This window comes from Ranitomeya imitator, chromosome 2 (assembly GCF_032444005.1).
Source record: "Ranitomeya imitator isolate aRanImi1 chromosome 2, aRanImi1.pri, whole genome shotgun sequence".
In the NCBI taxonomy this organism is placed as follows: domain Eukaryota; kingdom Metazoa; phylum Chordata; class Amphibia; order Anura; family Dendrobatidae; genus Ranitomeya; species Ranitomeya imitator.
In genome coordinates, this window is record NC_091283.1 from 540,474,138 (window position 1) to 540,609,387 (window position 135,250).

A 135,250-nucleotide genomic window follows, 5' to 3' on the forward strand; every position below is an offset into this window, starting at 1 on the left:
ATTTGGTTTGGTTGTCATCTCGTCATGTTCCTATGAAGGTTTCCTCTCCTAAATTTAAGCCTCGTTTCATTGGTCTGTATAAGATTTCTGAGGTTATCAATCCTGTGTCATTTCGTTTGGCCCTTCCAGCTTCTTTTGCCATCCATAATGTGTTCCATAGGTCGTTATTGCGGAGATACGTGGCGCCTATGGTTCCCTCCGTTGATCCTCCTGCCCCGGTGTTGGTCGAGGGGGAGTTGGAGTATGTGGTGGAGAAGATTTTGGATTCTCGTATTTCGAGACGGAAACTCCAGTACCTGGTCAAGTGGAAGGGTTATGGTCAGGAAGATAATTCCTGGGTTCTTGCCTCTGATGTTCATGCTGCCGCTCTAGTTCGTGCCTTTCATTTGGTTCATCCTGATCGGCCTGGGGGCTTTGGTGAGGGTTCGGTAACCCCTCCTCAAGGGGGGGGTACTGTTGTGAATTCTGTTTTCGAACTCCCTCCTGTGGTCATAAATGGTACTTCGGCGAGTTCTGTCCATGGACTCCCTCTGGTGGCTGTGAGTGGAGCTGCTGCTTCTGAGGTTCCTTCCACAGGTGACATAGTTTATTCTTTGGCTGGCTGTTCTATTTAACTCCACTCAGATCGTTACTCCATGCCAGCTGTCAATGTTCTTGCACTGGTTCAGTTCGCTCTTGGATCTTTCTGGTGACCTGTCTACTCCAGCAGAAGCTAAGTCCCTGCTAGTTAATTATTTGTTCATTGTTTCCTTGTCCAGTTGGCTATCATGATTTTGCCTTGCTAGCTGGAAGCTCTGGGATGCAGAGTGGCACCTCCGCACCGTGAGTCGGTGCGGAGGTCTTTTTGCACACTCTGCGTGGTCTTTTGTAGTTTTTTGTGCTGACCGCAAAGATACCTTTCCTATCCTCAGTCTGTTTAGTAAGTCTGGCCTCCCTTTGCTGAAACCTGTTTCATTTCTGTGTTTGTGAATTTCATCTTAACTCACAGTCAATATATGTGGGGGGCTGCCTTTTCCTTTGGGGAATTTCTCTAAGGCAAGGTAGGCTTTATTTTCTATCTTTAGGGCTAGTTAGCTCTTAGGCTGTGAAGAGGCGTCTAGGTCGTGTTAGGTATGCTCCACGGCTATTTCTAGTTGTGTGATAGGATTAGGGGTTGCGGTCAGCAGAGCTCCCATTTCCCAGAGCTTGTCCTGTGTGAGTTTAACCATCAGGTCGTTCCGGGTGCTCCTAACCATCAGGTCCATAACACTCGACACAGCCTAAGAAATAACTTCCCCTAAAGACAGAAACAGGAAACCTATCTTGCCTCAGAGAAAATCCCCAAAGGAAAGACAGCCCCCCACAAATATTGACTGTGAGAGGAGAGGGAAATAACATACGCAGAAATGAAATCAGGATTTAGCATAGGAGGCCATACTAGCTAAAAAGAAAGAATAGAACAGAGTACTATGCAGTCAGTATAAAACACTAGAAAATTTCCACCACAGAAAAATACAAAACACCACATCTGACTAAAGACATGGAGGGTATATCTGCATCTCCAGAGAAATAGCTAGGCTGCAAAAAATCCTTCACAGACTAAGCTGGACAAGACAAAAACATGAAAATGCACAGAACTATAAGGTCCACAGCAGGTGGACAGCAAAAACAAAGCCAGGACTTATCTTTGAAGAAAAGCACAGCAAACAGGAGAGACCAGAAGGGATGTGAATCCTCCAAATACAATGGACAACTGGCACTGACTAAAGGATCAAGCAAGGCTATATAGCCCAGCCCAAATTGCAAAAAATAGATACACCTGATAAATGTTGCGATCCAACTACCGCAGCACTACCACTCATAACCACCGGAGGGAGCCCAAGAGCAGAATTCACAACAGTACCCCCACTTGAGGAGGGGTCACCGAACCCTCACCAGAGCCCCCAGGCCAATCAGGACGAGCCAAATGAAAGGCACGAACCAAATTGTCAGCATGAACATCGGAGGCAACAACCCAAGAATTATCCTCCTGGCCATAACCCTTCCATTTGACCAGATACTGAAGCCTCCGCCTCGAAAAACGAGAATCCAAAATCTTCTCAACCACATACTCCAACTCCCCATCAATCAACACCGGGGCCGGAGGATCAACAGAGGGAACAACGGGCACTACATACTTCCGCAACAAAGATCTATGGAACACATTATGGATGGAAAAAGAGGCTGGAAGGGCCAAATGAAAAGACACTGGATTGATAATCTCAGAAATCCTATAAGGACCAATAAACCGAGGCTTGAACTTAGGGGAAGAAACCTTCATAGGAACACGACGGGAAGACAACCAGACCAAATCCCCAACCCGAAGCCGGGAACCAACACACCGACGACGGTTAGCAAAACGTTGAGCCTCCTCCTGAGACAACACCAAATTGTCCACCACATGAGACCAAATCTGCTGCAGCCTGTCAACCACAGAATCCACACCAGGACAATCAGAAGGCTCAACCTGCCCTGAAGAAAAACGAGGATGAAAACCAAAATTACAAAAAAAAGGCGAAACCAAGGTAGCAGAACTAGCCCGATTATTAAGGGCAAACTCGGCCAATGGCAAGAAAGCCACCCAATCATCCTGATCAGCAGACACAAAGCATCTCAAATAAGTTTCCAAAGTCTGATTAGTTCGCTCGGTCTGGCCATTAGTCTGAGGATGAAATGCGGAAGAAAAAGACAAATCAATGCCCAGCCTAGCACAAAAGGCCCGCCAAAACCTAGAAACAAACTGGGAACCTCTATCGGACACTATATTCTCCGGAATGCCATGCACACGAACCACATGCTGAAAAAACAACGGAACCAAATCAGAAGAGGAAGGCAATTTAGGCAAAGGTACCAAATGAAAAGCCCTACAGGCAGACTCTGTAATCATGCAGTCCCCATAAAAATACTCACCTCTCTTCTTCCTAGTTCCTCCGTTGCTCTGAGCGCCCACGCATCTCCAGACTCCGGGTGCCGGGTGGTGACGTTATCGCATCTGCTGTCAGCGTTAGCATCGGTGATGTCAGACACTAACAGGTGGATGATGGGAAAAGTAGCACTCCTTCTCTCATCAATGCGGTCAGCTGTATCAGCATGTAGCCGATACAGCTGAACCTGCAATAATAAGCGGGGGGCCCACTGCTGGCACCAGGCCCCCCCGCCTGCTCAGGGGTCCCATAGTGGCGTGCATGCCCCCTGAGGAAGCGGGATTTATTGTACGCGAAACGCGCATTGGGGTAGCTTACCTGGACCTGGACTGGACTCACCACCCTCATGGGTAATTAACCTTTAATGTCTATATATGTGCCTTCTTTGGCACGGCCATTGGGGTAAATGCACAGCGGCAGTACCGGTACCTATTGAGTTATATCTGCTAGTTAATGGAGCTGTTGCATTTTACCTATAGCCTCATGTTTAGTATGGGAGTATACTGGTTATACATTTCATTATAGGTATTTACAACCGCATATATCCAGTAGTAGCTTAGTCCTCGATCCTAGGTTTGTTTTGATGCACTATGGATTTTGCTCACGTATTTTTAATGATATGTTTATGTTTATTTGTGATTTTAAAGAATTTTTCAATAAAATATTAATGTGAATATTATCTTGGCTACCTTTTGGACTCTTAGTTCTCCTTGGATTTATGATATGAAACCTGTCTGTACATACTATACATCTGTCTACGCTGATAGTTGTCAGGGAAAGCATCACCAAACCAGGGATTCAAGCTTGAGGAGGCTAATTTGCATATTCCAGGTGCCTTCTGGGAAAAGCTAAGAGTCTCCCTAAGCTAGAAGATCGTTGGGTACAGCCGGGACCAGCTGCTTGGAAAGCATCACCAAACCAGGGATTCAAGCTTGAGGAGGCTAATTTGCATATTCCAGGTGCCTTCTGGGAAAAGCGAAGAGTCTCCCTAAGCTAGAAGATCGTTGGGTACAGCTGGGACCAGCTGCTTGGAAAGCATCACCAAACCAGGGATTCAAGCTTGAGGAGGCTAATTTGCATATTCCAGGTGCCTTCTGGGAAAAGCGAAGAGTCTCCCTAAGCTAGAAGATCGTTGGGTACAGCCGGGACCAGCTGCTTGGAAAGCATCACCAAACCAGGGATTCAAGCTTGAGGAGGCTAATTTGCATATTCCAGGTGCCTTCTGGGAAAAGCGAAGAGTCTCCCTAAGCTAGAAGATCGTTGGGTACAGCCGGGACCAGCTGCTTGGAAAGCATCACCAAACCAGGGATTCAAGCTTGAGGAGGCTAATTTGCATATTCCAGGTGCCTTCTGGGAAAGGCGAAGAGTCTCCCTAAGCTAGAAGATCGTTGGGTACAGCTGGGACCAGCTGCTTGGAAAGCATCACCAAACCAGGGATTCAAGCTTGAGGAGGCTAATTTGCATATTCCAGGTGCCTTCTGGGAAAAGCGAAGAGTCTCCCTAAGCTAGAAGATCGTTGGGTACAGCCGGGACCAGCTGCTTGGAAAGCATCACCAAACCAGGGATTCAAGCTTGAGGAGGCTAATTTGCATATTCCAGGTGCCTTCTGGGAAAGGCAAAGAGTCTCCCTAAACTAGAAGATCGTTGGGTACAGCTGGGACCAGCTGCTTGGAAAGCATCACCAAACCAGGGATTCAAGCTTGAGGAGGCTAATTTGCATATTCCAGGTGCCTTCTGGGAAAGGCGAAGAGTCTCCCTAAGCTAGAAGATCGTTGGGTACAGCTGGGACCAGCTGCTTGGAAAGCATCACCAAACCAGGGATTCAAGCTTGAGGAGGCTAATTTGCATATTCCAGGTGCCTTCTGGGAAAAGCGAAGAGTCTCCCTAAGCTAGAAGATCGTTGGGTACAGCCGGGACCAGCTGCTTGGAAAAGATCACCAAACCAAGGATTCAAGCTTGAGGAGGCTAATTTGCATATTCCAGGTGCCTTCTGGGAAAAGCGAAGAGTCTCCCTAAGCTAGAAGATCGTTGGGTACAGCCGGGACCAGCTGCTTGGAAAGCACCACCAAACCAGGGATTCCAGCTTGAGGAGGCTAATTTGCATATTCCAGGTGCCTTCTGGGAATTTTTGCCTGAAGGACATTATTGCAAGAGAGCTTCGCTGAGTAGATTACACAAGAAGGAAAACACACAGCAAGTCAGCAGGATCTAGGAGCAACATGGCAGATGTGACAACCTACATGGTGAGCTGCAGCATGTGCTACATGTTCACAGATCGACCAGAAGAAGAATCAAATTTCACCTGTCAGAAGTGTAGACTAGTGGCCCTTTTAGAAAAAAAGGTGCGGGGTCTGGAAGAAAGAATAGCAACTTTGAAACTCATCAAAGAGAATGAAGACTTCCTAGACTGAACAGAATCATCTCTACTGGTCACAGAAGGTGAAAAAAGTGTCAGAGAACCTCCAAAAGCAGATGAGTGGAAGCATGTGACCAAAAGAAGCAAGAAGACCATGGAGAAATCACCAACCACACAACTGAAGAACCGATATCAAATCTTTGTAGAGGATGAAGATGGCACACCTAAGGATGAAGCAATACCAGCAAGCAAAAAAGAAAAGGGCACACAGCAACAAGTGACAGCAAAAAGTACAGCCAAGAAGCAACGAAGAGTGGTGGTGGTGGGAGACTCACTACTGAGAGGCACAGAAGCAGCCATCTGCAGACCGGACATAACCGCAAGAGAAGTATGCTGCCTTCCAGGTGCGATGATCAAGGATGTGACCGATAGGATACCAAAGCTCTTCAGCTCCAAGGACGTCCACCCATTTCTTCTGATACATGTTGGCACCAATGACACGGCAAGGAAGGACCTACCGACAATCTGCAAAGACTTTGAAGAGTTGGGGAAGAAAGTAAAGGAACTGGATGCACAGGTAGTTTTTTCTTCTATCCTTCCAGTAGACGGGCATGGCACCAGGAGATGGAACAGGATCCTTGATGCAAACAACTGGCTAAGACGATGGTGCAGACAACAAGGATTCGGATTCCTGGACCACGGTGTGAATTACTTGTACGATGGACTCCTCGCCAGAGACGGACTACACCTCAACAAACCTGGGAAACACACATTCGCCAGAAGACTTGCTACACTCATCAGGAGGGCGTTAAACTAGAAGAAGAGGGGACGGGAAGAAAAACATTAGACTGGAACAAAGAAGACCCAGGAAAACATACTCAGAAGGGAGGTAAGAACATTTCTAAAACAATCCACAGCGAGGAGATTGGAACAAAACAAAATCCTCTAAACTGCATGCTCGCAAACGCCAGAAGCCTGACAAACAAGATGGAAGAACTAGAAGCAGAAATATCTACAGGTAACTTTGACATAGTGGGAATAACCGAGACATGGTTAGATGAAAGCTATGACTGGGCAGTTAACTTACAGGGTTACAGTCTGTTTAGAAAGGATCGTAAAAATCGGAGAGGAGGAGGGGTTTGTCTCTATGTAAAGTCTTGTCTAAAGTCCACTTTAAGGGAGGATATTAGCGAAGGAAATGAGGATGTCGAGTCCATATGGGTCGAAATTCATGGAGGGAAAAATGGTAACAAAATTCTCATTGGGGTCTGTTACAAACCCCCAAATATAACAGAAACCATGGAAAATCTACTTCTAAAGCAGATAGATGAAGCTGCAACCCTTAATGAGGTCCTGGTTATGGGGGACTTTAACTACCCGGATATTAACTGGGAAACAGAAACCTGTGAAACACATAAAGGCAACAGGTTTCTGCTAATAACCAAGAAAAATTATCTTTCACAATTGGTGCAGAATCCAACCAGAGGAGCAGCACTTTTAGACCTAATACTATCTAATAGACCTGACAGAATAACAAATCTGCAGGTGGTCGGGCATCTAAGAAATAGCGACCACAATATTGTACAGTTTCACCTGTCTTTCACTAGGGGGACTTGTCAGGGAGTCACAAAAACACTGAACTTTAGGAAGGCAAAGTTTGACCAGCTTAGAGATGCCCTTAATCTGGTAGACTGGGACAATATCCTCAGAAATAAGAATACAGATAATAAATGGGAAATGTTTAAGAACATCCTAAATAGGCACTGTAAGCGGTTTATACCTTGTGGGAATAAAAGGACTAGAAATAGGAAAAACCCAATGTGGCTAAACAAAGAAGTAAGACAGGCAATTAACAGTAAAAAGAATGCATCTGCACTACTAAAGCAGGATGGCACCATTGAAGCTCTAAAAAACTATAGGGAGAAAAATACTTTATCTAAAAAACTAATTAAAGCTGCTAAAAAGGAAACAGAGAAGCACATTGCTAAGGAGAGTAAAACTAACCCCAAACTGTTCTTCAACTATATCAATAGTAAAAGAATGAAAACTGAAAATGTAGGCCCCTTAAAAAATAGTGAGGAAAGAATGGTTGTAGATGACGAGGAAAAAGCTAACATATTAAACACCTTCTTCTCCACGGTATTCACGGTGGAAAATGAAATGCTAGGTGAAATCCCAAGAAACAATGAAAACCCTATATTAAGGGTCACCAATCTAACCCAAGAAGAGGTGCGAAACCGGCTAAATAAGATTAAAATAGATAAATCTCCGGGTCCGGATGGCATACACCCACGAGTACTAAGAGAACTAAGCAATGTAATAGATAAACCATTATTTCTTATTTTTAGGGACTCTATAGCGACAGGGTCTGTTCCGCAGGACTGGCGCATAGCAAATGTGGTGCCAATATTCAAAAAGGGCTCTAAAAGTGAACCTGGAAATTATAGGCCAGTAAGTCTAACCTCTATTGTTGGTAAAATATTTGAAGGGTTTCTGAGGGATGTTATTCTGGATTATCTCAATGAGAATAACTGTTTAACTCCATATCAGCATGGGTTTATGAGAAATCGCTCCTGTCAAACCAATCTAATCAGTTTTTATGAAGAGGTAAGCTATAGGCTGGACAACGGTGAGTCATTGGACATAGTATATCTCGATTTTTCCAAAGCGTTTGATACCGTGCCGCACAAGAGGTTAGTACACAAAATGAGAATGCTTGGTCTGGGGGAAAATGTGTGTAAATGGGTTAGTAACTGGCTTAGTGATAGAAAGCAGAGGGTGGTTATAAATGGTATAGTCTCTAACTGGGTCGCTGTGACCAGTGGGGTACCGCAGGGGTCGGTATTGGGACCTGTTCTCTTCAACATATTCATTAATGATCTGGTAGAAGGTTTACACAGTAAAATATCGATATTTGCAGATGATACAAAACTATGTAAAGCAGTTAATACAAGAGAAGATAGTATTCTGCTACAGATGGATCTGGATAAGTTGGAAACTTGGGCTGAAAGGTGGCAGATGAGGTTTAACAATGATAAATGTAAGGTTATACACATGGGAAGAAGGAATCAATATCACCATTACACACTGAATGGGAAACCACTGGGTAAATCTGACAGGGAGAAGGACTTGGGGATCCTAGTTAATGATAAACTTACCTGGAGCAGCCAGTGCCAGGCAGCAGCTGCCAAGGCAAACAGGATCATGGGGTGCATTAAAAGAGGTCTGGATACACATGATGAGAGCATTATACTGCCTCTGTACAAATCCCTAGTTAGACCGCACATGGAGTACTGTGTCCAGTTTTGGGCACCGGTGCTCAGGAAGGCTATAATGGAACTAGAGAGAGTACAAAGGAGGGCAACAAAATTAATAAAGGGGATGGGAGAACTACAATACCCAGATAGATTAGTGAAATTAGGATTATTTAGTCTAGAAAAAAGACGACTGAGGGGCGATCTAATAACCATGTATAAGTATATAAGGGGACAATACAAATATCTCGCTGAGGATCTGTTTATACCAAGGAAGGTGACGGGCACAAGGGGGCATCCTTTGCGTCTGGAGGAGAGAAGGTTTTTCCACCAACATAGAAGAGGATTCTTTACTGTTAGGGCGGTGAGAATCTGGAATTGCTTGCCTGAGGAGGTGGTGATGGCAAACTCAGTCGAGGGGTTCAAGAGAGGCCTGGATGTCTTCCTGGAGCAGAACAATATTGTATCATACAATTATTAGGTTCTGTAGAAGGACGTAGATCTGGGGATTTATTATGATGGAATATAGGCTGAACTGGATGGACAAATGTCTTTTTTCGGCCTTACTAACTTTCTTACTAACTATGTTACTAGGGTGCTAAAGTCATTTCTCAGTTTAGGACATTTATAAGACACATAATTTAGATGAATTCTATTTATTTGACTGTTTGGAATGGGCACCGGGAAGAATAGACCATGAGCCAGCATTTTATATGGCTCCTTTAGAAAGACACGAGGTATAATTAGACGCAGGTATACTGTCCATAGCATACCTCCTGTCTAGGATTTAGGAGCTGTCTCAGGAAGTCAGCACATGTCCAATCTGCATCCTCACAGATATGGCTGAATACAACAGTGGAGCCGGGAGCCATCAGCTTCCTGCACCACCACACGGCCTGTGCTCTCTGCGCTGCATAATCCTATGGCTGCATATACATTAAAGGGAATCTGTCACCCCCAAAATCAAGGGTGAGGTAAGCCCAACTGCATCAGGGGCTTATCTACAGCATTCTGCAATTCTGTAGATAAGCCCCCGATGTATCCTAAAAGATGAGAAAAAAAGGTTAAATTATACTCACCCAGGGGCGTTCCCGCTGCGGTCCGGGTCTGGCGCCTCCCATCTTCATCAGATGACATCCTCTTCTGGTCTTCATGCTGTGGCTCGTGCGCAGGCATACTTTGTCTGCCTGTTGAGGGCAGAGCAAAGTACTGCAGTGCGCAGGCGCTGGGCCTCTCTGACCTCAACAGGGCACACAAAGTACGCCTGTACACGAGCCGCAGCATGAAGACAAGAGGACGTGATCTGATGAAGATAGGAGGCGCTGGACCGGACCGCAGCGGGACCGCCCCTGGGTGAGTATAATCTAACCTCTTCTTGTCATCTTTTAGTATACATCGGTGGCTTATCTACAGCATTGCAGAATGCTGTAGATAAGCCCCTGATGCCGGTGGGCTTACCTCACCCTTGATTTTGGGGGTGACAGATTCCTTTTAATGTATATGCAGCCATAGGATTACGCAGTGCAGAGCGCACAGGCCGTGTGGGGGGTGACAGATTCCCTTTAAATGGAAGTGTACTCAGGACTACAGGTGAAGGACTTGGGGATTCTGGTTACAAGTAAGCTGAGCAGCAGTACTCAATGTCAGGCAGCAGCTGGAAAAGCAAACAAGATTTTAGGTTGTTAAAAAAAAGATAAAATCCTGTGATCCCAACGTATTGTTACCCCTTTGTAAATCATTGGTGAGGCCACATCTAGAATATGGGATCCAGTTTTGGGCTCCACATTCTCATATGATAAAAGGTTGGAAAAGTTGGGCTTCTTTAGCTTAGAAAAAAGATGTATCAGAGGGAAACTCATTTATAAATACATGTATGGTTAGTACAAAGGACTGACACGTGACTTGTTCCTTCCAAGGACCATACTAAGGATGAGGGGGCACTCATTACAAGTTTAAGAAAGGCGATTCCGGCAGCTAAATAGTAAAGGGTTCTTTACAGTTAGAGCAATCAGACTGTGGAATGCCTGACCACAAGAGGTAGTAATGGCAGACACTTAATAAAGGGCTGGATGATTTCTTCAGTACACATAACATTGCGGGTTTTTAGTTAGTTTAGTGACAAAATGCACAATAGTTGGAGAAAGGTTGAACCTGATGGACTGAGGTCTTTTTTCCAACCTATGTAATACATGGACCTCACATGTAAACACGAGTGTAGATGAAATAGAAAATAATTCCCTAAAATCATTTTCATCCCTTCTGTAATTTGTAATATTAAAGCTGAAAAGAAAACCCAAAATGTCACTTTTTTATTGTAGATTTTGAACTTATGCCCGAAGTCGCCACAGGGTGCGCATTACTCAGCTGCCTTGAGTGCATTTAACCCCTTAATGACGTGACTAATTTTAACTGTAAAAAACATTTCTATATATATAATTGTCTAAGGCAGGGGTCCCCAACCTGTAGCTCGGGAGCCACATGTGGCTCGCGGACCTATGAATTGTGGCTCGTGGCTCTCTGTCAGCTTGGTGCATTAGCTCCAGTTCTAGCAAATAGGTATCAAGAGCACATCTGAATTTTGTGAGCAGCCCTGCACAGAAGAGCAGATCTGCGTGCACATCTACTGGTCTTAGGATTTTGAGATGATTTAAGTATGGTACGCTGGAGACAAGATGACACCACCTGTCAGAGGAGGTGTTTGAAGCTGGATATGACACTGTCTTGGGAGTGCTTTATAGGAGAATACTGAATGGGGGTATTGTAGGAACCCTTGGATCTTTGTATACTGCTTTGCCACTATTTTGAGGGGGGCGTGAGCTCAATGTGGCTCACGACCCTCTCTCAAGGCTGGATGTGGCTCGCGACCCTTTCTCAGAGCTGACTGTGGCTCTCAAGGCCAGAAACGTTGGGGACCTCTGGTCTAAGAGGTACTTCCGTCTGTTTGTCTGTCTGTCTGTAACTTCCGTAATGGAACTCCTGGGTCGCTGATTGCAGCGGGATTTGAACACCGCTTCACTTTTTACTATTGATGCTGCCTATGCAGCATCAATAGTAAAACATAGAATGTTAAAAATAATTTAAAAAAACAAACATTATATTCTCACCTTCCGAAGTCTGCCGCAGCCTTTCCCGCTCCTTGCGCTCCAGTCCCAAGAATGCACTGCGGCAATGACCCGAGATCACGTAGCGGTCTCGCGAGATGATAACGTGGCGGTCGCGCGAGACCGCTACATGATCTTGACTCATTGCCGCAATGCATTCTTCGGACTGGAGTGCGAGGAGCATCGGTAAAGGCCTCGGCTGAATCCGGGGGCTGACGGAAGGTGAGTATATAACTATTTTTTATTTTTTCAGAAAAACATTGTTGGGACTTCTCATCAGCGGCAGAGGGCCTGGAAGAGGTCAGTCATGCCCGAGTTTATTCACTTATTTAAACTTGGTCTTCCAGGATAGGATGAAGGTGATTGAAGATAGACTGGACAGTGGGTTCATTCAGGTGAACAAACTTTTCTAGGCTGTCCACAGACGCCTTGACCGCCTGGAAGCTGACCTTCAGAGACAGGTGAGACATTTTTTTTTCAACAATAGAGCAGGGCGTGTCAGAAAACCTTACGCCTGAACTCCAGTTGAACGTCATGCAGGCCTGCCAGGCTGCTTACAGCCAGGCATTACAGCAGCAGTCCCGAAGCTATCAGCTGCAGGCCAGATTTTACCAGCATCACTGGCCTGTACCCCAGTTTACAGCTACACCACGCTCCAGAGTGCAGCAGTCGTGCAGCAAGCAGCATTCACCACGCTCCAGAGTGCAGCACCCCTGCAGCAAGCAGCATCGACCACACTGCACAGTCCAGCACCACACACTGCTACAGAGACCAAAACTCCTCATCCCCAACCACATCAAACGGCAATGGCGGTCCTTCAGTGTTCGGAAGAGGTATTGGCTGTGGAAAAGTACAATTATTACCATACAAATGTTGGCCCATGTCAGAGTTTTTGAAAGTCTGTGAGTCATTTCCTCGTCCATATGAGCCAATGTCAACAAATCGACACTCAGCATCTGCAATCACCATGAGAACAATCGAAAAGTATTTTTTGTAATTGAAATACTGGGATCCACTTCCAGCAGGTTTCAGAATCCTAATGTGTTTACCATCCACAGCCCCCACACAGTTAGGAAAATTTCAAATTTCATTGAATTTTGTTGCATTTTTCAGCCAGAGTTCAGTTGTGGGTTGGGGGAGGAATTCTGCACGCAGATGTCTCCAACAATCCCAGAAAGGGTGGACACTCCAATCCAGAATTGGAAATGTAGAGATCTTAAGGTCTTTCCGGTAGCCAGGAATCTGAAGAACAGAAAATGGGGGGAAAAAAATCAGTACATTGCTTCTCCAACAATAATACAAACGATGAGTTTATTTTTCAAAATTACGTACCTCTGGGTCACTAACAGACGTTCCTCAGCAGGATTTGCTCTACGTAGTTGCGTGTCCTATAGTAACCATAGAAAGAAAAAGGAGCCAAAACTTCCCAAGTATAATTACCTATATCAAATACCGTATATACTCGAGTATAAGCCGAGATTTTCAGCCCAAATTTTTGGGCTGAAAGTGCCCCTCTCAGCTTATACTCGAGTCACGGTAGCGGTGGGGTCGGCGGGTGAGGGGGAGAGGGCGCTGAGGTATACTTACCTAGTCCCAGCGATCCTGGCGCTCCCCCTGCCCTCCCACGGTCTTCTGTGCTGCAGCTTCTTCCCCTCTTCAGCGGTCACGTGGGACCGCTCATTAGAGAAATGAATAAGCGGCTCCACCTCCCATAGGGGTGGAGCCGCCTATTCATTTCTCTAATCAGCGGTGATGGTGACCGCTGATAGAGGAAGAGGCTGCGGCACAGAAGACCGTGGGACGGCAGGGGGAGCCGGACGTCGGGACCAGGTAAGTATGTAATATTCACCTGTCCGCGTTCCAGCCGCCGGGCGCCGCTCCATCTTCCCGGCGTCGCTCCATCTTCCCGGCGTCTATCTGCGCTCTGACTGTTCAGGTCAGAGGGTGCGATGACGCATATAGTGTGCGCGGCGCCCTCTGCCTGATCAGTCAGAGCGGGGAGACGCCGGGACCGGACGCTGGGAGCTGCAATCAAGAAAGGTGAGTATGGCTTTTTTTATTTTTTATTGCAGCAGCAGCGGCGGCACAGATTTATACCGAGCATCTATGGGGCAGTATGAACGGTGCAGAGCACTATATGGGGCAGATATGGAGCATTATGAACGGTGCAGAGCACTATATGGGGCAGATATGGGGCAATATGAACAGTGCAGAGCACTATATGGGGCAGATATGGGGCAATATGAACAGTGCAGAGCACTATATGGGGCAGATATGGGGCAATATGAACGGTGCAGAGCACTATATGGGTCACAGCTATGGGGCAATAAGAACGGTGCAGAGCACTATATGGGGCAGATATGGGGCAAAATGAACAGTGCAGAGCACTATATGGCAGAGCTATGGGGAAATATGAATGGTGCAGAGCACTATATGGCAGAGCTATGGGGAAATATGAACGGTGCAGAGCACTATATGGGGCAGATATGGGGCAATATGAACAGTGCAGAGCACTATATGGGGCAGATATGGGGCAATATGAACAGTGCAGAGCACTAAATGGGGCAGATATGGGGCAATATGAACAGTGCAGAGCACTATATGGGGCAGATATGGGGCAATATGAACGGTGCAGAGCACTATATGGGGCAGATATGGGGCAATATGAACAGTGCAGAGCACTATATGGCAGAGCTATGGGGAAATATGAACGGTGCAGAGCACTAAATGGCAGAGCTATGGGGAAATATGAACAGTGCAGAGCACTATATGGCAGAGCTATGGGGCAATAATGATCTATTTTTATTTTTGAAATTCACCGGTAAATGCTGCATTTCCACCCTAGGCTTATACTCGAGTCAATAAGTTTTCCCAGTTTTTTGTGGCAAAATTAGGGGGGTCGGCTTATACTCAGGTCGGCTTATACTCGAGTATATACGGTACGTAACATATACCATGAGAAACCTTCATATAAAAAATTACAAAATTTTATTAGAACAATAATGCAAAAACATATACAAGAAATTCATACAATAAGATAGATCAAGGACAGGTTAGTTATATGACGATGCATACAGGCAGTGATAGACTATCCACAATTCAGGGGTTCTCAATAAATAACCACATATTTACATGTATTTAGAAAAAGGTGGCATAAAATGAGTAACCTAAATGAAAACTATATATATATATATATAGGTGAGCTACATATAAGTATCACAAATGGTGTAGATCCAAATAGAGTGTGCACATATAATCACAGGAAAGGAGGTACTGGATAAAGTAAAGTCTCACCCATTAGGATAGTACTAGGCACTGCTCTGATACCCCAACGCGCATTTCGCTACTTCCTCAGGGGGCAGTGTGTAAAAGTGCCAAGCCACAAGTTTATATATCCTACTCCAGGCCGGATGGCCAATCACCGGCGGTAAGTATGATCATATCCGGCCGCATTCAGCGAGCGCATGGAGGCGGAGCCACACAACCCCATACCATCTCATCCGGCGTCACAAGGCATAGTGGTAAGTTCCCATGGAGATAACCAGTGTACCGCCCCGTAGAGACGCCAGACAGGATGCAAGGAGGAGGAGTCAACCGCGGACATGCGCTACTCACGGCAGGAAAGAGTCAATACGCCATTTTAAGTGAGGGCAGCAGACCAGCAAGGACGCCGTAAGTATATGCCCACATACACCATATAAAATACACTCGGTGCATGATCAGTATGGAATATCATCATTAACGCCGAATGCATTTACAGTTTCAACAAACAATAATCACAGGACATAAGACCGCCCATATATTAATGCGAGGTTGTTCGTGATGCGTGTGATGGCATGGCGATGATCAGGCTGTAAGCCAGGAGGGGCATCAATTATCTGCGATAACACCGGTCAGGAGCAGGAAGTGGCATAATATCAAAAACAGATGCACTCAATCCCATATAACGAACTCTAATAAACTGAAAAGGAAAGGACACAAAAACACACATGTTAAAAATGGATAAAATAAATGACTACAACAGGGTACAAATAGAATCACCGCTAATAAAGGCATCGGGTACCACCGAACAGACGCACAGGTTTATAAAAAGGAGGAGAAACTGATATTTTCATTTAACCCTAAGGGGGTCATTGTATCCAAAGTAACGATCCACCGGCACTCAAGCTGCGCCAGTTTACGTTTGAGATCACCACCTCTGATCCCACCGTGTATACCTTCAAACTGGCACAGCTTGAGTGCCGGTGGATCGTTACTTTGGATACTTTTTGCTCTATCAGGAGTATTCCCCATTAATATGGTCGTGTTATGGTATCAGTTCTGGTATATACTCGTAGTTGCGTGTCCTGCCTGGTGATGGATCCTCGCACACGTTGCAGCAATTCATCGAAGCTCTGTTCAGACATCCTTGTGTATTCGATAAACTTCTCCGGGTTTTCACATAGCTCGGTGTACAACGAATAGTAGGCTCCACGGCTCTCTCAGACTTCAACGATGGGGTGTTACCAGTAGCGATGACGATGTCTTCTCCATCTTGCTCTTCTTCTTTCTCCTTCACAAGCCACAGCAAAGGCAAAAGCCAATTTCAATTCCAAATCCAGATTACGATAGAATCTCTCCATGCCAAGATCCGTCTTGCAGCTGGATACTGCAGCAAAAGATGAGGATTTCATCTGTGTAGGGTCTATATATACAGACTCCCCATGAGACACGCCCGCCCATTGGGTGTGACTTTTGTGAAGGAAATTCTCCTGGAACAGCATTTGCCGCATAACAAAATTCTTTGAAAATTCGAACTCATGCATGGAAAAAACACAAACGCATGCAAAAACGCATACAAATGTATGCACATACAATGTTTTTGGCGTCATGCGTAAGCTGATGTGGATAAAAAACAGCGTAACCATGCGTTTGAATAGGTTTTGGCATGAGTTTGAGCATACAGATGATACGCAGTGCACAGAGACACTAATGTGAACTTTGCGTTAGTGTCCCTACCTGGCCGCCGATCTACCCTTAAGTAATGTGCCTGTAGGGGATCTGCTGGCCGGCGTCTCCTTCAACTTCCTAACCTGCTACCACACGTGTTCCAGGCTAAAGGTCCCGGCCTCGTCATCAGAGCGTGACTTCTGGTTTCCAGTGGGGCTCTGACTGCACCGAGAGGCAAGGCTGCCGGCTAACCATGTGGTGATGACGCTTCAGGAAAATGGCCGCGGTATGCCGCGCGTGCGCAGATGGACATCGCGGCGGCCATTTTCCTGAAGCCGAGTTCGAACTCGGCTTCAGGAAAATGGCCGCCGCGATGTCCATCTGCGCATGCGCGGCATCCCGCGGCCATTTTCCTGAAGCCCCGGGAAGCAGGAGACTCCATCTGCGCACGCACGGCCTCAGGAAGATGGCCGCGCCCACCGAGAAACCGCTGAATAGCGGCGAGCGCGCTCTTTTTCTACAGCTGCGCAGTGCATTCGGCACTTGCGCATGCGAGAAGCACTACGCCACCAACGGGAACTTAAGCAAGATGTGGGGGAGAAACAGCGCTGTGACCACGCCCATCTGACCTGACCAGCCTGATTGACAGGCGAAAAAGGACACTTTTGTAAGGTATTTCGGCAGCATAGGTAGGGAATCAGGGGACAAAAAATACCCTATTGTAAAGCACAGCTCAGGCCCTACTTAACGGTATTTTTATCTCCTACTGAAAAAACGGGGTGACAGGTTCCCTTTAACATTGTTTATATTATTTTTCATTATAAGAACATCAAACAAATGCAAAAAATGTGCAAAACAGCAGTATAACTTAACAGTGAAACATTTTTAGAAGGTCATTAGGACAAATTGGCATTAAGAAACACTAAGTGCCTCAGTTTGGACGGGCTGATCCGGTTTCTTCTCTCTGTGATTATCTGCCCTGTTTTGGAGAAAATTCTCTCTGAAGGGACTGATGTTGCTATGATGCACAGTCTTCCTTCCATCACCTTGATAAGTCGTGGGTAGAATAAAGCCCTGCTCTTCCACCAGCTCAATGGATCTAAAGTTCTTTGGATCAGCGGCTCCTCAAGATAACTTCGTACTTCCAGTATTGCATCTGCTGAGGGATTTCTTCTTGCAGTGCTTTCTGTTGTCTTTTTATCAAAGAGCCTCCAAACAGCAGATGACTGTGGCTGTGGCTCAGGCGCCTCTGCTGCCGCTTGTGCTTCATCATCTTGGCCTCCCAATGATGGCATCGGCTGGCTATCTGGAGTCTCTTGACTGCATCTTGCTGCTGCTGTTATTCTCTTAATTGCCTCTTCAGCAGCTCTGGTATCGCTAAAGGCTAGCTTTTTGAATCTTGGATCTAGTAATGTTGTTTCTGAGAATACAATATTATATTCCATGTTATAGAACTTTTTATCCATAGTTGCAATGAGGGCCGACACCAACTGTCTCCCTTGTTCTGTAGTTAGTGCTCCTTCTCTTTCTCGGTCAGCTGTCACTTTCTGCAGACCCTTGCACAAGAGCAGCATTTTGGATGCTGTTACATAGCTGAAAAAAAAGAGAAAATCTACTTAGAAAATTATGTTTTAATATGGTATATGGCATATCAGAATCAGCCCATTAGCTCCTTTGAGCACATAAACATAGCTTATAGGACTCAAACAAGCTGACAAATTCTCTTTAAAAGCTTATACTTTATGGACCTGTCTTTTTTCAACTATACAAATAATGTAGTAATGGTCTACTGTACCTCTCAGCACTGATCTCCACAGTGACCTGTTCAAAGGGCTCCAGGATAGCGCATATCTCTCTCACAACCTCCCATTCGTCTTGGCTCAGAGTGTCAACAGATGCATTGATAAGGGCCAGTGTAGAGATGATTGCGTCCTTGGTCTCTATAATCCGTTTCAGCATATAGAATGTAGAATTCCACCTTGTTGGGCATTCCTGTATGGGCCTCAGCTGAGGCATACACATCTGCTGTTGAATAGATTTTAGCTTCTCTGTAGCTGTTGTACTCTTATGAAAAAATTCGACCAACATTTTCACTTTGTCCACAGTGGGTTTCACCATCTTCAGGGCATCTTTTACTATCAAGTTAATGGTGTGTGCAAGACATGGATAGTGTGTCCACTTTAAGCTTTTAATAGCTTTGGTGATATTGGCAGCATTATCGCTCACACAGCAAACCACTTTACATTCTATATGCCATTCTTTTACAACTCTGAACAATTCAGCTGCCAAGTTATCTGAAGTGTGCCTCTCTGTAAATTCAAAACAATCCAGAAGGCATGAGACCATTTTATAATTTTCAATGAAGTGACATGTGACAGACATAAAGGAAGTGGTCGCTCTCGATGTCCAACAGTCTGTTGTCAGGCAAACTGATGAAGCCATGCTAACCTTTTCTTGCAATGAGGCACGTTCTATGTCATACAATCTTGGTATAATTGTTTGGGAGAGTGTCCTTCTGCATGGAATAACATACATAGGATTGAGAGCTTGGGTATAGCTTCTAAACCCCTTATCCTCCACAATTGAGAATGGTTGGAAATCCTTCGCAATCATTTTGGCCAATTCTTCGTCAATTGAAATTTTCTTTGCTGGGGTAAGGGCTTTATTTGGCATAAATTGGTGCATAGAGGTTTGGGTACTAGTTTTTGGTCTAACTGATGCCTGAGGGGTGGCTGTAGACGCTGCAGCAGCAGTACCAGTAGATGATGTAGTGGGTGTCACCGTCACATGGTCTGGAGCAGATACCTGCGTGCTATCTTCAATAGGCACTGTAGGGTGTGCAGTTCTGATATGCCTATGAAGGTTTGTGGTAGACCCTGCTCGAAAAGATAGTGTGTGCTTACAAAGTCTGCATTGAGCCTTACTGTTTCCAATGTCATCAAAGTGAGCCCAAATGCTGCTTCTCTTCTGCCGCTTGTCACTCATCTTTGATCATGTGTTTTGCACAGTAGTGTTATGATCAGTCACTTTTTACTGATGGAATTTGTCAGAAACCACACACCTTACAACACAAAGCTGTGCACTGCAGAGACTTCAGGATTCTCCATCTGCTTTCACTGTAATATGGCTGGGATTCTTGTAACAGCACACACCTCTGCCTGCCTGTCTCTAACTCTCTCCTCCAGACAGTCAGGTACCGTCCATCACTACAACACACTGAACACAGGGCAGGATGCCAATAAAGATGGAAGAAGACAGTGCATGAGGACAAGTGAAACTTGAGCTGTGACTGGCTGCTCTGTGGTCACATGTTCTGCCTTCATTTACATCCTGCTTCTGTATTGGCCGGGTGAATGAGATAACACTGTGCCCTGCTGCCAACTCCTCTCCTACAGCAGCTTTCCTCTCTCCCCCTCCAGCACACAGTCTCTCCTGGCTCCTCTCCTCCCCCTCCACCACCAGGCTGACGTCAGCAGCACAGGGAAGGGAGGAGAGCAGAGAGCCACTAGATAACAAGCGGCTCACTGATAGGTGCCGGCTCATATCCTTCACAGTGAAGAGCTCGTTCATGAACGTCACATCACTAGTCTCAACTTTCTGATTGGCCACGCTGGTCTAACCACCCTCTATGCGGCCGCTAGTGCATGTTCCCCCAGTAAGATGTCTCCTGCTGTCACTGAGCTCCAGTGCTTGACAAGCGCGCAGCTAGGAATAAGGCAACATGGCGGCCGTGCCTGGGGGAGCCTGACAGCGTGCAGGAGCAGAGCATGAACGTCGTAGGGAAGGTGAGCCGTGCCGAGGAGAAGAGGTACCGAGCGGCTGCATGTAGTAACGGGAGACTGCACCGAGTGCGCAATGTGCAGACGCCTGACAGGGGAGGACCCTCCTCATGTGCATGAAAGCTTGGACCACCCCTGTGTATAGTGATGAGTGAGGACCACCAATGTGTGTATATATACAGTGATGAGGGAGGACCACCCCTGTGTATAGTGATGAGGGAGGACCTCCAATGTGTGTATATATACAGTGATGAGGGAGGACCACCCCTGTGTATAGTGTATGAGGGAGGACCTCCAATGTGTGTATATATACAGTGATGAGTGAGGACCACCTCTGTGTACAGTGATGAGGGAGGACCCCCTCTGTGTACAGTGATGAGGGAGGACCACCTGTTTGTGTGTGTATATACAGTGATGAGGGAGGACCACCTCTGTGTACAGTGATGAGTGAGGACCACCAATGTGTGTATATATACAGTGATGAGGGAGGACCACCCCTGTGTATAGTGTATGAGGGAGGACCTCCAATGTGTGTATATATACAGTGATGAGTGAGGACCACCAATGTGTGTGTGTATATATACAGAGATGAGGGAGTACCCCCTCTGTGTACAGTGATGAGGGAGGACCACCAATGTGTGTGTGTGTATGTATATATATATATATACGTATATATACATATATATATATATATATATATATATATATATATATATATATATATATATATATATATACATATATATATATATACATATGTATATATATATGTATATACATATATATATATATATATATATATATATATATATATACACAGTGATGAGGGAGGACCACCTGTGTGTGTATATATACAGAGATGAGGGAGGACCCCCTCTGTGTACAGTGATGAGGGAGGACCACCTGTTTGTGTGTATATATACAGAGATGAGGGAGGACCCCCTCTGTGTACAGTGATGAAGGAGGACCACCTGTTTGTGTGTATATATACAGAGATGAGGGAGGACCACCTGTGTGTGTATATATACAGAGATGAGGGAGGACCCCCTCTGTGTACAGTGATGAGGGAGGACCCCCTCTGTGTACAGTGATGAGGGAGGACCCCCTCTGTGTACAGTGATGAGGGAGGACCCCCTCTGTGTGTATATTTATACAGTGATGAGGGAGGACCACCTCTGTGTACAGTGATGAGTGAGGACTACCAATGTGTACAGTGATGAGGGAGGACCCCCTCTGTGTGTATACAGTGATGAGGGAGGACCCCCTCTGTGTGTATACAGTGATGAGGGAGGACCCCCTCTGTGTGTATAGTGATGAGTGAGGACCACCAATGTGTGTATATATACAGTGATGAGGGAGGACCACCTGTGTGTACAGTGATGCGGGAGGACCACCTGTGTGTGTGTATATATACAGAGATGAGTGAGGACCCCCTCTGTGTACAGTGATGAGTGAGGACCCCCTCTGTGTACAGTGATGAGGGAGGACCACCAATGTATGTATATATATACAGTGATGAGGGAGGACCACCTCCGTGTACAGTGATGAGTGAGGACTACCAATGTGTACAGTGATGAGGGAGGACCACCTGTGTGTGTATAGTGATGAGTGAGGACCACCAATGTGTGTATATATACAGTGATGAGGGAGGACCACCTCTGTGTATAGTGATGACCACCAATGTGTATATATACAGTGATGAGGGAGGACCACCTCTGTGTGTATACAGTGATGAGGGAGGACCTCCTCTGTGTGTATACGGTGATGAGGGAGGACCACCTCTGTGTGTATACAGTGATGAGGGAGGACCTCCTCTGTGTGTATACATTGATGAGGGAGGACCCCCTCTGTGTGTATACAGTGATGAGGGAGGACCACTTCTGTGTATAGTGATGAGTGATGACCACCAATATGTGTATATATACAGTGATGAGGGAGGACCACCTCTGTGTACAGTGATGAGTGAGGACCCCCTCTGTGTGTTTAGAGTGATGAGGGAGGACCCCCTCTGTGTGTGTGTAGAGTGATGAGGGAGGACCACCTCTGTGTGTATACAGTGATGAGGGAGGACCACCTCTGTGAGTATACAGTGATGAGGGAGGACCCCCTCTGTGTGTATACAGTGATGAGGGAGGACCCCCTCTGTGTGTATACAGGGATGAGGGAGGACCCCCTCTGTGTGTATACAGTGATGAGGGAGGACCACTTCTGTGTGTATACAGTGATGAGGGAGGACCACTTCTGTGTGTAAACAGTGATGAGGGAGGACCCCCTCTGTGTGTATACAGTGATGAGGGAGGACCCCCTCTGTGTGTATACAGTGATGAGGGAGGACCCCCTCTGTGTGTATACAGTGATGAGGTAGGACCCCCTCTGTGTGTATACAGTGATGAGGGAGGACCCCCTCTGTGTGTATACAGTGATGAGGGAGGACCCCCTCTGTGTGTATACAGTGATGAGGGAGGACCACTTCTGTGTGTATACAGTGATGAGGGAGGACCCCCTCTGTGTGTATAGTGATGAGTGATGACCACCAATGTGTGTATATATTCAGTGATGAGTGAGGACCCCCTCTGTGTGTATAGTGATGAGGGAGGACCCCCTCTGTGTGTATATAGTGATGAGGGAGGACCCCCTCTGTGTGTATACAGTGATGAGGGAGGACCCCCTCTGTGTGTATACAGTGATGAGGGAGGACCCCCTCTGTGTGTATACAGTGATGAGGGAGGACCCCCTCTGTGTGTATAGAGTGATGAGGGAGGACCCCCTCTGTGTGTATAGAGTGATGAGGGAGGACCCCCTCTGTGTGTATAGAGTGATGAGGGAGGACCCCCTCTGTGTGTATAGAGTGATGAGGGAGGACACCCTCTGTGTGTATAGAGTGATGAGGGAGGACACCCTCTGTGTGTAGAGTGATGAGGGAGGACCCCCTCTGTGTGTATAGAGTGATGAGGGAGGACCCCCTCTGTGTGTATAGAGTGATGAGGGAGGACCCCCTCTGTGTGTATACAGTGATGAGGGAGGACCCCCTCTGTCTGTATAGTGATGAGTGAGGACCACTTCTGTGTGTATACAGTGATGAGGGAGGACCCCCTCTGTGTGTATACAGTGATGAGGGAGGACCTCCTCTGTGTGTATACAGTGATGAGGGAGGACCACTTCTGTGCATAGTGATGAGTGATGACCACTTCTGTGTATAGTGATGAGTGATGACCACCAATGTGTGTATATATACAGTGATGAGTGAGGACCCCCTCTGTGTGTATAGTGATGAGGGAGGACCCCCTCTGTGTGTATACAGTGATGAGGGAGGACCCCCTTTGTGTGTATACAGTGATGAGGGAGGACCACTTCTGTGTATAGTGATGAGTGATGACCACTTCTGTGTATAGTGATGACCACCAATGTGTGTATATATACAGTGATGAGGGAGGACCACCTCTGTGTACAGTGATGAGTGAGGACCCCCTCTGTGTGTATAGTGATGAGGGAGGACCCCCTCTGTGTGTATATAGTGATGAGGGAGGACCCCCTCTGTGTGTATACAGTGATGAGGGAGGACCCCCTCTGTGTGTATACAGTGATGAGGGAGGACCCCCTCTGTGTGTATACAGTGATGAGGGAGAACCCCCTCTGTGTGTATACAGTGATGAGGGAGGACCACTTCTGTGTGTATACAGTGATGAGGGAGGACCACTTCTGTGTGTATACAGTGATGAGTGAGGACAACTTCTGTGTGTATACAGTGATGAGGGAGGACCCCCTCTGTGTGTATACAGTGATGAGGGAGGACCTCCTCTGTGTGTATACAGTGATGAGGGAGGACCACTTCTGTGCATAGTGATGAGTGATGACCACTTCTGGTATAGTGATGAGTGATGACCACCAATGTGTGTATATATACAGTGATGAGTGAGGACCCCCTCTGTGTGTATAGTGATGAGGGAGGACCCCCTCTGTGTGTATACAGTGATGAGGGAGGACCCCCTTTGTGTGTATACAGTGATGAGGGAGGACCACTTCTGTGTATAGTGATGAGTGATGACCACTTCTGTGTATAGTGATGAGTGATGACCACCAATGTGTGTATATATACAGTGATGAGGGAGGACCACCTCTGTGTACAGTGATGAGTGAGGACCCCCTCTGTGTGTATAGTGATGAGGGAGGACCCCCTCTGTGTGTATATAGTGATGAGGGAGGACCCCCTCTGTGTGTATACAGTGATGAGGGAGGACCCCCTCTGTGTGTATACAGTGATGAGGGAGGACCCCCTCTGTGTGTATACAGTGATGAGGGAGAAACCCCTCTGTGTGTATACAGTGATGAGGGAGGACCACTTCTGTGTGTATACAGTGATGAGGGAGGACCACTTCTGTGTGTATACAGTGATGAGGGAGGACCACTTCTGTGTGTATACAGTGATGAGGGAGGACCCCCTCTGTGTGTATACAGTGATGAGGGAGGACCACTTCTGTGTGTATACAGTGATGAGGGAGGACCCCCTCTGTGTGTATACAGTGATGAGGGAGGACCCCCTCTGTGTGTATACAGTGATGAGGGAGGACCACTTCTGTGTGTATACAGTGATGAGGGAGGACCACCTCTGAATAAATATGGAATATATAGATACTATATAGAGGGTGGTCTAAAAGTAGGTGGACAGTATGTGTAATAGGGTTATGAAGGAGGAGATTTATCCAACATGGTGTAAAGTGAAACTGACTCAGTTGCTCTTAGCAACCAATCAGATTCCACCTTTCATTTTCCAAAGAGTCTGTGAAGAATGAAAAGAGGAATCTGATTGGTTGCTAAGGGCAACTGAGTTAGTTTCACTTTACCCCATGTTTGATAAATCTCCCCCTTCATAACCCTCTTACACATACTGTCCACCTACTTTTGGACCACCCTGTATTGTCTAAAATGCCAAAGAAACCTATTATACCTCTCCACATGTTTGGAGCAATAAGTTATGGTTATTCATTTTATTTCTTCCTTTTCTTCATTCTGTTCAGTATGTCTCCCAGTATATCATGAAGTCTCCAACATACTACAGTAATTAATATGGAGACCACGGCCACACACTGACTTCTCTTCTACCATAGCTGATTACTTTTTTACTTCAGGTTCCGTCTTCAAAATATTACAACCTTACAGTGCACAAACAGCTCTTAACCCTTTAGTGGCCGATTAATTATGACCTTAATGACCAAGCCAGTTTTTACAATCCTGACCAGTGTCACTTTATGAGATTATAGCTCTGGAACGCTTCAATGGATCCCGCTGATTCTGAGACTGTTTTTTGTGACATATTGTACTTCATGTTAGTGGTAACAATTCTTCGATGAGATATGCATGCGTTTATGAAAAAAACAGAAGTTTGGCCAAAATGTTAAATTTTTACAATTTTCGGTGTCACAAAATGGTGAATAACTAACATTTCCCACATTGTCGACATCAGCACAATTTTGGAAACATAACTTTTTTTTATTATGAAGTTAAAGGGTTAAAAGTTGACCAGTTATTTCTCATTTTTCAAAATCAAAACCATTTTTTTAGGGACCACCTCACATTTGAAGTGACCTTGAGGGGTCTAGATGACAGGAAATACCCAAAAGTGACACCATTCTAAAAACGGCACCCCTCAAAGGTGCGCAAAAACACATTCAAGAAGTTTATTAACCCTTCATGTAGTACATGAGAACTAAAGCAATGTGGAAGGAAAAGATTAACATTTTTCACAAATAATGTACTTCAGACCTAAACATTTTATTTTCACAAGGGTATCAGGAGAAAATGGACCACAAAATTTGTTATGCAAATTCTTTTGAGTACATGGATACCTCACATGTGGGGGAAATCCACTGTTTGGGCAGAAGGGAGGGAGCACCGTTTGACTTTTTGAAAATTTGCTTGAATTGATGGCTGGCACCATGTCACACTTGGAGACCCCCTGATGTGCCAAAACAGTGGAAACCCCCCTAATTCTAACTCCAACCCTCACCACAACCCTAACCCCAACTGCAAAGAACGGAAAAAATAAAACAAATATTTTGTTATTTTTTTCGTAGCTAAGGGGGTGACAACGGGGAGGTTGATTTACTATTTCTTTTTATTTTGATCACTGTGATAGACCCTATCACAGTGATCAAAATTAACCAATAGGAAAAACCTCCTATTGTTGTCGAGTACCGGCCGATCTCTATGGGCGCACTGCGCATTCACCCACCATTTTCTTCCGGCAAGAGGGCATAGAGGGCCAGAGGACAGAGTATCCAGGGATGGCGGAGGGCTTGGGGGACCCCATTTATCTCTCTTCTGGCATGCTAGATCATATCAGAGGAGAGAGAAATGAATGGAAAACTGGACTTTTTTTTATCATCACAGTCATTCAGTGAATAACGCCGATCACGTGACAGGGAACAGTAAACACACGAATCAAGTTCTCCAAGCTGTCAGCTATCCCTTGTAACCGAGACCCCAGAGACTTTCCAACGCTGGGGGACTCTATAGACTTATTTCTCAGCGCTGTTAAAAAGCGGCACTGCGGAATAACTGCCACCGTTAAAAGGCGTATCGGTGGTCGTTAAGGGGTTAAAAATAAACATGGACTGTAAAATCCTATTGCTGCCATGTCAGTGTCCGTAGAAAGCTCATTTTGCCATGCCGACCAAATGTCTGCCATTTTGCCCCTTAGAGACCTTATTGACATCTCACAATTGAGATATTGGCATTCCAAATGTGAAAACCTTAGTCCAGGGGTTCCCCAATCCAGCCACCATGCTACTAGCATAGACAACATTATGGGCATGATGTATCAATGCTTTCACTCCAGAATTCTGGCATAAAAGCTTTGAAATGTTGCAAAATGTAAGCGCAACTTGGAGTTCTGCCAAAATGTTGCGACCTCTTTTCCTGCCGGTTTGTCCCAACCCCAATAAGATTGGCAGAGCTGGGGTGAATTTATGACAAGCAGTGGTGTTTGATCTGCCACAAATTTTACTACAGCTGAAAATGGATAGAGGTTTACACAGCTCGTCCGACACTCCCGACTCATGAACAGTTGGGTATATCTTTGCGCCACCCACAAACCTTAGTCAAGTCCCTTCTGGAGTAAAGGCCCCTTCACATTTAGCGACGCTGCAGCGATACCGACAACGATCCGAATCGCTGCAGCGTCGCTGTTTGGTCGCTGGAGAGCTGTCACACAGACCGCTCTCCAGCGACCAACGATGCCGGTAACCAGGGTAAACATCGGGTAACTAAGCGCAGGGCCGCGCTTAGTAACCCGATGTTTACCCTGGTTACCATGCTAAAAGTAAAAAACAAACAAACAGTACATACTTACCTACAGCTGTCTGTCCTCCAGCGCTGCGCTCTGCTTCTCTGCTCTCCTCCTGTACTGTCTGTGAGCCGGAAAGCAGAGCGGTGACGTCACCGCTCTGCTTTCCGGCTCACAGCCAGTACAGGAGGAGTGCAGAGCGCAGCGCTGGAGGACAGACAGCTGTAGGTAAGTATGTACTGTTTGTTTTTTTTTACTTTTAGCATGGTAACCAGGGTAAACATCGGGTTACTAAGCGCGGCCCTGCGCTTAGTTACCCGATGTTTACCCTGGTTACCAGTGAAGACATCGCTGGATCGGTGTCACACACGCCGATCCAGCGATGTCTCCAGGGAGTCCAGCGACGAAATAAAGTTCTGGACTTTATTCAGCGACCAACGATCTCCCAGCAGGGGCCTGATCGTTGGTCGCTGTCACACATAACGATTTCATTAACGATATCGTTGATACGTCACAAATAGCAACGATATCGTTAACAATATCGTTATGTGTGAAGGTACCTTAAGACTTGTGGCGTAGTGAATTCTGACGCAACATCATGAATTTAGTGAAGACTGTGGCAACGCCTCCGTCCCACCTCAGCTGCTCCCATTTTGGTGGAACTGTGAAAAACTGGAGTGAAGACTCCGAACTGTCGAAATAATAAGCACAATTCCAAGTTGTGCTTACGTTTTGTGACTTTTTAAATCTTTTATGCCAGACTTTGTTGTGAAAGCTTTGATGCAACGGGTCCATTGAACCAAAAATTTAGCTTGACCCAATTTTTTTTTTTTAGTGGACGGACATATGCTCACCCCTTTTTATATACACCTTACACCCCAAAAAAATGGTCCTCAGTCTAATGAATTTGAAACCCAAAATGAAATGTGCTTTATTTAGACGTGGTCTACACTGAATCAGTGAACTCTTTGGAGATTTATCACTCACGTCCTTTTTACCCATTGGGAAAGAGTTTATCTGGTAACAATAAATGGTTTCCAACGTAATTAAGGAAACTACCGTAATATAATTAAATGTGGAAAACTTTTTTGGATCTCTGTATTTCACTTCTTGTCTTGTAGTTCCTGATGGTCAGAGTGTCTACTCTAAGGCGTGGAGTTCCGGCACAGATTTTGGTGGCAGGGAGCTTCCTCCTGCTCACTTTGTCAGTGACATATATGCAGGGCTAGACATCTGGCTTTGTTCACTAACCAAGCTAGTGTTTATCTTTGTTGTGGCTTATTCAGAATAAGGGGGCTGACTTTGCTAATGAACAAAGCTAGACAGCCAGCCCCTTCTTATATGCCATCAATAGTGAAGAGCGAACGTGCTCAGATAAGGTGTTATCCAAGCATGCTCGGGTGCTCATTTGAAAAATCTGTTCGAGTCCCTGCACCTGCATGTCTCGTGGCTGTTTGACAGCCGCAATGCATGCAGGGATTGCCTTTTTGTTAGGAGACTCGCAGGCTCGGGAACTCGAACATATTTTTCGAGCACGCCGAAGTCACTCGGTTAGCACACAATCGTGCTCGGATAACGTGTTATCTGAGCACATTCGCTCATCACTACTCCTAAACATATGGAGGATGAGAGCCTACGCTGGAACTGTCATCTGCAAGCAGATGTGTTTTTTTTTTTTTGCATTGGACATTCTGCACTAATTGGTTCTTTTAGTGTAGTTGTATAGAGAAGAAGATAAGGCAACAATATTCTACTATATATTATTACTTTTATCATTATTTGTTTGATTATGCGTCATCTTGTTTCATAACTTTTTTTCCAGGATTCTCCTAGAAAAACTTCACCTTCTATTGCATTTAGGAAGAATTTGCTGTTTAAAATGAGATCCGTCACCCTCAAGGACTCCACCAGCTCCTTACCAAGGTACACATGGATACCATGTATACGTGACCACACTGCAGCATTTCCTAGCTTACATTTAAAGGGGTCATCCACTTTAGTTTAGGACATGATTTTGTAGCCCTTAGTAATGTATTAGCGTTACAGTGTCTCCACCTACGCTTAATACCGTCTTCCTCATCGAATGCACAGAACTACTGTCCTCAAAATGGTTGCTGATCAAGGGGCATGTGACCAGATTTGTCAGACTCTACCAAATGAAAAATTGCTTTTTCCATATGCAGTGTTTTTCAATTGAAGGAGGCATATAGACAGGTCTGCTCACTTAGTTTTCCAACACTCACCTTTTTGAGAACAGGAGAGCTGTGCAGTCCATAAAGGCTGCATTATAATGGAGGAAATTAGATCTAAACTTGTAATACTTAGAGGACTGGTCAAGAGTTTGGACATACCTGTTCTTTCAGTGGTTTTCCTTATCCTTTTACTCTGATGCCACCTTTGAACACACTTTGCACTCGCTCAAGCAGCTTCATCGAGGCAGCCACCTGCAATGGCTTTCCAACCGCCCCAAAGTGTAATGCTGAGTCACTTCTCACAGACAAGCCAAAAGTCAAGGTAGTCAAGTAGTCAAAATCCATGGGGGTACATCATAAACAGAGGGAAGAGACAACGGGGTGGCTGGGTAACAAACCGAGGTCAGAATACCAGGAGGAAAGCAGTTCACCGCAAAGGGTCTAGGCAAAGCAGATGGTCAGAACGAGGTCCAAGTTCAGGAAGCAAAAAGATCCACAAGCAGATGCCAAACCACACAGAGCTGAATGTACGTCTGGCAGAGATCTGGGGCTGACAGCCCAGCTATGCAGCTGGGCAATCACATGGGACAGGGAACACCAGAAATCTGCTCAGAACCTCGCAGTCTCAGACTGGATGGCTGAGCTGTCAATCAAAATACAGACAGGTCAGTAATTAAAAAAAAAAAAGTGACAATGACAAAGCCACTGCAAAAGACGTCTGAAGAGAATCTTCAGGTCAAACACCACTGATGGGTGTCCTGAAGTGTCTTCTGCTTCAAAAAATGTGTGGGTACACTGGTATCTTTAAAAACGCATCATGCTCATACCTTTAAGGAGTTTCCAGAGGTGCTGAACACTTGTTGGCTGCATCAAATTTCAGTTGAGGTCGGGTGCTTCTGTAGGCCATGTCATCTGACAAGTAATACTGTATAAACTGGACGCTGTGGTGACCGCACAACTTGGCTATCAAGGCATCAATGTGACATACAGCATAAAAACAATCCAATTCTGCCTCTCTATAATAACTGGATCAACCGCACCAAAGTACTGTATAAAGACTAAGAGATATGAGTAGATACGACTATTAATATCACAGATTTTTTAGAAAACACAATGGCCATTGTCCTACATACAATTTTTTTTCAAGCCTTTGGCCCAATATTGTGGGCAATAGTAAAATATAGTAGATATCTGTAGATAAACACAATGAGGGTGAGAAAATCCCAAACCTTATAACATTGGAAGAAGGAAAATAAATGGAGTGATCTCACCCATTAGACGATATGTCAAGTCCAGGGAGTATTTAAATCCTGATGGATCCACTCAGGACAGCCGGGATAGAGGTTTAGCCCTATTGAACCCTACTTGGGCTACAATAAACAAAGTCCCCAAGCTTGTATGTGGAATATATCATCATCAGTGTCACCAGAAAAGCACCATCACATTTCTCCCTCCACGTTTGATGGTGTTCATGTCATCTGTAGAAACCACCAGATCGCCTTTTCTGCATCTCACAAACACATGGTGGATGGTACAAAAAATCTAAAATTTTGTCTAATCTGAACACAGAACAGATTTCCAGTGATCTAATGTTCAGTCCTTATGTTGCTTGGCCCAAACAAGTCTCGCTTTTTTGTTCTACTCCAGTAGTGACTTTTTTGCAGCAATTCAATCATAAAGGACTGCTTCTCATAGTGTCCCCTGGAAAGTTTGTGTTTGGGTGTGTCTACTACTTGATATCTGTGCAGCAATTATGAGGGCTGTTTTCTGAGGTGATGTCCATTTGTGTTTTATGAGGCCGATAACTGATAAACACATTAGCAGTCCAGAAGATCCATAAAATCAAAACTTTTTATTATAGGTTTGTCCACTGTGCAAAATAACTCATGTAATTTAAAATGAGTCGCATAGTGGCATTTTTGCCTAACCAATCTATGGCTCTGTATCAATTTTTAATGGCATGATCTACAACAAAGCTTTGAATTTATGGATGGACTTTTACCCATGTGTTCTTGAATTTGCCTCATAGCCAGTAAGGAGCTTAAAGATTATAAAGCAAGCTGATGCAAGCTTGCTGTGCACTTTTGTGAAGTTTGATAACCCTGATGAACTTATCCTCTGCTGTAAAGGTAATTCTTGGTGTTTTTTTTCATGGGGTGATCCTCATGAGAGCCAGTTTCGTCATAACAATTGATAGTTTTCATGACAGCACGATACTTTAATGGTTGTAGTAATTTTCAAGATTGATTGACCTTCATGTCTTAAAGTGAATATGAACTGTGGTTCTTTTTATTTATTGAGTGATTCTTGCCATATTCTGGCTTAGAACAGTTGTGGAAAAGGGCTAAGCACTGGATGGAGCTGTGTACCAACACTGACTTTGCAAAACACACTTGATGGTCAAAAACACTCTCTGAAGGTTTGCAATGACTCCACAAATTAACTCTTCATGAGGCATACTTTTTCATTGAAAGCCATTTCAGTTGACTATCTGATAAATCTGAAGGGGGGGGGGGGGGGGGGGTTAAACATGTTATCAGATTAAAATGGGGTTAATTAAAGGAATCTGATTTAACACATGTTTCTTTAATCCTTGCTTCCACATATGTTTTTTTTTTTAGGTTTTGCTTCCTTAAGTCTGAATCTACAATGTGCACATTTTACATGATAGTAGAGGATATATGTGAAGAATTTATATTACAGACAAATTGGTACAATGTTGTGCTGTTAAGCTATTAGCAGCAACAAAAGAATAAATTGGATCCTTAAAGAGAGTCCTTAGGTCTGATGCAGTGACCTTCATACATTTAGCCAGTACTTGCCTAATATGGTGAATTACAATCTTTTCCCTCCTATATGATGCTCTTGTACTCTGTCCATGGTACTGAATCATTACTAAGTTTGTGTTACATGTTGGTTTTGAAACTGTCAAAATGTCTTACACCTCAGACAGAACCTGTATTGTTATGGCATATGCACATGAGATGTCTTTAAAAAGTTACTAAGGGTAACATATAGCTTACTTAAATCTCTTCTAGTATTATCTTTATGCCACTTCAACCTTGTAAATTCTTACTGTATTGTGTGACGGTCTGTCTCCCCTATTTTATAGGGGTTCTTTCCCTACACTCGTATCCCTCCCTTCCCCCCCCCCCCTTTTCCCCCCCTTGATTTACCCCCTCAACCCCCCCCCCCCCCCCCCCAGTTAAAATTTAATTAAAATTTCAATAAAAATTATTTGGGAAAAAAAGTTACTAAGGGTGCATTTATGGCTGGGTTCACAGAGGCATAGTTCAGTCCATACGCGGACCCCCAATAACTGGACTGACCGTGGTTCTCTCGACCAGAGTTATGAGGCTTCGCGATCAGTCCATGAATTATGGTTTGTATACGGACTTTGAAATATGCTTATGTGAACTTTAGTTTAAATTATCTCAGAGGGCTTGAAATGTTGTTTCATTGCCCTCTGGTTTATTAGCAGTGACAGAGAGATCCTGGAAACTGTCAGATAAAGCTCTTTTGAAGGTTTTTCTGGAAGTACATTGGGGCGTGACGATGCACTTCTAGCTTCTCGGCCTCACACCGTACTTGCTACCCAGCTGCACTCTAACCTGACAGATCAACAGGTCAGCGGCTGACCTTTACCATATGGCTTTTTACGTCAAGGCAAAGGGTATTGATGATCTATCCTTATCAAAGGTCAGCCTGTCAATGCCAACCTGACGATGCCCGATATAAAGATTGTATAGAGCTGCACTGCACAGCTCCATTCATTGTGTAGCAGCTGCTGCCAAGTACCGCAGATCAGATATTTGAGATGGTTATGACTATCGTATGCTTGGAGAACCCTTTTATCATGGACAAAAGCATTACAGTATTGAATAGAAAACCTACCCGACTGTGTCCTACAATTCTGTTGTGTATCATCCTTCTGTAGTATCGGGAGTAAAACTTTTAATTTTTCCATCCAGCCCAATGGAGCCCCCTAACTCACAGTGTAATAAATCTCTCCTGTATTGGAAGAAGAAGGTGCGCCTTGAGTATATGCGTCTGCAGCAGCTGAAGAGGTTACAGGTCAACCAGGCAGCCGGGGTGAGTGCAAGAGATGGCGAATTATAGTCTGTCCTTAAATAAGCTATGCTATTAAATAAAATTTGATATGGACATAGAAATGTAAATTTCCCTACCATCCTTTTCTTTTTTTTTTTTTTTTTTTTAATGAAAGTGGGAACGACTTTCATCTTTTTCGCCCTAAATTATGATCATTATGTAGCATTATGTCAATTGTCCAGTCTGCAACAGAATTTGCAATCAAGTCCCAGATTGCAGTATTTTGTTCCTTACATTTGATATTCATCATGTAAGAAGGTGACAAAAGTCCTTCTTAACCTATTTCTTTAGCTTCTCTCTAATGCATGGCTTCATAGGCTGTAGAGGACATACAGACTTCCGACGTGTGTGTTTTGTTTTTTTTATCAAAATGCACTATGTGGACAAAAGTACTAAGACACTGAAGGAGCTTTTGACATCCCATTCTAAATCCATGGGCATTAATATAGAGTCCCCAACCACCCTCACCCAATACCTTTGCAACCATAGCAGCTTCCACTCTTAAGGGAAGGCAGAATTTTGTAGTTCGTCTTTGGGAATTTTTTCCCATTCATCCTGAAGAGCCTTTATGAGGTCAGACACTGAAGTTCGAAGGGAGGGCCTAACTCGCAATCTCGTTTCAAGTTCATCTCAAAGATGTTGGATGGGATTGAGGACTATTTGTATCCAGTCTTGTTCTTTCTCGCCAAACACACCCAACCATTTCTTTATTGATTTTATGCACTGGACACAGTCATGGGGAAAAGAAAAAGGCCTTCCCCAAACTGTTCCCACAAAACTGCAACTGTATTTGTCCTAGATATCTAGTATGCTGAAACATTAAGATTTCCCTTCATTGGAACAAAGGGGTTCAGTCCTGCCCCTGAAAATAACCCCATATTATTATCTTTCCTCCATCAAATTTTACAGTTGACACAATGCAGTCAAACAGGTAACATTCTCCTGGAATTCACCAAGCCCTGACTTATCCATCAGACTGCCATATACAGTAGATAAGCATGAATCTCCACTCCACAGAACGCATTTCCTCTATTCCAGAGTCCGGTGGTGGCGTTCTTTACCCCACGCCATATGACTCCTTGGCATTGTGCTTGGTGAAGTAAGGTTTGCATGCAGCTGCTCCACAAAGGAGCCACATATCATGAAACTCTCAGTAGACACTTTTTGTGCTGATGTTTCATGGAATCTGTCAGAAGGATCACCCATTCTAAGTCATCTGTATGGGCATGCATGTCATAGTATCACTTTATTCAGCTATCTATCTGTGATCTGATGTCTTATTCCCAAAAAGTTCCTGGGGGGGGGGCGGGAATTAATAATAATAATAATAATAATAATAATTGACAGGTTCCCTTTAAAAACCAGGACCCAGAAATAGATCTCCATGAGTATCTGTTTCCTGAGCTTATTTTATATGTTACCGGTGTGATAGCTACTAGCTGATCTCCTCATCTAACTGCAGACACAGTACAGCTGAGCTAACACCGTACAGTAGAACTGCACTTTGTCTCATTACAAACACATCTACAGTTGCAATTGTTCTCCCATAGTGCTGTTAGCTCCATTGTACTGTCCTTCTCTCTCCACTGGCTGCCTGTGAGATGGAAGCTGAAGCACTGTGAGAGAACTGCAGCTGCAAATGGTTTTTGTAATGAGACAACTCTCACTTCTGCTGTATTGTTAGTTGTAATCACACACAGCTCTGCATTAAAATCAGCAGGCTGTAAGTCATTATATGTGTCGCACTGGGAACGCCCCCTTTTATTTAAAATAAGTTCTGAAGGCAGATCCTTAGGTAAATCTATGTCCAGCCCTTATATCTTAACAGCTAATTTACATATTAAGAAAACCGTGGATTTCTCTAGAATAAGATATCGGAACACAGATCTCAAAGTATCATTTTATTCAACATCCAATGACCTATATACCCATATATACAGCTTAGGAGGGTTGATTCTACTGACAGATTCCCTTTTAAAGGGAATCTGTCAGCAGGTTTTTGCTACCTCATCTGAGCAGCATGATGCAGTCGGAGAAGCTGAATCCAACGATGTATCACTTAGTTTACTGAGTTCAGCCCTTCAGACGCAGTCAGAGATTTAGATAGCATGAAGCAGAGCTGAGGAAGCTAGAAATGTTTGAAAATATTTGTTACTGATTCACTGGGACTATAAGTGTTTAGTACATCCATTCGGCCAGGAGAACAAACAGGTTCCCTGTATATTGAGAATGCAGGGTATTCAGTAATTCTGTAGAACTCATTCTCCTGACTTTTGGCTATTGCTATGCTTTGCATATCTTTCTGTTTTCACATGAGCAGGCTCAGTATGTGGAAAACATAATGAAAATCCATCAGAAAACCAGTCTTTTAAATGAAGAATGGAAAAGTCTTAGACTCCAGCCAGTTCAGATAATGAAACCTTCAAATACACATCCTTTCCTGAAAAAGGTAACTTTCTCCTAGAATTAGTATTACAAGTGGTTATATCTGTGGGCAGCCTGCTATAGAGAAGGACAAGATATTGTTTAGTGGGAAATGATTCAGTATAAGTTGTAATTTTATTATTTGAAATCCCTGTTTGCGCTATGCTTAGGAGTCCAGTGGGCGGTTCTATTTATTGACTGACAGCTATCTCATGCATAAGTGTATAGGGAAGGCTATAACTAAATAGGACCACATTCTGGTCTCCTCAGTATAGAAAGAGCAGGGATTTAAATAAATGAAATAAAAGTTATGCTGAATCTTTCCCATCAGATCTGTATATCCGTCTGCTTATAACTTGGTGACTGCAGATCAGACGTTCTAGTCCTCATGACCGTATCTCAATGTACCTTATGGAATGGTAATCACCAATATTCTCTTTCTAGAGTACTGTTGAAAGTACCTTTCCCGATTTTGCCGTACAGACTATATATACAAGGTCTCTGAACACAGTGGCACTTGTTCCCATCATGTACTCTTGGTCTCCCCTCCAGCAAAACTTTATGGTATGTTGTTACACTTCTCATAACTGAATGTTTCACAGACCCGTAGAGACAATTTAAGCTAAAGTGTGATCCGTCTGAGTAATCGGCGAAGTGTCAGGAGCTGATTCTTCCACTTATCTGTAAGGTGTTTTAGCACCAGCAGCATATATATATATATATATATATATATATATATATATATATATATATATATATATATATATATATATATATATATATATATATATATATATATAAAAAAAAAAGTTAAGGGTCTTTAAATCAGGATGCAACTTAAAGGGTATGTACATGTGCTAATCATAAGAGGGTAGTGCTCATAGAAGTCTACATAATGTAAGCTTAAAGGAGAAGGTTCCTCCAGAGGTTTGTAGAGGCTTTCCTATGGCATTCATTTATCCTGAAAGGGCGTCTCAGTAGAGCTGTTACCTCCATCTGGTGGGCTAGGTTCTCTCCTCAGACACCAGGTGTCTTGGTTTTAACCTTGTGTGCATGAAAGATTATTATTATTATTATTTATTTATATAGCACCATTCATTCCATGGTGCTGTACATGAGAAAGGGGCTTGCGTACAGGGTTATAGATATTGTTTACAGTAAACAAATTTACAATGACAAACTAGTGCAGAGGGGAGAGGACCCTGTCCTTGCGGACTTACTTTCTATGGAAACCTAACCTGTGTCAGGTCTTCTGCAAATCTTTGTTTTGTTTTTTTTGTTTTGCTGTTTTAAATAAACCTTATTTTTCCTGTTTGGTGGCCACTTGTCTGCAAAGCTGCTTTTGCAGAGGAGTGGCAGTGTCCCGACGTCCAGTTCGAGACCACAGAGGGGTTGACATTGCAGGCACCCGAAGATCAAGGACAAGTAAATATCAGCTTGCATCCCTCCCTGAAATGCTAACCCCCCATATACCCCAATTTCAGATTTGGGTATCTCTTGCTCCCAAGGGATATTTTTAGTTTGGTCTCCTCCTTTTAATTCCTTTCTGAGTCTCTTTTCCCTTTATCTGCGACAGAGAGCTGAGTTATTCTTTCTTTTCCATGCATCATGCTTCTTTTAAGGTCACTTTTGCCGTGTTTGTGGCTTTCTTGGGCTTCTATGGATTCTGCTGACCATCACCTATCTATTTAGTGATTAAATACCTCTAGATACTTGTTGGCTCCTCTCTTAACTACCATCTGCTTTCAAACTTGTTCCCATCTTTACTTTTCTCAGACCTCATGTCTTCTCCCCAAGAACCCCACCACCTCCAACATGACCCATTTACCCCTGCTATGTTCTTCACCTATTTTGTGTGCTCACACTGTGACAAAACTTGCTGGCCAGCCTCCCCCAGTTTGGTCATGTCTTTACAAAGCAACCTGAGACGTAAAGCACTCCAATCGTAAGATAGTTAGGATTTCCTACTACAGATCCTTCTCGGCACCCTCGGACCATTCCTAGGAGAGTCCCTGTGGGCTAGGCTGCTTCCCATCCTGGTCAGTTCAATTCCTCTGGGGACTGCTCTGCCTAATACTCTGAGTTTTAGCAGTACGTTAAGCTAAGTTCACCACCACCATGTAAGACCTTATTAAGGCAGTGAGAGACACCCTCCATTTTAAGGAGAAACTTTATTTACATAATCACAGTCATAGTTTTTCCAAACTATGTGGATTTTGATGACCTCCCCGCTAAGGAATGAAAGTATCCTGATGAATGCATGCTTTCCAAAGTCCTTTTCCCAATTTTTGAAGAAGATGTTTGTCTAATCGTATATACCTCCCTTCATGGATTCTCAGCTCGCTCGTTCAGAGCCACATCCTTGCATATTTTTGAAGCTGTATCTCTGCTGGCAAAGAAGATTGTTCATCCTTCTCTAAAGCGTATTTTAGAATTTGCCTTACTTCTCACTTTAACTGCATCCTGGGTCAGGAAGGCCTTTGTGACCTGGTCTAAGCAGTTTCATCTGGGCTTTTCTTCTTGAATGCTATAGAAAGATCCCCTGTATCTCGCCTTTCAATTACTACATGCCTTTAAAGGGAACCTGTCACCCCCCTCAGGCGTTTGTAACTAAAAGAGCCATCTTGTGCAGCACAAATGCTGCATTCTGACAAGGTGGCTCTTTTTAGTTATGTCCCTGCACACGCTGAAATAAAGGCTTATAAAATGTGCCCCCTCATACTGTGAAATCGTCCCGGGGGCGGGTCTTTCCCCCCTAATCAGACGCAGCACAGCCGACACTCCGGGCACCGCCTCCTCTTGCTTCATTAGCGTTCTCGGCGCTAATACCAACAATACCCCCATTCAAAATTCTCCCAACCCACTGTCTCATCCAGCTTCAAGTGTCTCTTCTGATAGGTAGTATCATCCTGTCTCCAGTTTACCATAGTTAAATTATCTCTAAACATATGTGCATCCAAGTCTGCTCTTCTGTGCAGAGCTGCTCACAATATTCACCATTTTGAGATGTGCTCTTCAGACCTGTTTGGTAGACCTGGAGCTAATACATCAAGGTGGCAGACAGCCGCGAGCCACAATTCATGGGGCCGCAAGCCACATGTGGCTCCAGAGCTACAGGTTGGGGACCCCTGCCTTAGGCCATGAGAAAAACCACCAGAATTCTTGAATGCGTGGAGACTTGTATTTCAGCAATCTCTGTAATGCTCATTTCCAGATTGAACTATTGGGCTGCTGCCCAAAATTCTGGATTTCAGAGAGTGGGCTTTTCTTCCAGAGGCTTCAGCCAGCTCCGTCTTTGCTTGGGTGGCCATTCTCGATGTGGACATTTTCATGTCCTGTGTCATCTTTTTCCGCCAGGTTTTTTTTTTTTTTTTTTTTAAATCCAATGCACAATTCCAAAGATAAGAACCTTTTAATTTAGTGCTAATTATTATGGTCTTTGCCAGGGGGTTCGACTCCCAGGATAGTTATGCAGTGCAGTTTATAAACATGTCCCCAGAGACTCCAGTGAGGCACGCCCAAGAGACTCCGGTGAGGCATGCCCCGGAGACTCCAGTGAGGCACGCCCAAGAGACTCCGGTGAGGCACGCCCCCGGAGACTCCAGTGAGGCATGCCCAAGAGACTCCAGTGAAGCACGCCCCCGGAGACTCCAGTGAGGCATGCTCTGGAGACGCCATTGAGGCACGTCCCAGGGACTCCAGTGAGGCACGTCCTCGGAGACTCCAGTGAGGCACGCCCAAGAGACTCTGGTGAGGCATGCTCCAGAGACGCCATTGAGGCACGCCCCAGGGACTCCAGTAAGGCACGCCCCAGGGACTCCAGTGAGGCACGCCCCAGGGACTCCAGTGAGGCACACCCCCAGGGACTCCAGTGAGGCATGCCCCAGGGACTCCAGTGAGGCACGCCCCAGGGACTCCAGTGAGGCACACCCCCAGGGACTCCAGTGAGGCATGCCCCCGGAGACTCCAGTGAGGCATGCCCAAGAGACTCCAGTGAAGCACGCTCCCGGAGACTCCAGTGAGGCATGCTCCGGAGACGCCATTCAGGCACGTCCCGGAGACTCCAGTGAGGCACGCCCAAGAGACTCTGGTGAGGCACGCCCCTGGAGACTCCAGTGAGGCATGCCCAAGAGACTCCAGTGAGGCACGCCCCCGGAGACTCCAGTGAGGCATGCTCCAGAGACGCCATTGAGGCACGCCCCGGAGACTCCAGTGAGGCACGCCCCCGGAGACTCCAGTGAGGCATGCTCCGGAGACGCCATTGAGGCACGCCCCAGGGACTCCAGTGAGGCACGCCCCAGGGACTCCAGTGAGGCACGCCCCAGGGACTCCAGTGAGGCACACCCCCAGGGACTCCGGTGAGGCACACCCCCGGAGACTCCAGTGAGGCATGCCCAAGAGACTCCAGTGAAGCACGCTCCCGGAGACTCCAGTGAGGCATGCTCCGGAGACGCCATTCAGGCACGTCCCAGGGACTCCAGTGAGGCACGTCCCCGGAGACTCCAGTGAGGCACGCCCAAGAGACTCTGATGAGGCACAACCCTGAATACTCCAGTGAGGCAAGCCCAAGAGACTCCAGTGAGGCACGCCCCCGGAGACTCCAGTGAGGCATGCTCCGGAGACGCCATTGAGGCAAGCCCCAGGGACTCCAGTGAGGCATGCCCCAGGGACTCCAGTGAGGCACGCCCCAGGGACTCCAGTGAGGCACACCCCAAGGACTCCAGTGAGGCACGCCCCAGGGACTCCAGTGAGGCACGCCCCAAGGACTCCAGTGAGGCATGCCCCAGGGACTCCAGTGAGGCACGCCCCAGGGACTCCAGTGAGGCACGCCCCAAGGACTCCAGTGAGGCACACCCCCAGGGACTCCAGTGAGGCACACTCCCAGGGACTCCAGTGAGGCACGCCCCCAGGGACTCCAGTGAGGCACGTCCCCAGGGACTCCAGTGAGGCATGCCCTTGGTTAAAAAAAACAAACAAACAAAAAAAAAAACTAGCAGTAAATAAAGGGGCCCATATCTCTGGAACCATATGGTGAATATTGGTAACAAAAAAACCTGACCACTTAGGGTAGCAGCGGGAATAAAAAAAAATGTCAAACTGGCCACTTTTGACACGCTGACAAGTTTTTAAGTCTCAGTTTTGCCAATGTTTATCACTTCACTAGGAATCTTTCCTTTCACAGATTTAAGCACCAGGATTGCTTCCAGTCAGTCTGAACGTGGGCTTTAGCCTCGCCTTTATGAATGTTCTTTCCGTTCTTTTTCAGTGTAAGCTGCCCTTCCTCAAAAAAGTGAAAACCTTCCTGTAGTGGGTGGCCTATTGTGCCCCTCCACTGCAAGCTCCTGGCGGGACCTTGGTACCACAGCCTTGTCCTGTGTCTGCTTCAAGAGTCTACCTTTGAACCTCTTGAGTGTTTCTCTCCAAGTTCCTTTGTTACAGATTTTAGGGGGAGCTTTCCTGTTTTTTGGCACACACCTGAGCCAAGTGTTTGAGGAGAGGGTATAACCTACCAGGTGGTTTCAGCATTTATTTTCAGCCTCCTAGTCGCAGGATGTATTCCGATGGTACTTGTTCCCCAATGTATTCAACAAAAAAGTATTCCTTGGGCTATATAGTTTTATAAGAATGTATAGAAATTGTAACTTTTCTCCAAAAGTGCAAGCAAACCTTCTCTATTAAAATGTAGACTTGTTAGCTATCCTTCAGAGCAATTTTCAAATTAGTGGTGTATTATGAGTATCCCTTCTTTACTTCAACTTTAGGTTGAAGATGAGACCGTCCTATGTAACATCCCTTACATGGGAGACGCAGTTAAAGAGGAAGATGAAATGTTTATTGAGGAACTGATTAATAACTATGACGGAAAGGTCCATGGAGAGGAAGGTGGGGTTTTGTCATAACGTGCTCTGATATTGACGTTGTTCACATAGCTGGTATATTGTGATAATTCTCCTTGATTGTTCATAGTGCATTCAATTTGTTTTCCAATCACAGAGGTGGATTTTCCATCTGCAATGACCTCTAGTCCGCGCTTACATGAACGTGAGCGTCTCTTTATGTATGGTCACTCTTTCTCGGCTGGACGCAACAGCACTTCAAAAACGGGTATGCATCCCTTTGTCACAAAGAAGCCAAAAGGATCATGCTGAGAGTATAGTTGATTTTTTTTGCACATATTTATAAGTGTTTCTGAAAATGTGATGTATGTTTAACAAAGTGACAAAATAGTTTTGTTCTCTGTATGCAGCTATCTTGTATTGTCATCTCTTGACTGGACGCTTACAATTTGTTTTTTTTTTCATTCTGCTTGTAGTCCATCATGTTCTTCAAACGCTTCCCAGAGCCTTGCATGCCTTGTTTTGCAGTTTACAGACACTTTCCCAATTCTAGTACTGCTCTTTTGGAAATTAGCTGATCGCTAGGGGCCCAGCAAATGTAACTCCGTCAAAAAGCGGTTACCCTCCCTTGCAGCCACATTTTATCTCCACGGCACCTCTTCATAGTAACTCACTGAAACTAATACCAAATCCTGTGTAGTGGGAGCCCATCTTGTCAGCTTCTATGAACATAAGCTAAGAGAGGGTTTTCCTATTGTGCCCCTTATCTATGATGTCCTCCCGGTGATGTATAGGTATACTGAAAAGTGTTGTTCTGAGCAGACATCCCTTTAATTGAGATACCCATAATCTTTTTTTTTTTACATACTCTTAGTGCCACAATACTCCGTTGCACATCAGTCCTTGAAGGGAATCTGTCAGTTGAGTTTTCCCTCCCAAACTCTTTAGATGCACATGTGGCTCTTTCAAAGACAAGTCCAGCACTACCTTTACATGACAAGTCCGTTCTTCTGTCACTGAGAAATCAGCATTTGAAGCTGAAGAACCATTTGTACCTCTGAAATCTGTCACTCCAGCTCTATTCACTGCCCTGCGTTGCCTCCTCTTGCTTGATTGAAAGCTTTTGTGCTGTGGGACTTAGGTCATAAAAGCCGTCATTCAGGTAGGAGGCGGCAGCCCTGGCCGGGGAATAGAGCTGGAGTGACCATTTAAACTCTGATTCGTCAGTATCGGACAAACAGACTGGCCACGTAGAGGACTTTGTCATTTGAAAGGGCTATATATTTGGGGGGCGTAAAGTCCCACTGATAGATTCCCTTTAGTGGGGTTGTCCTGTTCAAATCGATAAGTCTGCAGTCCCTTTATGAATCCCCCCAGCGCACCCACTGTGCTACAAGGATTCGCTGGTTTCTGGGCTGGGACGGAAGGGTGTGTATGTATTATACATATTCCTGACCAGAGCCCGTCCAGTGGGTGTGGCCTCGCTTCGTACACTTGTATAGGGTGAAGCCACGCCCTCTAGCTACCCATGCCCTCTGGTCGGAAACGTGTCTAGTTGGGGCGTGGCTTCACTCAATGACAGTGTATGGAGCAAGGCCTTAGTCACTGGCCAGGTTCTGGCCAGGGGGAGTATGTATAGCTCGTACAGACCCTCCAGTGCATGCACTGGGGGGAATTCCGAAGTCTGCAGTCACACAGAGTGACGGCAGACTTATCGAGTTGGACCAGACAGCTTCTTTTAAGCCTAATGGTTCTCGACTTTTTCAGATACTTGTGCACACAATTTGCAATATTGTAAGGAGCTAGTTAAATCTGCAATGTGGCTCCATTCACTGCTGCAATGGGTGGGAGCTGGGCTGGTAGTCATGTCTACCGATGCCTACTAGCTTGCATTTTCAAGCAGCAGGTATCACGCACCTGTAGTCATTAGAAGAGGACAAATGTGTGATAGCTGCCAACTCGCGAACAGCAGGTATCTGTAGGCGTAATGTCTCGCGCCCAGCTGTACACCTGATGCAGAAGTCATAGGACCACAGTATTCCTTTAATTACATTGTATTTTTAGTGGGTGAGAGAAGGCAAGGATATCATTTATAGTTCCTCGTTATCTTCCTTTAGCAGTGGGCTTTTGGTTGCTTGCTTCACTTGGCAAGGGCTCCAAAAATTGTCAATGTCAACTACCCATTTCCCTCTGTACCGCTCTTATGATGGCTCTTACTCATTCAAACCTTGCATGTTGGCTTCATTAAAGTGGAACTCCAGGCCCTGCCTTACGCTTGAGTCATCATCTACAAGGCAATGCTGGTCCAAAAAACAAAAACAAACAAAAACCCTACTCTTCTCTCCATCTTTGGCTTTCCAAAGTGAAGTGACGGTATCACTTTAGACATCTGCCTCCTGGGAAAGCAATGCTTCTAGGTACTAGGTATAACCTGTCAGTGCAGGATTAACCCCATGACTTTCTCTGGAAATGATCCTTGTAACTATAGTCCCTTTTTGCTTAGCTGTAACACTGGGAAAGTCGTGACTAATAAGTAAATTAACAATAATTGGGGCAGATTAATGTAAATTATGTAATTCTGGTGCTATTTGTGACAAAATATTTCTATACATTCTTTGCATCACATATTGCTACTGCCACTTTGTTCCTTGTCTGTCAAGGGGGCTTTCTCCAGAAAATGGTACGGCTTAGCCAGAAAAGGTGCTAATCTGCCATGTCATATGTCAGTTTGGTGTAAGCAAAATAAAAGATGGTAAAAACTTAGCTGAGACAACGCGCACAAGTTATACTCCCAAATGAGCTCGCCATACCTTTGGCTCATTTTAAGACTATCTGTGCCCTATACACATTAAATGTAATTAATCCAATAAACAAATGTCCTTCAACGGCCAATATTGAATTTTTTTTTTTTTTCAGTCGACGAGCGATATCTGCATCATTAACTGAATAAATCCACTATGCCCAGTCGACATTATTTTGTATAACATAAGAAAAAAGAACATTGTTTCTATTACATAAAATAAAGAACCCAAAGTGGCTCCAAAAGGGAACGTATCCCTCTTGGCTAGCCTGACATTTCTGGTTTAGTATTTGTATTTCCCATACCTTTCTGGGGCATCTGTCTTAAATCTCACAATTTCACTGTTCCTCTGTTGTTCCTCATAGTAATTTCTCCACAAATTGACAGATGGGTGTTCCCAGTTGAGGGTGTGTCTCTACACAGTCTGGCCCTCTCAACACTGATTGGACTGTGTCAGACCTGTAAATACTTGCAGCTTTACTCCTGGAATGGAAATTCCCAGTTGTCAATGTATACATAAATTTCAAGGAGGAATAACAGCGGAACAGCACACAGTAGAGTTGTTTTTGAAGGCGTTGATCCAGATTTGTTATTGCATGGGAAATAAAAGTATTTGCTAGAACAAACTTGTCCAGAGAGCTGACGGGACCTTTGTAAGGTGTTGAAAAATATTAAGAACAATGGATGAATCGGGCTGACCATATAATTGGCATGAAAGTGTCTTGGCTTTCCACAAACTAGAATCCAACATGCTCACTCCTCTGTTCTCATGCAAGCTTGGCTGAGTGTCTCGTTTGTAGGGTGGTTAGGAGGAATAGCTGTCGCTTGTCTGACAGCATGCTAACTTGTATGGACATCTTTAGTTGACAGATCATGCGTTTAGCATGGCTATATAATACCATGCTTGCTTCATGCTGTATAATAAGAATTTATAAAGCATCTGTTTCATAGAATACTTTTATCTAATGTGCTTATTACATTGCATTTGTTCCTCGCACATATTGCTTTGCTGGTTTATGCCTTGTGTGCTTTGAATCTATACATTTCTGGCTGGACTGCAGTCTCTCCTATAGGTATTTTTCTTGGGATGACTCTTAACATATGACTTGGTTCTGTGCAGGTGCTGGCATTCTCGATGATGCCAGCTTTCTGGAGCTGGTTAGCGCTCTTCTTCAGGTTACAGATGAAGGGGACAGCGGGAGCAGCGACCCATCGAGATGCAAAGCTGAAGAAGTGAAAGGCGAAGGGCCCATGACTAGGAAAAGAAAAAAAATTGCTGAAGAAGGTAGACGTTCTCTTTTTTTGTGGCCTGTGTAGGTGTTAATAAAAAGTGAAGACTGATTTATGTTCACAGCGTCCATATGAAAGTTAGTAGCTGGAACAAAGGAAGTGTTGTCATGAGATCATTGAAATTACAGGGTCAGAATCCGGCATGTCCACAGCTCTAGTCAGCTGAAACTTTAAAGGATGTGTATATAAAATAGCAACTTACAAATATAATTATATCATTAAAAAGTGAGGAAAGAAATTCCAGACAGAGGATAAATAAAATATGATAAATCTTTATTGAAAACCATTAAAGGACATGGAATAAAGAGATCCAAACAAGGAAACAATAAAAGTGGGTATGAAGTATAATGGATGGCTGCAATAATGAATGTTTATGAAAGAATGGATATGGTACTAGACCAGGGGGATAATCAAATTGGTTTTGAATAAAGTGCAAGTGCAACGTGAATTTACAGCTCAACAACCTGGGATAAATAACTTGTAAAAACATATATAGTGACTATCAGCTGAAAAATCTAAAAAAAGTGCTTGTGTGTGTATATACACTTCTCAAAAAGTAAGGGGAACACTTAAACAACAGAATATAACTCCAAGTAAATCAAGCTTCTGTGAAATCAAACTGTCCACTTAGGAAGCAACACCGTTTGACAATCAATTTCACATGCTGTTGCGCAAATGGAATAGACAACAGATGGAAATTATTGGCAATTATCAAGACGCTCAATAAAGGAGTAGTTCTGCAGGTGGGGACCACAGACCACATCTCAGTACCAATGCTTTCTGGCTGATGTTTTGGTCACTTTTGAATGTTGGTTGTGCTTTCACACTCGTGGTAGCATGAGACGGACTCTACAACCCACACAAGTGGCTCAGGTTAGTGCAGCTCATCCAGGATGGCACATCAATACAAGCTGTGCAAGAAGGTTTTTTTTTTTTTTTTTTTTAATTCGTTTATTAACAACAAAATAAACTGTTACATGCACATTTGTATCCATCATTATTGAACATAATAGTACATACAATTTATGCATTATTAAACATACAATAAAATGCATATTTTATTTATAACAAGTATTATCTTGTAACTATAAATTGTGTATGTTAGGTCATCTGCACCATATGTGTTGTGTAAAGAGAAACTTAAAATCATAAATATTGAATTATAACTGTAACTGCTCTAACTACTAATTCGCCACATAAAAAAAAATGGAAAAAAACCCCCAAAACTCTAGCTCGTATCTGTCCCCCTTGCGGTGTCCCCAATCAGCACCAAAGCCAATCATGACATATCTATAGAGTAAGATGGGAAGAATTCCATCTACCCCAGATTTTTTTCAAATTTTCCCAGACACCCTCTGTTCTGATACAGCGTACGTTCATATGGAATAATCGAATTTACCAGGTCGATCCAAGTTCTCAGAGATGGACATGAGCCCCCCATCCACCGCAGTGCCAATACCTTCCGTGCCATAAAGAGCGTCTCTCGTAAGAAAATATCAATATAATGCTCCCAAGTCTCCTCCTCCCATACTCCAAATATACAAATTAATGGATCAAGGGGAACAGGAATTAATAGCAAGGACGTTAATAGTGACGTCACCTCTTTCCAGTAATGAAGAATGATAGGGCACCTCCATATCATGTGAATAAAGTCCGCATCCGTTGAGTGACATCGCAGACACTCTGGTGTTTTGGAATCGACCCATTTTAAAAAGTCGTATCGGAGTTAAGTACTATTAATGTATTATGTATAGCTGGTAGCTGGGTCATCCTATTATTAACTGATGGGGATACTTTAATTGGCTGATAGAAGTGAGCGGTAGCAAAATAACTGAAGTTATATTATGAAATAGTGCCAAGTTCCAGTCACAGAGATCGCAGGGCTGGTGAAAAGTATTTATATTATAGTATGAGGCAGCACTAAATGGGTGAGGTGCTCATAGTAGTAAATGCAGCAGTTCTCAGTCTGTACTAGAGCTCCATGCACCGGGGGGGGGCACAGCACCCGCCGAGGCAACCGCCGAGGGGGGCCAAACCCTCCAAAGTAATAGCACCGGTAAGGTAAGTATCTTCCTGATAGAGGATCACGGGCCCAATTTTCCAGATCACTCACCGCCCGTCCCCTCAATATAGTTCAGAATGCATGCTCACCTCCTAGACAGTGCTGCTAGTATGGTGATCAGCGTCGCATCTCCTCCTTTCAGAGCGCGCGCTTGTATAGTGACCGCCGCCTCACACTGGCACTATTGTCTGAGTCCCTCCAACTCCCAGCGCACCGGAGCCCCGCTGCACTCACCCGCAGGTACTGGGGATTTCCCAAGTCTCAGGGGGGGAGTCCCGGCACCGACAGAAGTTGGCGCCGCTCTGTAACTTGTTGGAGCGCGCGCTTGTAAAATGGCAGTTGCCTCACATGGATCCCACCGACCGTGCAGTCTCCCTCAGCTCCCAGCGTCTCTCCGGTCCTCACAGCGCTCCCTGTAGCAGCCGCACACCTTCCAGGGTCCAAAGGGCCCCAGACCCAGCAGGTAGCCCACACTTAGAAGGGGTCTTAATGGCAGGATGTAGTCAGGATATTAGGAGCTCTCCCAGTGTGCGTCCTCTCTCTTCAGCTACATAGCCACGCCCCCTGTGCAAGAAGGTTTGCTGTGTCTGTTAATGTAGTGTCCAAAGGCTGGAGGCACTACCAGGAGACAGGCCAGTACACCAGGAGACGTGGAGGGGGCCGTAGGAGGGCAACAACCCAGCAGCAGGACCCTACCTCAGCCATTGTGCAAGGAGGAACAGGAGGAGCACTGCGAGAGCCCTGCGAAATAACCTCCAGCAGGCCACAAATGTGCATGTGTCTGCACAAACGGTTAGAAACCGACTCCATGAGGATGGTCTGAGTGCCCGATGTCCACAGATGGGGGTTGTGCTCACAGTCCAACACCGTGCAGGACGCTTGGCATTTGCCACAGAACACCAGGATTGGCAAATTGACCACTGGCACCCTGTGCTCTTCACAGATGAAAGCAGGTTCACACTGAGCACATGTGACAGAGTCTGGAGACGCCATTGAGAGCGATCTGCTGCCTGCAACATCCTTCAGCATGACCTGTTTGGCAGTGGGTCAGTAATGGGGTGGGGTGGCATTTCTTTGGAGGGCCGCACAGCCCTCAATGTGCTCACCAGAGGTAGTCTGACTGCCATTAGGTACCGAGATGGGATCCTCAGACCCCTTGTGAGACCATATGCTGATGCGGTTGACCCTGGGTTCCTCCTAATGCAGGACAATGCCAGACCTCATGTGGCTGGAATGTGTCAGCAGTTCCTGCAAGATGAAGGCATCGAAGCTATGGACTGGCCCCAGACCTGAATCCGATTGAACACATCTGGGTCATCATGTCTCGCACCATCCACCAACGTCACGTTGTACCACAGACTGTCCAGGAGTTGGTGGATGCTTTAGTCCAGGTCTGGGAGGAGATCCCTCAGGAGACCATCCGCCGCCTCATCAGGAGCATGCCCAGGGGTTGTAGGGAGGTCATACAGGCAAGTGGACGCCACACACTACTGAGCATCATTTCCTTGTCTTGAGGCATTTCCACTGAAGTTGGATCAGCCTGTAACTTCATTTTCCACTTTGATTTTGCCATAGGTGTGGAGAGCAGTGAATACTCATTGATCTTTAGCAGTGGGCACAGGGGTTAGCTGCAGCAGCCGCTTCCTGTAACCTGCTGCTTTTCTCTGCCACTCACCCACCTCCCCATCCACAGCCAAAGCAGGTATACTGTATCTGGACTATAAGATTCACCCCCCATTTTCCTCCAAATTTTCAGAGGAATAAAGTGCATCTTATAGTCTGAAAAATATGGTAGTTTCTGTTTTCATTAAAGGGCCACTGTCACCCCCCTCCAGCCGTTATAAACTAAAAGAGCCACCTTGTGCAGCAGTAATGCTGCATTCTAACAAGGTGGCTCTTTTTGTTTCTGTTATTCCCACAATAAATGTATTTATAATTCTGCTGAAATACCTCTCTTTGTCCATGGAGGCGGGACTGAAGCCTCCTCTTAGAAGCGCCCAACTGCCGTCAGTCATCTCTTATGTAGATTTTCGCCGCCCCCTCAGCGCTGTTATTGTGTGAATTCCGGCGCCTGCGCTCTGCTCTTCTGCCTTGCGCAGGCGCATAGAGCATTATCCGTCCGAGCGCTGGTGCCGGGTTCCTTTCTGCGCCTGTGCGGTCAGTGCGGCCAGCCTGTTACTGAATCCCCGCCCCGCACTGTGTAATGTAGTATGCACAGTGCGGGGCTGGGATTCCCGGGCATGCGCACTGCGCTTGTCAGACGCTCCACAGGTCCCCCGCCTTCCAGCGTTGTTCTGTGCAGCAGTTCCAAACGCCGGCAAGGATACCTGTATATTCCGGCAACCCTGAAAGGCGGGGGACCTGGGGAGCGTCTGAGAAGCGCAGTGTGCATGCCCAGGAATCCCAGCCCCGCACTGTGCATAATGCATAACACTAGGGTTGAGCGAAACGGGTCGTTCATTTTCAAAAGTCGCCGACTTTTGGCAAAGTCGGGATTCATGAAACCCGATCCGACCCCTGTGCGGGGTCGGCCATGCAGTACGCGACTTTCGCGCCAAAGTCGCGTTTCAATGACGCGAAAAGCGCCATTTCTCAGCCAATGAAGGTAAACGCAGAGTGTGGGCAGCGTGATGACATAGGTCCTGGTCCCCACCATCTTAGAGAAGGGCATTGCAGTGATTGGCTTGCTGTCTGTGGCGTCACAGGGGCTATAAAGGGGCGTTCCCGCCGACCGCCATGTTACTGCTGCTGATCTGAGCTTAGGGAGAGGTTGCTGCCGCTTCGTCAGAAGCAGGGATAGCGTTAGGCAGGGTCCATTAACCACCAAACCGCTTGTGCTGTAGCGATTTCCACTGCCCAACACCACCTTCGGTGTGCAGGGACAGTGGAAGCTACATTTTTATTTTTTTTCCCCTCAGCGCTGTAGCTCATTGGGCTGCCCTAGAAGGCTCCCTGATAGCTGCATTGCTGTGTGTACGCCGCTGTGCAAACCAACTGCTTTTTTCAAAGCACAAATCCTCTTGTTCCTTCCTTTCTGCACAGCTATCTTTTTTGTTTGTCCACACTTTTTATTTAATTTGTGCATCAGTCCACTCCTTATTGCTGCCTGCCATACCTGGCTGAGATTACTGCAGGGAGATAGTAATTGTTGGACACTCCCTGTTTTTTTTTTTTTTTTGTGGGAGATTAAGATTGACATTTCTGCTAGAGTGCCATCCCTGTGTGTGCCATCTCTCACTCAGTGGGCCATAGAAAGCCTATTTATTTTTTTGCTTGATTTGGGTTATAAAATCTACCTGAAAAAATCACTACATCAATCAGTGGGAGAAAAATATTGGCCTCAGGGCTTGTGTGCCACTCTTGACTCCTGTGTGTGCCATCTCTGTCAGTGGGCCATAGAAAGCCTATTTATTTTTTTGCTTTATTTGGGTTCTAAATTCTACCTGAAAAAATCAATAAATCAATCAGTGGGAGATTAATATTGGCCTTTGGGCTTGTGTGCCAGTCCTAAGCGTGCCATCTCTCTCTCTCAGATAGTGAGCCATAGAAAGCCTATTTATTATTTTTTTTATTGGGTTTATAAATTTTCCCTGGAACAAAAAAAAAAATTGGGAGTTTAATAATGGCCTCTGGGCTTGTGTGCCAGTCCTGAGCGTGCCATCTCTCTCACAAATAGTGGGCCATAGAAATCCTATTTATTTTTTTTTTTTTGGTTTTATAAATTCTCCCTGAAAAAAAAAAGGGAGATTAATATTGGCCTTTGGGCTTGTGTGCCAGTCCTAAGCGTGCCATCTCTCTCTCTCAGATAGTGGGCCATAGAAAGCCTATTTATTATTTTTTTTATTGGGTTTATAAATTTTCCCTGAAAAAAAATAAAAAGTGGGAGATTAATATTGGCCTCTGGGCTTGTGTGCCAGTCCTGAGCGTGCCATCTCTCTCACAAATAGTGGGCCATAGAAATCCTATTTATTTTTTTTTTTTTGGTTTTATAAATTCTCCCTGAAAAAAAAAAGGGAGATTAATATTGGCCTTTGGGCTTGTGTGCCAGTCCTAAGCGTGCCATCTCTCTCTCTCAGATAGTGGGCCATAGAAAGCCTATTTATTATTTTTTTTATTGGGTTTATAAATTTTCCCTGAAAAAAAATAAAAAGTGGGAGATTAATATTGGCCTCTGGGCTTGTGTGCCAGTCCTGAGCGTGCCATCTCTCTCACAAATAGTGGGCCATAGAAATCCTATTTATTTTTTTTTTTTTGGTTTTATAAATTCTCCCTGAAAAAAAAAAGGGAGATTAATATTGGCCTTTGGGCTTGTGTGCCAGTCCTAAGCGTGCCATCTCTCTCTCTCAGATAGTGGGCCATAGAAAGCCTATTTATTATTTTTTTTATTGGGTTTATAAATTTTCCCTGAAAAAAAATAAAAAGTGGGAGATTAATATTGGCCTCTGGGCTTGTGTGCCAGTCCTGAGCGTGCCATCTCTCTCACAAATAGTGGGCCATAGAAAGCCTATTTATGTTTTTGGTTGATTTGGGTTCTAAATTCTACCTGAAAAAATCAATAAATCAATCAGTGGGAGATAAATATTGGCCTCTGGGCTTGTGTGCCACTCCTGACTCCTGTGTGCGTCATCTCTCACTCATTGGGCCATAGAAAGCCTTTTTGTGTTTTATTTGTTTTCTAAATTCTCCCTGAAAAAATCATTTTATTTTATTTGGTTTCTAAATTCTTCCTGAAAAAATCATTTTATTCTATTATTTTTTTTTCCTAAAGTCTCCCTGAAAAAAAACAAAAAAAACAAATCAGTGGGAGATTAATATTGCCCTTTCTGCTTGTGTGCCAGTCTTGACTCCTGGGTGTGCCATCTCTCTCTCTCTCTCCAATTGTGGGCCATAGAAAGCCTATTATTTTTTTAGCTTGATTTGGGTTCCAAAATCTACCTGAAAAAATCACTACATCAATCAGTGGGAGATAAATATTGGCCTCTGGGCTTGTGTGCCACTCCTGACTCCTGTGTGCGTCATCTCTCACTCAGTGGGCCATAGAAAGCCTTTTTTTGTTTTATTTGGTTTCTAAATTCTTCCTGAAAAAATCATTTTATTCTATTATTTTTTTTTCCTAAAGTCTCCCTGAAAAAAAAAAAAAAAAAATCAAATCAGTGGGAGATTAATATTTACATTTGTGCTTCAGTGACAGTTCTGCGTGTGTGGCATCTCTCTCATTTGTTGCCACCAACAACAGAGTGTGAAACATTGTGCCTGATTTTCGTTGTGGTCTCACTCACCTGTAAAGGGGTAGCTAAATCATACTGAAGTTATAGCTCACCGTGTAAGTTGTGTGACAGCAACAAATACCGTTCGTTTGGTAACGTTTTTAAAACAATGAGGAAGTCTGGTGGAAGAGGTCGTGGCCGGGGGCGTTCATTGTCAACTGGTAATGAGGGTAGTGGTAGTGGTGGAGCATCAGCTGGTCGTGGGAAAAAAAATATTGCACCTAAGTCTGGAGCTGTGGAGCCAGGTTCGTCGTCTGGCTACACAAGGCCTCGAACGCTCCCTTTTCTGGGAGTAGGAAAACCGCTTTTAAAGCCGGAGCAGCAAGAGCAAGTTTTGGCTTATCTTGCTGACTCAGCCTCTAGCTCTTTTGCCTCCTCTCGTGAAACTGGTAAATGTCAAAGCAGCGCGTCGTTAGTGGATGTTCACGGTCAGGGACAAGTCGCTTCCTTGTCCTCTTCAGCAAAAACAACAACAGAGAAGAATGCAGCAGGCGACACAACGGGTTACTCCATGGAGCTCTTTACACATACCGTCCCTGGCTTACAAAGTGAAGCAGTTAACAGTCCATGCCCATTACAAGTTGAATCTGACATGGAGTGCACTGATGCACAGCCACAGCCAGACTACTATGCTGGTCCTTTGACTCAGACCACAACATTGCCCTCGCAGGGTAATGATCAAGAATCAGACCCTGATGAGACTATGTTGCCCCATCACGAACGCTATACCACCGACCGACACGGTGACACAGACGAAGTTGCACACGAGCTACAAGAAGAGGTAATAGATGACCCAGTTCTTGACCCCGATTGGCAGCCATTGGGGGAACAGGGTGCAGGCGGCAGCAGTTCTGAAGCGGAGGAGGAGGGGCCGCAGCAGGCATCAACATCGCAACAGGTTCCATCTGCCGGGCCCGTATCTTGCCCAAAACGCGTGGCAAAGCCAAAACCTGTTAGAGGACAGCGTGGCCATCCGGTTAAAGCTCAGTCTGCAATGCCTGGAAAGGTATCCGATGCTAGAAAAAGTGCAGTCTGGCATTTTTTTAAACAACATCCAATTGATCAGCGCAAAGTCATCTGTCAAAAATGTTCAACTACCTTAAGCAGAGGACAGAATCTGAAAAGTCTCAATACAAGTTGCATGCATAGACATTTAACCACCATGCATTTGCAAGCCTGGACTAACTACCAAACGTCCCTTAAGGTTGTAGCACCCTCGGCCAATTAAGCTAGTCAGCAACGCAACATCCCTTCCGGCAGTGTAGGGCCACCATTTTCCGCACCACCTGCAGTATCTGTGCAGGTTTCTTTGCCAGGCCAAAGCAGTCAGGGTCAGGGAATCACCAGTTTCGTAGTAGGAAACACTGCATCTAGGGCACCGGCGGCAACAATACCATCTCCCACCGTATCTCAGTCTGCCATGTCCACCGGCACCCCCGCTAGTTCCACGATCTCCAGCTCTCCAGTCCAGCTCACCCTACATGAGACTATGGTTAGAAAAAGGAAGTACTTAGCCTCGCATCCGCGTACACAGGGTTTGAACGCCCACATAGCTAGACTAATCTCGTTAGAGATGATGCCCTACCGGTTAGTTGAAAGCGAAGCTTTCAAAGCCCTGATGGACTACGCTGTACCACGCTACGAGCTACCCAGTCGACACTTTTTTTTCCAGAAAAGCCATCCCAGCCCTCCACCAGCATGTTAAAGAGCGCATCGTCCATGCACTCAGGCAATCTGTGAGCACAAAGGTGCACCTGACAACAGATGCATGGACCAGTAGGCATGGCCAGGGACGTTACGTGTCCATCACGGCACACTGGGTGAATGTTGTGGATGCAGTGTCCACAGGGGACAGCAAGTTTGGGACAGTTCTGCCTAGCCCACGGTCTAGGAAACAGTTGGCTGTAGCCGTTCGCACCCCCTCCTCCTCCTCTTCGTCCTCCTGCAGAAGCGAGAGCTCGTCCACAGACCGCAGTCGCACAACCACTCCATCCGCAGCTGCCACTGTTGCACACCAGGTCTCCCATTATGGGGCAGCTACTGGCAAACGCCAGCAGGCTGTATTGGCTATGAAGTGTTTGGGCGACAACAGACACACCGCGGAAGTTCTGTCCGAGTTCTTGCAGAAAGAAACGCAGTCGTGGCTGGGCACTGTAGATCTTGAGGCAGGCAAGGTAGTGAGTGATAACGGAAGGAATTTCATGGCTGCCATATCCCTTTCCCAACTGAAACACATTCCTTGCCTGGCTCACACCTTAAACCTGGTGGTGCAGTGCTTCCTGAAAAGTTATCCGGGGTTATCCGACCTGCTCCTCAAAGTGCGTGGACTTTGCGCACATATCCGCCGTTCGCCCGTACACTCCAGCCGTATGCAGACCTATCAGCGTTCTTTGAACCTTCCCCAGCATCGCCTAATCATAGACGTTGCAACAAGGTGGAACTCAACACTGCACATGCTTCAGAGACTGTGCGAGCAGAGGCGGGCTGTTATGTTTTTGTGGGAGGATACACATACACGGGCAGGCAGTAGGATGGCAGACATGGAGTTGTCAGGTGTGCAGTGGTCGAAGATTCAAGACATGTGTCAAGTCCTTCAGTGTTTTGAGGAATGCACACGGCTGGTTAGTGCAGACAACGCCATAATAAGCATGAGCATCCCCCTAATGCGTCTGCTGATGCAAAGTTTGACGCACATAAAGGATCAGGCGTCTGCAGCTGAGGAAGAGGAAAGACTTGATGACAGTCAGCCATTGTCTGGCCAGGGCAGTGTACAGGACGAGTTAGCGGGCGAAGAGGAGGAGGAGGATGAGGAGGATGATGGGGATGATTATATTTTTAATGAGGAAGCTTTTCCGGGGCCACTGGAAATTGGTGGCGCGGCAAGGCCGGGTTCTGGTTTTTGGAGGGACACAAGTGACGTGGATTTGCCTGAAACTGCCCCTCAACCAAGCACAACCGCAGATTTGAGAACTGGAACTTTGGCCCACATGGCGGATTATGCCTTACGTATCCTCAAAAGGGACACACGCATAACTAAAATGATGAACGATGACGATTACTGGTTGGCCTGCCTCCTTGATCCTCGCTATAAAGGCAAATTGCAAAATATAATGCCACATGAGAACTTGGAACTAATATTAGCAACCAAACAATCAACTCTTGTTGACCGTTTGCTTCTGGCATTCCCTGCACACAGCGCCCGTGATCGTTCTCACACGAGCTGCAGGGGCCAGCAGACCAGAGGAGTTAGAGGGGCAGAAATCAGAAGTGGCGTTGGCCAGAGGGGTTTTCTGACCAGGTTGTGGAGTGATTTTGCTATGACCGCAGACAGGACAGGTACTGCAGCATCAATTCAAAGTGACAGGAGACAACATTTGTCCAGTATGGTTACAAACTATTTTTCATCCCTTATCGATGTTCTCCCTCAACCGTCATTCCCATTTGATTACTGGGCATCCAAATTAGACACCTGGCCAGAATTGGCAGAATATGCATTGCAGGAGCTTGCTTGCCCGGCAGCTAGTGTCCTATCAGAAAGAGTATTCAGTGCTGCAGGTTCAATACTAACAGAAAAAAGGACTCGTCTGGCTACCCAAAATGTAGATGATCTAACCTTCATTAAAATGAACCACAACTGGATTTCGAAATCTTTTGCCCCACCTTGCCCGGCTGACACCTAGCTTTCCTATGAAAAGGTCTTGCCTGTGGACTATTCTGAATGCCTTTTCCAATCTCGTAATTTTCTGCACCTGATTGTCCAGCATACGACATGTTTACACCTCACTAAATGGCCAAACTCCCCACACGGGGCCGTGGTATCGATACTTGGCGACAGCACCCGTGAGAGTGCTGTTTGTCTGAAGAGGTGGGTGTGCCCGCTTTTGGTCGACGGCATTGCCACTGGGTCCCTCCTAGTACAATAAAGTGTCTCTGGCGGTGGTGGTGCGCACCCAACGTCAGACACACCGTTGTAATATGAGGGGCCCTGGGCCTGTACCGCCGGCCACAAGACAGTTCCCCCCCCCCCCAGCTCAAACAGTGCTCTACCACTTGCAAAATTATCTCACAGCTCCACCAATGTTTAGTGTATGCGCTGACATCCTTCAATGCCTGCCACTGACAATACCATTGTATTGACATTTTTGTTATGTTAGGCCTTCGAACCCTGTCTGCGGTCACTCCTTCCACTATGCCTCCACTGACCACACCACTGCTGCCCGTGTACCCCTGGAACCAATTTAAAATTGCCTACAGCCATGTGTTATTATTTTAGGCCTTCGATGCCTGTCTGCGGTCACTCCTTCCACTAGGCCTCCACTGACCACACCACTGCTGCCCGTGTACCCCTGGAACCAATTTAAAATTGCCTACAGCCAGCCCAATTTTTTTATTTTAGGCCTTCGATGCCTGTCTGCGGTCACTCCTTCCACTAGGCCTCCACTGACCACACCACTGCTGCCCGTGTACCCCTGGAACCAATTTAAAATTGCCTACAGCCAGCCCAATTTTTTTATTTTAGGCCTTCGATGCCTGTCTGCGGTCCGTTCTTTCTACTACTACTACACTGACCAGGCCACTGCTGCCCGTGTACCCCTGGAACCAATTTAAAATTGCCTACAGCCATGTGTTATTATTTTAGGCCTTCGATGCCTGTCTGCGGTCACTCCTTACAATATGCCTCCACTGACCACACCACTGCTGCCCGTGTACCCCTGGAACCAATTTAAAATTGCCTACAGCCATGTGTTATTATTTTAGGCCTTCGATGCCTGTCTGCGGTCACTCCTTACAATATGCCTCCACTGACCACACCACTGCTGCCCGTGTACCCCTGGAACCAATTTAAAATTGCCTACAGCCAGCCCAATTTTTTTATTTTAGGCCTTCGATGCCTGTCTGCGGTCACTCCTTCCACTAGGCCTCCACTGACCACACCACTGCTGCCCGTGTACCCCTGGAACCAATTTAAAATTGCCTACAGCCATGTGTTATTATTTTAGGCCTTCGATGCCTGTCTGCGGTCACTCCTTCCACTAGGCCTCCACTGACCACACCACTGCTGCCCGTGTACCCCTGGAACCAATTTAAAATTGCCTACAGCCATGTGTTATTATTTTAGGCCTTCGATGCCTGTCTGCGGTCACTCCTTCCACTAGGCCTCCACTGACCACACCACTGCTGCCCGTGTACCCCTGGAACCAATTTAAAATTGCCTACAGCCAGCCCAATTTTTTTATTTTAGGCCTTCGATGCCTGCCTGCGGTCCGTTCTTTCTACTACTACTACACTGACCAGGCCACTGCTGCCCGTGTACCCCTGGAACCAATTTAAAATTGCCTACAGCCATGTGTTATTATTTTAGGCCTTCGATGCCTGTCTGCGGTCACTCCTTCCACTAGGCCTCCACTGACCACACCACTGCTGCCCGTGTACCCCTGGAACCAATTTAAAATTGCCTACAGCCATGTGTTATTATTATGTTAGGCCTTCGATGCCTGTCTGCGGTCACTCCTTACAATATGCCTCCACTGACCACACCACTGCTGCCCGTGTACCCCTGGAACCAATTTAAAATTGCCTACAGCCAGCCCAATTTTTTTATTTTAGGCCTTCGATGCCTGTCTGCGGTCACTCCTTCCACTAGACCTCCACTGACCACACCACTGCTGCCCGTGTACCCCTGGAACCAATTTAAAATTGCCTACAGCCATGTGTTATTATTTTAGGCCTTCGATGCCTGTCTGCAGTCACTCCTTACAATATGCCTCCACTGACCACACCACTGCTGCCCGTGTACCCCTGGAACCAATTTAAAATTGCCTACACCCAGCCCAATTTTTTTATTTTAGGCCTTTGATGCCTGTCTGCGGTCACTCCTTCCACTAGGCCTCCACTGACCACAACACTGCTGCCCGTGTACCCCTGGAACCAATTTAAAATTGCCTACAGCAAGCCCAATTTTTTTATTTTAGGCCTTCGATGCCTGTCTGCGGTCACTCCTTCCACTAGGCCTCCACTGACCACACCACTGCTGCCCGTGTACCCCTGGAACCAATTTAAAATTGCCTACAGCCAGCCCAATTTTTTTATTTTAGGCCTTCGATGCCTGTCTGCGGTCACTCCTTCCACTAGGCCTCCACTGACCACACCACTGCTGCCCGTGTACCCCTGGAACCAATTTAAAATTGCCTATAGCCATGTGTTATTATTTTAGGCCTTCGATGCCTGTCTGCGGTCACTCCTTCCACTAGGCCTCCACTGACCACACCACTGCTGCCCGTGTACCCCTGGAACCAATTTAAAATTGCCTACAGCCATGTGTTATTATTTTAGGCCTTCGATGCCTGTCTGCGGTCACTCCTTCCACTAGGCCTCCACTGACCACACCACTGCTGCCCGTGTACCCCTGGAACCTATTTATAATTGCATAGAGCATCCTTTTTTTAATAGTAGGCGTACAAAGTCTGTCTGCGGTTCACTATTGAAATTGTCCTCCACTGCCCAGAGCACTGCAGCTTGTGTACCCCTGTAACTTTTTTCTGCTGCAGTGAGCCACATTTTTGGTTTGAGTCCTACTACCTGTGTCTGTCTGCGCCACTCAATTCAGCTGTGTTCCTTTGAAAAAAGCTGAGCGTCAATAGTCTTGTTTTCAGCCTCTAGGAATTTTAAAACTGCATTGGGTGTATAACTTTGGTAGGGCCTACTAACGGTGTCTGCCTCCCCAAGGTGTTCCCCAGGTTTCCTCTCCATTGCTTCAATCTTCATGCTCTCGTTTAGTAGTTGTTGGAAACTACGCTGCATTAGGCCTACAAATTGGGTATGGGGTGTAGAGAGATGGTGTGTTCCACTCCAAGGTGTTCCCCAGGTTTCATCGCCATTGCTTCGATCTTCATGCTCTCGTTTAGTAGTTGTTGGAAACTACGCTGCATTAGGCCTACAAATTGGGTATGGGGTGTAGAGAGATGGTGTGTTCCACTCCAAGGTGTTCCCCAGGTTTCATCGCCATTGCTTCGATCTTCATGCTCTCGTTTAGTAGTTGTTGGAAACTACGCTGCATTAGGCCTACAAATTGGGTATGGGGTGTAGAGAGATGGTGTGTTCCACTCCAAGGTGTTCCCCAGGTTTCCTCTCCATTGCTTCGATCTTCATGCTCTCGTTTAGTAGTTGTTGGAAACTACGCTGCATTAGGCCTACAAATTGGGTATGGGGTGTAGAGAGATGGTGTGTTCCACTCCAAGGTGTTCTCCAGGTTGCCTTTCCTGAGCTTCAATCTTCATGCTCTCGTTTAGTAGTTGTTGGAAACTACGCTGCATTAGGCCTACAAATTGGGTATGGGGTGTAGAGAGATGGTGTGTTCCACTCCAAGGTGTTCCCCAGGTTTCCTCTCCATTGCTTCGATCTTCATGCTCTCGTTTAGTAGTTGTTGGAAACTACGCTGCATTAGGCCTACAAATTGGGTATGGGGTGTAGAGAGATGGTGTGTTCCACTCCAAGGTGTTCTCCAGGTTGCCTTTCCTGAACTTCTATCTTCAGGCTCTCATTAAATTGTAGTTAAATGGAACAACTGCATTTGGCGTACTAGTTGGTTTGGGGCCTACTATCGGTGTCTGCCACTCCTTGCTGTTCTCCTGGTTTCCTGTCCTGAAATTCCATTTTCAGGCTCTTGTTAAGTAGTTGTTAATGTTAGACTGCATTTGGCCTACTAGTTGGGTTGGGGCCTACTATCGGTGTCTGCCACTCCTTGCTGTTCTCCTCAACTGAGCAAAGCTGGGCCGCCTGTTTACTACGGTTGCCAATTTTGAACTGCATGTCGACTACTTACTGATTTGGGCCTACTCTCTGTGTCAGCCTCTCATTCCAGTTGTCCTCCACTGCAATGCCCCCTGGTTAGTCCTGTGTTACCAATTTTGAACTGCATTTAGCCAACTTTATTCTTTGGGCCTATATCTGTGTTTCCTCCTCATCCTGCCCATTGCCCAGCCAGTGATAGATGAGTCTGCTGGTACATTGACCCATAACGCAAAATTCCCCATGCACGCTACACAGCAAGATTGTGACCCTGCTGAAAGTCAGGTTCCTCTTCCCGCATACCATACCACCTTACACGGGACAAAGAGGAAGGTGCAGATGAAAGTGCAGGTTCCTTCATCAGGTGGGGGGAGGAATACTAGTTGGCGACGTCACTGGCACAGGGCCTCTCATAGTACGCAAAAGTGTTGCTGCCGGTGGGAGGCGCCCCCGCCGTGCAAACACACCGCTGTACTTTGAGGGGCCCTGTGCCAGTGCCAATGCCAACGAGTGGGCCCCCCCTGCTTGCTCAGGATCACAGCACTTGCAAAGTTTAAATACTTACCTCTCCCTGCTCCACTGCCGTGACGTGGTCCAGATTTACTGGGCCCACTAATTACTTGAACCAGCCCTACCCCCCACAACTTTAGCCAAATGACCCCCAATTTCAAATGCCTTCCAATTATTATAAGGTAAATTACGATTGACAAGCTTCTTTAACAAGAATGGATGTTTTTGCCATTAAAATGGGCAGTGTAGGTGTTTTCCTGGCCTCCACTCACTGCCGACTATGCTCCCCCATTGACTTGCATTGGGTTTCGTGTTTCGGGCGATACCCGACTTTTCGCGATAATCGGCCGATTCCACTCGACTCGACTTCTAAGATAGTCGGGTTTCGCGAAACACGGCTCGACTCTAAAAAGGTCAAGGTCGCTCAACCCTACTTAACACCATGCGGGGCGGGGATTCAGTAACAGGCTGGCCGCACTGCCCGCACAGGCGCAGAACAGAACCCGGCACCAGCGCTAGGACGGCAAATGCTCTATGCACCTGCACAAGGCAGAAGAGCAGAGCGCAGGCGCCGGAATTAACACAATAACAGTGCTGAGGGGGTGGCGAAAATCTACACAAGAGATGACTGACGGCAGTTGGGCGCTTCTAAGAGGAGGCTTCAGTCCCGCCTCCATGCACTTACTGCTGCACAAGGTGGCTCTTTTAGTTTATAACGGCTGGAGGGGGTGACAGTGGCCCTTTAATAAGTGATATATTTATGAACCTCATTGTTTGCATCCATATTGTCAGTATTCATTCAGCTAGCTGAATTCTTTTACACATTTTTTATTTATACACTGGCAATTTTGCCCCTGTTCATTGATATACTTATTCAACTTTCATATCTACTCATACATACGTGTGTGTGTGTGTGTGTGTGTGTGTTTGCATAATATATATACACTTTTTATATTTTTCAGCTGGCTGGTTACTGTATATATGTTTACAAATTGTTTGTCCTTGTCCCAGGTTGTTGGGTGTATATTTATGCTGCACTTTTTCAATGAAGATTTGTTATATTTTATTCTCTGTCTTGCATTTTTTTTCTTTCCTCATTTCTCTATATATCAGTGTCTTAGGACAGTATATACTTTTTGCTGTTTGTTTGCTTTATTAGTTTTGTTTAATTTTATTAATGTTAAGCTATCCACTATAGTCCCGCATGACTAATTCCACCTTGTGCTGGACACTGGAGCATTTCCTGGGTTGTTACACCATAAGTGCTGTGCATGGAGGGGACTAGCGGACCGCTCATTTCAGGAGCCGTGCAAGCCCCCATTTCTATCTACACTATCAGCTATACTGTTAGAGAAGGGGGCTGTCTCTCATTTAACAGCACTGATGACGTACCAACAGCGGAAATGATCTTGTATGTTAGCCACAAATGGAAGTGTACCAGTTGAACCTAAAGCAGGTAATCTTTTAACAGGGCACCTTTGATTATTGAAATGTATTAGTAAATTGTTAATTAAGGATATTAGTTTAAACTGGCAACTCGTTTTAAGTTTTGGTTACACATGGGTAAATTGATGCCGTTTTTAATATACTCTCATTAAAGTTATTTCTGGGAAATCATAAACCTCTACATTTTGCAGAACATAGAGCGCAAATTAGTCAGGTGTTTGTTTTTTTTTTTTTTTGTTTTTTTAAAGCACATGATATTTTTACTTGTTTCTTTCTCATGTGCAGGTGAGGTCCAGATGAGCCCAGGAAGTATTTCTGCTCCAGCTAAAGGCCAGGCAGAAAACAAAGCAGACGAAGACGGGAAAGCCTCTACTCAGGGCAAAACAAGAGGTGAGAGACAATAATTATATTTTATTCTTTATGGGCCTGATTTGTACATACATAAAACTCACTGTACACCAAGGTAAAAGTGTCCATTATGCCTTTTATAATGAGAGTCACTGATGTGCGGTGTTATCATTGAGAAAGCGAAGAGTGTGACAACATAAAACGTGGGGTTTTGTTGTAATGTGGTTTTTTTTTTCTTTTTCTTTGTGCTAACGACAACGTAATAAAAATGATCTGATTGAAATAGAAAAGACGTAATAATAGACAATCCTCATTTACTTGTGTTAATTATTAACAATAGAGGATCTGCTGGTCAAGAAATGCAAGAGACTGGCACTTGTCTGGCCGCAGACTTGTGAATCTTCACATTGCGCGTCGGGAGCAGGCAGTCATGTAACAGCAAGTATGCGGTTTGCACGCTTCCAGCCACATTCCAACTAGACAAGTTCGGCTTCATTCAGTTCACTTTTATTAAACGAGGCTGCTCCCATCTAGTCGCCGTGTGACTGCATTTATGTAATAACATACTTGCTGTCACGCGCCCCCCACCCCCAGCGCTTGTCCTGGACAATCCTCAAAGTTTCTGCAGTCACGTAGAATGCAGAAATTCCATTAAGGCTATGTTCACATGTTGCGTTTTTGCAGCGTTTTTTTAATGCAAATTTTTTCAGCTGCATTTTCTACAACCAGCAAAGTCTTAGTGTTCAGAAATCTCATGCACACATTGGTTTTTTTTCTGACTGTTTTGTCAAAGAGATACATTTTTGCAAAATTCAGCATTTTTTTTCAGTGTTTTTTCAGCCATTGAAAGCAATGGGTAGTGCAAAAATGCTGCAAAAAATGCAGATATCATATTTTGCTGTGTTTTGGGGCAAAACCTAAGGAAGTTGAATCAGATTTTTTTTATGCATTAAACTTGATCAGCATGCGCAAGAGACAAATGTACTCTAACAAAAACGCAGCAAAAACACAGTAAAAACTAAGCTAAACCTGCTTTTTGTAAGCAGATTAAATGTGACGTAAAATAAACACAGCAAAAATGCAATGTGTGAACATGGTCTAAGTCTACAAGAATCTGTGTGTTTGTTATATTTGTCTTTTTTCTTTGTATTATCTCTTTTTACAAGTTTAAAAAAATTTCTTAAATCCAACAGTTGTGACTCTGAGAAATATCATTAAGGCTGTTTTTCACGCATTCGTGTTTCACGCTCCCTACCTGAACTCGACAGCTTCATAAAGGGCTATGATTTCTAGTTAGCAGATTCGTGGCCAGTTTGGAGGTCACCGTCTTTGCTTGGTCCATAAAGTCCAGATGTGTGTTAATCATTTTTAAATGTTTAGAACATAGTCTAAACGCTGCAATGATATCTGTGGGTAACCTTTCATCACATTCTCTTGAGGCCGGACATATACATTGACATTTGGAAGCATTATTATTATTTCCCCAGCTTCTCCCCTCTGTCAATCCCTTCATTGGCTCCCCATTGCCCAGAGACTCCAGTACAAAACCCTAACCATGACATACAAAGTCATCTACAACCTGTCTCCTCCATACATCTGTGACCTCGTCTCCCAGTACTTACCTACACGCAACCTCCGATCATCACAAGATCTCCTTCTCTACTCCCCTCTTATCTCCTCTTCCTACAATCGCATACAAGATTTCTCTCGCGTATCACCCCTACTCTGGAACCCTCTACCACAACATATCAGACTCTCGCCTACCATTGAAACCTTCAAAAAGAACCTGAAGACCTACCTCTTCCGACAAGCCTACAACCTGCAGTAACCACCGATCGACCAAACCGCTGCACGACCAGCTCTATCCTCACCTACTGCATCCTCACCCATCCCCTGTAGACTGAGCCCTCGTGGGCAGGGTCCTCTCTCCTCCTGTACCAGTTATGACTTGTATTGTTTAAGATTATTGTACTTGTTTTTATTATGTATACCCCTCCTCACATGTGAAGTGCCATGGAATAAATGGCGCTATAATAATAATAATGGATCCAGTATTAAAAGTTGAATCTGTTACATATGGCGGAAGATTAGATGCACTTTGGGTTCCATTTCGCATGTTTTTACTATGGATTCATGGATTGAGATAAAAGAGCAGCCCAAGGTTAAATTATAGATTTAATTGCCTTAAAGGAACACTAGACAAGACACATATACAATGGTCAGATATGCAAATACAGATAGTGGTAGGACAAAAGATATAAGCAGAATATATGTCAATTACCGGGTGATGTTAGATCATTGGTGCACTGGGCCATGTAATGGGTGTGTTGGGGGTTAAGTCATGCCCTTCATCCTTTCGCATCCCTTCTTGATAAAGCAAGTAGGTTTTACTTGTAAAATGGTGTATTTTATTTTATTTTCCGACAAGCCTACAACCTGCAATAACCACCGATTGACCAAACCGCTGCACGACCAGCTCTACCCTCGCCTACTGTATTCTCACCCATCCATTGTAGATTGTGAGCCTTCGGGGGCAGGGTCCTCTCTCCTCCTGTACCAGTTATGACTTGTATTGTTTAAGATTATTGTATTTGTTTTTATTATGTATACCCCTCCTCACATGTAAAGCGCCATGGAATAAATGGCGCTATAACAATAAATAATAATAATACCAGTAATTATTATTTATTGGGATGTCTTTGTTGTAGGCAGCAAGAGAAATGTTACAAGGCCGCTGCCAAGTGATCTGATCTTCAGCGCCATCTCTGCTGTCTTTCCAGAGAGAGGTTTTCCAGAAGAAGTCAGGAATAGGTAAATGATGCAAGAATTTAATGTTTGTGCAATTTGGAATATACTGGAATCCGAAAATGCGTAATTGGTTAAAGAGCCTTATGTCCTACTAGAACACGGACAGTATATCGGTGTACTCACAGGTTGACCTGGACTCAATTTTAGCCAATAAAGTCAATTAAATTGTTTTTGTGTGTAAATATTTGTTCAGATACAAAGAGTTGACAGCGGAAACAGACCCCAACACACTTCCACCACAATGCACTCCAAATATTGATGGACCTTTGGCAAAATCTGTGCCACGAGAGCAGTCCTTGCACTCCTTTCATACTCTGTTCTGCCGCCGCTGCTTCAAATATGACTGTTTCTTGCACCGTAAGTAGCCTTACTTCTGTATCTCCTCTTTTATACTTGCAATATCAAACCTTAGTGAAGTTATGAGATTTAAAGGAAATACCGTATTCCAAACACTGTACATCCAGCCACTCCAGGAGTGGGTAACAGCTTCTCGCTGACCATCTTATATTGATGACCTATCCTAAGGATAGGTAATCATGATTATTGTATTGGATGGCCCCCTTTAATATCTTACAATGTGATTTCCATGTTTTTCTTATGTTATAGATTTCTTTGTTATTGGTACAGAGCGGGGTCTAGGCAAATGTTTCATCGGTCCTAGGTGTTGGGCAGGCCAACCCAAAGCCGTAAAGTCTGCCTAAGCCACCAATAATGACTCTATTAGGTCAGGTGGCATTACGTTCTCCCCCTTTACCACCTGATATAAACATGCATGCTTGGCTATGTATGTGTGGCCAGCTTTATTATGCCATCCCACTACATGTGATGAAGAAATTGGTTATTATTCATGATAAATCAGCATTTTCTACCCTGTAGCTTGGTGACATAAACCGCAGTGATTGACGCTGGGTTCATTTGTTCTCTTTTGCTCTATATGTAAATGCAATGAACCACATAGCAGGACATTGATGTAATGCACAAACTATTGATATATGAAGAATATAACCCTCGTTATTCTTTTTCTCTTCAGCATTTCATGCAAGTCCAAGTGTGTGTAGAAGAAGGAACCGAGAAATTAAGATTGAGACTGAACCATGCGGGAGTCAGTGCTTCTTGTGGCTGGTGGGTTTTTATTTCTTTTACACTTCCACATTTTCTTCTATAAATGCCGCATAATATTGGAGTAAGATGGTGGTTTCTAGTCTGCCTGTAATGTGTTCTTATGGAATCACAAAAGATATTGCTCATAGTCGGGTTTCTTCTGTAAATGGGTAAGAAGATGCCTTTACATCCTAGGTTTTGCCAATGTATCACAAAGTCTATCTCGCAACTTGTTCTTCCTGAAATTATTAACTTTGCAGTGATCCTAGGAGATAATTTTGTGTCAGCTTTTTTCTGCGGTGTATAAATATAGTCAGTATTGCTGGTGGTTGATTTTAAGGCAGACAGTTATCAGGTCTCATTAAGTTCTACTGTTCAAATGGCTAGAACATTGCAATGTACAAAACGATGACCAGAAAAATTTCCACAGGAAAAAGACCACAGCTATGAATGCCCATACGGGCAGTTGCCCACTTGGAAAATTGCCCACATGGACAAAATAAGAACATCTATCACTTTCCCCCTAAGACCAGTAATATGTTATATAGCTCCAGAGCCTGTGTACAGTGTGACCACAGCTGTGCCAGCATGTGCCCAATTTCTCTATTTCTACTTTGTGGGACACCGGAAACCATGGGGTGGTATACTGCCAAACACCAAACTGGCACGCAGCTAATCAGTTTTAGCTTAGTGTCAGTAGGAGGCAGCCCTGTTTCTACCTTTTTAGGTTTTGTTGTGTTTTAGTAATGATGTTTATTTGTACCTGTAACTTGTGATTTTGGGCAACAGAGTGGAATTGTGTAACTCTGCCCCTCCCCCCCGCCATTGTCCTTCTTTCCATTGGTTCTTCCTTAAAGGAGCCCTCTGACAGACACTCTGAATATCTCGCCAAGTCAGCCCTCTGTCCGTCATTTGTTGCTACATGAGTGGCCAAGGCAGTTTTGGCCTGGATGAGACATCTCTGCCAGGGTGTTCTTGCGGACGCTACTCCTGCCAACCTAGCGGACCAAGTTGCGCACGCAGTGAAGTACCTCCTGTCCGCTTCTCTTGATGCAGCTGCCTGTTCAGCCCCGGCAGTCGGCAACATCATTACTATCCACAGGTTATTATAGCTGAAGGCATGGAGCACAGACTCCGTATCAAAAAAGTCCCTGACTGGCCTACCTTTCCAAGGGTTCTCGACATTTCAGAGAGGAACTAGATAGAATATTATCCATCACAATGGCGGGTAAGTGCACTTCACCTCCCCAACAGAGGGCCAAATAACCTCTCTATCCCACAGTCCCATTTCATTCCTTTTGGAGGTTTCGTCCCAGAACAATGTCCGACAAAAACAAGTCTCTAGTACGCCAGCAGAAGACACCTTCCTTCAAGCCAACCCCCTCCTGGTATCCAAGAACTCGCTAATGCCGGCCATCCAGAACCAGCTCCAACAGATTCTCCTCGGCATGACGGGTGGCTCCCACCTCAGAAGACTCTCTCAGGGTGGGTGGCCGTCTCCTTCAGTTTGTAGACGATTGGCTCTTCTTAGTTGACGACGCCAGGGTCTGGGACGACGTCTCCTGCGGTTACAAGATAGAATATTTTTTTTCAGCAGGGGCATTGTCGTCACACCCTATTTGGACGACATTCTCATTAAGGCCGCATTCCCCTCAGCATGTAACGACAGTCTACAGAATTGACACCCTCTCTCTTCTGGGCTGGATTTTCAACACCACGAAATTGTCTCTGATCCCTGTCCAATAAATTGTTTTTATGGGAATGCTGTGCAACACCGCTTGAGCAAAAGTTTTCCTGCCTGAGGAAAAGTACTCGATGCTAACGCGAGGGATTCATTCTCTGAGGTCCATCACCTTGTCCCCTCTGCTTCTGCTTGAGCATACTAAGCAAGATGTTTGCTTCAATGGAAGCAGTTCAGTTAGCTCAATTTCACACATGCCCTCTTCAACTCTTTCTTCTAGCAAGATGTAACAGGTCGATCGGCTCCCCGAATTGTCAAACTTCCCCTGTGGATAAATAAGTCCCTGGAAATGGTGAGTCGTCTCCTTTAGTTCATCTCCGAGGATCATTTCTACCTCTTTTAACAACAGGTGCTCGGTTCGGGAGCAGTCTTTCAAGACTTAACAGTCCTGGGCCGATGGACCGCTCAGGAATCATCTCTTCCAATTAACATTCTGGAACTTGGGGCAATCATTCTTGCTCTGCTCCACTGGAAGAAACTCCTCTATGATAATCCGATTTGAGTCCAGTCCGGCGATGACGTACATCTATTACCAAGGGGGAACTCGAAGCCAAACAGTGATGTCGGAGGTCGCTGGGATCCTGGGCCAAGCAGAATGTTCCGGCAATTTCAGCAGTACACACACCCCAGGAGTGAACAATTGGGTCGCAGACTTTTTTCAACCGGGAAAGTCTCACAGCCGGTGAATGGTCACTGAATCCATCAGTCTTTTCACAGGATCTGTTTCAGATAGGGACTTCAGACGTCGACCTAATAACGCCCAGTCTGAACCACAAGTTTCCTTGGTTCATATCCAGATCCCATAACCAGCTAGCAATCAGAGCCGATGCACTAGCGATTCCCTGAGCACATTTCTCCCTCCTATACCTGTTTTTCACTTCTACTGCTAATCCCCAGGGTAGCCAAAAATATCAAGGCGGAGGGAATATCCAACATACTTGTTACTCCGGACTGGCCCAGAAGACCCTGGTATGCAAAGGTAATCAATCTGCTCGCGGACACTCTGTGGAAACTCCTGGATCTTCCAGACCTTTTATCGCAGGGGCCCCTCTTCCACCAAAATTCTCAGTCGCTCAATTTAATGGCATGGCTGTTGAAGCTACAGTTTTGAGGTCTGCTGGTTTCTCTGATCAGGTCGTTCAAACCATGATCAAAGCAACATTTACCACCTTATCTGGAAAACCTTCTGTTGGTGTGAAACTAATCGGATTGCTCTGATGATTTTTCATCTGCCCTACAATTTTTCCTTTTTACAGTTGGGTTTGGAATCCAGACTGTCCCTTTCTATCCTTTTTTAAAGGAATCTTCCATCTCGGCTAAGGACTTTCATTCATTCAAGGGGACGTCTATTCCATCTACCCCCAGTAGAACCCTGGGAACTTAACCTAGTGCTCGACGTTCTCCATGAGTCTCCATTTCAACAACTGCGTGAATTCTCTCCAACATTTCTTTCTTGGAAAGTTGCCTTCCTGGTTGTCATTACCTCTGATAGGCGGGTTTTCGGTCACTAAACAAACTGGATCTGGTAAGAGCCCTCTGTGCTTAACATTCCAGGATACCACCTTTCAGACATACGGATTCTCTGTCAATCATCCCCAAAGTCCACGGAAGGGTCTCCCTGCTTCTGTATCTCCCTGCTTCCAGGTCTACCATTACCCATTGGGTCAGGTCTGCCATTTTGGAAGTTTACCGACTAAGGGAGTGCCCATTTCAGGTCACGGCACAGTCTACCCGCACAGTGGGGGCTTCCTGGGCAGTTCACCACCAGACATCGGCCTTGCAGCTTTATGAAAGCTGCTACATGCTCCTGCATTCATACTTTTGCCAAGATCCACAAGGTTCACACCTACGCCTCATCGGATGTGAACCTCAGTAGAAAGGTCCTGCAATCTGCAGTGGCCCAAGCTCTGACTTGAGGGTATTACATTTTTTATTTTTATATATCTTTTGGATATTCAGTGTTATACTGTGTCCCCCAATGAACCGATAGAGAAATGGAGATTTTGGGTACTTAACTTAAAAGCTTTCTCAGAGTCTTCATTGGTGGACACTGCCCTCCCTTTACTGTTGTATTGGGTTCTGTTATGGTTTGTTATATCTGTTATGTTCACGTTGCTTCTCCTACTACTTTCTCACTAACTGACTAGCTTTGTGCCAGTTGGTGGGTATATACTGCTGGGGAAGAGCTAAATTTTTTGCATAGTGTCAACCTCCCAGTGACAGCATTACACCCATGGTTTCCTATGTCCCCCAATGAAGGCTCCGAAAAACACCAAGGTTACTTACTGGTAGCCGGTTTTTCCGGAGCCCATGACAGCACACATGAGAGAGGGGATCTGCCCAGTCAGGACAGGAAACCTACTGAAATAAAAGGGCGGTACCTCTCCCTCGCTTCAGTTGGTTTTCAGAGCATGAGAGGCCTCCTTGGTTAGTACACATGGTAATCCACCACCACATTATAATAATAACAAAAACACCCAACTAAAAGTGCACACCGAAGGGTGAAAAAAGGGAGGGAATATACAGGTGCTGTCATGGGCTCCGGAAAAACCGGCTACCAGTAAGTAACCTTGGTGTTTTCCCGTCTCCCATGACAGCACACATGAGAGATTTTTGGAGAAAGGAACACCTTAGGGAGGGACCACCGCTTGCAGCACCCTTCTACCAAAGGTAAGGTCAGTAGAGGAGGATAGATCTAGTCGGTAGTGTTTAAAGAAGGTAGATGGTGAGGACCAGGTAGCAGCCTTACATATCTGATCAAGCGATACCTCTGCTTTTTGTGCCCAGGAAGTAGCCACGGCCCTGGTGGAGTGAGCCTTGATGCCATCAGGGATCGGAACGCCACATGCAGTATAGGATAAGCTAATGGCCTCCCTAATCCATCTGGCAATAGTACCTTTGGACACCCCATGACCTTTCCTGCTACCCTGGAAGGCTACAAACAGAGACTGATCCTTCCTCCACTGACTAGTCAAGGATATGTACTGCAACATAGACCTTCTTACATCAAGAGTGTGAAACCTCTCCTCACCTGGATTTTTTGGATTAGCACAAAAAGAGGGTAATACAATTTCCTGACTCCTATGAAATTTAAGGACTACCTTAGGTAGGTAAGCCGGGTCTGGTCTTAGAACCACCCTGTCGTCATATATCTGAGTGTATGGAGGACAAACAGACAGGGCTTGTAAGTCACTCACTCTACGTGCAGACGTCAAGGCTACCAATAGCACTGTTTTTAAAGTAAGAAATTTTATTGATAATTCTTGCAAGGGCTCAAAAGGTTTCTTAGTTAGAGCATCTAAAAAGAGATTTAAATCCCAGGGAGGAATTTTTTGAATTACTACAGGTCTAGACCTACTACATGATCTAATGAACCGAGCAACCCATTTATTGGAGGCTAAATTGCAATGATATAAAGCTCCTAATGCTGACACTTGAACCTTAAGTGTATTGGTAGCCAGTCCTAGCTGTAAGCCTGCTTGCAGAAACTCTAAAATAGCACCCACAGGAGCCTCGTCTGTCAAAGGTTGTCCTAAAAACTCTAGAAATCTCTTCCATGTCCTACCATAAATTCTTGATGTAACCGGCTTCCTGCTTTTCAACAGGGTGGAGACTAACCCTGGCGAGAATCCCTGTCGGCTCAGTTAGAGGGCTCAATGCCCTCTCAAATTCCAGGCTGCCAGATGGAAGCCCTTCACTTGAGAGTGGCATACTGGACCCTGGGTAAGCAGGTCCGGGACCTCTGGTAGGATCCATGGATCGGTTACTGACATTTGTCTTAAGAGAGAAAACCATGGCCTTTTCGGCCAGAATGGAGCAATCAGAATCACTCTTGCCTGCTCCGACCTGATCTTCCTCACTACAACCGGTATTAACGCTATTGGGGGAAACACGTAAGCGAGGCTGAACTTCCATGGAATGCGGAGGGCATCTACTGCAACCGGGTTCCCCCTCGGGTCTAGCGAACAGAACCTCTTCACCTTCCTGTTTTGAAGCGTGGCAAACAAGTCTATTACTGGTTCTCCCCAGGCCTGTACTATTTGTCGGAATACCCTGGGATTCAGTGACCATTCTCCCTGTCTTAGCTTTTTTCGACTTAAGTAGTCCGCCTTCGTGTTTTTGACCCCCTTTATGTGTAGAGCTGTGATGGACAGTAGGTGAGATTCTGCTAACTGAAGGAGCGCCGATGTTGCTTTCATGAGTGAAAAGGATCTCGTTCCCCCCTGATGGTTGATATATGCTACTACCGCGTAATTGTCGGACATTACTCTGGTATGACGACCCTGAAGAATTGGGAGGAAATGTTTTACTGCCCTTTCTACAGCCCATAACTCTCTTATATTGGATGTTTGAAGTTTTTCTGTATGGGACCAGGACCCCTGAACGGAAAGGGACCTCAGATGTGCACCCCATCCTGTACCACTCGCGTCTGTTGTGATCACATCCTCTATTGGAGTCAGCCACTGAACCCCTGAGCTCAAGTGATCCCTTACTGACCACCAGACTAGGGAATCTCTGACGCGTATTGAGAGGTGAATTTTTCCCTCTAAATGCCCTTCTAACAACCTCTGTGTTGACAGGACCTCCCACTGTAATTGCCTCAGGTGAAGTTGTGCCTATTTTACAGCAGGAATACAGGATGTTAGTGACCCTAGCAGGGACATTGCCTTTCTCAGTGTCATTACAGGGTGATGTATCGCCAATTCCACAAGACTTTGTATTTTTGATATTTTGTTCTCCGGCAGGAGACAGAGTTGACGCGTGGAGTCCAGAACCAACCCCAGGAAGGATTGAACCTTCACCGGTGTTAATCTTGACTTGGCGACATTTACTTCCCAACCTAATACTGCTAGGGTCGTAGTCACTTCTTCTATCTGCGCAAGACAGTGATCCACTGTTCTGCCTATTATTGGGAAGTCGTCTAGGTACGGAACGATGACTATGTCCCGGGAACGGAGGAAGGACATGACCTCTGACATTAACTTTGTAAATATCCTTGGCGCTATTGATAGACCAAATGGAAGGGCAGCATACTGGTAGTGTTTGAGCTGACCTTGGACGAACAGCGCTACTCTCAGAAATTTTTGATAGTCTTGATGAATTGGGACATGGTAGTACGCGTCCTTTTAGTCTATAGCTGCCATGAAGCAGTCTGGAAACAGCATTTTTATTGCTGAGCTTACCGACTCCATCTTGAAGGAGTAATTTTGTATTGACCGATTCAGTTTTTTTAGGTTGACAATAGTCCTTAGTGAGCCATCTGGTTTTCGTATCAAGAAGAGAGGGGAATAAAACCCTTCTCCTTCCTCTACTTTTGGAACTTCTACTAGGACCTTTTTTAGAACTAGCCCCAATACCTCTGTTTCCAGAGCTAGTTGTTCTTCTGGAAGCTTCCTGCAAGGTGTTAACACAAAAGTCTGTCGAGGTGGATGGATAAACTTTATTTTTAGTCCGTTGCTGACAACATTCAACGCCCAATGACTGGGGGAAATATTCAACCAGGCGTGACGATAGAAAGAAAGCCTTCCCCCTACTTCTAGCATGGCGTCATTGGGGGGGGGGGCTTTTTTGTGGATGTGGAGGGACCCTTAAACATATACCCCGATCCTTTTCTATCTCTATAATCCCAGTTTCTTCTATCCCCTGGAGGGCGACCTCTATTAAATTTTCCTCTCTGAAAATAAGGCCGTCTAATATCCACTGGAAAACGGGGGAAACCTTTTTTCTTGTCGCCAGCTTTCTCTAAAATGTCCTCCAGTTTCTGACCGAAGAGGAATTTGCCGTCACACGGAATGGAACAGAGTCTATTTTTTGAGGGTAAGTCCCCTGGGCACCCCTTCAACCACAAGGCACGTCTTGCCGCGTTAGACAATCCCGCTGCCCTAGCTGCAAGTCTAACAGAGTCGGCTGAGGAATCCGCTATAAAGGCCGCTGCTCCTTGTGCCATTGCCATATTGGCTAGAATTTCATCTCTCGGCACTCTAGATTTTAATTGATCTTCTAATTGTTGCAGCCAGACTATAAGGGAGCGGGCAACACATGTACCAGCTATTGCCGGCTTTAAACCCCCTGCGGCTGCCTCCCAGGCATGTTTTAAAAAAACATTGGCCTTTTTATCCAGAGGGTCTCTAAGGATGCCTGAATCATCCAAGGGAAGGGAAGACCTCTTAGAAGATCTGGCCACTGCACCATCAATTTTGGGGGCTTTGTCCCATATTTCTGAATCCTTATCATCAAAAGGATAACGTCTCTTGGAAGCTGAGGGAAGACTACCCGACTTTTCAGGCTTCTTCCACTCCTTTTCTATAAGGGTTTTAATTCTATTATTTACAGGGAAGGTACGCTTCCTCTTCTCCTCCAAACCACCGAACATAACGTCCTCTACAGATCTGGACTCCTTCTCGTCCTTAAGGCCCATTGTAGCCCTAACAGACTTAACTAGTTTATCTGTGTTTTCAGTTAGGAAGCATGGTCGGCCCCCAACATCACTATCCGAAGAGGAGCCCGAGAATACAGAAGAGGATGAACAAGGAGACAGAGGTCTTTCTTGATATTCCTCATCAGATTGAGGGGTATCAGAATCTGGAACAGTCTCTAAGGCCTTGCCACTTCTCTTTTTAAGGGCTGATTTTAAAGACCCTTTAACCTCTGCTCTAATCATGGCCCTGAGGCTAGCGGCAAAGTCAGGGGTTTCATCTTGAATAGTTTTTTGAATGCAGTCCGCACAGAGGCTTTTCTGCCATTGGACTGCTAGCGGGGCTTTGCAGAGGGCACATTCTTTATTCTTGGACTTGGCACTAGCCTTCCTCGGCGTCTGATAAACAAGCAGAGATATGTAGCCCATTAACACCATGTGACATTCACGAAGATCACTCACCACCCGCTGACACTCAAGGGTACCGGCTTTTGAGGCTGATCTGGAGTACGGATAACGTCTCTCCTAGAAGCTGAGGAGTCCTGTGATTTCCGATCCGGACGGCTGCCGCTTCTTCTCCTAGCATGCTGGTGAGCAGACATAACTCCTGATAAGTTTTCCTGCTGCTGCTGCTGCTGCTGTGGTGAAGAGTTTGAGTGTTGCTCCATACAGTCTTCCATAGTGGAGCTCTGTATATGTGAGCACTTTTCTTGTGGATTCACACCCTTTTAAAGGGTGATCCACTCTGCTCACCGCCTCCTCCGGTACCAATTACTGCCCCTCCCCCGCCTCTGCGCCCACCGGAGACCGCCAGGGGATTCCTGAGACGCCGCAGCGCTTGTTCATGGGCGCCGCCATCTTGGATCCGGCGCGCAGCGGCGACGTCACGAGGCCGCGCCTACTCCCAGCATGCCCCGCGCGCATCACCGCCGCGCACCCGGAAACCAGAGCCGGCGGCAGCAGAGGGGGAAGAGAGCGGCGTGGCAGCCGCAGGAGAGCCACAGGACTCCGGACTGCGCTGCCAAACGCCCGCACGTGCGCTAAGGCCCCAGGACCTGCGAACGGCGCTTCCACACCCTGAAGGCCGGCCTACAGGCATTCTGCCTGTTCTTCCAGAGCCGGGACAGGAGTGGGTGAGTGGAATCTTCCATCAACGTACCGCCGTACATTCAGTACAAGGGTTTCCCTCAGGACAGGAAACCCAACTGAAGCGAGGGAGAGGTACCGCCCTTTTATTTCAGTAGGTTTCCTGTCCTGACTGGGCGGATCCCCTCTCTCATGTGTGCTGTCATGGGAGATGGGAAAAAGAGATTTTACAGTAAGTACCAAAAATCTTCTTTCTTCTCCCATCCTACCTGGAGAGTTTTCTTTTGCTGGTGCCAAATTAACCGTACCGCCCGATGGTTTGTCATCTGCCATCCTTTCTGTCTTTCTTGCAGTCGGGCCTGGAATCTGGCCTGTCTCTCAGTTCTCTTAACGAGAAGTGTCTGCCCTTTCCATCCTGTTTCAGAAGAATGTTGCATCTCCTCTGCAGATCACAACCTTCATTCAAGGGGTCGTGCACTCCATTCCTCCCTGCCGCACCCCCAGTGGAGACCTGGGTTCTCAACTTGGTGCGTGATGTCCTCCAGGAGTCACCATTTCAACCTCTACGTGAAGATTCTGTCTCGTTCATCTACTGGAAGGTTACCTTCTTGGTTGCTATTACTTCTATCAGATGAGTCTCTGAACTCACAGCTCTGTTCTCCCTTGTTGTTTCCCTTTCCTTGTGTTCCACCAGGACAAGGTGGTTTTATGTCCGATTCCATCCTTTCTTCCTTAAGTGATTTCAGCATTTCACCTCAATGAGCAGATGGTATTTCCTTCCTTTTGTCCATCATGCTCTCATCCTCAAGTCACTAAACAAACTGGATCTGGTGAGAGCCCTTTGTCTTTACCTTTGCAGAACAGCACTTTTCAAACTTGAAACACATGGGCTACTTGCACATTGAACAAGTCTGTAGGAACATGTTCACACCACCAAGAAACTTGAAGACACACAAGAGCACAGTGAGGTCAAAAATACTCTGTTGTAAAAAAAAATCACAGTAATAAGCAAGTGCTAGTCAAAAGATGGAAAAAAAACTGGTTATTTAGTTGAAATGTTTTTTTGCAAAAAAATGTATACTAAGCTGCTCCACCAATCGTCAAGGTATACCCATATAGAGCAGTCCTAACTAATGTATATAATCCCTATCTGATGTTTTCAATCCTCCGTGCTGCTCCCCCATCCTCCGGCGATCACCAGCTCTAATTTAGGTCCTACAGCACAGATACCAGTGGTCCCCACTGCTGACTATATCCCATTTAGAGAACATACCATTTATGACAGCTCTTTGTTGCCTGTCATTTAGCCAATTCCTTACCCATCTGCATATAGTTTCCACCAGTCCCTGTGTATAGTTTCAGTATAAGGCTGTTATGTGGTACTGTATCAAATTTCTTTGCAGAGTCCAGATAAATCACATCGGCCGCATTACCAACATCCAAACTTGCACTTACCTCTTCATAGAAACCCAACATTTTAGTTAGACACAACCTATCTATCTTTTTAAACAGTTGACATGTCCCCGGAAAAATGTGGGCTCACCATCGGAGCCCACATCTAAGCGGGGGATACTGACATTGGCGTACTAATACGTCTGATGTCAGTAAGAGGTTAATGTTACAGGCAATTTATTTTTCTGTGGATAACTTTGCTTAATTTCTTTTTCCAGGTCACCACCTGACAGCACCATGGAAGACATCCTTCTTATCAATAGTGAGACAGGAAACCACGAGAGTTTAAAAGGACCCTCCCCCTACCACCCTTCAGAGAGTTCGTCCGTCCCATGCAGAGAGTGAGGATCGGGGGGGCTCGGCCTCTTCCTTCCCACTACAAGACTCTGCCGTGCTGACACCAAGTCATAGGGTCCTTCAGCAGCACCAGTGTAGCGCTGCTCCTCGTTCAGGGTCGCTTCTCCCTGGGGGTGGTCTCGACCCTTGACGCAGGACAACGATGTACCTGTCATTTTGAACGCCTCTGCAAGGTGCACCCTTAGCAAGTGGATTTGGGGGTAGTGCCGCAGGTCATATCGGAGGCGGCCGGCGTGTCTGCAGAGGATCTGGGAGTGCGGCGGGTGCTCGCTTCTGGATCGCGCTCCTGCGCGAGTCACTTCCGGTTCGCGGCTGCCGCGCACATCACTTCCGGGTCGCGGACGGCAGCACGGGGCAGCGTCTTCTCTCCTCCTACTCCTTTTGGCGTCAGGAGGTCCGGGACAGGGTGGCAACAGCATAAAGGTATGTGTAGGCTATGGGGGTTACCAGCTAACCGGCAGTATGGATGATAATTCAAAACCCGAGATACTACAGGAGCCCCAGGTGATGTAAGTCCCGGGCAGGTGCCTGCTCCCTCAGTCCTTCACTAAAGCATATAGGCCCATGAGACATTTTTATATTGTGTGTTATAGGGCTTGTCCTCTTCGGTGGCTAAGAAGTCTGAGAAGTACAAGAAATGTCCCATTTGTGCCATAAACTTTAAGGACTCCTGGCAGAAATCTCTCTGCGAGTCTTGCACCAGTCGTATTGTGGGAGAAGAACAGGCCTCTCTCATGATGAATATGAGAGCCATTGTCAGAGAGGAGGTGCAGGCCTCAATATCTGGCTTAACATTTCCCCAGCCCATCCGGTCTGTCCCCCAGGATCCACAGAGATCCAAGAAAAGGCAGAGAGAATCGGATCTGTCGTCTGAGGACAGTCCTTTTGAATCAGATCTGGAATAGTAAGAGTTAAGCAGAGATCCTCGAGAGAGAGGGAAGAAATATTTGTTTTCGTCTAATGATATAGAAGAGCTTCTGGGAGCGGTTAAACAGACTATGCAGATTGAGGAACCCGCATCTACGACTGTTCAGGACGAATTGTTTAGAGGGCTACGTTCTCAGACCTCAAAAAATGCCCATATTCGTTCTATGATTTTAGAAGAAGTTGAAAGCAGGTTATCAATTCCTAGAGACTTCAGGTTCCGCCTGCCTTTCGATCATGAAGAGGTCAAGGACTGGGAAGATATCCCAAAAATTGACATTCCTCTTGCAAAAGTTTCTAAGAGAACGACCATTCCATTTGAGGACTCTTAACTTAATAAGGCGGATGGGCTCTTAAAAAGAGCCTGGGAAAGCTCAGCGGCGGTAATCCGCACAAATATAGCGGCAACATCTGTGGCGCGGGCTATACATTTGTGGGTAGATGATTTGAAAGATCAGTTGTCAGCTAGAACCCCTAGAGAGACTATTATAAAAGCAATTCCTCTACTAACACTAGGCTAGAGGCCAGTCTTTATCAAACGCAGTTAGGAGGGCTATATGGTTGAAAAACTGGTCAGGTGATGTTCATTCTAAAAATAAGCTGTGCTCCATCCCTTTCTTAGGGGGTAGAGTCTTTGGACCCATTCTTGATGATATTCTGGGAAAAGCTTCAGATGGGGAAAAAAGGGTTTCCAGAGGAAAAACGTAGAAATTATCAGCCCTTTCGCAGGCCCTATTATAGTCAAGGATCAGACTATAGGGGTAAGGGAAAGCAGGGGAGATGGAGCTATCAAAAAGGGGGAGAAAGTAGGAACAAAAATAGGGATTCAGGTCCCTCGACCTCTAGGTCCGAATTTCGAAGGAATTGGCGCCATCAGAATAGGGGGGCGGCTGTCGAACTTCCGGATAGAGTGGGGGAAGATTACCAGAAGTCCTTGGGTTCTCCAGGTTAGGAGATAGGAAGGGGTCATTACTCGGGTCTCTTCTCTATAAGGAAACCTTCGGGGGAATCCAGAACTATAATAAAGCTCAAGCCCCTAAACAGATGGCTAGAATACAAAAGGTTCAAGATGGAATCTATATGTTCCACATGTATAATATATAATGTATAATATATAATATATAATGTATAATATAATATAAATGTATAATAATAATAATAATAATAATTTCCCCTGTTAGGAAAAGACGTGGTAATGTGCATTTTAGACTTAAAAAGTGCTCATCACATACCAATCTTCACAGATCACCAAAAATACCTCAGATTTGCGATGGAAAAGGAAGGAAGAGTCCACCATTACCAATTTCGTTGCCTCCCATTCGGTTTGGCAACAGCGCCCAGAGTTTTTACAAAGCTTGTTGTAGAAATAGTGGCTTATCTGAGAAATCGAGACATCACGATAGTACGCTATTTAGACGATTTTCTGATAGTGGCAGACTCTATAGGGCAGCTCAAAATCGACTGTCAGTTGGTGATCTCCACTCTGCAGAAATTAGATTGGGTGGTGACGTGGTCAAAGTCAGACCTGACACCCAAACCAAGAATAAAATTTCTGGGAGTTATCCTAGACTCAAACGTCAGACAATCTTTTCTTCCAGACAGGAAGCGGACCGATTTAACGAAGAGGATTCGCCATTTTTTAAAAAAGTCGAGTATCCATCAGGGGTGCAATGAAGATCCTCGGATTAATGACAGCCTGCATCCCCTGTGTCAACCGGAGCCAGTTTCATTCCCGTCGGTTACAAAGGGCAGTTCTCGCTTCCTGGGACAGAAGACCAACCTCAATGGACAGGGAGTTCCGTCTATCCCATCAAGTCAGACGATCCCTATGCTGGTGGACTGTTCCCAGAAATCTCCAGGTCGGCGTTCCTTGGAACCAGTCTCCAGCAGTTACGTTGACCACAGACGCAAGCCAACAAGGTTGGGGTGGTCTATTCTTCGGAAAATACTATCAGGGACAATGGAATTCAGAAGACAGCAAAAATTCCTCAAATCACAGAGAACTGCACGCGGTTTGGAAGATCCTGTATTCAGCAAAAGTTCTACTAAAGAACAAATACCTGAAGATTCTGTCGGACAACACGACAACGGTAGCCTTTCTTCGGCATCAAGAGTGGTCCAAGACATCCAAAATTACAACATCTAGTGGATCAGATCTTCAGTTGGGCAGAGAGATCGGTGCTCTCAATTTCAGCAGTGCATCTGGAGGGTTCGAAGAACCAGGTTGCAGATTTTCTGAGCAGAAAAAAACTGTCCGCTACGGAGTGTGAGCTAAACAGTGACGTTTTCAGCGAGCTATGTCAACACTGGGGAACACCGGAGGTGGACTTATTCGCTGTCAGACGGAACGCGAAGGTCGAAACCTTTTATTCACTGAACCCTTGGGAGAGACCAGCGGGAGTAGACGCTCTCTCTGTCATGGAGCAGGGGTCTGTTATATGCTTTTCCCCCCTCTTGCATTAATCCCAAGAATCCTCAGGAAGATATATGAGGACAGAGCTCAGTTCATTCTAGTGGTTCTGTTCTGGCCCAAAAGGAGCTGGTTCCCCTTACTAAAAAAGTTGGCGGTAGAAGAACCTTTTCTCCTTCCGAGAAGAGATTTACTCCTCCAGGGTCCAATTCTTCATCGGAACCCAGACAGCCTCCAGTTAGCGGCTTGGATCCTGAACGCCAGATCCTGAAAGCAAAAGGACAATTAGAAGGGGTCATCTCCATCCTCCAAGCAAGTAGGAAGCCAGTAACTTCTGCAATTTATTTAAAAATTTGGAAAAAATTCTGCAGTTTTTGTGCAGACACAACGGTTGATTTTGATCATTCTGACATTCCGAAGATTCTTGAATTTCGCAGCAGGGATTTAAGAAAGGTCTTAAACCGAGTACTCTGAGAGTTCAGGTGGCAGCCCTCAGCGTATTTTATTATTCTTCCCTAGCCTCCCACCCCTGGCTAGCTCGGTTTTCCAAGGCAGTTCTGAGGTTAAGACCCTTAATCAGGAAAACTGTCCCACCTTGGGACCTTAACCTGGTCCTTAATGAGTTGTGCAAAAATCCTTTTGATCTAGCAGAAGATATAGACATTGCTAATCTTTCCCTCAAAACAGCCTTCCTAGTAGCCATTACATCGGCTAAAAGACTAGGGGAACTTCAGGCCCTGTCCACTCAGAACCCCTATTTGCAAATATTTGATGATAGACTGGTCTTAAGACTTGATCCAGGCTTTCTTCCTAAGGTGGTCTCAGATTCAAATATAAATCAGGAGGTAGTGCTTCCATCATTTTTGTCAGTTTCCCAAAAACCAGAAGGAGAAATTTTATCATAACTTGGATGTTAGGGAGACCGTACTTAAGTACTTGGAGGCAACTAGGGCCTGGAGACAGGATACTAATCTATTTATCCTTTTTAGAGGTCCTAATAAAGGTAGAAAAGCATCAAAATCTACCATTGCGAGATGGATTAGGTCCACCATTAGCCTAGCGTATGAGGCACAGGGAAAGAGTCCCCCAGGCAGCCTTAAAGCTCATTCATCCAGGGCTCTAGCCGCTTCATGGGAAGAGAAAGGGGGTGCTTCATCAGATCTGCAGGGCGGCATCCTGGTCTAGTTTCAGTACCTTTTCTAAACATTACAAACTAGATGTAGTGTCATCTCAGGTAGCCTTTGGCAGGAAGGTGCTTCATGCAGTAGTCCCACCCTAGGACCAAAAAGTCTCCTTTGGTACTTCTCCATGGTGCTGTCAGATGGTGACCTGGAAAACAGTAATTAGACCTACCGTTGATTGTATTTCCAGGAATCCATCCTGACAGCACTGTTAGTTCTCTCCCTATTTACAGATACGCTGCACACTTATGTGAAGTAACATTTGTATAATGACTGTTATGTTCAAATAAAATTCTCTTTTTGCATCCATCCAGAGTTGTTACTTTGAAAAATCACTGAAGGGTGGTAGGGCGAGGTTCCTTTTAAACTCTCATGGTTTCCTGTGCCACTATGGATAAGAAGGACGTCCTCCATGGTGCTGTCAGGATGGATTCCTGGAAATACAATTACCGGTAGGTCTAATTACCGTTTTTACATTTTTTACTTAGATCTATAATCCTGAAATGCAATTTCTGTATTCTTAGCTTTCAGGATTTTGAATGCCCTTTGTTTTAGTCTGATTAAACTTTGTAATGTCTTATTTATCCATAATGGTTTCGTTTTATTCCTGGACATTTTATTACCAGAGGGCAATACTTTTTCTACAGGATTCTAGCAATCTATCCTTAAACATGCCCCATTTATGTTCGGTATCCCCAGTTACCATGAGATGGTCCAAGTCTACATGATTAAGCTCTTCCCTTAATTTGTGGAAATCAGCTTTCCTAAAGTGCCAGGTTTTTGCATTTCCCCTTTTGAATGTTTTATTGAAAATTACTTTGAATCTTCCCATATTATGGTCACTGCATCCCTAATGCTCCCTGACATGTATATTCTGAAATTGTATCTGGTTTATTTAACAAAACCAGATCCAGCAGATTACCTTCCCTGGTCAGTTCATCTACCAGCTGAGAGAGGTAATTGTCCTGAATTGTCGCTAAGAATTTGCAGCTTTTAGCACAACTAGAAGATTCTATGTCCCATTGATTGTTTCTATAGGTAAAATCTCCCACAATAAGGACCTTATTATTATTTGCTGCCTTTTTTATTTGCTGCAGCATTTCCTCCTCTACCTGTTCAGCTTTATTAGGAGGCTTTTAGCAAACTCCAATTAACAGCTTTCCATTATTGCCGTCCCATTGTACATTTACCCATACTGACTCTACATTGTCGCAGCTACCCCCAATGTTGTCATTGAGCACTAGTCTTAAGTTAGATTTAATAAAAATACACACCCTCCACCTTTTTCTGTCTTTCCTGTCCTTTCTAAGTGTAGTGTAAACTTCTATTTTTGTCATCCAGTCATGGCTTTCGTCCAGCCAGGTCTCCGTAATGCCCACCACATCGTTTTCTGTGGTCTCCAGTTAGTTAATTTTGTTTGCAAGACTTCTTTCGTTTGCCAGTAGACATTTATTACTATTAGCACATTTATTACTACTTCTCACTTTCCTATGTTGCTTGCTTGTCCTTTCCTCTCCTAAATCCTCAATGACCCCAACTGTCTCACTCTTTACCTACTCTATCTATCCCCTTTTTTAGCACAACTACCCTCCCCCCCAGATCCTAGTTTAAAAGCTCCTCCATCCGGCTGACCATTTTTTCCCCAAGCACAGCTGCACCCTCACCATTGAGGTGCAACCCTTCCCTACCGTAGAGCCTGTAGCCAACAGAAGTCAGCCCAGTTCTCAATGAACCCAAACCCTTCCTGCACCAAATTCAAAGCCAGTTATTTATCTCCTCCCGCTGTCTTTCTAGTGACGCACGTGGCACCGGCAGTATGTTGGAAAACACCACCCTGGAGGTCCTGGCCTTCAGATTCTCTCCTAGTTCCCTGTAATCATTTATAAGGACCTTCTACCTCCCTCTAACTTTGTCATTGGTACCAATGTGTACCATGCCATCTGGGTTTATTCCCAGCCCCACCCAGCAGTCTGTCTATCCGATCCGCAATATGCCAAACCCGAGCACCCGGCAGACAACACACTGTTCAACATTTACGGTCTCGGCGGCAGATGACCCTGTCTGTCTGCCCAATTATAGAGTCCCCTACCACCAACATCTGTCAAGTCTTTGTTGAACTCCTACATTCATCCTTCCTACAGCAGTTGTTTTCCTGGTTGCTAGGAGCAACGCCCTGCTGTAGTGATCTCAGTCCTGGGCTTGAATTCCGAATATCAGTCAAAAAGGCATATTTATTAGTTTGTGCCAGATCAGGACTGAGCTCCCTGACACTTTTCCCCCTACCCCCTCTTGTAACCTTTACCCAGCTACATACTTCTGTACTGCTCTTCTCCATGTCCACCCGCCTCCATATCACTGGCCCCAGCCAGCGCGAGCTTAGTGAGCTCGAAACTCCTCTCCAAGTTTGCTATGCTCCTGAGTGTTGCAAGCTACACATTTAAATCCATTACCTAGGCTTTGAAACATGTAACTCGCTGGCACCGAGTACAGACATATTCACCCACAAATGGCTGGTCAGGGCATGCATGCATCTCACAAGATGCACACCGGATAGCATTTTCTATGGAGCACATATTCAATGGGGACAAACTGTACAGATAAAAGCAGAAAAACACGAAACTATCCTCTTGCGTTAAACTATGATATTCTGTTTAACTATATATACCTGTACAAGCACTGGTGGACACAGACAGAAAATGGCCCCTGTGCAAGAACAATATATGGTCCCTTTACAGCCAAAGAGCTCCTAAAAATGAAAATTTGTACCTGCTTTGGAGGTAGATGGCCCCCTTACCTCTTTGGCCCCTGTGCTATTGCACAGGTTGCACCAATGATACAGGTGCTTTTCACAAAATTAGAATATTGTCAAAAAGTTTAATTTATTTCAGTTCTTCAATACAAAAAGTGAAACTCATATATTATGTAGAGTCATTACAAAGAGAGTGATACATTTCAAGTGTTTATTTCTGTTAATGTTGATGATTATGGCTTACAGGCAATGAAAACCCTAAAGTCATTATCTCAGTAAATTAGAATACTTTAGAACACCAGCTTGAAAAATGATTTTAAAATCCGAAATGTTGGCCTATTGAAATGCATGTTCAGTAAATGCATTCCATACTAGGTTGGGGCTCCTTTTGCATCAATTACTGGAGAATGAAATTTCCATCTCCAAAAAGCTTGTCGGCAGCATGAAGTGCTCTAAAATTTCCTAGTAGATGGCTGCACTGACTTTGGTCTTGATAAAACACAGTGGACCTACACCAGCAGGTGACATGCCTCCGCAAACCATCACTGATTGTGGAAGCTTCCCACTAGACCTCAAGCAGCTTGGATTGTGTGTCTCTCCACTCTTCCTCCAGACTCTGGGAGCTTGATTTCCAAATGAAATAAAAAATAATTTTCATCTGAAAATAACACCTTGGACCACTGAGCAACAGTCCATTTCTTTTTTTTCCTTGGCCCAGGTAAGACGCTTCTGGATTTGTCTATTGGTCATGAGTGGCTTGACACAAGGAATGCGACACTTGTAGCCCATGTCCATGGATAGTGTATGTGGTGGCTCTTGAAGCAATGACTCCAGCAGCAGTCCGCTCCTTGTGAATCTCTCCCAAATTTTTGAATGGCCTTTTCTTAACAATCCTTTCAAGGCTGCGGTTATCCCGGTTGCTTGTGCACCTTTTTCTGCCACACTTTTTCCTTCCACTCAACTTTAATATGCTTGGATACAACACTCTGTGAATTGCCAGCTTATTTAGCAATGACCATTTGTGGCTTACCCTCCTTGTGGAGAGTGTCAATGACTGCCTTCTTGACATCTGTCAAGTCAGCAGTCTTCCCCATGATTGTGGAGCCTACCGAAATAGACTTAGGGGCCTTTTTAAACACTGAAGAAGCCTTTGTGGGTGTTTTTTGTTAATTATTCTAATTTACTGAGATAATTACGGTACTTTTGGGTTTTCATTGGCTGTAAGCCATAATCATCAACAGAAATAAAGACTTGAAATAGATCACTCTGTTTGTAATGACTGTATATTCACTTTCTGTACTGAAGAACTGAAATAAAATAACTTCTTGATGATTTTCTAATTTTGTGGGAAGCACCTGTATGACCGTCCCTCTGCACAAGTAAGGATTGATTTTGTATCTATATGGTGTAAAGCTAAATTATTTTGGTTGCGTGATTTTCAAAACTGTTAGGTCTTCAAGATTAACCCTCCGTCACATACAATATTCGGACTAACGAGTTCACATACAATGTGCCTGTCAGGCGCCTGCTGGAAAAATACCTATAATATCTAATGCTTGCAATGTCAGTGCTCTAAAAGTGATCAGTGACCTTCATAGGGATGTAATAAAAGAGACTACACATAATCAGTTGCAAAAAAAAACATTTACTTAACATAAAACTAATAACTATGAAATACAAACTTTTAAAAACTCCCGCCAAATAGTCCCCAGTTCGACTCTCTCAAAAAAATGTACAAAGAAAATTTTTGAACACAAACTTAATTTTAAGGTACCTTAAGTACTATTAAAAACATATTCAATCAGAAGTAGATGCTGAGGTTTCCCCAGAAAAGTCACACCTGCAGAGCAAATAGCAAGAATTACACACCATTTTTGCATGTGTCAGGCAAATTGCTTTATGACATTTGAGACATTCATAATTTGAAAGCCTTCTGGTTCCGCTTTCCGTTTGGCAGGTGGTGCATCTCCTTCTTTTGTGAGGTGGTGCAGATGGTGACTTTTCACCATCATCTTCTGGGCGGAACCTTTTGAGCTCAACTTGAAGGCGAGAGGGGATACCGATTGTTTTCACGCTTCTCCTGCGTAGCTCTCCAAGTACTAGTTCTTTTCCAATATAATATGATCCAACTTCTTCATCCTCACCACTGTCACCATCTTGCTCTGTTTCAGAATCCAGGACACATTCTTCCACCTCATCATGAGAATCAATCTCACTTTCTTCTCCTAAATCCTCATTCAGTGTGAGGTCTCTATCATCTAACAGCATGTTTGTTACTTCCTCAACATCAAGTTGTTTGGATAAATTGTACATTTTCCTCTCCATTTCAGCAGATAATCTGAAGCAAGAGAAGGAATATGTTAGGGAACTACTGTATATGCCTGAGCAGCACACTTTCTTTTATAAAATCTCCCTTATTTCTATGAAATATCCTCACATTTTGTGCTATACATTCATAAAACAAGCTAAATAAACTATTGTGATGAATAAAAACATAAAATACCAACCTTACTGAATGTGACGTATTCACATACAATGAGCCTGAGAGATCTGTGCAGCTATATCCTCTCCCCTGAAGCTCTGAAATCCAACTGTGATATCAGGTTTCACAGACCTTCAAGAGACAGGAGACTACCTGGAGGGAGGGGGTTTCCTCACAATCTGATGAGGAAGGAGAAATGAAAGTAAAAGAGAAGCGCCCGTCAGATCAGTTGTATGTGACGGAGGGTTAAATTGAAAATGAACAGATAATGTTGGCACTAAAAGCAAAAAAACAGTATTGACGAGTTAATTCCTTGCAGCTTTGGTGTCTCCTGACCTTTGCTGCAGCTTTTTACTATGCACATGATCTTTGCAGCAGAGTAAATTGATGCTAGTAGTCGAGCAATTAACAAGTTAGTATTGTCTTTGTCTGGAATTTTTTGTTTAAAAAAAAAAAGAAGCAGGAAATGTGAGTTGCCCGCCATGGCCGTGGGGTACTCGTTACCCGGTCCGTTACTTAAAGGGATGTGTCATGGTGGCGGCGACCCGGTCCGTGGCCTTGGGCACCCATGTTAAAGGGACAGTCTTTAAAGGGGTTGTTGAAATAAAGTAAGTTCGTGACACCACCTGTGGTATTCAGTCAGTAGGGACCAACGCTGCTTAAATGGGTCCTCTGGGGTGATGTTATGGCAGCAGGGATGGTATGGCTTCCCACAGGTGAAGTTGGGTTCCCGATGTTGTAGGTGATTGTGAGTGGTGCGGAAAGAATGAGGACAGGGTTGCAGTCTCTTTACCTCTTTACTGAAGCAATTCAGTCAGCCACAGTCCAGGGTCCCAGATCACAGGTGCTGGTGGTGGTCCGGCCAGCTTGGAAGCAAGTTCCCCTTACTAGGTGGGATTAGAAGCCTTCCTACTAGCGCTGTGGTGTGGTTCCTTGCTGCCTATAGCTGTCCAAGGTCCTCACAGTTCTCTCTGTCCTCCATGTAGGTTATAACACAAACCCGTATGACAGGTGACTAGAGCCTTTTTACAGGGTCTCTATCACAACCCGGGCTCTATGTGTCACTGTGTCTCTTGGGTGTTAGGGCGAACAGGTGATGTATAATCCAGCTGTCCTGCCGGTTTCTGCTATGTGTCTTAGAGTCCCACAAAAGCCTTGGTCTTCTGGCTACCGGTGTCTGCTCTCAATCAGGGATGTAGTCCAGTCCCAGCTATTCTCCCATGTTGTCACACTCCTGTGCTTCGCTCTCCAGCACGTTCGCTACAAGCTGTTCTTCCTTCTGTCTCTCGCTATCTAGGAGCTGCAGCATTTCAGGCTACATGGCCCCTCACCCGTCTTTCTGCCTCCGCCTGCTCAAGTCTGCTGTCTGGCACCAACTGACTAAATCTTCCCAACTGCCCAGCAACTAACTCCTCCTCCCGACCAAAGAGAGAGCAGCTCCCCTGATTTTGGGTGTAGAGCTCCCCATTCTGGCCTGAAGTCAGAATGGTGTTGTATGTGCTAATTACCTGTTAAAAGGAATCCTCCATCACTTCCAAGCGTGACATCACTCTCCCAGTGAGGAAAGCAATGCCACTGTGACAACCAGGACCCTGGGGTGTCACAAATGCAACAAAGTAAAACAAAAACAACCACTTTAAAAGTTCATTATATAGATTTCTGTGCACCTTATGTTGTCAATCTTCAGTTATTTTCTCTTGAGAGCCATCCTTGTGACTACCAGCCTTACAGTTGATTTTTTTATCTCGATGCCATAGTACTAGGTTATCAGTCACTCATAAGATGCTTCTTTTAGTCTTCAACTCTCAATTCTTCAGGATGGAGCTAAAGAGTATGCCATGATGAACAACCCAAAATTCAAGTGCTTAGGAAAGCGGAGAAGGAAAACCCCAACTCTTGCTGCTTCCAGTTCCAGTGCTTCCACCTCAACAGTGACTGAGGCCAAAGAAGGGGACAGTGATCGGGACACAGGGAATGAATGCGCTTCCAGCTCTTCTGGTGAGATGTTTTTTGTTTTGTTTTTTTTTGCTCTTAATTGCATACAGTTTCATTAGATGGGTGCCTCATCAAAGTGAAGATAATGACCCATGGGTAAAATCAAGTTTTAAAGCCAAACTTGTATTAAAAGGGACGGGGGTAATGGCGTTTTTTATCACATTTTGAATTCAGTTTTTAGTAATGAATGTATCTTAAAATTATGCTTTCTACCAACTAGCCACAAAGTCTCATGATAGGCTGATGTTTCCTGTTCTGCAGAGATCACTTTTTTTCATCAGCCATGTCATTATCATTACAGACAGGATTATATAACACTTATATACAGGACACATCATTCACAATATGTGAAGGCATTCGGCTACGTTCACATTTGCGTTGTGCGATGTTGCGTCGGAGACGCAACGCAAAACGCAAACAAAAAAGCAACAAAACGCACGCTAAAACGCAGCGTTTTGCGACACATGCGTCCTTTTTTGCCGAATTTTGGACGCAAAAAAAATGCAACTTGCTGCGTCCTCTGCGCCCTACGCTTGCAGCAAAAAAAACCGCATGCGTCGCAAAACGCAGCACAACGCATGTCCATGCGCCCCCCATGTTAAATATAGGGGCGCATGACGCATGTGTCGCCGCGGTTGCGCCCGACGCAACGCAAATGTGAACGTAGCCAAGAAAATTCTCCCATAATGTCAATGAACATTTCCATGCTACAACTTCTTAGGGTCCATTTAACAAACTTCAAAAGTCTTCAACACCAAGCTGTGAAGGAATACCAAAGTACAGTGATGGCTAACCCTAACAACCTTTTTACCATGCAGGGTAAGAAAAAAGTTCCAAGTGCATCCAGCTAAGTCCACTTGGCAGCTGTTTTCTCTGGATGGTATAAGGTGGTGAGGGATTGCCATCATTAAAATTTGATATTCCTTCACACTAGGTGGATCCCTGGCAGTTTCTCCCCACTCGCTGCCCTGGAGTGACAGGTCTCTCCCTATAAAAGCAGGCAGGGAGAGACCTGTCACTCAAAGGGGAAGTGGGCGTGGAGAAGCCACCGCTGACTAGCCTCCTGTACGGGTTGCCCTCCAGTGGCTTTTTAGGTATGTTTACTCTCTGAAACCCCACAGCTGATTTCATACAGCAAGTGTCTGGTAAATGCTGGACATGGATTGGGAAGCATGTATCAGCTGTCAGTTAAAAATTACTAAAAGGAAAATGGGCTGATGCAAAACTTTTGGCACCTTTTGGAGATTTGTGTCTTCCGATAACTTCGACCAAGGTCTGAGACCTTAATTATCCTGTTAGGGTTATGGCCTGTTCACAAACATCCTTTGGAAATCCCAGGTGATGCACATTTCCCAGCTTTATAAAAACCCAGCTTCCTCTAACCTTGAGAAAAACAGCAGTCATTGGATCTTCTAAGTAGCTGCCTATCACTCTGAAAAGGCCCACAGAGCAGGAGAAGGCTATAAGCAAAGAGTTTTCAAGTTGCCATTTCCTCAGTTCAAAATGTAATTAAGAAATGTCCATTAACACAAAGAGTGGAGGTCAGGATTATGTCTTGAAGACCTAGCAACATTTCAGTTAGAGCTGCTCGTAGGATTGCTAGAAAGGCAAATTGAAACCCCGCTTCACTGCTAAAGATCTTTAGAAAAAATTAGCAGAGTCTGGAGTTGTGGTACATTGTTCTACTGTTCCAAGCCACCTGCACAAATATGGACTTCATGGAAGAGTCATCAGAAGAAAACCTCTCCTGCATCCTCAGCCTAAAATTCAGCATCAGAAGTATGCAAAAGAACATCTAAACAAGCCTGATACATTTTTGAAACAAGTCTTGTGGACCAATGAGGTTAAAATATAACTCTTTGGCCATAATGATCAAATGCATTTGTGGATAAAAAAGGGCACAAAATTTCAGACTAAGAACATCTCACCCCAACTATTAAGCATAGGGGTGGATCAGTCATCCTTTGGGGTTGTGTTGTATCCAATGGCATAGGGAATGTTTCACAGGTAAAGGGAAGCGTGGATTCAATGAAATTTCAACAAATTGTTGATGCAAACATAACACCATTAACACCTATAATACCTCACAACAGTATATACCAAGCCAAGCGATAAGTAACCAATATCTCCAAAAAATAACGCTAAGCAAAACCAAATAAAATCATATAAACTTTATTTATAACAAAAGAATATCCAAGATAAAAACATATAAAAATAGGGGAAAGCAAAGTGCAGGAACAACCGGCAGGTGTGGCTGAAAACGTGGCTAGATGGACATAAAATTACCTCCAAGATATCTTATATATGTATAACACGCAGTATCATTTAACAGATGTGGAACATATTGAAAGATCAAGTATATATCTCACAATTTCACCGATACAACAGCTGGTAGCGATTGTGCACCGTATACAAGTAACGTACATATATATATAATATAACATCAATTAGTATATAACCATGAATGTGCAAAATCACAAAAGTAAAAATAAATAAACAAAGGGTGCAAGATCACTGCCAACCGCAGTGCCGGGGAGTATAATTATATAACTACGATATATGAAGACAGGAGCATAATTACCTAATAGAAGCCGCCAGCCAGGGACCCACCACACACGACGCGCGTTACCCCTGGACGAAGCTTTCCTTAGCGAAACGCGTGTCGGGTGTGGTGGGTCCCTGGCTGGCGGCTTCTATTAGGTAATTATGCTTCTGTCTTCATATATCATGATTATATAATTATACTCCCCGACACTGCGGTTGGTGGTTATTAGCGTTAGTTTTTGGAGATATTAAACATAACACCATCTGTAAAAAACCTGAAGTTGAAAAGATTCTACAAATGGAAAAATGATCCTAAACACATGTCAAAATGCACAAGAGACTACCTCAAAAGGCACAAGCTGAAGGTTTTATAATGGCCCTCACAGTCCCCTGATCTGAACATCATTGAAAATCTTTGGCTAGACCTCAAAATGGCAATGCATGCAAGACGATCCAGGAATCTCACAGAACTGGAGTAATTTTCCAAGGAAGAATGGATGAAAATCCCTCAAACAAGAATTTAAAGAATTTAACTTAAAATACCAAGTAAATGTGACATCTTTAACTTTAGGCCTTTAAAGATCGCTGCATCCTCAATTTGCTTAACTGTTCACAATAACAGTAATTTTTACCATGGGTACCCAAACTTTTACATGCCACTGTATTAGAATTATTCATATGAAGCTGATAAAGCTGCTCCATAAGCTATATGTGTGTGTGTGTATGTGTGTGTATAAATATATATATATATATATATATATATATATATCATATATATATATGTATGTGTGTATATATATATATATATATATATATATATAAATACACGCATACATATATATATATATATATATATATATATATATATATATATATATATACACATACACATACACACACACATACACACACACACACACACACACACACACACACACACACACACACACACACACACATATAGCTTATGGAGCAGCTTTATCAGCTTCATATGAATATAATATACATATATAAATTATCCATCGGATAAGTGACAAAAGTATGATCCCTGAGGACCCCACCTACCCAAAATTCCCTATGTGAATGAAAGGGTAGTGAGCATGTGTGCCAACTATCCCATTAACTGTCTTTATAGGAGTGCTGGTCACACATACTCACTAACACAGGACTTTAGGGTACCTATTCTCCAAATCCTTTTTTATTGGACAACCCCCCTTGTACTTCCAAAAAGTATTCCATAATTTATTAGTATAAAAGCTGTAGGGGGAACAAAAAGCCCACAAGACCACCGGGTGATAACTTTTTAGCTTCAAAGGAAAAAAAAAAAGCAAGGTGCTCACCTGAGCAGGTTGGGTGTAGGCACAACTCCTATGAATAACTGATGATATCTGCTGCTGCCTCATGGCTGGGGGATGATCTCCTCCAGGATAGTTGACCACTTTTGTTTTTTGTTTTTTTGTTTTCTTCAGTTTGTGACACCTCGAGCTTTTTTAACCCCTTCACGACCGCCGATACGCCTTTCAACGGCGGTCATTAAGGGTACTTAAACCACAGCGCCGTTAAATAACGGCGCTGTGGAAAAAGTAAATAGCGCCCCCCACAGTCCGATTTTCTCTGGGGTCTCGGCTGCTGGGGGTAGCCGAGACCCCAGAGAACATGATTCGGGTCGGTTTTCACCGACCCCGCTTTTGCGATCGCTGGTAATTAACCGTTTACCGGTGATCGCAAAAAAAAAAAAAAATCTGTACTTTCGTTTTCTTGCGTACCTTATGTACCGAAAAAGGTGCCCCCCCCCGTCCCCGACCCTCCTCCTTCTTCCTAGTGCTCCAAAATGGCAGGCGCATGTGCAGATGCGCCCGCCAAAACCTAGCTTCCCCTGCAGTGTATTGGGGTCGGTTTTTACCAACCCCTGGAGCGATCGCAATCCCGGGGGTCTTTACAGACCCCCGGGGTTGCGATCGCTGCATATAGTTTGTAAAAAAAAAAAAGTTTGCTTTGCATTTCTCTCCCCTCTGATGTGATCGCACATCAGAAGGAAGAGAAATAGAGTTCCCCGAGCCCCCCACCATACCTCTTGCAGTGTCCCCCTGTCCCCGGTCCAAGGTTTCCAGCCCACAGCTCCCGGCCCCCCTTCTTCTTCTCTGCTGGAAGAAAATGGCGGGTGCATGCGCAGTGCGCCTGCCATGATCTGCCAGCAGAGACCCATCAACCTGTGAGAATTGTCTCATTGGCTGCTGGGTTTTGATTACTGTGATATTCCTATCACAGTGATCAAAACCCCTAATATTTAATAAATATGGCAGCACTTGGGCTATACCTCTCTCTTCTCTCCTTATAGTTGTTCTAGGAGAGAAGAGAGAGAAACTACAGTTCAAGTGCTGCCCTGTCAGTTACAAAAAACACTTTTCTATATCCGCCAGCATCCAATTTACCCACCCCCGTTCTCTGTAATCCCTGCATCATCAGCAGAGGATTATAAAAAAATAAAAAATAAAAAATTATAATTTTTTTTTAAAATTTGTTAGGGTTAGGGGAGGAATTAAATAAAATGGCCTGCAGAACTTTAAGCTTACAGCCTGCTTTGCTCCGGCAGTGAAACAGATTCTGCCTCTGAAGCTGAGCAGCTTTCAGACAGTGATGACGACTCTTCCTCCATGGGATCCCCCAGCCCGGTGGTAGCGGAGTCGGTCGTCACTGCTGAAGCTTCAGAGGCAGGACCAAGTACCGCAGTCCCCCCATCGCTGTGGTATAATGACACCTCATTTTCCCCTCAAGTTCCCCCTTTTTCTGCAGTCCCTGGAATAAAAGTAGATGTCGCCAATTTTACCCCCATTGATTTTTTTGAAATTTTCATTAGCCCCGAAGTCCTGCAATTAATTGTCCACCAAACAAACATATATGCCCGGGGCAATATATTTCCCAAAAACCCACTGCCTTTCATTCCCGTTCCTGGATCCCCACAAATGTCCCCGAAATAAAAAAAATTCTTAGGCTTCACCCTGAATATCGGTATAATAAAAAAAAACACTCTCCGCTCTTACTGGGCAACAAAAGCTGTCCACTGCACCCCTGTATTTGCAGCCATCATGTCCCGAGCCCGTTACGAAGCCCTGATGAGATTCCTCCACTTCAGTGACAATTCCCAAGCTCTCCCAAGAACTGACCCCAACTACGATCCGCTAAATAAATTAAGACCCCCTAATTTCCCTCCTAAAAACTTCCTTTCTAAATTCCTATACCCCAGAACAAAATGTGGCAGTCGACGAGTCCTTGATGAGCTACAAGGGCCGTCTGTCATTCCGCCAATTTATTCCCTCCAAGAGAGCCAAATACGGCGTAAAATTATACAAAGCTTGCGAGAGCTCATCAGGGTACACGTCAACCTTCCTAATTTATGAAGGTAGGGACCGCCAAATAAACCCCCCAAACTGCCCCCAGACAATTGGTATCCCAGGCAAAATTGTCTGGGAGCTAATGACGCCCTTTCTCAATCAAGGGTACCACGTGTATACCGACAACTATTACACGAGCATCCCCCTATACAAATCCCTCCATGCTGCAAATACAGGGGCCTGTGGGACAGTGAGGTAAAACAGAGTGGGGTTTCCGTCACAGTTGGTGTCCAGACGTTTGGAGAGGGGAGCGTCATTCTTACTTGCAAGCGACCAACTTCTTGCAGTGAAGTGGAAAGACAGGAAGGACGTCTACATGCTTTCCACACTGCATACGGACACCACTGTGACGGTCAGAGAGAGAGGGGTGCCACCGGGGACAAAGAAAAACCTGTCTGCGTCACAGACTATAACAGACATATGGGTGGCGTAGACCTGTCAGACCAGGTTCTGCAACCATACCTGGTCAAGAGGAAGACCAGGGCGTGGTATAAAAAGGTGGGAATCTATCTCATTCAAACTGCCACATATAACAGTTTTGTCCTATATAAAAAATCCCAAGGACCACTTACGTTCCTGCACTTTCAGGAAAAAGTAGTAGAGAGCCTCATATTTGAGTCCATGGCATCGGGGGAAGCCTTCGACTCTGAGGATTCCTGGAGACTTTCAGAACGCCATTTTCCTCACCCTGTCCCTGTCACTCCCACCCAAAGATATCCTCAAAAAAGGTGCCGAGTTTGCAGAAAGCATGGCAGACCGAGTGATTCCCGATTCTATTGCCCCACATGCCCATCCCAACCAGGCCTTTGTATCTCCCCCTGTTTTGAGACCTACCACACCACCTACAATTATTAGTTTGTTTGTTTTTCAATAATTTTTATTTTCTGCTTAGTGGCCCCAGTAGTACAATTTGGAACAATTGATAAATAATATTTTAATTAGTAGATCCCTTTTACCCCATTTCACAATTAATTCCAGAACTTGATCAATCCCATACCAAACTACTATCCCAACAAATTCTCACCCACGTCTGTACGCTCTAGAGTGTGGACCCCACAAATGTTCTTGCAAAGTCAGGTCATCTGAAAATTCTAGGACTTGATCAATCCCATACCAAACTACTATTCCAACAAATTCTCGTCCACGTACCTATGTCAATAAGCGTTAGAATGTGGACCCCAGAAATGATCTTGAAAAGTGAGATCATCTGAAAATGAATTCTAGGACTTGATTACTCACAAACATTTTTGACCATTTATCTAACTTTGACTGTTTTATGACTGTCTTGCTACACAAAACTTTGGCTTCCATTTATATTACTTATATTTATGTTGATGATACGGGCATGATCATTTTATTGTAGGATTTCTAAAAAAAATTAGGAAGTTCCGTACTTATACACTATGGGCTTTACTTTATGGTTCTTGCCGAACCTCTGGTACCAGACAATACTTTCTATAGAGAACTGGTTGTTTTGTGCATATAGCGGTTCTGACCTTGGCGATTGGGAGCTTGCTATGGTGTAGACAAAAAGAGAAATGATCCAGCTGGAGGTGGAGGCAGTTCAGACTTTGTGAGACTTTATTAGACAACTAAAGCGATAAATAGTTCTTCAACAAGAAAAATCTTTACATAGCAAACACCTGGCACACCAGTGAGGAGGATCAACGCGTTTCAACTATGAAGTCTTACTCATGATCATGAAGAACTATTTATCGCTTTAGTTGTCTAATAAAGTCTCACAAAGTCTAAACTGCCTCCACCTCCAGCTGGATCATTTCTCTTTTTGTCTTCATTTGCTGTGGGTGCTCACCCCGAACCGTGCTGGGCGTTGGCAGGTCTGGGGATTTCGTCTAAGACCGGTAAGCTGACTACATTCCTTTTTTCTTTAGTTATTCCTTGCTATGGTGTACCACGTCTATTGGCACATTCATCTCTCATATAGGGATTGATGGAGCTAAAAGGACGTTGTACGACCAGTCTCTGAAAGTGTCTGCCATTCTAGCCCTGATGGTGTTCTTTCATCTTTGGAACAAACTCCGCTTTGCCACATAGTTGGCTGCATTTTCCTACACATTTTGCCCTTCATTCCAGTACAGTTTATTCTTCCTGCTACAATATACGCAAATGCGGGACAACTGTTTTGTTAGCAAGACCAATTTTATAGTCAGCCAATGTGTTTTAGGAGCATGCCTCCCTCTGTGAGTAATAATTCCTGGAAGGATTTTCTTTTTTGCTCAATGTCTCTAGAAGCTTTGAATGAGTCCTGGATCTTCAATTTCAAATTAAGCCAAATTTGTCACATTGTGCCCCTTTCTGTCCAAGCCCTGCCATTTGTCCAAACAGAACTTTTTGACTACATATGGGATATCGCTGCGCTCATAATAAAGTGGGTAACGAATTGTGGGGTCCATTTTTTGATGTTCTTTCTGAAAAAGTGAGACATTTAGGTCTAAAACAAGATTCTCGTGGAAAAAAATGAATTTTTTCAATATGACGACCTAATGTTATCAAACTCTGTGTCGTACATGTGGGTTCAAATTGCTCAATATACCCGATTAAAATCTTTGAGGGGTGTAGTTTCCAAAACGGGGTCAGTTGTGGGGGGTTTCTGCTGTTAGGCACATCTACAAACCCAAAATGGCGTCCGCTCTCACAATTAAGAGATTAAAAAGTCAAACGGCACTCCTTCCCTTCCAAGCTCCGCAGTGCGCCCAAACAGAGGTTTACCCCCACATACGGGGTATCGACATACTCATGACAAATTGCAAAACAACTTTTGGGAACCAATTTCTCTTGCTACCCTTGGGAAAATAAAAAATTGGGGGTGAAAAGATCATTTTTGTGAAAAAAAAATTATTTTTAATTTTTTTGGCTCTACGTTATAAACTTATGTGAAGCACTTGGGGGTTCAAAGTGTTGACCACATGCCTAGATAAGTTCCTTAGGGGGTCTAGTTTCCAAAATGGGGTCACTTGTGGGGGGTTTCCACTGTTTAGGCACATCAGGGGCACTCCAAACGCGACATGGTGTCCGATCTCAATTCCAAAGAATTCTATGTTGAAAAAGCCAAATGGCGCTCCTACCCTTCAGAGCTCTACTGTGCACCCAAACAGTGGTCCCCCCCCCTTCCCCCACATATGGGGTATCTGCATTCTCCGGACAAATTGCACAACAAATTATGTGGTTCATTTTCTTTTTTTACACTTGTGAAAATAAAAAAAATTGGTTCTGAAGTAAAATGTTTGTGAAAAAAAGTAAAATGTTCATTTTTTCCTTCCACATTGCTTCAGTTCCTGTGCAGCAACTGAAGGCTTAATAAACTTCTTGAATGTGGTTTTGTGCACCTTGAGGGGTGCAGTTTTTAGAATAATGTCACTTTTGGGCATTTTCTGCCACATAGACCCCTCAAACTGACTTCAAATGTGAGGTGGTCCCTAAAAAAAAAATGGTTTTGTAAATTTTGCTGTAAAAATAAGAAATTGCTGGTCAAATTTTAACCCTTATAACTCCCTAATAAAAAAAATAAAAATTTTTTTCCAAAATTGTGCTGATGTAAAGTAGACATATGGGAAATGTTATTTATTGACCATTTTGTGTGACATATCTCTCTGATGTAAGGGAATAAAAATTCAAATTTTGAAAATTGCAAAAGTTTCAAAATTTTTGTCAAATTTTCCTTTTTTTTAATAAATAAACGCAAGTAATATCGAATAAATGTTACCACTAACATGAAGTACAATATGTCACGAAAAAACAATCTCAGAATCAGCAGGATCTGTTGAAGCGTTCCAGAGTTATAACCTCATAAAGTGACAGTGGTCAGAATTGTAAAAATTGGCTCGGTCACTAAGGGGTTAAACCCTTTGCCCCTGAAACGCGTTGTGAAATTAAAAACTGTTTAACTTCTCTTGGTCCCAAGGATTCTTTATTACAGCAGCACAGACTGATATCGTGTTATCGTCCAAACTAGTTTATAATTTATAAGTAGTTGCAGATCCCACTAATAGGACTTGCTTGGTCAGGATTTCCATAGAAGTGTATGTATGTTTTGACTACCGCTCCACTGACCTCAGCATGCATTTGTGCCTTGGTCTTGAGATAGATATGGGACCCCCATTTGTTATATATTTATGGCAAATCCTTTGGACTTGCCACGTATGTAAAAGATCAGGACGCCTCTATAGCTCTCTAAACTTTAGAGTCTAAAGTGAGGACACATTTCAAAGTGTGTCAATTGAGCATAAGTACTGAGTTGAGAGGCTTTGTAAAATTGGGAAATATATATATTCTAGATAGGAATATGCTGTACATTCACAGTAGTCTGTATCGTAGTCTTGTTTTTGTTATTAATGGGTACGTGAAGTGTATAGTATATATTTTCTGGTGCACAATTAGTGACATGATCTGTGCATAATGCATTAATTGTTTTATTACAGAAGGAAATTCTCGCTGCCAAACCCCCACAAGGCAGAGGCAGGGAAGCATGAGTGGAGACTTGCCTGAGGGTTCAGAAACCAGCGAACCGGTGGAATGGACCGGAGCCGAGGAATCTCTCTTCAGAGTCTTCCATGGAACCTACTTCAACAACTTCTGTTCCATTGCCCGACTCATGGGCACCAAGTCATGCAAGCAGGTACAAAATAGTGAAAGTGTCTAAAGAGGCCTATTTGCACATCATGCCCTCATAGTAGAATATATGGGCATCTGTCTACCAAGTATCCTTGTCTGGGATTAACATGCAGTAAATGTAGTGTAAGAGTTTAAAGAGGTTGTCCACTACTTTTATCATTGATGACCTACCCTTGAGAGAGGTAATCAATGTCTGATCAGTTGGGTCCACCATCCGGTACCCCCACCGATCAGATCAATAGGAGGCGGATGTGCAGTACACTGCCACGATCACTATCAGAAGGTTGAGCAGCTCCGTAATTGACCAGTTCCAACCGGCGGCTTCCGATACAAAGAACAGCTGATTGATGGGGGTTCCGGTTGTCGGACCATAACTCATCAAGACATTGATGACCCTGAGGAAAACCTCTTTAAAGGGGATGTCCTGTCCAAATCGATAAGTCGACTTATGAATTCCCCCACCAGCGCATGAACTGTGCTGCGGGGCTTCGCCGGTTTCTGACCCGGGGCAGGAGGATATGTTTGAGTTCCCCTGCCAGTTGTGAACATAGGTTTTTTTTCTTCATCAGATTTGGGCCAATTGATTATATTAGACCATTTTTTCTGACATTGCATAGTTATCTTGTTTAGACAGCATTAAACCAAAGGGCATCAACTGTTATCACTAACTTTTTGTAAAGGTTTTTCAGTTTGCTGTCAAAGATTCACTTATTCTAAAAGTGCCCACTAAGGAACTGATGAGCACTGCACAAAAGAAGAAGAGAAAGCACAGGTATGGTTGATCAACGGTCAAGTGTCACTCAAAGTAGGGATGCTGCAAGAAACCATAGAAAGTCTGGTAAAAGCAAATGAATAAGCCAAATGTTTGAGGGGAAAAAAAGGGACCTGAATTTTTCAGGGATATAACAGCTGAGATTTTGTCTCTGATCCCTGTTTTCGCAACCCCTGTCGTACCTCCAAAACTGCTGTAATCATTTGAAGAGGTAATTTTAACACTACTGCTTTTTTCCATTTTTTTTGTGCTGTGTTGCTTGATTGCAAAGATATTAACATTTGTTGCTTTTGGAGCGCAGTATGTGAAATCTCTTCTTCCAGATCAACTGGGCGAATCTTCAGAGTCTTCTTTGGACACAAGTATTTTCACCCATCACAGCTCGGCAACTAATCTAGCCTTCTCTGTATCTCATGCTGCGGGGTTGTGTTTGACAGCATCTGGGAAGAAGTGGTGAAAGCGAGGGCCCAAAGAGAAGACTCCGCAGAAATGCCCGGTGAACTACAAGCAGAGCTTTTCCATACTGCTCTCCAACATCAACAAATGTGAATATCTCTGCAATGGAGGGACCAAACACAGGATGGAAAACAGCTGCAGAATCATGGGAGCTCAGGGATTTTTATAAGTTGTTAAACTCCATTTTATATTTTAGAAAATCACAGGTCTTCATTAAGTAAAATATATCAAGTATGTAGCTAGTTTACCCGAGTATTGGCTGTATGTTTTTTTTTTTTTACTTGTAATGTTATAAATAGGTTTTACCTACACAAAGAGTATAATGAAATCACAGGGCTGCAGTGCGTGTAAAGGATTTTCACGTAAAGTGGAATTGCTGCGGATTTTCGTTGTACGTTCCACACTGCAGATCTGCTGTAACTCACAGTATAGATCATGATTTAGGCTTTTAAAATCTCCATACGCATGTATTGTAGAAAATGTATTGATTCATGTCTTTATTTACGTGGCTTGTGTAAGTTGAGCTTCAATGATTTTTTTTTTATCTTCTCCATATTATCTTATTGTAGACTGTGGGCCGCACATTGCAGGAAGATTCAGCTTAAAAAGGGTAAGTTGTAAGCTTCAGATTTGCTTCTATGTAAAACACTGTATTCATTTCAGAAGAATAGCGATGACTAAACTAATTCCCTTCGACAGTCGGACATGTTGCTCAGTAATCAGTATAAAGGCTCACGCACAAAGCGGCAATCTGACTCCGTTGTATACAGATGCATAAGAAAAGCAGCCATAGAGATAGTCTTTACTATATATCCATATGGGTTCAGTTTCATAGTGTTTTTTTTTAATTATTTATTTATTCATGTCCCACTGCTGTCTTGAATCTGACGATGGTTATTCTTTGTTCCTGTACACCTCTGTTCCTGACATATGGCACCCTTTTCCTTGCATGTAAATTTAGTCTTGGGACAAAACATTTTTTTAAGTAAAATCGTAAATTGATTACCAGTCTGTGATTCAAACCAGTTTTAATATATAATAAATAAATCTTGGTCAACTAGCCAGTGGAAAAAAGTAATTTTCAGAATTGGTATGTAACAGTGCATTATAGCATTTTATTTTTTTGCAGTCCCAATTAATTTGCACAGCACTGTATGTTCAGGGGCGCTTTTTTCAAAATGGTACCACTTTTGTGGGATTCCAATATGTAGGACCCCCAAATTCACTTCAAAACTGAAAAGGTCCCTAAAAAAAATACGTTTTGTAATTTTCCTTGAAAAAATGAAATGTTGCTGTTACATTTTTTTTTTTTTTTTTTTTAAAAACCTCCGAAAAATTCTAGCAAAACAAAATAACATTTTACAAATGGTGCTGATGTAAAGCAGACATGAGGGACTTGTAATTAATGTTTTTGTGTGGTATGACTATCTGAATTAAAGGGATAATCATTCAAAGTTTGAAAATTGTAAATTTGAAAACAAATTCTCAAATTTCTGAAATTTTTATAAATAAATGCAAAACATATTGACCTAAATTTACCGTTATCATAAATTATGATGTGTCACCAAAAAACAGTCTCAAAATCAATGGGATGTGTTAAGGCGTTCCAGAGTTTTTACTACTCAAAGTGACACGGGTCAGATTTAATTAAAAAATAAAAAAAACACTAAAGGGTTAAATCGCCAACAGATGGTACTATTACTAAACAATTTGAAAATAGACAGGATTCAAATGACAGAAAATAGACTGTGGTAACTGTGATAGACACAAAGTGACTACACTTCTGTGGTAGCTGAATTCGCTGCTCTGGACAGAACACTCCCATTGAGTAATGGGAGCGAAATACACTCTCTTCTGTGCCTTCTGAACTCCAAATATTCAAATATGTTTTCGAGATCTCGAGGTAATCGATGCTACACAACCATGTTTGGTATACTTGATAAGACTTCTGCTTTATCAGCACATGTAGGCACTTTACTGGGGCACTGTCACCTGAATTTGGAGGGAACAATCTTCAGCCATGGAGGCGGGGTTTTGGGGTTTTTGATTCACCCTTTCCTTACCCGCTGGCTGCATGCTGGCTGCAATATTGGATTGAAGTTCATTCTCTGTCCTCCGTAGTACATGCCTGCGCAAGGCAGTCTTGCCTTGCGCAGGCGTGTACTATGAAGGACAGAGAATGAACTGCAATACAATACTGCAGCCAGCATGCAGCCAGCGGGTAAGGAAAGGGTGAATCAAAAACCCCAAAACCCCGCCTCCATGGCTGAAGATTGTTCCCTCCAAATTCAGGTGACAGTGTCCCTTTAAATCAGGTCACAGACAAAATATAAGCTCCTCTGACCTATAAACCAATAGTAACCTTAGGGGCGTGAATAGAAAGGTGAAGCTTCCCCGCCCATCAGTGCTACCTGATGACCATTACATAGGACACGATACATTCAAAATGGAGACCACAGACGAACAAAATGGATTCTGTTCTTTCACAGTAACAATATTAAATTGGCATATTGGGAAGTGAGGCCATTTCTTAGGAACAGAGAGGGGCAGGAAAAAAGACCCGATCCAGTAGAACATTATCATTTACACGAGGTAAAAAAAAATAGTTGTAAGTGACAGATCCTTATTAAGGATTCGGATCACTTCTATTCCCGTGTGTATTAGGTTTAACTCTGCTGTCCAAGGTCGCTGAGGTTTGGGAAGGTCAGAAGCGCACAATAAGGCAATACCACAAAAGTACTGCGAGAGAGAGAGTTATCATAGTACTCACCTGGAGTGGTGTATGGACACAATACCAATTAGAATCCATCGCTGGAGGATAAAACTTCCAGATAGCAATTCACTTCGGTGCAGAGATCATGGTACCTGGGCACCAGTCCAGCTCCAAAACGTGTTGGTCAATAAAAACATTCATTTTATACCATCGAGGGTTCTTCATTTCCACAAGCGCAGCCCTAGTACCGTGATCTCTGCACTGAAGTGAATTGCTGTCCAAGGTCAACACTTAGATGCAGCTACTAAAAATATTAGCGTATTGATCCAATCATGGCATCAGGTCACTTTTCTATACCAGTCTATTTGAGCCCCGTTCTGGCTCTGAGGTTCATTGAGAGCATGTGACATAGCTTCTGACTTCCGCCCATCCTGAAGCTGCTCTCACAAGATGGCGCCGCGGTACCAGAGCGGTGCCGAAAAATGAGGAAGATGCTAGAGCAGGGGTGGGCAATTAATTTTGCCATGGGGCCGCATGAGAAATTGGGATGGTTTTAGAGGGCCGGACTAATATAATTAACTCATTTTTACCCAATAGTATACATATGTCATATGCTATCTTTTCATAAACAAACAGTATGTTAAACAATGCAAAGATTTACAATACAAAGAAAATATGGAAGACATACTTACATCATATAGAAAATAGAACCCCTATGTCCCTGCATATAGGGATCAGACCCCTCTGTGCCTCTAGCAATCCCCCCCGTCCCCCTCCCCAGTATGTGACATCACCATTTTAGGTAGTATTCCCCATGTAGCACCCAATATGTAATATCCCTTAATGTAGCCATCCCTTGTAAGTAATCTCCATTGGTAGCAATCCCCCCTGCCCCCCCTCCCCTGTATGTGATATCCCCCACTTTAGGTAGTATTCTCCATGTAGCCCCCAATATGTAGTATCCCTTAGTGTAGCCATCCCTTGTAGGTGATCCCCACTGATAGCAATCCCGCCTGCCCTGCCCCCCCCAGTATTCATAGCCACGGCAGCCCCATGTAGTTGCCCCCCTCACACTCCCCAGCAGCACAGGGACCCCCTCTCCCCTCGACCGCATGGATACTCACCCGAAGGAGACCGCCAGCCAGCAACTAGCTTCACCGCAGCACATCCCGCGCGGCGCTGGAGTGACGTACGCACGTGACGTACAAGGCCGATGCGGAGCTCAGCCTCTTGTGACCGGTGGCATAATGCTGCCTCCAGTCACAAGAATGATTGACACAGCCGGGAGCCAATGGCTCCTGATGCTGTGTCAATCACATCCCGACCCTGGAACTGTATGCGCTGCAAGCGCATACAGTTCCGACAGCATGTGGATGAGCTCGGGGCCTTCACTCCAGCCGCCAGCGGTCCTCCTCAGAAGTGTCTGGCGGCTGGTCGAGCGGTGCCGGGGGCGGCTGTCAGAAGTGACAGCTAGCTGGCGGGCCGTTTAAAATCATCAGGCGGGCCGGATGCGGGCCACATCTTGCCCAGGTCTGTGCTAGAGGGTTGAGTATATGACAGAGAGGCAGGGGGCTTACATTTAAAGTGCCACTCCACGCTGAAAAAAAACCCTGCTGGAGTGGTGCTTTAACTGTATATCGAACAAACAGAAAATGCTGTTCTTTATTGTTTTCAGAAGTAAAATCATCAATTATAAAATGACTACTAGTCTTGTTTTTTCTTGGAAACAGATAATTCGGCAAACCAAGTATACAACTATCAGCCCTGCGACCACCCAGATCATCCCTGTGACAGCACTTGTCCCTGCATCATGACGCAGAACTTCTGTGAAAAGTTCTGTCAGTGCAACCCTGATTGTGAGTAATTACATGTGATCGGAATCATGGCTGAGGCCGTCTTCCCACATTCATAGTCCCAGTAGGGACCGTGATGCACGGACTGGCTGATGGTCTCCTGACCTGAATTCAACAACCTTGGACATATGAGGCTGTTGAGTTTGGGTCAGTAGGCTTGCAGCTGGTTTGTACATCACTGTTCGTGCATAGACTGTGAAGGTTGGGTGTAAGACGTCATCCTTATGGGATAAGGGTGAAAAGACAACACTACAGAGTTTTAAATTTGGAAAGTCATATACTCTGTGATTCTTTAGGCTCAGAAATCCACATACTGTAAAGTACTGGTGGGGGTCTTTTTATAAGTAAATCCGTGTTTGTTACTCTGGATAGAATTGTATTAAGGTGAGTGATTGAGAAGCACTAAGATAATTTCAAAACCTAAGAAAACTGATATGATTCTGCTGGTTAAGGTCTTGGTAATATTTACTGGTTCCATTTTAAAGGGAATGGGGGTGTGGCCTAAGGATACAACACCCTTTATCAAGGTGTGCAGAATTATTAGGCAGCTTTTTTTCTTTAGGCAAAATAGGCCAAAAAACAGATTTACTGACTCTGAAAGTCAAAAAATGAGGGATGCAGCAGTGTTGTAAATTGCTAAGATATTGGGGGTTGATCACAGAACCATCAAAAGTTTTGTTGCAAATAGTCAACTGGGCCACAAAAGATGTGCTGAGAAAAAAAGACGCACGTTAACTACTAAAGATTTGAGAAGAGTCAAATGTGAAGCGACCAGGAAGCCATTATCTGCTAGTGCTGTCATATTCCAGATCTCCAGCCTCCCAGAGCGCCCGGAAGTACAAGGTGTTCAGTGCTCAATAACATGGTCGAGGTAAGGAAGGCTGAAACTTGACCTCCACTGAACAAGTCAGAGGAGATAAAACTGGGCCAAATATCTGAAGATACATTTTTCAAAGGTTTTATGGACTAATGAGATTAGAGTAACACTTGACGGACTAGATGGATGGGCCCTTGGCTGGATCCATCAATGGACACCAGCACGGTGGAGGTGGGGTTTGGCTATGGGCTGGTATTATTAAAGGTGAGCTAGTGGGACCTTTTTGGGTTTAAGATGGACGCAAGATCAACTCCCAAACCTACTGCCAGTTTTTAGATAACTGTTTCTTCAACCAGTGGTACAGGAAAAAGTCTGTAATTAAAAAAGAAAAAACATGCAGAACAATGCTCCATCACATGTATCAATGTCACCACTGCTTGGCTGCCAGTAAAGACCTTAATTATGAAAGAATGATGACATGGCTCCATTCTCACCTGCCCTAAACCTTATTGTGGGCCTTTCTGAAGTTCGAGATTTACAGGAGAGGCAAACGGTCACCCCTCTGAACAGTTGTCTGGGGGGCTGTAACTTCCCAAAAAGTGGATCTTCGACAGATTAAAAAACTCACCAATTTGCAACCGACGGATTCCATAGAAGGATGACTCATGATAGTCATAAATAGATATTATTTTTTCTTTATGTCAGATGTCTTTTTGTACATTATGAATTAATGAATTCTGCACATAGATATTCTAATAGAAACAAAACCTTACTTTCACTTTCTGAAATATTTAGGTGTATTAATCTTTTGAACTGACTGAGAGCTCTGTAGTTGCTCAATAAAAAAATTGATCATCAAAGACACACATTGCCTAATAATTGTGGATACATTGTAGATAGTGATAAGGAAAAAAATTGCATCAACAACGGTAAACATACATTTGAATATAAAATCTTGATTTAAACCATTTTTAATTTTTTTGGTGACTTGGTCCCTATAAGAAGATGCAGATAATGGGAGCTCGTCAGTGAAACTTTCGGTACTCTGCTAATTAATTAGAAGTGTAATACTTTAATTCTCTTGGCTTTTACATTTTGAAGAACCTGATTTGTTTTCCCGCAGGCCAGAATCGCTTCCCCGGTTGCCGGTGTAAGACTCAGTGTAACACCAAGCAATGCCCCTGTTATCTGGCTGTACGGGAATGTGACCCAGATCTCTGCCTGACATGCGGTGCTGCTGAGCACTGGGACTCTAAAACTGTGTCCTGCAAAAACTGCAGCATCCAGCGGGGGCTTAAAAAGGTAAGCGCCTTGTTAGTCGTCTAATGCAGTTGGGCTGCAGGGAGCTGTGATTTCTGGATTGGGGCAGGAATCTTCATGTTTTTATACACCTTGCTCCTGCAGCACTTGCTTTTGGCGCCCTCAGATGTTGCCGGATGGGGAACCTTCATCAAAGAGTCTGTGCAGAAAAATGAGTTCATCTCTGAGTATTGCGGAGAGGTTAGTAACCTGACTGTGCTTTGTAGCACATCAGATGGCGTAATCCTTATAAAGAATAACGAACAATGTGTTTATTTAGCTTATTTCCCAGGATGAAGCAGATAGAAGAGGGAAAGTCTATGATAAATACATGTCCAGTTTCCTGTTTAATCTTAACAATGGTAAGTTGTGTGCTACTGTATCGGTAGCAATCAGACAGGCATTTCGTGAATGGCTTCAGATTCCTGCCAGTTAAATCGATCATTGACCATCCCTGTGTTTAACAATAGGAAAAAGACTAGACGACTTATCAGCCGGAGAGATCTCTATACATTTATACAGATCTAATTACTTAAATTCCTAGCCAAGCCAAATTTTACAAATCTGACGTGTTTGATTTTGTAGTCAGCTCTTGTGTACGGCTGACACCTGCTGCATTTTCACCTGTCATAATTTGCTATTCTCAGTAAAAATGCATATTCGCAGTCATTAAGGGGTCAAAAAGAACTGTTCGCTGGATATTTAAGTTTAGAGTATCTCTTCCAATTCCTGCCCAGCCACTGATTCTAAAGCAGTTTTCCTTTTTCCTCTGTGCCCCTTCGTTCCATGTACTAGTCTGATCTGTAAATCAGACAAGTATAGTGCACGCCACGAATATTTCCACTCAGAACATTGGTCCAAGTGGAAATCCTCAATGTGCACAGGCACACTGGCTATAATGGGACCATGTGTGGTTTTGGTGGAGCACACATACTCATCTGAATGAGCTGTTAAGAAGAGGAGGACATGATATTTACAGGAATTTTCAGGATACGAGTTGTAATGATATAGTAGTTTCTAAAAGCACAGAGTTCCAGCCTGTATTACTGGAAGGGACACTCTCACAAGAAAAAAAATATGAAACTTGGAGCAGGCTTCATACGGCATATCAGTAGGTCTGAAACTGAATGGATTTCAGACTGAAGCTTAGCGCAATTTTATTACTTATAGGTAACCATTAACATATGTACAAATAATTATTGCCATGTCACAGTTGTCCATAGACTTTCGGTCACTGCCTCTAATTCCCTGCGCACAGTGTTCTCATTGTAATTTCCTTTAGACGTTCCCATAGAACATGCGAATAATGTAAGAAAAACAGTTTATTGTCCTATATAGATTTCCAATTTGTATTTATTTATTTTTTTTTAACAGATTTTGTTGTGGACGCCACAAGGAAAGGTAATAAAATCCGATTTGCAAACCACTCGGTGAATCCTAATTGCTATGCTAAAGGTGAGTCGGGCAGAACTTGGGTCATTCATCTTGCATATTCCATCTATTAGCGCTGGTTTTATCGCTTTGATCGATCACATCTCACATTATATGTAATATACAGTATGTTTTTGTTATCAGTTAGCCTTGATCGCTGAGGTGCCATATTTAGTAAAGACGTTTTTAATGAAGATTTTTTTTCAATAAACCTGTGTATATATACTGTAATGTATGGTAATATACTCACCTATTGCCAGCTTCTCGGTATCCAGCACAGTTGCTCTACGGGTCACAGTGCAAGACCTGGAATTGGCTTTCACAATGTAAGCCCATGGAGCGTTAGAACAAGGCTCTATATGCTGACAATGTAAAAGAGACTTCAATCTCACGCATAGAGTGACCCAGCTAGTATGAAGGGCGGTGACGTCACTGAGAAGAGGACCAGAAGGATGGTGGATGTTGGAGAAGTTGGCGGTAGGTGAGTATATTAATACACACTGCACTATACTACATTATACTACATGCATAGATACACAGGTTTAGTGAAAACAAAAAAACTTCCTTATCCCTTTCACGACCTTTGACATATATTTACATTAAAGGTCGTGTCCCTGCCTTTTGGGGCTTGCACGCTGAGCCCACATCTTTACCTTGACATGACTGATTTATTCATCATGTGCCTTTAACAGCTACGGGTAGAGCAGTGCTACACCAATGGCTGTTAACCAGTTAAATCCCACTGTTGTTCACTGATTTAACACACGTCAGTCCAAAGTGTGTCATTCATCCCGCCCATCGGCGCCCCGTCATATGATCGTAGGGTTTCAATGAGTTGACATGACAGTCAAGGGTCTGTGGATGTTCCCCCTGCATGTCATTATGATCCTCCTGTGAAAGCCAGCCCGTGGCCCTCTAAACCAGGGGTCCCCAACTCCAGTCCTCAAGGCCCACCAACATGTCATGTTTTCAGGATTGCCTTAATCTTGCCCAGGTAATAATTGCATCACCTGTGCAATGCAAAGGAAATCCTGAAAACATGACCTGTTGGTGGGCCTTGAGGACTGGAGTTGGGGACCTCTGCTCTAAACCACTGCTGTATACAGCTCTGCAAAATGTTCAGTTTGTCAGATTTTTCTCTTTATAGGTATATTTTTGAGTAAAATGTAAATTGTTCTTTTATTCTATAAACTTCTTACAACAAGTCTCCGAATTTCCAAGCAATACATTTTGTATTTTTTTCTGAAAAGGAGAAATGATCAAAATTTAAAAAAAAACTCAGTACTTTCAGACCTCAAATAATGCAAAGAAAACAAGTTCAGAATCATTTAGAAACAACAATACTAATGTTTAACTCAGGAAGAGGTCAGAAATCAATATTTTGTGGAATAACCATGATTTTTAATCACAGCTTTCATGCGTCTTGGCATGCTTTCCACCAGTCTTTCACACAACAATCTAAGCAGTTCTTCTTTCTTTGATGGCTTGTGACTATCCATCATCCTCTTGATTACATTCCCGAGGTTCTCATTGGGGTTCAGGTCGGAGATTGGGCTGCCCATGACAGGGTTTTGATGTGGTGGTCTCTTAATATTTGCCAGAGCTGTATAGAACACAGGTGATCACAGCTTCAAGTCTCCTGAGGCAGCTATTAAATGCCAGTCAAAAGTAAAAAAAAAAAATCACCCCCACTTTGCCCAATTAAAAATAGAGCAAACCAAAAAAAAAACATACACATTTTTTATCACTGCATTCATAAAAGTCTGATCTTTCAAAATATAAAATAAATTAATCCGATCGGTAAACGGTGTAGCAAGAAAAAAAAACCAAACCCTGGAATTATGTTTTTTGGGCTGTCGCAAAGAGCCAATCAAAACATTGTATGTGCCCCAAAATCGTATCAATAAAACTTCAGCTCAGAACTAAAAAAAAAATTAAGCCCTCACACAGCCCCATATTTTGAAAAATGAAAATGCTATGGGTCCCGTAAAATGTGCACACGCTGCGGATTTTGCTGCGGATTCGCAGCGGTTTTGACCATGAGTTTACAGTACTATGTAAACCTATGGAAAACAAAATCCACAGTGCACATGCTGCGGAAAAAACGCTGCGTTGTTTGTTTCGCAGCATGTTCATTCTTTGTGCGGATTCCGCAGCGGTTTACACCTGCTCCATTATAGGAATCCGCAGGTGTAAGACCGCAGGTGGAATCTGCACAAAATCCGCATAAAATCCACAGGTAAAACATAGTGTTTTTTTACCTGCGGATTTCTAAAAACAGGTGCAGAAAAATCCACAGAGGATCCATCTACGTGTGCACATATTCTTAGGCTATCTGTGTGCCATAAATGGAATCCTCTTCAGCTATGAGTTGGCGTGGATTTTACCTAGAATTTATCCCAATTTCTGTATTTATAGTAAATTGTTCAGGCTACTAGTGGTCTTACCTCTCCCCACTGGGTCTCCAAAGTTTTGACATATTTAAGGTGACATACGTTATAAGAAATGCAATGAATGAATTAATTGAAAGCATGAGATAAGTGACTATTGCATGTTGTAAAATACGAGGCAACCTGATGGTCTTCATTAATGCACCACTTCAGCAGGTATTTTATTTCAGCACTGGAGTGGTGTCCCTGACCCTAGTCTTACACGTACCAGCCGCCGTGCAGTCTTGAGCTGTTCTTGGCGCCACTCTGGCCTCACGCTGCCATTTTGGGACTGTAACTTCTGACTGTCCAGAAGTCAGTGGATAACGGTCACAAGCTCTGTGGGGGCCTTGCTCTGCTCTCATAGACTTACATTGAGTTGTGACATCTGGATTGCCGGCAAAGACTGGAACAAAGCTCTGGCAGGTCACAACCTGCTGTAGACCGACCAGAGCGGCGCCAATAACAGAAGAAGACGGCGGCTGGTATCTATAAGACTCGGGGCAGGGAACTTAGACTAGTGGTGCTTTAATGGATAAAATACATGCAGTGGTTGTTATACCATCTGCAGCATTGAACCAAAGTTAATTAGTTGCTAGCATTTGTAACTTGCTTAAAGTTTTACAAATTTTCAGAGAAAAGTGTCATCAGCTAGTGGCCTTTTGTTTAAAGGTATATGCACACTTGAAGTACTTGGTGCATAAATGCACATTTTTTTGCTGCGTTTTTTTCTTGGGTCTTGGGTGCAGATTTTTCCCCACTCATTAGTATGGGTAAAATCTGCAGCAAAAACTCTGAAAGAATTGCCATGCAGCACATTTAAGTCTGCAAGTCACAAATGAGCAACGTGTGCATGAGACATCAGGATTTTCATTCACGGTGCTGGTATCTGGAAACCATTCAGGTTTTGTGACATCTGCACTGAAAATACGCAGCAAAAACACAACATGTGCATACAGCCTACATCAGGTTTTTATGTGATTTTTTTTTTTTTTGCATATTGCTTTCTATTTTTTTTCCAAATTAAAATCTAAACTATTGCATTTTTTTCACATTGGCCACTGCAATTTTCCCACTTATTTTTCCCATGGGTATTCGTAGCAATAGACTGATACTTGTTTTTCCCAGTTGTATGCATAGAAGCACAAGCATGCTATAATCTGAGCAAAAGTCATTGTTAATGGGGCGAGGGGAACAGTAACCTCCCCTATTGCGAATGATGGATGCCTACTACATATAGTGATGTTCCATTTCATTTTAGTCCTGTCTGTGATGATAACAAGACTGTTTAAAAGTTATCTGTATGCAATAGGAAGTATAAAGCCTACAGGCCATTGTTAAATCTTTTTACTAATATACATTTACCAAAAAAAACGATTCATCCAATAGATCACATTTTCTTGACACTTACCCTTTTAAAAATGATTAAAGCTATCATCCAGTCGTGTGTATGTCTTTGTAAGTTTTTTATCAGATATTATATATCAGAGATATTACGCAGATATACTTGTAATGTGAGCTTTAGTTTTAAGTAACTCTAGTTTTTCTATGTCTTGAAGTGGTTATGGTGAATGGAGATCACCGCATTGGAATATTTGCTAAACGGGCAATCCAGGCTGGAGAAGAACTGTTTTTTGACTATCGGTGAGAATAAACATGAATGTACAAGAGTTCAAATATCAGTGTGTATAAATATATAATAATTCTAGAAACTTGATTCCAGCTCACCCAGTTGCTCATCCACCTTTGGCTCAGACACCAGCATCGCCCTGGCCTCACATCAAGGAAAATAGAAAAAATTGGAGTCCGGCTCAACAGGACTGGATTTTCCTTTTCTTTTTCAAAAGAAATTATAGTGCATACAAAAGAAAAATGTGCATGGTCGACATGACCCAGTTGACGCGTTTCGACTGCGCTAGGCAGTCTTCCTCATGACTCAGACTAAGACTGCCTAGTGCAGTCAAAACGCATCAACTGGGTCAAGTCGACCATGTACAGTTTTCTTTTGTATGCACTATATTTTCTATTGAAAAAGAAAAGGAAAATCCAGTCCTGTTGAGCCAGACTCCAATTTTTTTCTAGTTTCCATAAATCTATAATACATAACATGAGAATATAGAAAAATATGTCTAAAAATCTATCTGTGATATACCATCTCATAACTTACACAGACACACTCTCCATCACAATATAGTCAGATCGTGGTGCGTAGTGTTGGCTCCCAAATCTGCCATCTTCAGTCCCACTGTGCAGAGCCTGCTGATATAGCCGGATCGGAGCAGCGGCATGGCCATTGGTCGGAATTGTCAGTAAAGCAGCAGCGCGGGGGCGCAGTGCCACTCCTGAAGAATCAATATTAGATAACCCTTTTTATTGAGGTTTATAAAGTATGTGTTTCCCTTGTACATGACAGTAGAAGTAGCAGCAGTAAATTGCTTCCTTTCTTTTTTTCTCAATGATATTTCCAGAATAGCACACCACAACACATTTTGTAGATGTAAAACCCATTTTATAGGTGTGAGACCCACTTTAACATGAGCATCTTTAACAAAAAAAACCAACCTAGCTAAGTGTCCAGGTCTAGTGATACCTGGATGTCCATGACTTGTTCTATGGCACTCCGAGTACTCAGTCAATGGAGTTTTACCCGTTGTACATACTGAAATGCCACCTTGGATGAACTATAGGGGAGGAACAACATAAGCTGAATAGTTTTGCCAGCAGAGTTAGAACATCCGCACCATTTGCCGTACTTCAGAGAATGGCCTAACAGATTTTGCCAGTTACATAGCAGTGCCCATCCAAAAGCGCCACACTGCACTTATAATACAAGACCTTGTCTCTGATGCATCAAGGCCGGCGTTTCTCTCACCTGCCTTGATGAGGGGGCGTGTTGGAGCCGACGCTTCTGATTCGCTCAGAGCCACACGCCTCTTAATGAATCAGGTGAAGTGCTTATTTGTGGCACAGTGAACGCCACTGCTCATCGTGAATTGGACACGTGGGGTCGTCACGCCCCTGTCCTGCCAACTCCTCCCATTTTGTTAGACCCAAATGAGACGTGAAAACGCCAGCCGTCACATCTTTCTGCTCAACTTCGCGTTGTGCTAAAAATGTGCTACTTTTCAATGCTTTTTTCACCAGAAATCTTGTCGAAAAAGCTGCGAGTTTCTCCCAAATGTTAATTTTTTTTTAATTTCACTTCCATTTCAGCAGATCACTAGAATTTGTCTATTTTGTCACTCCAAGTTCATACCATATCAATTTCCTTTGCAGATACAGTCAGGCGGATGCTCTGAAATATGTCGGCATAGAGCGAGAGACTGATATCATCTGATATCCTTCCCACCTTTGACAATGGACCTTGTGACTGTCCCGGGCAATAACCTACTGAATTTGTGTGTTTGTCCTGATGCTTCATTGTGACATATTCTCCATTGCGAATGAATTGGAAAGACAGATGAGATGATGGAAGAGCTCCACTACACTTACATCAACCTTTGGGGCAAGTCCAGAGATGATCCCTGTAAACTGTATAATCAGTAGTCTGTCCTAGTTGTTCCAGTCGAGGGGACATTATTAATTGGTCTGACCATTTCTTGGATGATCATACAATTATGTGTCTGTTGTAGAACATGCCGTGAGCCGCATAAGGTCTAAAGCACAAACTCATCAAAATGATCCATGCTTCAGTCTGCTTCGTAGAATCCGAAGTTGACCTGTAAATGGTACAGTGTGAAACCATACAATTTATAGGCGTCACAAGTGGTTGGACAGGAGACCATTCTGCCAATGAGACATTTGTAGTTGTTCATAAAGGTCTTCGTAATTTGGTGTGCTACAGGCTTCCAACAGCTCCATCATCCGTGAGCTCTTAGCCGGTCCCATGGGCTTATGTTCACCGTGTTATTAGGACTGTCCACATCATAATTCAGTGTGCTTTTTATTACTACGTCTGGGATTTGCAGTAACATCCGCCACTTTCTGGCATGAATTATTGTAAACTTTAAGCACCGCACGTGGACCTGAATCTTCCGCTTAAGCTCAATTTTTCCTGAACACACCACTTTCAAATTGTCAAATTATGGTATCAATATGGTGTATACCATAGTTTTAGACCTTTTCTTTTTTTTTTTACTCTAGAAAAGTTGGGCATGATAAATTATAAATTGTCTACATTGTACATATCGGGACAGTTCTTAGGTGCTGCAGCTCAGCTGCTATTGACGTGAATGTGAGCTGGGCGGCAGTATATGAGAACGGCCGCTACACAGTGTACAGATCTGGAAAAGCACAGGACACGGTGAACATCCAGCCTGCTAACAGCTGATCAGTCAGGGTGCCGAGGGTCAGATATTGCTGACCCATCCCAAACCTAGAAAATCAGTATCCAGTCCTGGACCAGCCCTTTAACCCTTACTTACAGTACATACATTCTTTTTCTATGTTTTAGCAACTAAGAAATGTTCCACTTCTCAACTACAAGTTAGAAGCTGGAAGATACTGTTTATTAGCACTGGTTATGTGAGACAGCAGAACTGCTCCATCAGTGGTTGTATTGTCCTTTCATACAAGCGTCAATATTCTGTAAGGTTTTATGTGTTCACCGTCAAGTCTACAGATATTATTTCTCGTGATCTGTATGTAGATGTATTCCCTGTTGGAAAATGTTTTATATTAGACGTTTCAATGGAGTTTTAACACCCCGAACTATCATTCTAGTGATTTTATGCAGTGGTATCTTAAGCATTTGGAGTTGTGCAATGTGTTATTCAATATATTACAGCGTAAATCATTATAATAACCATATACACAAATATATACAGGATAGTGCATATCAATCATGGACCATACTCACATTGTATTAACACTTGCAGATGCACTTTAAATCGCATAGACATGTACAGTGGGGCAAAAAAGTATTTAGTCAGTCAGCAATAGTGCAAGTTCCACCACTTAAAAAGATGAGAGGCGTCTGTAATTTACATCATAGGTAGACCTCAACTATGGGAGACAAACTGAGAAAAAAAAATCCAGAAAATCACATTGTCTGTTTTTTTAACATTTTAGTTGCATATTATGGTGGAAAATAAGTATTTGGTCAGAAACAAAATTTCATCTCAATACTTTGTAATATATCCTTGGTTGGCAATGACAGAGGTCAAACGTTTTCTGTAAGTCTTCACAAGGTTGCCACACACTGTTGTTGGTATGTTGGCCCATTCCTCCATGCAGATCTCCTCTAGAGCAGTGATGTTTTTGGCTTTTCGCTTGGCAACACGGACTTTCAACTCCCTCCAAAGGTTTTCTATTGGGTTGAGATCTGGAGACTGGCTAGGCCACTCCAGGACCTTGAAATGCTTCTTACGAAGCCACTCCTTCGTTGATCTGGCAGTGTGCTTTGGATCATTGTCATGTTGAAAGACCCAGCCAGGTTTCATCTTCAATGCCCTTGCTGATGGAAGGAGGTTTGCACTCAAAATCTCACGATACATGGCCCCATTCATTCTTTCATGTACCCGGATCAGTCGTCCTGGCCCCTTTGCAGAGAAACAGCCCCAAAGCATGATGTTTCCACCACCATGCTTTACAGTAGGTATGGTGTTTGATGGATGCAACTCAGTATTCTTTTTCCTCCAAACACGACAAGTTCCAGTTTGGTTTCATCAGACCATAGGACATTCTCCCAAAACTCCTCTGGATCATCCAAATGCTCTCTAGCAAACTTCAGACGGGCCCGGACATGTACTGGCTTAAGCAGTGGGACACGTCTGGCACTGCAGGATCTGAGTCCATGGTGGCGTAGTGTGTTACTTATGGTAGGCCTTGTTACATTGGTCCCAGCTCTCTGCAGTTCATTCACTAGGTCCCCCCGCGTGGTTCTGGGATTTTTTCTCACCGTTCTTGTGATCATTCTGACCCCACGGGGTGGGATTTTGCGTGGAGCCCCAGATCGAGAGAGATTATCAGTGGTCTTGTATGTCTTCCATTTTCTAATTATTGCTCCCACTGTTGATTTCTTCACTCCAAGCTGGTTGGCTATTGCAGATTCAGTCTTCCCAGCCTGGTGCAGGGCTACAATTTTGTTTCTGGTGTCCTTTGACAGCTCTTTGGTCTTTGCCATAGTGGAGTTTGGAGTCAAACTGTTTGAGGGTGTGCACAGGTGTCTTATTATACTGATAACAAGTTTAAACAGGTGCCATTACTACAGGTAATGAGTGGAGGAAAGAGGAGACTCTTAAAGAAGAAGTTACAGGTCTGTGAGAGCCAGAAATCTTGATTGATTGTTTCTGACCAAATACTTATTTTCCACCATAATATGCAAATAAAATGTTAAAAAAACAGACAATGTGATTTTCTGGATTTTTTTTTCTCAGTTTGTCTCCCATAGTTGAGGTCTACCTATGATGTAAATTACAGACACCTCTCATCTTTTTAAGTGGTGGAACTTGCACTATTGCTGACTGACTAAATACTTTTTTGCCCCACTGTAAATTAGTATTATACATTGGTACATTTAACCATTAAAAACCATTTACTGTGTGTATTCATGCATATATATATGTATTTATTCAGTAATCACCTAACCACATCAATACCAGATAACAAAGCAAGCATTACGCAATATTTCTAAATATAATCTATTGCGTAAATGCTTCCTTTGTTATCTAGTACTGATGCGGTTAGGTTATTACTGAATAATTACACATAGCTGATTCTGAGAATTGTACTACAGAGCTGTAATCTCGTAGCATTACTTCCCCGCTCATTGTCTGTACAGATCTTACTCTTCTGATTTGTAATCTCCGATGTGTAATCTTCATTGCCACCACTGGACCTGATTTAGGAGACCCTCCTTTCAGACACCATTTTTACAGAGATGAGCTCTTATATTGCTGTGCTGACATTAATCCAGTAGGGATTGATGATCTCACGGAATATAGAATTCAGCCCTAGTTTGGCAATGCCCTGGTATACAGGCCGTTACGAAGGATCAGTGCAAAGCTATTGAACTTTTTTACTGTATGTTGCATATAAAATGTAAAGTGGCGCTCAACTTGTCTCGCTAAGCCCTGCCGTTTTTGGTAATTCTGCAGAAAGTACCAGCATGCGTATTATAAACGCCATGCTACTGCAATACCTGCATGCTTATTCTTGGTAAGATTTACGCTTTACTTTCCTGTAACTGCATATGGACAAGCAGCAATACATAACCACCACAGCCTAATATGATGTAGACACTATTGGGTTCTTTGCTTTATAACATACTTTAAATCATGATAACTCTCTCAAACCCCCCTCTCTGTCTTTCCCCAGTTATGCAAGTTGAAGATTAAATGATCTCTAAAAGGCTTGACATTAAAGATGACATTTCCTTTGTATTTTAGGCAAAGAAATATATATGCAAAAGTTTGGGTATTCTGCATGGTTTGTACCTAGTAGCCCCCCCTTTGGCAAGCATCACAGCTTGTAAACCCATTTTGTAGCCAGCCAAGAGTCTTTCAATTCTTATTTGAGGGATTTTCATGCATTATTCATTGGAAAATTCTTCCAGATCTGCGAGATTCCTGGGTCGTCTTGCATGCACTGCTATTTTGAGGTCTAGCCACAGATTTTCAATGATGTTCAGATCAGGGGACTGTGAGGGCCTGTGTAAAACCTTCATCTTGCACCTTTTGAGGTAGTCTATTGTGGATTTTGATGTGTTTGTAGAAGCCATTCTCTTCCAACTTCAGCTTTTTTACAGATGGTGTTATGTTTGCATCAAGAATTTGTTGAATTTTCATTGAATCCATTCTTCCCTCTACCCGTGAAATGTTCTCCGTGCCATTGGCCGCAACACAACACCATCCCCATGCTTAATGGTTGCCGAGATGTTCTTTTCCTGAAGTTCCGTGCCCTTTTTTCTCCAAACATACGTGCATCTGATGTGTATGTGCGTATATATATATATATATATATATATATATATATATATATATATACACACATATATAAACTGATGCTGAAGGTATATATACAGCAGTAAGTGCTCCATGAGCCAGGGTGCCACTCCAAAGAAATAGCCGCAATGGATACAAAAATTGAAAGGAACGGATGGCACTCACCAGTTGAAAAAACTTCTTTGTTACAATTCTTTAATACATCGGCATTGGGAGCAGGAGTGGAATGGACGACAGTCGTTTCGCGCTGTAGTGGTGCTTCTACTGGTCATGCCCAGTGGATATGCTGTAGTTATCGCCCTGTGCCGTTGGCAGTCTTTGTGCAGTTCAGTCCGTTCCACTGCAGTATAATACCAGCTATAATATATTGTCTGACCACGTGTCATGCAACAGGGATATCTACAAGACACCTAGAAGGGGTTAAGGTAGTGGTGCTATGGCTACTCCTATAACTTTTGTACTGTTGAAGGAGTGAAGACAGTAAATAGGTGATTATTGCTCCTTTTATATTTATCTGTCATTAATCAGTGCAGGGAGCCATTCGTAGGATGATTGAACGTTAGCCGGTCGTTCGATTTTAGGTCTGTGGATTTAGCAGGGATTTTCTTTAAATGCTTCCCCATCTAAATCCACATAAAAAAACAACACTCACATATAATGGTTCCCCGAAAGTCCCGCTGGTTACTTACCTTAGTACAAGGGGCACAGGAGAGCTGGAAGGGGTTACTTGTGAAAGAAGGTTCATGCTTCAGATCCATCAGCATCTAGTCTCCAAGATGAAACGTTTGTCCATTTGTGCCTTTTCTTGTGTTACTAAAACAATAGCTTGTGTAACACGACTGCATCTGAGCTCTGAGAATAGTCGTGAAATCAAACTGTATAGGCTTTGCAATAGGTTTGGCGCCTAAGTAGCGGCTTTGGTTTTTGACACAAAAACACATGTTGCGGCACCCTAAACTGTTGCCCATGTACATTTCAGAGACTGTGTCCTTATTCAGTCGTGTGTGGTATCCCTTGTATTTCACAGATAAAATATGCGCCCATCATTGTTTTGTGGGGCAGTTCACATATCGGTTGTATTTGTGCAGACAAATGTGTTCGCAAAAGCAAGAGCCTTCAAATCAATGGGTCCTTGAAAATTAAAAAAAAAAAAAAAAAAACAGACCAAACTCTAATCCCATACATTTGTCATCCTACCATTTAGGTGAAACTTTAATGTTTGTTTAGTTTTTTTTATATGCAAAAAAAAACATATCTAGATATATGTAAGAAAGTAGGATGTTACACTGATGGTGAAAACCAGTGATGGATAAAAATCAGATCCAGCACACTGATGAAACGGTCCCTTTTTTTTTTTTTCTTGAGTGCAGAAAACAAAACAGATATCCGAATGAGGCCTTATGAAGAAAAATAATGACGTGATCCAAAGAAGGCCTCTGCTTTGTCAGATTTTGAAAGCCTTCTGGTGTTAAAAAGGATCTGTCTGCTGTCCTGACATGTCTGTTGTAGCAGATACTTGTACACTCCAAGAATAACCGTTCTCGATCTTCTGTCCTTAGAGTCTGCACAGTGCAGAGTTTTGTTATCCCTCCTGAACATTTGAGTACATTTGATAAAGGGAACGGTAATGTCCAATGGTCAAACAAGTATGCCCTGCAGTGTGGTACCGGTAGCACTGAGATGACAGCGTAAGAGTCTTTAGTGTAAATCACAAATAAGAGGAGCAAATTAATAAAAAAAAAAATTCTAAAATGTCTGGAAAGTAGACAGATTCTCTTTAAAGCACAAATGTGTCTTGTTCATAAGCCTTGGATTTGTTACACCTCATCTTTTAGTTTATGTTCTTAAATCGATACAATTTGCATAAGAGAAAACTATATAAATATGAACATTATTATGCATGATTAGATGTCACCCTCGGTGTAGGCAAAGTCATGTTATATTTAACAATTTATGCACATTAAGAAATATCTACAGTAAAGTATTGTGAAAAGTCTTTTCTACTGTGTGTATTGGACGTTGGGCAGAATACATTGCTCCTATATGTGTGGGAGCCCTATACAGAGACGAAACGGAGTGCCTCCGCAATGGCCTCTTTGCATGTACAGAACAGTTTGTGTCCCTTCTTTGTCTTCTACGCACATGTAAGCCCGGATCTGAATTATGGTATTAAAGATTAATGAGAACCATAAAGGGCCAATATAGTCCACAACTATATAGTCTGGGAAAGTAAAAAAAAACAAAATGATAAAGAATACAGAACCTATACATTGTTATAAAATCTTGTTTCATGTGTTGTCTTTATTTTTGTATAAATTGTTATATGCATGGTGTAAAATTAACTATTTCAGCTCTATATAATAACATTAAAGGATATATATGTTGCAATGTTGTTATTGCATCAGTTCATTTGAATTAAATAGTGATGTAACCTGACAGATCATGTTGTTGTAAAAATGCTAATAAACGCTACATACATTGAAGCAGATTTTATCAATACTGTCTCATTCTTAAACCGCGCAATCTTAGATTAGACCGTCTTAAATTGAGGCTGTTTATAATCGTGGTTTTATGCTGTTAAAAATTGTTTAATTTTAAGACAGTCTAAACTAAAGTCTTAAAGTACTGCTTAGTTTGTGTTCTAAATGTCATAGGGCATTTTGTTGCCTGTTAGGCCATGCCCCTTTCTAATAAACCTTGCCCTTTTCAGGAAGTCATCACTCGCCTCTGCCGTTCCCGCTTTGTCAGGCAATCCACAGAATGAGTCAATAATACATAAATTTTTTTTGGGGAAAAAATGTGGTCAATTTATGGAGCACTATGGCTATTGAGCATACTGCAATAGGTTAGTGGTGAACAAACCTTTTATTGAACCACTCCTACGCTACGATTTTTATATTCTGGGTTATGCACGCCGTTCTTTCTGTTTTCATTGTGATTGATCTAGACTGCGGTACACACATACAGCAGCCCTGCCCTACCCCAGGCTCTGTTTGATTTGTGCACCTATGCCTGTCTCACTCTTCATCTGTGGTGCTGGTCAGGCAGTGTGGAGGTCAGATCTGAAATATCTATGCTTGGACCTGGTCGACCTTTATCTGCGCGTACCCTTTCTGGTGCCATGGGAGTGATTCTGAAGCGCTACAGGTACAGTTTGCACTCAATATGGTCCCGCTTTTGATACATTTAGGAGGCCGTAATGGCAGAGCGAATATAAAAAAACAAAGTGGGATTAATGTGGTCTTGCTTCCAACACATTTAGGAGGCCATAATGGCACAGCGAATATAAAAATCGTAGAGTAGGAGTGGTTCAATAAAAGGATTGTTCACCACTAATCTATTGCAGTATGCTCTATAGTCATAGCGCTCCTTAAATTTACATTTTTTCCAAAAAAAGTTTACATTCCCCTTGAGGCAACAGGACCTGAAGTGAAGTCAGATCTTGTCAAGTTGCATCACGTGACTGGATCTTGGGCCCACGTGACCAGACCAGGAAGCACAGCACAGGAGCAGTCCCAAAGCAACAGAGAGAGGTCCGCTATCGGAGTTGTGCAGGGGTGCACAAGCCTTCCAGGTGAGAGGCTAATCCCCCCACCTTCCTTTGCAACATCCCAATCAAACCACCTGGTGCTTCTCATGCTGCGTTCTTCCTTGTTTATTGTCTTACAATAATACATAATGTGGTACAGGGGGCTACAACCACTGGGATCCCAACTGATCATGGAAATTGCCCTGTGTGCAATGAAGCGATAGTGAGCATGTGCAACCACCATTTCTCTATCTCTACGTTCACACAGGAGCCTTTTGGATCCTTGTTCTCACAGCGGTAGAGATCCTCTATGATTTATGTTGTTTATATGACAGTACTTATAATTGTCTGAACTACAGAATGTGCAGCCGTTCTTTTCTCTATAAAGCCGTGTTCAGGCTGAAGATTTTCAATACCATTTCCACACTGTAATAATTGTTAGAAAACTATCAAAACCCCATTGAAAGGGAATCTGTCACAAGGATCAGCCCTCCTACGCAGATTTTCATGCACATCAGTGTCCCGCACAATGTCCTGAACAGTATGGATGGCTTAGGGTGCTTTCACATTGCGTTTTGTGTCCCCCGTTGGGAGTACACCTGTATTCCCCTGCAAAACGGGGTCTGGACGCATGTCGATTTGCCCAGTCGGCGCTTTGCGGGGGATTTCAGATGTATGCCCTGACTGAGATACAACGCAATGTGAAAGCACCCATAGGAGGGTTGATCCTACTGACAGATTCCTTTTAACCCCTTACCGGCATCGGACGTACTATACCGTCCGATGCCGGCTCCCCTGCTTTGATGCAAGGCTCCGCGGTGAGCCCGCACCAAAGCCGGGACATGTCAACTGTTTTGAACAGCTGACATGTGCCCGTAATAGGCGCGGGCAGAATCGCGATCTGCCCGCACCTATTAACTAGTTAAATGCCGCTGTCAAACGCAGACAGCGGCATTTAACTACCGCTTCCGGCCGGGCGGCCGGAAATGACGTCATCGCCGACCCCCGTCACATGATCGGGGGTCGGCGATGCTTGTATATTGTAACCATAGAGGTCCTTGAGACCTCTATGGTTACTGATTGCCCGTCGCTGTGAGCGCCACCCTGTGGTCGGCGCTCACAGCACACGTGCAATTCTGCTACATAGCAGCGATCAGCAGATCGCTGCTATGTAGCAGAGCCGATCGGGTTGTGCCTGCTTCTAGCCTCTTATGGAGGCTATTGAAGCATGGCAAAAGTTAAAAAAAAAAGTTTAAAAAAAGTGAAAAAAATAAAAAAAACATAAAAGTTTAAATCACCCCCCTTTCGCCCCAATCAAAATAAATCAATAAAAAAAATATCAAATCTACGCATATTTGGTATCGCCGCGCTCAGAATCGCCCGATCTATCAAATAAAAAAAAGTATTAACCTGATCGCTAAACAGCGTAGCGGGAAAAAAACTCGAAACGCCAGAATTACGTTTTTTTGGTCGCCGCGACATTGCATTAAAATGCAATAACGGGCGATCAAAAGAACGTATCTGCACCGAAATGCTATTATTAAAAACGTCATCTCGGCACGCAAAAAATAAGCCCTCAACCGACCCCAGATGATGAAAAATGGAGACGCTACGAGTATCGGAAAATGGCGCAATTTTTTTTTTTTTTTTAGCAAAGTTTGGAATTCTTTTTCACCACTTAGATAAAACAGGATTTTTGGTTGCTTACCGTAAAATCTGTTTCTTGAAGCCTCCATTGGGGGACACAGGAACCATTGGGGGACACAGGAACCATGGGTGTATGCTGCTGCCACTAGGAGGCTGACACTATGCAAATAAAAAAGTTAGCTCCTCCTCTGCAGTGTACACCCCACCGACTGGCATTATACTCTTCAGTTAGTGAGAAAGCAGTAGGAGATAATGAACAAGGTTGAAGAACCATAACCACAAACTTGAGAACTGTAAACTGAGAACAGTCAGAGAACATATAACAAACATTGGGAGGGAGCTGTGTCCCCCAATGGAGGCTTCAAGAAACAGATTTTACGGTAAGCAACCAAAAATCCTGTTTTCTTTATCGCCTCTCATTGGGAGACACAGGAACCATGGGACGTCCCAAAGCAGTCCCAAGGGCGGGAAAAACAGACTTCCATCAGGTCAGAGGACTCACCACTGCCGCCTGCAAGATCCTTCTGCCTAGGCTGGCGTCCGCCGAAGCGTAGGTATGGACCTTGTAAAATTTGGCGAACGTGTGGATGGAAGACCAAGTTGCCGCTTTGCAAAGCTGTAGGGCGGAAGCCCTGTGGTGCACCGCCCAGGAGGCGCCGACTGCCCGGGTAGAGTGAGCCTTAATCCCAGAAGGGGGCACTCTGTTCTTGACCCGGTAAGCCTCCAAAATTGCCATTCTGATCCATCGAGCAATGGTCGCTTTGGAAGCCGGCTGGCCTCTGCGCGTGCCATCAGGAATGACGAAAAAAGAATCCGTCTTCCGGAAGGAGGATGTTCTATCCAGATAGATCCTCACTGCCCTGACAAGGTCTAGCTTGTTCAACGATCGCTCCAGAGGATGGGTCGGAGCTGGACAAAAGGAAGGAAGAACGATGTCCTCGTTGAGGTGGAAGGTGGAAACCACCTTAGGAAGGAAGGAAGGTGGAGGCCTGAAGACCACCTTGTCCTGGTGAATGACCAAAAACGGAGGACGGCAAGACAAGGCTGCCAACTCGGGAACGCGGCGAATAGACGTGATGGCCACAAGAAGGGTCACCTTCCAAGAAAGAACCGATAGAGGAATCTCCCTAAGAGGCTCAAAGGGAGAAACCCTCAGAATGTCCAGTACCAGGTTTAAGTCCCATGCGTCCACAGGGGCCCTGTACGGCGGGACAGCGTGGGCTACTCCTTGAAAGAAGGTCATAACCTGAGGCCGAGAGGCCAAGGACTTCTGAAAGAGGATGGAAAGCGCAGAGACCTGACCCTTCAGGGAGCTAAGAGCCAGGCCCGAATCCAGTCCTGCCTGAAGAAAGGCCAAAAGCGAAGGCAGGGAAAAAAAAAAAAAACATAGGCGGAACGCGGTTGGACTCGCACCAACGGAAGTAAGCGTTCCAGGTGCGGTAGTAGATCCTGCAAGACGAAGGCTTCCGAGCTTGAATCGTGGTGCGAATCACCTGGTTCGAAAGGCCGGACGCTCTTAGAACCGCGGTCTCAACAGCCACGCCGTTAAACTGAGCGACCAAGAACTCGGGTGGCAGATCGGACCCTGGGACAGCAGATCGGGCCTGTCTGGAAGGCGCCAGGGAGCGTCCGCGAGAAGGTTGACGAGCTCCGCGAACCAAGCTCTCCTGGGCCCATCCGGGGCGATCAGGATGACCGGCACCCCTTCCGCTTTGATCTTCTTCAACAGTTTGGGAAGTAATGGAAGGGGTGGGAACAGGTAGGGCAGCTCGAACTGTGACCAAGGAATGGCCAGAGCATCAACGCCCACTGCGAGGGGATCGCGAGACCTGGAGACGAACTACGGAACCTTCCTGTTCATTCGGGATGCCGTGAGATCCACGTCCGGAGTCCCCCATCGAAGACAAATCCGATGGAAGACCTCCGGATGCAAGGACCATTCCCCTGCCGCGAGACCCTCGCGGCTGAGGAAGTCGGCGGCCCAGTTGTCCACGCCAGGGATATGCACCGCGGATATCACTGGAACCGTCGCCTCTGCCCAAAGGAGGATCTTTGATACCTCGGCAAGAGCTAACGAGCTCCGGGTCCCCCCCTGATGGTTGACATATGCCACAGCCGTGGCGTTGTCCGTCTGGATCCGGACTGGAAGGCCCCTGAGGATCCTTTCCCAGTGGCGGAGGGACAGAAAGATGGCCCGAATTTCGAGGACGTTGATCGGCAGAGAAGACTCCTGCGGCGACCAACGGCCCTGAACAGTCAGGTGGCGATAAACCACACCCCAGCCGATCAGGCTGGCGTCCGTAGTCACCACCTGCCAGTGGACTGGAAGGAAGGACCTGCCCTGGGAGATGAGAGGTGACGTCAGCCACCAGTTGAGCGAGTGTCGAAAAGCATGCCCAAAAAGATGATGTGCTGAGAAGGAATAAGGCAGGACCTCTTCCGGTTGACCAGCCACCCGAAACGGGCTAAGGAGTCGAGAACAATGGACAGGCTTTCGTGGGCCTGAGCAAAGGACGGAGCCTTGATGAGGATGTCGTCGAGGTATGGAAACAGGACCAAACCTCTGACTCTCAAGATGGCCATCAGCGCCGCCATGATCTTTGTGAACACCCTTGGCGCGGTTGCGAGACCGAACGGCAGGGCGACGAACTGAAAATGATCTCGTTGCACTGCGAATCGCAGGAAACGGAGATGTCCGGGAAATATCGGAACGTGTAGGTAGGCGTCCTGGATATCTATAGAGCATAGAAATTCCTGAGCCTCCATGGAAGCAATTACTGAATGAAGGGATTCCATCCTGAAATGTCTCAGGCGAACCCTCCTGTTCAGCAATTTGAGGTCCAGAATGGGACGAACCTTGCCGTCTTTTTTCGGTACCACAAAAAGGTTCGAGTAGAAACCCGTGTACCGTTCCTTTTCTGGGACGGGGACGATTACCCCGGATTCGAGCAGAGAAGCGATGGCTGCGAAGAAGCCCGGCACTAGAGCGGGATCTCTTGGAGGACGGGATTGGAAGAAACGATCCCTGGGTCGGGAGGCGAACTCTATCTTGTATCCCGAGGATACAACTTCCCTGACCCATGCATCCTCTACTGCGGAGATCCAGACGTCCCTGAAACGGAGAAGACGGCCGCCCAACCTGGGAGTTGGGCTGGAGTCCTGCCAAGAGTCATGCGGAGGTGGATCTTCCAGTCCTGGGCCTGGATGATCTACCCTGGGAAAAACGAGGACGCCAGGACGGAGTGGGCCTGAAGGACACCGCCTTCTTCTCTTGACGTGCCTGTGGCCTCTGTTGCTGCTGGGAAAAGGAGTTTGATGCAGCGAAGCGACGAAAAGGCCGAAAAGAACGAAACTGCCATCTAGGAGGAGGGCGACGAGGCTTAGCCTGGGGGAGAAGAGAGCTTGTACCCCCGGTGGCGTCCTTAATGATTTGGTCCAGTTGGGAACCAAAGAGACGAGAGCCCTGGAAGGGCAGACTAGTGAGGGACCTTTTGGAGGACAAGTCCGCCTGCCAGGCCTTGAGCCAAACGGTCCGGCGGATGGCAACGGCATTGCTGGAAGCCTGAGCCGCACAAGACGCGACATCCAGGGAGGCGGAAACCAGGTATTCACCAGCGTGGGAAATCTGGTTGGCAAGTTCCGCTAATTGCGCGGGAGGCGCCCCGTCCAGGATACCTCGCCGTAGATCCTTGGCCCATTTTGAGATGGATTTTGAAGCCCAAGTGGAAGCAAAAGCTGGACATAGAGCTGCTGAAGCCGCTTCAAAAGCAGATTTCGCGAAGGATTCTATAACTCTATCGTTAGAATCCTTCAGAGATGCTCCGCCGGACAGTGGAAGCACTGTGTTGGTGGACAGCCTGGAAACAGGGGGATCCACCGAGGGAGAGACCGTCCAATTGGCGGTAAGTTCTGGTGAAAAAGGATACAACACCCCCAGGCGTTTTCCCCTCTGAAAACGTCTGGTCGGATTCTCTCTCTCTCTGAACAAGATTTCCTCGAATTCAGGATGAGGAGCGAAAAATTTTGAAGGTGGTTTGGCCCGTCTAAACGAAACCGCCTGATCTGCGGGTTCCGTAGAGGGATCCTTGATGCCACAGGTCTGGTTTATAGCCCCAATGAGGTTCTGGGCCGTCTCACTCATGGTGGCGATTTGGTTAGGATCCAGCTCCGAAATATCCTCTGAGGGCGCATCAGATAATGCCTCGCCTGACTCAGGGGAGGAGGATCGGTGGGACACCAACCGCGGGGGAGGGCCGTGCGGCGAGATGGAACGAGAAGAGGACTCAGACCGACGTTCCTGTCTGGACCTTTTGTGGCTTATCAAGGAGGGCTCGGGCGGCGGTTCCTGCGACCCGCTGGCCACTGCAGGGGTCTGCAGAGGTAACCGATCCAGGACGGACACCAGGGTTTGAGACACCCGTGTCAAATCGGCCACCGATTGTGACAGAGAGGCGGCCCAGCCTGGGATGGGGGGATCACTCTCGGGTGGAACAGCCGGGGGATCCTGGGCGGTGGGAACAATCGGGTTGCTGCAGGACTGACACAGCGGGGAGGACTGACCTGAGGGAAGTTTGCTGTTACAGGATGAACATGCAAAGTACGTGACTAAGGCAGAAGATGAAGAGGTAGGGGGGCGAGAACGGCCCCCTTTAGAAGACATTTTGAGAGACCCCTGAAGATGCCAGTGGGTTAGGGGACAGTGGGGCAGAGAAGGGTGTCAGTCTGCAGTGCAGCTACTCACGGACCCGGTCCTGGAATGTCCCACTTGTCCTCTGGTGGAAAACTTCCCTGAGTTGCGATGCTGAGCCCACAGAAGAAGCGTGGCGCGCTGCGTGAGGCACTGCGAGGGCTGCTGCAGCTGTGTGAAGCGGCGCACACCGGCTGAGAGTCCCACGAGGAAGGGGGGGCGGAGCCAGACGCAGAGGCGCCGGTGGGCAGGGTGCAGTATGTCGGGCGGGAAAAAGCCCGCCCGCAGGAGCGGAAAAGAAGAGGCCGAAAACTGGAAGTAAATTTGGAACCGGCGGCCGAGAAAAAGAGCCGCGGCGCCGAAATAAAGCGCCGGAACAACGCGGCGTGAGGAAGGCTGGCGCCGCAGCCTGCTTAGGCTGCGCCGCTGAAGGGCGCCGCAGAAAAAACACCCACCTGCGGCGCCAGCAATGTGCCGCAGGGAGACGCGGCGCGACAGCCTGCAGGGCTGCGACGCTGAAGGGCGCCGCAGAACACCACCTCCTGCGGCGCCAGAGCAATGCGCCGCAGGGAGACGCGGCGCGACAGCCTCCAGGGCTGCGACGCTGAAGGGCGCCGCAGAACATCACCTCCTGCGGCGCCAGAGCAATGCGCCGCAGGGAGACGCGGCACGACAGCCCGCAGGGCTGCGACGCTGAAGGGCGCCGCAGAACACCACCTCCTGCGGCGCCAGAGCAATGCGCCGCAGGGAGACGCGGCACGACAGCCCGCAGGGCTGCCGCGCTGAGGAAGCTGAGCTGCGGCGCCAGAAGATGTGCCCAGAGTAAGAACCGCAGCGCTGGTAATGCGCCGCGGAAAGTGCTGGGGGGATAGAGCGCGGTGGCCTAAAAGGGGGGCCCCTCGCTGAAGACAGAAGGCCCTTGGTAAAAGGGAAGAAGAAAGGCGACAGGGAGCCCCTAACAAGAACCCCCCCTAACAAAGATCCGGGATGGGAAGGGGGAAAATACCCAAACATCCCACGCTGGTACTAACCTTGAAAGGGTTTGAGACGTCCAGGGAGCTGCTGATGGACGTCCTCGTCTCCTCCGACCGACAGGCTCTGGTAGGCGAGTGGGTGGGGGACGGAGCCAGGACCGGACTTCTGAGCACGCTTGTGTGCTAGGATCTTGGTCTGGTGAAGGATCTATGAGGATACGGGGTGGCAGTACACGCCGTACTCATAGTCCGCTTTGTGGGACTACAGGTGTGACTGTTCACCCTGTATCCCATCCGGAAAAAACCTGTAAAGGAAACGACGCACATTGAGGTAGATAAGGGTCTAATGAAAGACCCGTGTCCACCTCCTACTGACACTAAGCTAAACTGAAGAGTATAATGCCAGTCGGTGGGGTGTACACTGCAGAGGAGGAGCTAACTTTTTTATTTGCATAGTGTCAGCCTCCTAGTGGCAGCAGCATACACCCATGGTTCCTGTGTCCCCCAATGGTTCCTGTGTCCCCCAATGAGAGGCGATAAAGAAAAAATAACCTAGTCATGTTTGGTGTCTATGAACTCGTAATGACCTGGAGAATCATAATGGCAGGTCATTTTTAGCATTTAGTGAACCTAGCAAAAAAGCCAAACAAAAAACCAATGTGGGATTGCACTTTTTTTGCAATTTCACCGCACTTGGAATTTTTTTCCCGTTTTCTAGTACACGACATGCTAAAACCAATGATGTCGTTCAAAAGTACAACTCGTCCTGCAAAAAATAAGCCCTCACATGGCCAAATTGACGGAAAAATAAAAAAGTTATGGCTCTGGGAAGGAGGGGAGCGAAAAACGAACACGGAAAAACGAAAAATCCCCCGGTCATGAAGGGGTTAAACAATGCAGACTTCCAACTGTGGAGTTTCAGGCATAATGCAGATTTTTGATTCCCCAGTATTCTGCTTATGATCCAAAGGAGAGATCTGAAGTGGAAATCTTGTATCTGATCCCTCCCTGACAATCAATTTTGGAGTTTGTCAAGTGTACGTGGCAAGCAGTCGCCCTTCAGCAGAGGTGATGGCCCCTTCACAGTATGCAGTGGACATCTGTAACATATTTTGAACAAGTAAAGGAAAAGACACTTAAAATTAAAACACCGGAAGTCTCCATCATACATCTTTTATTCCAGTGGGTCTTGGTGAACAGAATGCATTTGTAAAAATACATAGCTTTGTCTTGTTACATACATGTAAATATATATGCATTTGTGCCACCATATGGTACTGTTAGCATTTTGACAAAATGTAGAGTGAATCTGTATTAAAGTAACATGAGCACCAAGCAGAGCACCTTACAGACCACGAGGCCAAGGGCTATAACTGATTAATACTATACCTCCATATTTATAAATTTCTTACATTTTTCTATACACTTACTAAAATTGTCATTTTAGGGATTTTATCAATTCCCACCTAATTAAAAATGGAATCAACTCACTGCTCAGAGAGATTTATCACCTGTCCTATCCACAGAATAAGCAATAAATGCTTGATCCACACCAATGACTGGTAGAAAAGTCTTGAATTGCCCGTTCCTCTGAACTACATGACCACTCTCACTGGGACACGTTTCACCACCGGTCTATACAAACACCAGGCCACAGCCGCTCAGGTTTGTGAAACTGACCAGACTGGCTTAAAGACTAGAGAAGATGCTGCAAGCATTCTTTTAACAGTGCAATTGTTCAACACAGTAATGTCTGATTTTCAAATAGAACGCAACAGAAAATATATGTGCTGTAGTCACTAATTACAGGTTAAAGGGAACCTGTCACCTGAATTTGGCGGGTCCTTTTTTGGCTCATATGGGCGGTGTTTTTGGGTCTTTTATTAACCCCTTTTTTTCCCGCTGGCCGCACGCTTGTCGCGAAATTGACTTGCTGTTGATTCGCTTTCCTCCCTAGTTAACGCGTGCGCAAAGCAATCTTGCCTTGCGCACGCGCAGTATGCTTTGCCCAACTGCGGGCAAAGCCGCAAACCATTAGTGCGCATGCGCCGGCGCACTATGTCCCGGAAGTATTTTGCTGTGTTCCGGGACATAGTGCGCCGGCGCATGCGCACTAATGGTTTGCGGCTTTGCCCACAGTTGGCAAACACATTTATTTCCTTTGTGTGTATTGGAAAAACAAAAAAAACAGGGAAAAAGGCAATTGGGGCATAATTTCACACAATCCCCCCCCTCCCCCAAATGGGCTGTACAAAATTGTTGGCACCTTTCCAAAAAACTTTGTTTCAAGAACGTGATGCTTGTTCAAACTCACCTGTGGCAAGTAACAGGTGTCGGCAATATGAAAACCACACCTTAGATAAAAAGGGGAGAAGTTAACTCAATTTTTGCATCGTCTGTCTGTGGACTTGAAAACCAAAACTGTTGAAAACTATCAACAATCTCAAGTGCCCAGTGTCTGAAAGATGGGTTTGCATCATGGGGCTGCCAGCAGGACAATGACCCCAAACATGCTTGAAGAAGCACCCGAAATGGATGGAAACAATGCGTTGGAGAGTCCTGGAGTGGCCAACAGGGAGTGCGGAACACTTGTGGAGAGATCTTAAAATTTCTGTTGGGAGAAGACACCCTTCAAATATGAGAGACCTCCAGTTGAGCTATAAGAAGCTTGTTGATGGGTATAGGAAGTGAGTGATTGCACACTCTTTGGAATAAATAACTGCAATCAAATATTAAGTTGAGGGTCATTCCTTTATGTCCAGAAATAAACGTTAGACACTTCAAAATCTGTATATCAACAAAATCTAATCTGGTTTGTTGCTGTTTGAGAGGAAGTGATTCCAACTCATAATGATAAAATTTGAATAATTTTTATTCAATATAGAGATTTAAAATAAGAAAATAATTAAAACAAATTTAAAAAAAGCCCCCCGGAAGAGGCAAGCAGCGAAACGGCACCCTTCGGGTGTGAGGGGAACACAGACAGCCTCACAGAGCACAGCACCATTCTCCCATAGGTAATGATTACAGGCCCACTGGCTATTGCTTTGATACCTTGGGTACATTGTTATATACGGGGGACGGTCCTTCGAGCGCCTCTTGTGTGGGTATTACATTAATGCAGAGCGGTGAGACTGACTGGATTCGGAACACCGCAGCCTCAGCATCTCTTGTGACTCCTTTATTTACAGCACTTTAATGTGAAGCAGCATTACATGTTTTCGGACAGTTCCATCTTTTAGCCCACCAGCACTGTCTGGCACCTTTATATTGCACATTACGGACCATTTCATAGGTAGCCTACTACTTTTTTGCTTCCATAAATGCTTATTTTAGTGGGTTCTCTCCCTGTTCATCCCTGTTATTGGTCCCACCACCTCCAACATTGCTATATCATCTGTGTTTTCTCTCCTCCTTTTGGAGGTTTTCCCTGTCTCTTTTAATTATTTTATCTGGGTTTTTTTTAAATCTCTATATTGAATAAAAATTATTGCAATTTTATTATGAGTTCGAATCGCTTCCTATCTAACGGCAACAAACCGTATCAGATTATGTTGATTTATTAAGTTGAGGGTGTCAACAATTTTATCCAGCCGATTTTGGGGGGTTTTGTGTGGAAATATGTCAAATTTGCCTTTTCTCCTCTTTTTTTTCTTTCAAATACAAAGGAGTTAAACTTTTATAAGCAAAACATGTAATAGCAATAATTTTCTG

General features: G+C 44.6%; 1 protein-coding gene across 1 annotated transcript; it reads left to right on the plus strand.

The window, feature by feature from the left end:
* Window positions 1-19,985: 19,985 nt before the first annotated feature.
* EZH1 (enhancer of zeste 1 polycomb repressive complex 2 subunit) lies at window positions 19,986-117,663 on the plus strand. Its single transcript, XM_069751910.1, has 23 exons — window positions 19,986-20,367; window positions 29,466-29,566; window positions 33,807-33,927; window positions 36,266-36,394; window positions 36,814-36,933; window positions 42,132-42,252; window positions 42,364-42,474; window positions 46,127-46,291; window positions 63,655-63,759; window positions 66,426-66,528; window positions 66,719-66,882; window positions 67,556-67,647; window positions 90,241-90,421; window positions 100,794-100,990; window positions 101,667-101,758; window positions 102,784-102,824; window positions 106,658-106,783; window positions 108,721-108,899; window positions 109,002-109,097; window positions 109,177-109,258; window positions 110,271-110,351; window positions 114,316-114,400; window positions 116,033-117,663. Exons 1-23 carry the CDS (start codon window positions 20,350-20,352, stop codon window positions 116,091-116,093), a joined length of 2,571 nt encoding a protein of 856 aa, XP_069608011.1. The 5' UTR covers window positions 19,986-20,349; the 3' UTR covers window positions 116,094-117,663.
* The last annotated feature ends 17,587 nt before the right edge of the window (window positions 117,664-135,250 follow it).

What these genes read in the sequence shown, in the direction of transcription:
- EZH1 (XM_069751910.1), top strand. An exon ending in AAAGGTCCATGGAGAGGAAG is followed by an intron (nt 42,253 to 42,363) that starts GTGGGGTTTTGT and finishes TTCCAATCACAG; the next exon opens with AGGTGGATTTTCCATCTGCA. An exon ending in ATATGACTGTTTCTTGCACC is followed by an intron (nt 66,883 to 67,555) that starts GTAAGTAGCCTT and finishes TTTTCTCTTCAG; the next exon opens with CATTTCATGCAAGTCCAAGT.